The sequence below is a fragment of the Dipodomys merriami genome, unplaced genomic scaffold (assembly GCF_024711535.1).
Source record: "Dipodomys merriami isolate MVZ:Mamm:240054 unplaced genomic scaffold, mDipMer1.0.p SCAF_24, whole genome shotgun sequence".
In the NCBI taxonomy this organism is placed as follows: domain Eukaryota; kingdom Metazoa; phylum Chordata; class Mammalia; order Rodentia; family Heteromyidae; genus Dipodomys; species Dipodomys merriami.
In genome coordinates, this window is record NW_027203826.1 from 1,907,075 (window position 1) to 2,021,050 (window position 113,976).

The 113,976-nt window shown below is 41.0% G+C and overlaps 1 protein-coding gene across 3 annotated transcripts; it reads left to right on the plus strand.

Annotated features, from left to right (window-relative positions):
• Positions 1 to 3,269: 3,269 nt before the first annotated feature.
• Positions 3,270 to 66,772, plus strand: Ildr2 (immunoglobulin like domain containing receptor 2). Of its 3 annotated transcripts, XM_070034172.1 has the most exons (10): positions 3,270 to 3,410; positions 20,266 to 20,598; positions 21,444 to 21,563; positions 40,622 to 40,678; positions 44,104 to 44,250; positions 45,289 to 45,465; positions 53,405 to 53,518; positions 57,598 to 57,814; positions 58,800 to 59,487; positions 60,822 to 66,772. In XM_070034172.1, exons 1-10 carry the CDS (start codon positions 3,365 to 3,367, stop codon positions 60,855 to 60,857), a joined length of 1,935 nt encoding a protein of 644 aa, XP_069890273.1. In that variant the 5' UTR covers positions 3,270 to 3,364; the 3' UTR covers positions 60,858 to 66,772. The 3 variants fall into 3 exon arrangements, with proteins under 3 accessions (XP_069890273.1, XP_069890275.1, XP_069890274.1); XM_070034174.1 differs by lacking the exon at positions 45,289 to 45,465; XM_070034173.1 differs by lacking the exon at positions 40,622 to 40,678.
• The last annotated feature ends 47,204 nt before the right edge of the window (positions 66,773 to 113,976 follow it).

The following is a 113,976-nucleotide window of genomic DNA, read 5'->3' on the forward strand; positions in this document are numbered from 1 at the left end:
TAGAAAGCACTTGGGGAAGGCAGTTAAAAGGCTGATTTCTTGGCCCCACCTGGTGTTTCTGATCTCATCATTTTTAGTAGAGCTTCAGAATCTGTCTTTTAAGTAGGTACCATAATGTGATTCCCTTGCTGGAAGTTCAAAACACCATACTTGGAAGAACGCTGAAAATTTCAGGGTCATTCCCACCACCAATTTAGCAAAATAATATCATCATTCCATCTTCCCTTCATTTCTATCCTTCAGGCTGCAGGTTTGGAATCATTAAGGATATCTTTGAAGTTTGTATTAACCTGATATCACGGAGTACTAAGGTGCATTTGAGAGAGGTACACACTGTGATTTAGGGAAAGCCCTGGGGCTCCACACATCAGAAGAATTCATGATAGATCAACAGTACTTCTCTAGGTACACAGAAAAACAGGAAAGAGTTTCTGGATGGTAGATAAGGCACCTTCATGCTATGATTCACTGCTGCAGCTACTCTCTAAGCCTTCTGATGGCTAGCAAAATGCACATATGGGACATAATCTGAACATACATCCAAAGTTCACTTCTGTAAGCATTCACTTTTTACTTCAAGGGCACCTCTTGAATTTTATACTCAATCCATCTCTCATTTTCATCTCATATTTCATTACATATTAGGAGTAGGAAACACTTTTATTTTCTAGTCAAAGGCCATTTGAATATTATAATATTTGTAGGCTATATAAAATTATCACTACAGTCAGGCAGGCAACAGGTGAGGAACATATGTATCCTGTCTTGTACCAAATGATTTTATAGGCCCCAATCAGCTCACAGGCTGCACATTCCCCAACCTTGGCTGAAATAATAACCGATCACATATACATGTAGTACATTGTAGAGTATAATACATTGTCATCTGAACCTTCTGGTATAGTTGTAATGTTTTGGGTGCAAAAGCATACAATATCAAGTGAAAAGACCTGAGTTCAAATCCTAGCCCTGCCACTACTAACAACCTAATCTTAGAAATGTTAATCACATTTTCCAGGCCTAAGTTTCCTCAATCCAATTCAGTGAGGAGAATTATAAAACATCTAGAACTATGTCTAGAACTTAAGAAACCCACAATACCTTCTTTATATCTATATTTTAGTTTTTGTATGCAAAAAGAAATACTTTTCAAATTTTGCTCACATAGGGTTCTTAATGGCATGCATTAGAAATCAATCTAAGTGAACAAATACAACATGTATGAAAAGATTCTGTGTGGCTCAAAAAATTGCCAGGAATGCTTTAGCTACAGATACAGAAGATGGACTAGAACCCAGAGAAGCTACATAAAGATCTCAACCCAAGATTGGGCATGGTGGTACACGTCTGCAATCTCAGCTGAGTGGGAGGCAGAGATGGGAGGATCATAGTGCAAGGCCAGTTAATGCAAAAAAAAAAAAAAGTGAGATCCTATCTCACAAGACAAGTAATCCCAGCTATGTGGTAAGTAAAGAGAGCAATCCAAGGAAAGTCTTGGGCAAAAAAATTAAAACTTTACTTGAAAAAATAAAGCATAAATGCTGGAAGGGTATATGGCTCAGTGGTAGAATACTTGCTTAGCAAGCAAAAGGCCCTGAGTTCAAAACTCCACTAAAAACAAACACCTCAGAACATATGTGGTAGCTTAACCTCCTGCCAGATGGCCCCGGACACAGGTGCTGCTACCAGTCTGGTGGCCAAACTGATTCTCCACTGGCCCTGTTTCTAGAACTTCTTGTCCAGATTTTTAAAAACAAAACAATAACAAGGACAAAAAAAATCAACACCAAAACTGTGCACAAAAGATCAGCTTGGACATACCCAGGAACTTGGCCTGCACTCTAGCTGGGGTGGTCAAGAGGTGTCTCCAGACTTTCTGGCCTCTGTAGCTGGAATTGCTGGAAATGTGAAATGGAATTCAGGTGAATGACCACTGTCCAAGGACTCTTCACTATTTCAATACCATGTGGCAATGCGCCACACCTGTTAACTCTTTGTTGTTGTGGGGTTCTTTTGGGAACTCCCCTCAAGCCTAGTCACCTGTTTTCAAAGTCTAGTTTAGACATTTCTGTTCTTTATTACCCTCTTCTACCGGGAATGCCTGCTCCTGACACTTTCCCAACACCACTCCTGGAACTCCATTTCTCAAGGCTAACTTACTCTTTCCTCCGTTCCTCAGGCACTTTTCCTCCATGACCACATCTGCTAGAAATTATAATGAATGGGTCATGTCTCTAGTGGTCTGACCTTCCTCCCTCTCTTGAACCCAAGATGAGGCTTGTTTTACTTCTCCTGGAGCCGTGCTTCCAATAGGGCCTGAATCCATTCATCAAACTAACCAGATATTTCTCAGTTGTTGTTCTTTACTCTTTTACCACATTGGTGATTCCTGTTATAGACAGAGGGGTAACTCCATTCAGAAAAAAAAAAAAAAAGTTAGGAATAGTCCACTTGAATCTGGAAAGTGTACAATGTCAGGCAAGATTATTATTTTTTCGTTCTAGTTGTATATATTTCCTATTCAAGAGGCTGTATGTCCTTTTCCATCACATCAGGCTTTGGCAGGAAAAAGTTGTGAGACAGGATTCTACCTTCTCCAGTTCTGGTGGGCCTCCTGCTTCCTTGCACTGTCACAAAAAAGAAAAAATAGAGAAAGAGAGAACCAGACACAGAGGCGGGGGACAGCCAAAGTAAACACCCCTGCCCACAGAGCTCAGGCCAGGTGAACGAAGTCCCACCCGAAGCTTTGCTAAGTCCTCCCCGGCTGCAGTGGCCCTTTCTGGGGGTGCAGGTGCAGGCATTCCAGCTTGCTGGCTTCGCTGGGAGAAGCCCAACGTTGCCCAACCCCCGCGCCGCTCCTCCCCGCCCCGTCCACCCGCCCGCCCTGGTCGCCCACCCGCCCGGCCCCTGGCCCCTGGCCCGGCCCGGGTGAATTTCGTCCTCTGCGCTGACCTCGGGGCCGCGAGGGGCCGGCACGTGACCGAGAAACTTTGGCAGCGAGGCGGCGGGCGGAGGCGCGGGAGGCGGCACATTCCCGGCGGCCGAGCTCCCCCGCGCGGCGGGCTCTGCGGCGGGGAGGCGCTCGCCCCGCGCCGCGCCGCGCCGCGCAGCCCCGGGCGTGCGGGTGCGCCAGCCGCCGGGAATGCGCCGCCGAGCGCCGCGCCGAGTGCGGAGCCCGCGGCAGCGCGCGTGCGGCAGGCGGCGGGGTGCAGCGCTTGGCCCCGCCTGCGCGGCCAGCCCGGCGGGCGGCGGCGCCCAGGGACGCCCCGGGCCCGCCACTTCCCGAGGCCCGCGCTTCGTGGCCGCCTGCGGCCGCCGGCTGCCCACTTTGCCCACTCCGAATCTGGATGGGAAGTTGGGGAAAATGGACAGGGTCGTGTTGGGGTGGATGGCTCTCTTCTGCCTAACAGGTAAGAGTCGCTTCCTTCCGAGATGAATAACTTTGTCTCTCTTCCTGTGGTGGTGGGATCCTCACCCTCTCCCTCCTTTTCCTTCTTGTTGACGGTCAAAGCTGCTCAGCGGGGCTGGTGGTACGTGGGAGAGGGGGCCGAGTGAGTGTGTGTGAGTGTGAGAGAGTGTGTGTATATGTGTGTGATGGGGGAGGCTGGCGAGAGAAGCCCCATTACACATGATGGAGATGCAGGTGTTTGACTCATTGTCGCTGTGAAGTGGTTCTTTAGAATATGCATCTCTCCCTCCATACAGCCGTTCATCTCATCCTGAGTCTATAATGTTCTAGGGCTTGAAAAAGCTGGCCTGAAAAAAAAAAAATCAAAGCTCGGAGGAGGGAACTGATTCATTAAGAGGACTGATTTCCTGGAGGCTGGACTAGGAGAGTGTCTCCCCAGTTCCTACCCAAGAGTAGCAGGAAGATGGCTTGGGTATTTTCTTTGGTTCCCGGAGGGCAAGGGGAGAGGGTAAGGAGATGGAGATTTAGGGCCTGGCTGGGTCTCCCAGAGCGGCCCCCATAGTGAAAGAAGAAAACCCTTTCAGATAGTTGAACTCCCCTCCCCCCCAGTGAAGGTAATTGGCAGAGAGGCTCAGAGGCACTGGCTCCTCCTAAACACTGGAATCACGGGTCTAGCTGGGCCCCGGTGTCCCCTTATCCCTTTTGGGACCTTTCTTTCCATCCTGCCAGGGCTAGGAAAAGCCCTTTTCCAAAACTAAGTCAGTTGCTGCTTAAGGAACAAGTGGGCTCCCATTCACAGAGCAGTCTTCTTGAGAAGGGCTTAGGAGGAGGAGGAGGAGGAGGGTTTAGATAGCTTGGATGTTGGTAGAAGCAACCATTTGAAGGGAGTTGGAGATATTGGAAGGAGGAAACAGGGTGTCAGAAAGGCCAGGAGAGGGGCAGAGACAGGAGTAAAGGGCAAGTAGCATCTAAAAGAAGTTTTGTCCCCTCTGATGGCACCTGTCGTGAGATCTGGAGTGGGGAAAAAAGTCAAATCACTAGGGAAAACCAGAATCAGCTTAAAATATCTAAGCCACATCCCTGAAAGAGGATAAGATATATTTAAGAGGAAAGGAAGGCAAATACTCTTATTTCCCTGAGTTTCAGAGTAAGATTATTGATTGCTTACAAGTCTTTTTCTACTTCAAATGAAAGATCCCTGACATCACTCTTGCCCCCTTGCTGGGTTTAGGCTGTGGGAAGCACACTCAGCAGAGTTAGCCTCTTATCTTGGCTGTTCTGAGTTCATCCCTCCCACGCTAGTCAAATATGAATCATCTCTAATTTCAGGGTTTGGCTGATCCATGCTTCCCCTCCCCACTCCTCGAGCCTCCCAGTGCCTTCCACTGCCATCCTCGCTGATTCAAATTCCCTGATTTGCCTCTATTTCTCAGTTATCTTCTCTGCCAGAGGAACTTAGCCTGTATCACAACCTCCCCCCAATCAGCCACATTTTAGGAAGGGTCCCAGATCAGAGCTACTTTTCTGGTCTCCCTGTCTCCCCCACCTTGCAGGTCTAATGAAAAAGAGCACTCTGGGACTTTTCAAGGAATAGGAGAACATATGGCTTCTTTTGATGGCTAACAGCTTCTTATGAAAAAGAAACCTTTCAGTGGAGGGGCCATAGGAAATCTAGTTTAGCCTCCTAGGTTTATAGAATTTAGAGCCCAGAGAAACAGTAAGTACAGTAGTGGTCCACTGGGGTGTATTCCAAGTCTCCCAGACCCCAGGTCAGTCTTATTTATGCTTCCAATTTTCCTTCCGGTTTCTTGTTGGAGGGTGTTTTGCTTTAATTTTATTTGGTGGGAGGTGATGCTTTGTCTGTGCCTTCTGTCATCTGTACCTGGAGAAGCTGCCTCTGCCTGGAAGCAGGCAACAGGTTACTTATCAGGGCTATCTCATCTGCCAGATGTCTGGGCTTCTTTTGCTCTGTAAGTGGGGCTGACTTCTGCAATGCCGCTGACCACCCCCTAGCATCATCCCTTCATCAGGTCCCTGCCTTCACAGGTGTGCAAGGAGAGGCTGCCTACCAGCCTTTGCAAAGTAGAGGAGCTAACAATGGCGGCTGGGGGGGTGGCGGGTTGAAAGAGAAGCAGCAGTCAAAGATGAGTTGCATTCAGACTCATTCCTCACAGAGAAACCATGCTAGGAAAGGTAAGAAATTTTAGTCAAGCCCAATCAATGAATTCCCACTTCGGGGGTGTAAGAAGGGGGAGGGAAAGGAAAAGACTGATTAAAAATGAGACAGAACCAAGAAACAAAAGCCCTACATTCATTCTCCTCCTTCCCTCCCCATTCTCTCTCCTTCTCCTTCCCTCCCTCCCTCTCTTTTTTTCTCCCTCCTCCCCTCTTTCTCCTCCCATCCACCCTCCCTGGTTTCTCTTCAACACAGGCTGAGTAATTTCTAATCAACACTTCAGTTCCCCCCCCCCTTCCCCTCAGGCAGCAGTAGCTCCTTCCTTGCCTTTCACTGCTGAAATTCTGTATTTCTACTTGCTATATATTTAGCCTCATGATTTTGTATTGTCATTATGTTGCTGCTTCCTGCAGTAGATTGGTTGGTTTCCTTGTTGTTTTGAATAAAATGTAATGCTTACCAGATGCTATTTTAGCAACAGGTGCCATCTAGCAATAAGACTTGAAGGAGGGCTTATTTGATCTTTGTTCCTGGATATGGGGGGTGTTTGGTCTTTTCCTGGCAGCAGAGGCTGTGAGAAACACTGAAACTGTGTTGCCATTCTTGGAACCCACTCTCTGAGCAAGAGATGGGTTTTCCTGGAGTATCTTTTGAGTGTCTCTGTGATGAAGATTGCTTGTTCTGTCAGCATTTCTTTTGGCACCCTTTCATTCATCTGTTTATCCATCTATTATACAGGCAAGATCTTGTGATTTTAAGCATGATGATAGGTGCTGAGGATAAAGGAAGAAAAGGCATACTCTTACCTGCAAAGCATTGTCAGTCTAGTCAGAGACTCAAACAAGTGTTTGGGTACTTTTGTTGTCGTGGTTGGTGGTCCTATCATTAGAACCACATTAGTACTATAGAAAATGAAGAGGCACAGTCAACACAAAGCAAGGATTCTGACCCAAACCAGCTCTGAAATTAATTCCCAGAAAGGGTAATAGCTGAGTTAAGACTTTTATTCCCACATAGTCAACGAGTTGCTACCAGTCTCAGGCATTGTGTTTGGTTTAAGAAGATGAGTAAACCACCACCATGGACTTCAGGGAGCCAGTCTGGTGATTGGAGACATCAGTGGAGAACTGTGGATGCACAATTGTGGAGTTTTAGAGTTGTATAAAAACAGCAAGAGAGCTGAACTAAGAATTGTGCTGTGCCTTGAAGGGGGTCCTAACCCAGCCTTCAGGGGGCAAAGAGATATTAGAGAATGATTGTTTCCTGGACTAGTTTGCATTCAGGTGGCCATCTGGTGATGGTGTGGTGATAGTGGGTATGGAGAATTAGAGTGCTGTTTGTTCTGGAGAAGGAAGAGCTGCTGTTAACTACTGCAGCCACCTTGACTCCCTTTATTATCTCCTTTCCTGTTCTGAATAGCTTCCGATTTCTCTCCCTTCTTTGTTCTGTTTTCCAGCACAAAATGACCTTGTTCATACCGGACCATCTTCTTTCATGTTTTTTTTTTTTTTTTGGTCGGTCATGGGGCTTGAACTCTAGGCCTGGGCACTCTCCCTCAGCTCTTCAGCTCAAGGCGAGCGCTCTACCACTTGAGCCACAGTGCCACTTCCAGTTTTCTAGTGGTTTATTGGAGATAAGAGTCTTACAGACTTTTCTGTCTGGGCTGGCTTTGAACTATGATCCTCAGATCTCAGGCTCCTGAGTATCTAGGATTACAGGCTTGAGCCACCAGTGCCCAGCTTCATATGTGTGTGTGTGTGTGTGTGTGTGTGTGTGTGTGTGTGTGTTTTAATCACAACCTTCTCTATATCCACTATTGCCCTGTCTAGATGCTTCTCTCTGAACTAGGAGCAGAAGGTTGTTTCAGTATCCTCATCACTCTTTACAATTTGGATAAGTGCTTCTGCTGGTTCCTATATACAGACTTGAGTACTGGTACTGGTGGTCTTAGGGTAAGCACTAAGAACTATGTTAGAAACCTTAGTTTAAGTACTTAGTGCTTGGTCTAAAATTATATTATTAGAATGAGGACTTGGTCAGTGGATAGGTCCTTGACCTAGGAGGTGAGGGTTGGGTTAAAGTCCCAGCATTTCCATAAAGAACTGTACAGCATGGGCAGGGTTGTATTGGATAATCTGTTGAATGAGATGATTTCCAAGGTTACTTTCAAGCTCTGAAATTCTGAGTCTCAATTTTTTTCCCTCCATTTAATTTTGATGAGCTGTATGTCAAAGCTCAAGTGGCAGGCTCATTCTTCCTTTTATAATTCACTCTGTGAAGGAAACTGAGGGAACCTCAGGTGTCTTCAGCTTTTTAAAATCTCAATTAATAATTCAAATAAAAAACACTCTTGGAATAAATTTTCAGAAGAACCAATAGAATAGCATCGCTGTCCGTTGGGCTGTCCATAGGGTCCTCTCTGAACAATTACTTGTGCTCATACTGAGGACTGTTGGAACAAGACAAGAATTTGGGACCAGTTGGGTCAAATTCTCTAGCCAATATGGATCTGGAATGTCACTTCTCGTCTCTAGAATAATTACCTCTTTACTCCTTTTAGCTCTTTAATTTCCTTTTTATCAGGAGTATTAAGAAAGTTATGACACATGATAGCTATTGTTCTTACTTATTTTCATGTTACAATGTTTTTTGCTAGGTTAGATGGATTTCCTATACATTATCCCATTTGCTGGTATTGTCAACTTTTATGTAAGATCAAGATTCAGAGGACATGAGTGATATGTCCAAGTTTATGGTATTTTATTGATTAAAAATGTAAAGATGAGCATGTTACCTTAATATGACTTGGTTATTCCAAGTGACTGAATCCAAGAGAAACATTATTTTTCTGGTAAAGGTGGATCAAAATAGAACTCCTGACTTCAGCATATATGATGTCTGTTATTGAGCCTTGGGCATTGAGGATGAGTCCATAAAACTCAGAAATGAGGCAGAGAAAAGTGAGAAAGATTGGCTGCTAGTAACCCCTAATTAAGTCCTGAGGTAGATGGAACAGGAGGAATATTCCAGCAAGGCACAGGAGGTCAGAGGCTCTACCCCAGGGACAGAATATATGCTGCTGGTTATTTGGAGCTGGGGGCTGGTGCTATGCACCCAGGATAGGCCTACTGCATATGCATGCTTAAAAATCTTCATTGCTGAGATAGTTTTTGGCTCTCTGAAAATGAAAGAAGGCATTTTGGATAGCTAGAGTTCTTTATGGGCCAAGAAACAAGGAAGAACTCAGAAGAACTCAGAAGAACATGCTGCTTCCTTTGTTCCCCTTTAGCATCTGGAGCCTACAGGAAATAGCACTGTGAATTAGGGAGTGAGACCCTAACAGTCTGCAGGGACCTGCACATCACTCCTCCAGTGCCCTGGGCTCACCAGGAACCAAGCAGACAATGGGATGGGGGCTAGGTTTTAATTGGATTTGAATGGTAGCTTAATGTTTTACCTTATTTCCACCGGCTAACATACCTTGTACTACTGGTACAGTACTTTGAAATTAAATAAATGAAAATAAAACTCCTATCACAATGTTTGACACACAGAAGTTTCCTTAATATGAGCCGAGACTAGGCGTATTGGTCAGCATTTCCATGCCATGTCAAGCAAGTCCCAAAATCTCAATAGCTTATTATTATAACAAATACTTAGCTCTTGCTTGTGGGTTTGCTTGTTTTGTGCCATTCCTGGGGCTTGAACTCAGGGCTGGGTTTCTTTGCTTAAGGCTAGCATTCTACCACTTGAGCCACAGCTCCACTTCCAGATTTTTATTGGATTTAATTGGAGATAAGAGTCTCACAGAGTTTCCTGCCTGGGCTAGCTTCAAACCCCAATTCTCAGATCTCAACTTCCTGAGTAGCTAGAATTGCAGGTGTGAGCCCCTGGGGCCCGACTCTTGCCTGTGTTTTGTTAGCCCTATAGGCAGCTGCAGGTAGCTGTGGACTGGCTAGCCTTGATGGATTTGGCTCAGTACTAATAGTCTTCTTGTTCCAAGACCCAGAATAGAAGAGCAGCTTCTATCTGGGCATATTGTTCCATAGTGAAGGGCAAATCTGGGAGGAGTGTGTTGGTAGAGGATACAGAAACAAACCATACAAGTACCTTGAAAGCTCCTGTTGGCACATATCTTATGGCATATCTACTCATCTACTTAGTGCATAGTCTGTGGAGTGGTAAGTATAAGCTGTCTACAGAGCCCATGGTAAGGGTAGAGAGAGAAGAAAGAATACAATCTGCCATCTGGGCTAAGTTATTCAACAGCTGTCAGCAAATCCTTACCATGTATCAGAATCTTCAGAAGCCTGCAGAATGGGGCTTACTATCAATGGCAGAGCTGGATGAATGAATAGGAAAATCTTAGGCAATGAGATATCATTCTGTGGGGTCCCGTGATTGTAATAAGAGAAGGAAGAAACTTCTAGAGGTAGTGATAGCTAAGCAAGTCCTAAAAGATAAAAACAGGAGTCCACAGAAGAGTGAAATGAAGGAGGGAAATATACAGAGGGAACAGAGTATACAAAGGCCACGAATCAAGCAAAGCTACAATGGTTTCTGTATGGTTGAAGCATGCATGCTGCAGAAGAAAAGCAAAGAGGGTTCATGTTGTGGTCCTGAAGGCTACAGAGGGTCTTTCAGAAGCCAGGGAAAGATATTGTCCTGATTATGGATACATTTTAAATGTATCATTTGGACCCAGTGCAGAGAATGGATTAGATATAGACAGGACTTGAAACAGAAGCCAAGAAAAGATCTTTCCTTACAGAAAGTAAAGCATGATACTCCAAGTAGAAGACCCTTGGAGAAAACAAGACAAGATATCCTAAGACTCTAACTCTACATAGTGGGTGGGGTAGGGCTGAGCCAGGCTGAAAGAAGTAGATACATTGAGCTAAGGGGAGGAGGGAGGTGAGGATTGGTTTGGTTGAATGTAAAGAAGTATCAAAGATGAATCCACATTTCTGTCTTGGGATCTCTAGGGATACCATTAATGGGCATGACTATAAAAGGGAAGGAACATGTAAGAGAAGACTATGAGGGTCCCCCCTTCCCTTCCCTCTTCTCCCCTTCTCCCTCTCCTCTCCCTTCCTTTCTCCCCTTCCTCCTTTCCCTTTCCTCCTTCCCTTTTTCCTCCCATCCCCTTCTTCCTCCCTCCTTTCCTTCTTTTCTCCTTTCATCTATCCTGCCTTTTCTGTGGAAAAAGGTGTTCTACTTTGGATCCACCTCTTTCCCTCCTTTCCTTTTTCTTCATTTTATTAAAGGATAAGCTTCTATATCTAAGAGACCCTAGAATGTAATAACTCAAAGGAAATGATTTCTCCTGCAGTAGTCCATATTTGTGGGGTTATGTCTACCAGTCCCACATATGGCTTCCCTGTCTACTGTGGTCATAGGCATTTCTCAGCAGGAGGAGCAAGAAGCAAGGTGATAGGTGACTGGTTCTCCCTTCCTGTTGTCCTAAATCTAGTCACATGGCCACAGTTAGCTGAAAGAGAATCCAGAAAATGTAATCCTTGGCTGGCTTGTCTAGCCACATTAATACCTGGGATGTTCTATTACTAAAATGGACAAGGAGATGGTTGTTTCTCCATCTTTAGCAGAGTAAAGAAGTAATTGCATAATATCCAGATGGAGAATAAAGTTTTGTATTTGATTCCTTAGCTCATGGAGATCTAGCTCTTGTCAGGAGGCCTAAACAAGAGATGCAGATAACCTGCCCATGTAATTGTAACCCTTCTGTACGGCATTTTCACAATTAAAAACAAAAGAAAAAAAAGAACAGAAAAAGAAAAAAAAAAGAAATACAGATAACCAGTTGATAAAAGTGACAGAAATTTTCTCTAGGAATATTTTTCTCTTTGCCAAACTATCATGGATGGTTGGTCTATCCCAGAAATCTGATCCACCTGCATGAACCAGGACAATATTCAAAGTACCTGTGCACTGCAGGATAAAGACTGACCTCTTTTAGCACTGCTTTGGTCCCATTGGGGCAGCATGCAAGCCAACTAGACATCACCCATGAGTTCATTTCAGATCTGTAGAAGAGGCAAATCAGATGGAAAGGAAATATGTTTCTGCCTTTTATCTATGCAGTGGTGGCAGAGAAAGCAAGGCTCAGCTGGGCACAGAAAATCTCTTGGTGCACCAGCACCAGAGTCAATGGCAGCAAATAATAACTAGGCCATGAGTAAAGCCACCTGGGCTAGGGCAGTACTGTACTGCTGTTTACCAAAGTCCTATGGGAAAGAGGAAACACTTGTGGGAGGCATACATACAAGAATTCTACCATGTTTTTCTTAAAATGGGTTGTCATCCTAACCCACATGTAGATCAAGGAATCTAGAACTGTGGTTATAAATGAGAGAAAACTGATTCTAGCTAACTTAAGCAGGAAACAAATTATTGGAAGAAAGATGATTAATTCACAGAACCAATGGTAAAGCTGGAGAAGAAGGCTCAGAAAATAGGGAGATACCATGGCAATGGCCCTTACTCTTAATAGAACCCTTAAATAAAACTCGAGTTTATAAGGAAGATGAATGGCTCTGTTTCTGGGATTAAGAATCATTCCAGATGCATTTTCTTAGTCATTAAACCTACCTAGGACAGAATTTCCCAAAATGCTTTGTACCAAACTTGCTGATGCTACTAAGGGATGCATAGCCTTTCTTCCTTGTTTGGACTTTGGATCAATCTCAGTAGAGAAGTATATGTACCTTCTGTTCATCAGCACTCAGAAAAACCTGCCTATTAGTTGTCTCTAAAAATGTCCTAGGATATTGTGATATGTTCAAATCTAAAAAACAATGAATTACTTAAGACTAACTCAAAGGCAGGACAAGAAAGTTTGTATTGTCATACTGAATAAAGACTATTTTAGTGCCAATATATGGGGAATCTGTGAGTTGTCAAATCCTGCTTCAGGGATTTGAAGAGTTAAGGGATGAGAGAGCTTTATAGAAAAATTCTGAAAATGCCTGTTTCCAATGATAATTTTCCATGACCTTTAGCAGCAGTCTTTGTTTCTTTAAAATGGGACTGTGCTTATCTATCTCAAAGATGTTGGCAGAAATAGCTTACAACTAGTGGGGGAAAGGAACTTGCTTTGAAAGAAATGAAAGTGCTAAAATAAGAACTGCTTTGCCTTAGAGTCTGCTTTTGTTATTCTTACAAGAACACAGCTCATCATATATAGAATCCTTTTCTTTATGTGAAAGTTGGGGCAGGACCTTGTTTTGCCACATGCAGGGAGACATTGTCTGTATTTGGAGCTGATCTCCCCTACCCTGTGAGGGGAACCTACTACTCCTGGAGACTAGCTGAGAGAGGGGCTGTTGCTCTGAGCTGTTGTTTGTCACCCTGCCTTCCTAAGTTGTTGTTCAGAATCCATTTTCTGCACTAAGGTCCACCTGCCAAGAAAAACCTCTCCGATTTACAGGCTCATGTGTTCATTCATTTGTTGATTCAATCAGCATTTTTTTGAGCTTTATCAGTGGCTTTGCTGTATATAGATGTACTAAATCCTGATCACTGCCCTTCAATACCTTATTGTTAAAAATCAAGTTTATATTAAATTTGTTAGGAGCTTGTCTTTAAAAAAATCAGTGTTTCCAGAACTTACCATAGTGTTTTAAAAATATAATTTTGGTTGAGTTAAAGAGGATAGTCAAAGGCAGATTTTTGGGGAGAGCAGGTCACATATGTGCATGAGTGTGCATGCACATGCACACACATACATTCACATGCACACACAAATATATATATGCAAATGTAGGAAGCCACCTATACCATGTAGTGCTTTCCTTCATTCAGGAATTCTTAAATTTTTATTTTTGTTTGCTTAGGTGGTCTAATTTTTACAAATGTAGTATACACAATCGAATCCTGCCCTTTATTTCAGAATTCTTGTTCTGTCTCTTGCTCCTTTTCCTAAGTTGGCCTTCTTTAATTTTCCAGAATTCCTGCTTTAATTTGGTGGATAAAGCACAGATTCTTTCTGCATCTCTGTATTTTTTCCTGTAACAACTTCAAAACTCAAATTCTGTAAGGTGTAATCAGTGCCAGGACTCAAGACTGCCAGCTCTTCTGTTGTACCAGCAATACTTTCCCCCCTGTCCTTTCAGTGTTTCTCTTTGATTCCAGGAACTCCTTCAGTTACATGTCCTTACATTTACCAGGTAAAGGGAAATACATATATGACATACTTATAGCCAACAGTGGGAAATATTTCACTGTGCATATGGCCACTCATGGAGAAGACTTTACATGCCATGTCAAGGCATTTGGAATAGACACTCAATGAGGCCTTAAAACAAGAAACTGATGGGATTGAGTAATAGGTATGCTAAAAAGAATACTTTAGAAAATCATGGAGAGTGGATTGGACTGGAAGTCAGGAGAACATTTAGGAGGCTATTGGAAACCTAGGTAGTAATGAAGACCTGTGTAAATTGATAGCTAAAAAGCTTTGGAGCCAATCAGCCTAAATTTGAGCTTGACTGTCACTACCCTAAGATATCATGTAGAATACATACTTTCTTTGAGCATCCTTTCTTCATCTGTAAAATGGATAATGATGCCCACTTTGTAGGAGTTTTGAGGGAATTAAGATGCTACCTGAGAAGTGCTTGGCGCAGTTTAACACATAGTAAGTGCAATGTCTTATAAGAGGAAATAGAAGCCCAATTTAAAGGAATGGGAGTGGGACTAGAATTTAGAATTAAGTCTGAAAGATATTTAGACTTAATGATGTACTGAATGTGGTCAAGAACAGACAGGAAATCAAGGTTAAGAGTTCTATCTGGGGCAAGAGAAGTGGATACTGGCAAAAGAGGAGGAGAAGAATGAGTTTATAAGCAAGAGTTGAGGTAGGAAAAAGGAGATAATGAAATTCAGACATGTTACACTTGGAAGTATTTGTTAAGTGTGTATGAGGCTTAAGAATTGAGACTCAGAGAAAAATGGTAATTGAAACAAGGATGAATAAGATTTTTTAGGCAAACACAAAAAACAGGCTAAAAAATTTTAATATTTATCTGACATTCAAAATTATAGTTATATATTCCTAATAATCTATATAGATTTCAGAATACAAAGTACTAAGTTAGCCAGGTACCAATGGTTCATGCCTGTAATCCTAGCTACTCAGAAGGCTGAGAACTAGAGAACTAAGCTTTGAAGCTAGCCCTGGCAAAAAAAAAAAAAAAAGACCATAAAATTCCATCTGTAATTAACTAGCAAATTGCCACACTGGAGATATGGTTCAAGTGGTAGAGCACCAGCCTTGAGTAAGTAAGCCAAGTGAGAGTGTGAGGCATTGAATTCAATCCCTCAAACTGGCAGAAAAGAAAAGCACTAGATTTTTGTAGTAGTAACTTGTAGAATAGAAAAATAAGAATTAAAATAACTCCTAGGCAGTAGAGCCGAGCTCAGGACATTAACCTCCCTTAATAATGGAGATGAGGGGGAAAATATCCCCAAATCAAACCTCATGTTCATGGCACACTGGCAATCCTTGCTCCCACGCATTAGCTGTTACTTCTGAAGAGCCTGAACAAAGGATCGAGCCCCCCTGTGAGAGGTGTTATTTGAAGTAGTGTGAAGAGCAGCATCCTTGTTTCAGATATGGGTAAGCCATACCTGAGGAGTGTAGGACATAAGTCCCAATACCAGGAGAAGGGGCTGGTTCAATGGGCCTCAAAAGAGTAGGTTAGAGTTCAGGGGAAGGCTTCAGTCCCAGTGGAGCAAATAGGTTGCAAATCAGTGAAAATAGTCAAAGGGAGGGTGAGGGGAAAATTCTGCTCAACCAGGATCTAGGAATAGAACTTGAGAGGAATTGTACATTTCATCTTCCTTTGTGAATGGGATTCTGATAAGCATGATCAGGATAGGCTTGAGATTCAGGAAGTATTGCTCTTACAGTTGAAAACCTCTGGAAAAGAGAAAGGAGTGGACATTTTTCAGTTGTACATCTTCACTCTTGTAATCCTTAAAAATCCAAAAAAATGACATTTACTTAGAATTCATGGTCCTCACTTCTCCAGCCATCCATCTCTCATTAGTATAGAGTCCCAATGCATGCACTTGTGTGTGCGCGTGCGCACACACATACATATATGTATATACATATACATACACACACACACACACTCATATATATTCTCTTCTGAACTACCAGGAGGCACACAAGCAATGTGCAATGATGAGTATACCCAAGCACTGTAACTGTCCCCGGCGGCGTTTCCTCCCCTCCCCCACTGCCCACACTGTCACTGTTGGACTCCTAAGGACATCTTGGTGTAGTTGCTGCCCATTCTGCCCTATTCACACTTACTATCTCATACCTGGATCTCTGTGCTTGCTTACATTTGGGTCCTTAGCTTCACAAAAGTCAGCAGACTGTTTTGACAACTGCAACAATAACAATACCAGCAACTGCATTTCTTGAGTGCTTGGTAGACAGATACTTGGTAGAGCATAAGTACTTCAGATAAAATGCCATTTATCCACCAAACAATCCAGTAAGATAGTTACTATTTGCTCATGTGGAAACTGAAATTCAAGAGTTGAGCAATTTGCCATATAGTTAGGAAGTGGCAGACTCTGCAGTTTAGGACTGACTCCAGACTTGGTGTTGTACAAATGCAAATATTTCTAGAACTTATTCTTTGGAGCTTGAGTTTCTGTGTATGCAATGCAAGAAGCTGAGAATTGACTTACCTCAATTAATAATTGATTAAGTGGGTCCAGTGGCTTGTGTGCTCAAATGGCTAATCTCACTAACAAAAATTAGAGCTGAAAAGAGGTGATTCTTGATCAAAATCAAATGAACAAAACCCCAAACCTAACTTATTCCCTCAAAAACATAAATAATTTAAACTTCCACAGCACTTTTGTGTAGTACCTGTCTCTCTGGCTGATTTTATTGTATTTTTTAGAAAGGCTAGAAACTATGATTTCCCAAGTAGAATCTCAGTTGGGAGCAGAACAGAAAGGTAGTGAGGTCAAGAACCCATCATCCCTAGGAACAGTGCCTGTGCTGGGCTATCCAACCTCAACCACTGCTAACTGAAGTCACTTCACCTCTCTGTTCCACTTTTTGTCTCCTGAAAAATAGAGGTGGGATTAAGGAGTTGGAAAATGGATGCACTATAACTTAGGGAAAGACTATAAAGAATTTACTTCCCTAACTTAACTATATAACTCAGGGAGAATGGAATTAGGCATGTAAATATATGGGGTGGAGGGGTGGAGTGGAACATGGGAACTGAACTTCCACATGGAATTATGCCCCTTCGTGGGATAATCTACATAAATATGCCTATAATCAAACTTGTAATTGGGGGTATGGTCATTGAATTTTAGGAGCTTCAGAACTGCAAAGGGATAGACAGGAAAGGTGTGGGGGGAGTAGTATTTGTATTTAAGATATACTCTTCCCCTATGTCAACACTCTTATACTGAATCCTACTCTCTGAAGGCCCAATGAGATAACATATGTTAATGGTAACACTCATAGGTGAGGAAAATGAATTTCAGGTTGCTGGAAAGACTTCTTAAGGCCTCACCACTAGAATGTGCCAGAAGATATTCAAAGCCCTGCCTACTTGGTGCCAATGTTACTTTACTATACTATGCTATCAATGACTCATCAACCAGTTTCCTTTGCTAAGTCCTAGAAATTCTCGTATTAATAAGTCATTCACTTTCTCATCCATTTACGTATTTACTCATAGGTAGCTACTGAACACTTGGTAGGTCTAAAACACTGTCAAATATTCTTGCTATGTTCACTTCCAAATTCCATATAGACAGCAGATACCTTTGTCTCCTAACAGTAATTAGAATCTGCTTTTTCATGACACTGGCCTGGAAATCAGGAGACAGGCATGCAATTATGCTATCTTTCCCTTGTCAAGGGTGCTTCATCAAGAGGCATTCAGAATGTCATTGGGGACTTACAGCAGGAGGCATTGAATGGAAAGTAGTCCTTTCTCCTCCCAGTTCAGGTCTGCAACAGTTCTAGGATAGAACCCTCAGCCTACTTGAAAGAGCTTCTTCATTTTATCTTCATATTCTGTTTTTTTTTCTGCCTCTCACTATAATTCTATTTCTGCTTCTAACAGAAGTTTCTAAGCTAGAAATGCTTAATTCTCTTATTCATCTGAGGAAGTTATATGTGCATTGCTTGGAATTTCTAGATCTTACAATTGAGCTCAGATTTGCCCCTTCTCTCTCAGACTCCCTTCGTCTCTCATTCACAGAAACTTTCCTCATTTTTGGTCACTCAGGTTAGATATTTTTACTCCTTGAATTTTTGATCTGGTTTTTAGACTTTCTTTTCTTCTTTTTATTACCCTTCAAAGCTTTTGAACTTAGTCTACTGCTTTTGATGTCAAATCCTCAATTTCTGTCAAAGACTTCTTTTCCCCTTTATCTCTGGCCCATTTGCTTGGTCACCAGTTAGAAGGGAAGTCACTTCCTCTTGAAGTCATACTTCCTGGCTTCATTTATTATGTAGCAAATATATGTAGAGTATTCATGAGTTTTATAAGGCAGGGCAGGAAAATATGTACCTTACCTAAAAATACATGAAAATAAATACTTGCAAAATGATGCTAGTGTCTACAACAAAATGCATGGTATACTGTGGGCACAAAGGAGGAAATGATGAACTGAGTGACTGGTAAAAGATAGCTTTATTTAAAAAAAAATCTTTGAAATGGATTTTGAAAGACAGAAAAGAGTTTCCTAAGGAATGAAATAGGAAAAGTATTTCAGAGACAGTGAATGTCATATACAAAGCCCTAGTTGCTTGATGTACTCACTGTGTAGTATTCAAATAGTAGTGCTCCAAGGAAGTAAGGCTTATGAAGACTAGATGATGGAATATTTGGATGCCTTGTCAAGGGGATGCTGGATTTTTTTTTCCGGTCATGGGGCTTGAACTCTGGGCCTGGGCGCTGTCCTTGAGCTCTTCAGCTCAGCCAAGCACCCTACCATTTGATCCACAGCACCACTTGCAGTTTTCTGGTGGTTAATTGGAGATAAGAGTCTCATAGGCTTTCCTTGCCTGGACCGACTTTGAACTGTGATCCTCAGATCTCAGCCTCTGAGTAGCTAGAATTACAGGCATGAGCCACCAGTGCCCAGCTGGGATGCTGATTTTATCCTGAAGGGTATGGAGGATCAGGGAAGACTTTTAAGAAAGAGCTGTAACAGTCAGAGTTTTAAAAGGATCAACTAAATCGTAACAAAGGGAATGTACAGGATGGCAAAGGATAAGAAGTGATTACAATATTATAAGCAACAAAGGAAGGCTTAAACAAAAGCAATGGCAGTATGATGGAACAGACTTGGTTTGAGTGGGAGAGCACTAGCCATTAGTGGAAAAAGCCAAGCAAGAAATATTAGATTCAAGCCCTTGCACCAGTGAAAGAGAGAGAAAAGGAGAAAGAGAGAGGGGGGAAGGAGAGAGGGAGAAAAGAATTAAATTACAGTATTAAGAGATAGAGTTGATTGGATATGGTGAATGAGGTAAGTTTCTGATCAAGGTAGCCAGATGAGCACTGATGACATTTGTTGAATGGAGAAGATAGGGGAGGAATAGTTTAGGGAGGTGCGGTTCAGGATAAGAATATTTGAGATATCACCTCACCCCAGTTAGAACGGCAAAAATCAAGAACTTTAACAACAACAGATGCTGGAGGGGATGTGGACAGAAAGGAACCTTACTTCATTGTTGGTGGGAATGTAAACTTGTTCAACCACTTTGGAAAGCAGTATGGAGGTTCCTCAAAAGACTTCACATAGAACTCCCCTATGACCCAGCAATCCCACTTTTGGGCATTTACCCAAATGTTTACAAACAAGACCACACAAAGCTACCAGCACAACAATGTTTATTGCAGCATTATTTACCATAGCTAAGATATGGAACCAACCCAGATGCCCTTCAGTAGATGAATGGATCAAGAAAATGTGGTATATATACACAATGGAATTCTGTGCCTCCATCAGAAAGAATGACATTGCCCCATTTGTTAGGAAATGGAAAAACTTGGAAAAAATTATATTAAGTGAAGTAAGCCAGGCCCAAAGAAACATAGGTCCCATGGTTTCCCTTATTTACAATATCTAGTATATGTATGAGTCAAGCGGAAAAGGTCAGATAATGTGATATCAGGAAAATGAACCCTTAGATATGTATTTTAATGTTTTTTCTTTCATGCATGTGTTTCTAACGCATTTATAAGATTATCTCTTTGTTGCTTTGTATGTCCCTCCCCCACAGTATAACCCCTGCTTTCACTATATTTGATGTCAGTATAACTTGAGGAGGAGATGGGGAAAAACCAGTTGTTTAAGGATACAGGTGGACCTGTTGCAACAATGAGAAGTACAAGTTGTCATGTCCAAAACGAGCTTTACAACGTCGGTGCGGGGGGGGGGGGGGGGGGAGGAGAAGGATTGGGATTGGGGGGGAGGGGGGAGGCTGGGAAGGGATGTGAAGGGTAAACCAAAGGAGGAGGCTGCAATGCTTGGTAAGAAATGTACGCATTATCCTGCCCATGTAATTGTAACCCCTCTGTACAGTATGTTCACAAATAAAATAAAATAAAATAAAGAAAAAAAAAGAATATTGCTTGGACATGTTCATTCTGTTTTGCAGCAGTGGCTGAAGGACTTCAGGTCACTGTGCCTGACAAGAAGAAGGTGGCCATGCTCTTCCAGCCCACTGTACTTCGTTGCCACTTTTCTACATCCTCCCATCAGCCTGCCGTCATACAGTGGAAGTTCAAGTCCTACTGCCAGGATCGTATGGGAGAATCCTTGGGCATGTCCTCTCTCCGGACCCAATCTCTCAGCAAGAGGAACTTGGAATGGGACCCCTACTTAGATTGTTTAGACAGCAGGAGGACTGTTCGCGTGGTGGCTTCAAAACAGGGCTCAACTGTTACCCTGGGGGATTTCTACAGGGGCAGAGAGATCACAATTGTTCACGGTACTAATGACCTTGTTTTTGAGTCTGTGGGAACAGGCCAGGTGGTTAGCTCCATTCTTCCCAGACAGAAGATGATGTCAGCCTCTTAGTCCATCTTCCATAATGCTTCAAGAAGTGGTTATAGAAGATGGGAGCATCAAGATACCTAGCTATTGCTTTGACTGCATGGTGGGAGAAGGAAGGTAGACAGTGTAGTATCTAAGGGAAACAGAAGAGCTCCAGAATAGTCTTTCCCAAGCCTGACCTTGAGTATCAGAGATTGTTTTCAGAATGAAATTGAAATGGTTTCTTGTGAAAGAACTTTGGTCAAACTTCCCTACACCTTGACATTACTTTTATGGCTTTTCCCAAGCCTGACAAGCAGACTTTCCTAAGAAATCCCTTTACTGGGAGAAAGATTGTGTACATGCAGGTAGATTGATGGCTTGAGCCCTAGGAACACTGTATAAATTCCACATTCTTTCCCACTTCCTAAACTTTTAGGTAAGGAAAGCTAAGAATCTGATATGACTTACCTGATTATTTAAATTTTGAAGTATTCCTATGAAATCAGCTTATTTCCAGGCATCCAGAATTATTTTGGGATTTATCTGGCTTGATTTATCTGGTCATCTACTTATGAAACTGGACCAGAACTAGACCTGTGGCTGTGATCTAATTCTCTTGCCTGAGGAATGCTGGTTTTGTTACTATTTTGCAGTTTTTATTTGCAATAAAGCAAACATCTGTCAACTACCATCTAGAGAACGCTGCAAACACCCCAGAAGGGCTACCTCCTTTCAGTCCCCATTGTCTAATGCTTTCCTTTCAGTTTTAGGACTGGGTCCTTCTTTTTGTGATAACAGATGCAGATCTTCAGATTGGAAAACTCATGTGGGGAGATAGTGGACTGTATTACTGTATCATCACCACCCCTGATGACCTGGAGGGCAAAAATGAGGACTCTGTTGAATTGCTGGTGTTGGGTAAGTGAAAATGAAAGAAAACAGTTTCATATTAGCCTGCTTGCTTTGTGTCCCTCTGCTTATATCTCTCTTCCCTGCCTATATGGCAGATCACATACTCTCTGACTATTGGGCAGACAAAATTCTGTTTAAGAACATGCTCTTTGTTGGTTGTACCTGTATTTATTATGTCGGGTCTTGAAGGCCCCTTTTGAGCATAGTCTCAGTTTTTTCTTCTGCTTTCTTCTCCTTTCCACATTCACCTTTAACCCTGATTCCCCTCTTATTCTTCATTGCCGTTTTTATATGCGAATTGTTAGAGAAAATGTCAGAGGCCTTTGAGGTAGGAAGAAACTCAAGAGAGAGGTAAGACTTCATCTTTAGAGACCTCAGGAATCTTTCCCACTCAATTACCCCCACTTAAGACAAGCCATAAGATAAGATGGCTGTAAACTGGAGTAACAAAAGACACGCAATGAAAAGAACTATTTAGGAGATGTGCTAGTGTTTAGTTGGAAGTATCTAAGTTATTGTTAAAACAAAGACATCTAATCCTTATTAATGTTAATTTCTTCATAGCAGAAAACTCCTTAGTCTTGAGTACTTTTCCTCTTTTGTGGCTTAGAGTGTTAGGAATAAATGGCCATCTTTTAAGTAAATAGAAATTGAGTGCATACTTTGTGCTCCATAAATGTTGGTTGACTTAAACATTTATAATAAAATAAACTGAATCAATTGTAGGAGAAAAAGTAGCGGAGAATGTGTATTTTCTCTTTCAAAGGAAGTTACATTTTTTGTAGCTTTAAAAAAAACAAGATGACAGTAATTGGAGAATATGTAAAGGTACTTTGTTTTAAAAACAAACAAAGTTGAGGATAAATTTTTATACTTTATGAGAAACTGAATTCCTATCGATAAAGTGACATTTTCTGTTTAGAATTTTTAGTTCTAGTGTTTGTTGGGACTAGCAAAATAAAGATTCTGACAAGTTTGGTTTATATTTTATAAACTGGACTAAGGTAATATTGGTCTACCTTATTAGAATGCTGACTTAAATCAAGCATATTCTTTAGATCTTTGGACTTGCAGAAACAAGGAAATAGAACAAATATTCAAAATGAAATACAAAAGTAAAAGGCTTATATTGCCATTATAAGCTAATGTAGGGGGGTTGCATTTAAGATCTGCTTTAGCTCTGTAAACCATAGGAATTCAAAAAAATAAATTTTTGCCTAATCACCCAACTCTAATAGCCAAGTTTGCAGGAACAAGTGGCTCATTGAGCCTGCAGTTAGCTAATTGGGAATACAGCTATTTGGCTGGGGCAGCCATTTGCAGAAAAGTAATTGTGCAGGAAAAGGAGGCCAGGTAAAAAATCACTGTAAATAATTTTGTCCCAGTTATTCTGTGAACATGGGTAATGGATATAGTGAAAGCTTTGTCATTGGAAGATGTGCAGAATATATAGTAGGTGTGGATCAAAACATATATACTTGAGCCTGGTACTGGTGGCTCATACCTGTAATCCCAGCTATTCCTATCAGCTCAGGTAGGAAAGTCTGTGAGACTCTTTTTTTTTTTTTTTTTTTTTTTGTCGGTCGTGGGCTTGAACTCTGGGCCTGAGCGCTGTCCCTCAGCTCTTCAGCTCAAGGCGAGCGCTCTACCACTTGAGCTACAGCGCCACTTCCGGTTTTCTGGTGGTTTATTGGAGATAGGAGTTTCACGGTCTCTCCTGCCCGGGCTGGCTTTGAACCGTGATCCTCAGATCTCAGCCTCCTGAGTAGCTAGGATTACAGGCGTGAGCCACCAGCACCCGGCTGTCTGTGAGACTCTTATCTCCAGTTAATCACCAGAAAACCAGAAGTGGAGCAGTAGTTTGAGTACTAGAATGCTAGCCTTGAGCTACAAAGTTCAGGGATAGAACCCAGGCCCTGAGTTCAATCTCTATAACTGACAATAAAAAATACACTTGAAGTTGGGTGGAAGAGGCTATTCTTAGGGTTAAAAGGAGCTAGGAGCTGGTAGGTGAAAGGAAGTCTTGGATGTCTATGGTCAGTAGTGATGGGAGTTAAGATGGAAAACAGAAGTTAGTGTTATGCTGAAAAGAATTGTGAATGAAAACTAAGGAGGCTGCAAATCAAACACAGTGAAGTAAAAGCCATGCACTCAACAAGCTTGTCTGAAACTATTTATCTATGCTACTTCTGAGGAAAAAATATAATTCTGCTATGTTCTACATTAATTAGAAATGATCAAAATGTGATAAATTTAGCAGGAAAGCTTTTTAGGGTAACACCACTACCTTGTATTACTTATTTAAAGAGGTTAATTTGAGACATATGAACATAAAGTACTAGATACAAAATTTGGAGTCTTCTTTGTCTTTATAAAATTTTACACTATATTGTCACAGTTTTAGCTATATTCTGCACATCTGTTTGTTAGGTATTTTTTTTAGTGTGAGACCAGGAGAGCAACCCGATTTCTGAAGTAAAGCCCAAAGCAATGGAGCCATCAGTAGGAACATAACTGGGATCCACAGTTTACTAATTACAACATCTGAGCCACTGGTCCAGTCACTGAATTTTACATGGGGACTTACTCTGTGAAAAAGGATTTACAATAGAGATCATGGGGGAATGTCTCTGAATATTTGAAGTGAAATTCGGTATTTGAGGGATTGGAAACATACTTTGACTGGGCAGAACTTAACAAGAGTAGAAATTAGAAGAAGAGGGGTCATGTAAAGAAAGAACTGTTTACTGTAGGCATCTAGAGATGGAATTAATGTTCTTGGGAGAGGACTAAGCTATTTTTAAGCTTTATTTTAACTCTAAAATTACTAGATTAAAACCAGGGTGAATGATGCTCACTTTCAGGGCAGCCAGAAACCTGAAACTGTGGTCTTGTGCAAGAGATCAGGGATTTTGGACCAATCTCACAAAAATTAAGGAAAGGAAGTCTTGATGGTGAGCCAGCACTTTAACTAATCTTGGAACTGATCACAAAACAGGGAGCTGAAAACCAGTTAGAATTTCTGATGAATTAGTAATGGATTAAAGAGATAAATTAGGAGCAAAGTTAAGAAGAATTTAGTTTTCACATTATACTTACAAAGATGAGGATGTGAGAATTAACAGGATAAGATGAAGTGTTGTATATGTAAGACTGAGAATTTTGGATTTCATCTTAAGAGTCTGGAGGATCCAGTGAAGATACCTTAACAGAGGAATGAGATTATATCTCAGGGCCAAATATAACCAGGGCAGAGGATGCATCAAGGAAAAGAGATCCAGAGTAGGAAATCAGATGTGGGGCTGCTATAACAGTACGAGTAAAAGTACAAGATTCTAAACTAGTGTAGGGAATTGAGAGAAGACAGCATAAAATACTCTGGGGTGGAAGTAATATATAAATAAGGAAATGAGAGACAGAGGATACCATGATTCTAACTGGCTAGGCAGTCAGCTATTCCATCAATTCAAAAGAGGACACAGGTAGGAAAGAAGGGCAGGGAGACAGGAGGATGAGTTTTATGTTTAGCATGTTGAATATAAGATGCCCTTGGGACATCAAGATAGGGAAATTTTGCTGATGGTTGGAGATGTAGGTCTGGAATTCAGTGGAGAATGAAGATCAGGGATAATAGATTTGAGAACGATGGCCAATAGGCAATGCCTTGAAAATAGATGAGTCACCCAGGAAGATGATTTAAATTGAACACGAACAGAAGAGAACCTTTTGATCTTCTATATAGTGAATGGTAACTTTGGTATAGCATATGTACTTATTTTTGTTTCCTATACAAAACTGGTGACAGTTAATAGCATTGGACCATGAGCTTTGCAGGGTCAAGGAGCTCCTATTCATGTTTATATCTGCAGTACATTTGGAATAAATATACTTTAGTGTTTTTAGATAAATGGATAGAATCTGTAATACTTCATGCCTCTTCGATGTTATTTAGTGTTGAATATGTATTGTGATATATAAAGTGCCAATATGGTAAATATCTATAATCTCAAGTGAGATAACATGGTTTAATCTCATTGGTCATTGTTCTTTGTTATTTCAGTTATTAATAGTGCTATATCCATCAGGGTGTATGGTTGAAAACATCAGAAATAACCTTTGGAGGAATTCATTGAAAGGCTATCAAAATGGAAAGTAAGGTTATGGAATTTGTTTTAGGAAAAGATAGTATATCAGAGTATCATGGGGTGGTCTAATACACTCTATTAGCTATATAAAAATGACCCCCAAAATTTCAGTGGTTACCACACTAAACATTCATTACTTCATCTTGTTGTATGTCACATGTAGGTTAGGAGGTTCATCTGAGTAGCTCCCTGCCAAGCAGCAATTTAGGGTTCTAGACTTCTCCATTCTTTGGATCTGCTGTGTTGGAGACTTTTGTTTCCTCAGCTGAGAGAGGCGGGGTAAGGAGGGAGAGAGGAAGAGAATGGGAGGGGGAGAAAAGGGAAGAGACAGGGGGAACTTGAGCAGGGATGGGCAGATGGACACAGACAGAGATTTTAGGAGGCAGATCTGGTAGTGGACATGTAATACTTCCAAACTTTTATATGTGCCTGGGGAAGAAATAAAAAGCATCACTGCCCTGACAGAGATGCTCCAGGGCTCAAGGGACAGTACCATTAGGGTTTCATTTTAGAATAAAACAAACTATTTTCCATTCTTATGCTTTCCCACTAAAGAATCAGCCACAAGAGAGACAGCCCAATTGGCCCATTTTGGTCAATGGTCCTGCTTAGCCTTGGGAGATCCAGAACTCTTGGTTGATAGTCCATCAAGAGAAGTCCACATGGAGAATTGGTATAATAAAAGAAAAGATAAATGTGGCATGCAAGAAGAAGTAATGTCTATATCACTAATAAAACCATACACTGATAAATTATAGTACATAAACCATTTCTATAATAATGTAAGATAGGAGGGCAGATATTATTTCCCTTGTTTTCCAAATAAAGAAATTAATGTTCTAGTTCTCTGGTTATTCTCCCAGTATTTAAAAATTGTTGTTGGGTATGGTAGCCCGTGACTGTAATCCTAGCAGCTTGGGAGGTGGAGATCAGGTGAATTGCTGTTTGAGGACCACTTTGGCAAAGTTATCAAGATTCCACATCAACTAACAATCGAGGTGTATTGGTACATGCCCTTTGGTCTCAGCTGAGTGGGAGGCACATAGGAGGATCACTGTCCAGGCTGTCTCTGAGCAAAAACCCTATCTCAAAGGTAACTAAAAGAAAAAGGCTGAGTATGAGACAAGTTGTAGACCACCTCCTAATACTTCTCCCCCCCACACACAAAAGTATTGATTCATGTAGACCCTTAGTCTTAACATTTTCAACAAAAACATACATCCTGTGTTCATTAAGAGGCTGTAGAATACATTTTGTTAAAAACTGTGGTTGCTGCTTGGGGGCATAGGTCCTCATTTCTACTTACCCCAGGTCGGCTTCAGTATTTCACTTTATTTTTGTGTGAAACTGTCTGTAACCATTAACCTAGGCCCTCACTTCAAAGGCACAATTGTTCTTGTCTACATCCAGTACCTCCCCACTGAGCCTGACTCATGCTTCTTCCACTCTGTACCTCTGAACCATCCACAAACTGCTATGGATGCTTCCTTCAGAGGTTTCAGAAATATCCAAAGACATGATTCACAGACATGGGAGGATAACCACTGATCTCACATTAAACAGGAAAACTATACTGAACGCCCTTTAATGTCTTTTTGATGATTCAGAAGGTAAAGTCATTCTGAAGTTAGATATGCGCACAGTGTTTGGGGTGCTTTGAGATGACAGTGATGGATACCTTAGAAATATTTAGACAGACGTTTGTGATGGTAGGACCATACTATCCGACAGTCACAGAAGGTGGGACTGTGCAGAAATCTTCCATCCTGAGATTCGACATTGGTCTAGGATCAATGGCAAGGACGGGCTGTTTATAACCTGGAAGCATGCCACTGTTTAGATAGGGATAAAGTTTCCTGGGGCAGCTCCAGCTGGCAGGAAAAGAACTTCACCATTTCAGGAAGGCTCATGCAGGGAAGTTATTATTTTAAAATCTAAAAGCAGCCTCCTTGTTCTTCTTTTTATGCACAATATGAGGGCCTGACCCCTTCTTTCTGATGCCTCCTGTGGTAGCTTGTTGTTTAAAGGCCTTTAATTACAGAAAAGAGGACAGGGCCCTGTGGGAATGTGGGAAGATGCATACTCCTGCCTCTGGCCTAAGAACAGAGTAAGGAGACATAAGCATAGAGGTGTTTAAATTCAAGCTAAAGAAGAAAGTCCAAAAAGTAAATAACGACTTTTGGATAATTATGGGTGGTGGAGGGAAATGACAAAAATTCTGATGAGCTTTAGCCTGGAACAGATTTTCTTATGTGGCCTCAAGCATAGTCAAGTCCTAGAGTTACTGAGTGTCAGGGAATTTCTCTCCGTACCTCCTCTGCTCCTCTGTGTCAGCTTCATTTTCAGTCAGGTTCTCTCCACCTGTGACAGAGATAGCCTGAGCAGTCCATGTTTGCATAGGTTTTTATTAGGGGGACAAAGTGCCTCTTTCTCCATAGTCCATGAAAGCCCTGTTGTTGGGGGTGACATGTGTTGGGAAAAGAATGTAATGAACCTTCAGCCACAACTGAATCACAGGAACTCAAGTGATAAGGAAAAAGGAGTAGCTTCCTAAAGGAAGCTAAGTAATTTCCAAATAAAAGAATGCTAGGCAGGCAAACACACACACACACACACACACACACACACACACACACACACACACACACACACACACACACACACACACACACACACACACACACACACACACACACACACACTTTCTGTGTCTCTCTGTGTCTCTGTGTCTCTGTGTCTGTCCCTGTCTCTCTCTCTCTCTCTCTCTCTCTCTCTCTCTCTCTCTCTCTCTCTCTCTCTCTACACACACACACACACACACATACACACTTCCCTCACTCCTTAACATTTTATGGAATTCTCATGAGTTTCTTCTTCTGTATGGGCCAAATGCAGTGCTAATCCCAGAGGCTCAAAATAGGTATGCTCTCAGCAAGTCCTCATGAGTAGGCAATTTCATTTAGGATTGATTCTTCCCATGAATGTAATGCCATACAATTACCTTTGTTTTCTTGTCATAGTCCTATTTTTTTTTTCCATCTCCTCCTGTGATTTACCCAAAAGTACAGCATATATTACCTAGACAAGTGGTGAAGGAATGTGTGGGCATTTTTTTAAAAATCAAGCTATTCACAATAATGTGCTTGACATGTTATTCTGACATATTTTTTTCTTTCTATTTCTATAAAAGAGCCCTTAAGAACCTAATAAGAAACCAGTGGATCCTTGGGAAGGGAGATCTCCCAAGAGGTGACATTAGGAATATTTGATGGAAGTATTTCCTAAAGCTATTTAGAAATGCCCTTCTAGCTACTCCTATGTTCCTTCAGTTTGAATCCTGTCCATCTCTGGTCCTAGGGATTCTAGTTCAGACTGTTCAGAAAGGCTACTTGTTGACACAGCTCCCCTTCCCCCTTCTCTAACTCTGCCAGCCCTAGTCTAGTGCTGCTAACCAAGGAGATTTGCTGATTAAAAGGGCCTCAGCTCCCACAGTTCCCATGGCAACAGCCTCGTTGGAGGTCTTTGTTGCCTGCTAAAACTTTGATCTCTGAGAGTGGCTGCTGCTGTTTGTCTGGAAGATTTACAAACAGAGGAAGAAGGAAAAAGAATTGAAGGAAAAGCAAGAAAAAGTTTACTCCTGCTAGAAATGAAAGAAAGAATTACTCTAGCCTTAAATCTGGAGATTTCTCCATTGGAACAACTTGTTTGCTGGGCCATGCCCATATTTTCATTTGGAGGCCTGATCATGCTTCAGCATGGTGGCCCTATGTAAAAGAGTGGAAGTGGAGCTGATTTCCCTAAAAGGGCAAAACCAGGCAGTAAACAAATAAGTAACTTTTCAAGCTTTTCAGGCTTCTGTCCTGCTGCCTTTCCTCCCGTCTCTCATTCCTGCCCTGGCCCGCTCTGCCCAAACTTACCTACATGGCTCTCTTGGTCTTGTTTTTAGGAAGAACCAGAGAACTGTGCTGAAAGGATACAGGAGTGGAAAAGCTAGAAAAGTTAATCATATATCCACTAGAATCTAATTCCAGTTAATGACCATGGATAACAAGCACACATATGAGACCATATGCACTTTTATTCTGCAAGAAGCATAGGTTAGTCTTTAGACTTCTCTACAGCATAATCCCAACCTAGTACTTTGATAGGTACCATAGAATGGATCAAGTACTTAAATTAGCATTGAAATTTAACAAGATTTTCTCCTTCCCTCACCTACATACAGTACTGGGGTTTGAACTCAGGGCCTTGACTTGCAAGGCCAATGTTCTACCACTTAAGCCAAGTCCTCAGACCTTTTTACTTTTGGTGTTCTTCAGATAGGTTCTCACATTCTGTCTTGTCCGTGCCAGCCTTGGACAGCAGTCTAGGTGTATACTTACACAACCCAAATAGTTGGGATTACAGGCATAAGCCAGTGCACCTCGCCTTAACAAGTGTTTTTGGCATGCTATGTCCTTAGCACAACGATGACAGAAAATAAATGCTTGGTTTGCCAGGGAAAATTGGCCCCTTCCCCTTGGTTGTCCCTCAGAGCAAAGGTGGCTCTCTCTAGAAGTCCCCACCCAGCACCTGTAACCCAGGTAACTGGTACAGTTATAGGCAGGTCCCACAGGCTCTGAGGTCACTTCCCAATCTGCTTGTAGCCACACCTCCTCCCCACCCTTTATAGCCTTTTTCCCTGCCATAAGCCCCATCTTTACATCTTGTGTGGGCTGGTAGTTGGGTTCTCCCAAATAAACTCATTTCTGCCTGAACCACCATGTGGAAGTCTCCTTTCTCCAACCTTATACTAAATAGTACTGTCTTGCAGTGTTTTGATAAAGATAAACATTACAGTTTGGAAGCAACTAGAGAACATACAAGAAAAGGTTAAACTGTGTTTAGACCTGAACTAGGCCATTGGTCCTCAAAAGGTAGCATTTTTTTTTACCCCACTGTCAGACATTTCACAATGTTTGGAGACATTTTTTAGTTGTCACAGCTTGTAAGGAGCTAGACACCCATGTGGGTAGAGGCCAGAAGGATGTGAAACCTCCTACAGTACACAGGATAGTCTCTCATATCCAGCAAAGAATTGTCTGGACTCCAAATGTCAATAGTACCAGGTTATGAAGTTTGTTTAGATACTAGATGTAGTCTACTTAAGTAGCAGGGACTTTGGAGTCAGACAGGCCTGGACTTACATGACCTTGGACAAGTCACTGTCTTCTAGAGGGGTCATAGAAGTTGCCCAGAAGACCTCTAGTGAAGGGTAAATGGCATGTAAGAACTCGGCAAGTGTTAATTCCCTTTTCACACCTTTCCTAGTCCCCACATATCACCACCAGGGTGTCACCCCTTATCTGAGGGAACCCTCTTTAGGGAAAACTCCCTTTAGGGATTCCTGCTAAAGAGCCGATTTTCCTTCAGCACGTTCCCTAGACAGAGGCTTTCATGGGCCATCTATGAATTGGCAGTAGATTCACATTTTCATCTCTGCTAGGTTTTGCCAGTAGTGACCCTAATCAGCACTGTGATATCTTCCTATTAGTGGCTTTGAGGGCAAATTGTCACAACATGCTGTCTTTGAGCTGCTATATTTCATTTGCTGTTGGAATCTCCCCACTTCCCAGTATATGGTCCATAGTTACAGGTATTTACTACTTAACCTAAATGCAAGGATTAGGTCACATGAGCCATTCCATGAAATCTGGAGGAGTTTGGAAAAGACTTAAGACTTGCAGTAGGCTGTGGGGTGTAGGCCGGTCTGGGTAGATTTTAGATAGGGCAATGGTATAATTTATCATTCACACTAGAAAGCACCAAGAGTGAGGACAAGACCAGAAGCATAACCTGGGACTGTCCACACAAGTCCAGATAAGGACCATTGTAAAAGGTCTCCTCTTGATTGAAGAGAACAGGAGATCCAGAGGCTTTGAGGTCAAGGCTGCCAGCTCCCCTTCACCTGCCCAAACATTGTTGTTAGGAGACCTATGAGCGTGTACATACATTTGCAGCTACTGAAAGCATAGGACTCCAGCAAAGAGAGCTTGCTGTAATATAATAGGCTAAAAAAGAAAAATAAAATCTGCCCTCAGATTTTTGAACGGTGTCTGTTCACTGCCCTGTTAAGAAAACAGAGATCTCGATGGCGCTCTTCCTGGGTCCCAATCCTCCAGCCACCTAGTTGTGAATGCGGGCGCACCAGGCCTCCTCGCCCTCCCGCCCGCCCGCCCTCAGCTTGCATCCCCACTCACTATTTTTGCTTCACTTGTTGCTCATCCCTGTGGGAGGAACTCGGCCTTCAATTAGCGCGCATTCCTGACGGCCGCGGTTGCCGTGGTTACCCCGGGGCGGCGTCGGAGCAGCTGGGTCAGCCCGCGCGCCCATTGTAATCGGCTGAGCACGCACCCGGAGGCCTGGGGAGGGGGTGCGGGGCGGGCGCTGCAGTGGGCGGTGCCGCGAAATCCGCTCAGCCGCGCCAGGAAAGAATGGCAGCTCTTGAAAGCCGGTCAGGAGACGGTTGTTCCATTTTTCACCCCTACAAAGCCAACTGCCGCTATTCAAGCGTGCAGGTTTGTGTTCACACGAGGGGGGCTGTGCCTCCGGCTCGGCTGAATTGGCTTCTCTTGAGAGGGCGCTGGGAAAGTCTACATGATCGAAGCCCCTCGCGTTAAGAAAGGGGCTGGTCATAGAAGAAAGGGCAAGAACTCTGACCATTAATACCTACCCAACAGTGTGTCTGTCTGAGACCCGGGAGCCTTTCCCGCCCCCACTCCCCCAACTAGCCATCACTGACACCTTTGTATCTAGGTTGATCTATATCCACCCACCCACCTCCCCATCCATCCCACCACTCATCCATGTAAGGTGCAAGGGAAGTGACACTGGCTCCCAAGAAACTAAATTTCCTACTTTTTTTTACATCCCCCCCACCCCCGCCTTTTTGTACATCACTGTTGAGTCAAATCCAGCTTGCCAAGCATCTCATTTTAGGTTAAGTCAAGCATATTTTATTTACTAAAAGTATCTTGCATCTCTTCACTCTTTGGGGGTAGGGAGTTGAATCACAACAGCACTTTGCAAAGGCTAAGTGCCTTTGCAATCATTTTTATTGTTGTCTATTAGTTTGTAGCAGCGTGGTGAATGCCTTTTAATTAGATCGTACTGTGTTGTGATGGATTGAGTAATCATTTCTGGTTGCAACTTCAAAAGGTGTTGATAATCGTTGCCAATGTTTTTTACATTCAAAAATTGTACTTGAATGATAAAAGTGAAACAACAATGACACACAAATTTTTGAGTCACTCACTGCAAATACTAGGGCACTAGAAAGCAGTTGCAGATCTCTTAATTAAGGATTAATACATGGGGAAATAGTGGAATGGTTATATTCCTGGCCTGATCATTAATTGTCTGGCTGTGGGTAAGGTTCTTAACCTCTCTTTGACCCTCAAATTTCTGAAAACATGGTGAAGGGGAGAAACTGTGGACTGCATCTTTGTGATCCTTTCTGACTATAAAACCAGATTTTAGAATTTTATGTGACAGAAATCGATGTCTTATGTCAAGCTTAATAATCAATGCCAAAAATCCAGTAGCATTTATTAACAGTTAATTGTAGTTGATCCAATATTAATCATTTTATGGAGAGAATTCACTGTCTTCTCTAAGATTAGAATTTAAAATGAACTAAAAGATAGAAGACACAAAAGGAGAAAAGTAAACACAGGAAATACTTAAACATATAATATATACATACATATGTATATATAAAAGAAGGGAAGGCTATATCCACATTTGTGACAGATAGACTATATTTATTGAATGCATGGTTGCTATGGTAATATAGAATAAAATCAGGGATATGTGTGCCCTTGGGAAATTTCCAATCTATTTGCGATGTTTAAATAGCCATAGAAACCACACTTAAAGCACAGCCATGGAAACATCTTTACACTTAAAAGGGCCAGAGAAAGGCATCTGCTGTTCTCAAAGGCATAGGAAAGAAATATTTTGGAGGGTTAGGAACTGAGAGAGCAGGGGGTGGATACAGTACATCACTGACGATGGATCCAGAACGTATGAGGAAAACCTGGAAGCCTATGAAATAGAAATGTACACTGAATAGAAAGGAGGTGAAATAAACTGCATGGAACTGGAAAGGAAAGGCATTTGTCAATGTTCTAAAGAGAAGTCTTGTGTAATATAGGAATACCCCAGAAGGACCTCTAGTTAACTGCTCAAGAAAGTGAGTGGAGATTACCATGATGTAGGCATCATGAGAATGGAAGAAGTGTTGTGATACCACCTTTTCATGAATCCTAAGGTGTTAAACCTTGTCAATTGTCAAGTGGTTGAATAGCTAAGATCTAGGATCTGAAATTGTTTGTATGAAATTTATAACTCCATACCTAATGTTGCATTTTGAATGGTTAAAATGGCAATCAGAGTTGGAGGCTAGGTATTAGAGAAATAAAATATATTTTTTTCTTTTGACTAAAATTGGAGTGTCTATTATATCTTTGTAATGAGTTTCTTAAAAATAGTATAGCTTGGTAGTTCTTAGGTCATGGGGTGTGGGCTTAGGGGGTGCTTCCATTCTCTTAGAGAGCAAGATGGCATTTGGGGATGCTTTAATGTGTACACACATTTTGTGTACACAATGTTACTAACATTGAACTGAAGGGTACCTAAAATATGGAGAAGAGTGATTTCGTGGATGAATGGATCTTTCATGCATTTTGTTGAAAAGCTTACTTCCATTTGGAATGAGTAGAAGGGGACTACAATAAGAGCAAATCAGAAGTCTAGCCAGAAGTCCAGCTTGTCCAACAATGTACTAAACAGTTGAAGGTCCTGATGGGTGGATTAGGTGCCTTTTCCTGTTAGTCTGCTAGGGAGACTGAGCTTTGGAGAGGTTTCCGCCCTTCCACACATAAGGGAATCAAAAGTGCTCCAATGAAGATATGTGCAGTAGCCTGGAGATGATGGAGGAAGAAGCATTTTCTAATTGCACTGTTCTTACAGGGCCTTGTCAGAACATATTTCATAGTCTCACGGGCAGACCGTGGTGATGTGACAAAGACTTGAACAGTCAGTTCAGATGTTTATCTTAGGAAGATTAGGAAAACCTGCCTTGAGGAATCTGACCTACCAAGAAAAGCATATTAGCACCTTGGGGATATGTTACCAGGACATAAAACTGCTATGAAATATGCAAAGATAATGTTTTACATAGAGGAAAAGAGGGAAGATAGATATGTACTCTATCTTTGGGGGGAAAGCCCACGACCAAATGGAATCCGATGCCAAAACTCAAAGGAGGTTGACAGAAACAGATTTGGCAGGAAGAGAAGCTTTGGCTTTTAATATGCCTTGGGACATAGAAGTAGAAAGCAAAATAGTTCTTACACTGTTTATAGATTTTTACAAGTTTATGAATGTGGGCCATATTGGGCTCTTCAAGCATCTTGAGGGACTAACCAAATCTTATTCATATTTTTAGGTCCACCTGGCATAATAAACACTTATTTGTTGAATGAATGAATGCATTGGACACATTCCAGAAGTGAGCTGGTTTCCAGGAATATATACAAATAGTTCAGTTAGGGAAAACTTTAAGGTGATAATTGTCATTCAGAAAGCAGCTGAATTAGACAGTCATATAGGTAAAAGATGTAAATCTCCTAGTTCACAGTGCATGCTTCTACTCTGAGCATTCAACCCAAAATGTATGAACATGTCTAGCCATAAAGTTTCTGACAGTATGATATGAAAATGGTGCTTGTGTGTGTATAAGCACAAACTATTAGTTATGCCTGATTCAGTTGGTTTATTCATGTGGAAATTTCTTTACAGTCATAGATTTTGCAAGGTTTGGAGAAAACTGTGTGCTTACATGAAAACTGTATTTTCTACTGATAGTTAGAGCTTTAGTTTGAAAAGAGTAAATATGGCCTTCCCTCTGCGGGTCTCTTTTTATTCTTTCCTCAGACATTAAAGTGACTTGTAATTGCCACTCTTAAACTGAATCCCGGAAGAATAACAGTGATTCAAAAGCATAGTAAAGTGCTGCTGAAATCTGGAATGCATTTACTGCCATTGTTGGGATGCTTTAAGATCAGACTTTCATTGGGTGCCATAGAATAGAAGAAAAGATAGCACATTTCTAACTGGCAAGAGCGTTTCTTAGGAATTGTCAGGGAAGGAGCTAGAAGCAAAATGATTTTTCAGAAATATAGGATTCCAGAATAAATCTAATTTTTAAAATACCTTTTGCTTTAATAAAGTTTAAGAGCCAGAGAACTTTGCAATCTCTCTGTTGTATATATAATGGTAGTGTCTGTTATACCCAAACTCCTACTATGTTCTGAATTCGGAAGATAATTAATTTCACCCACTTTTCTGCAAGATCCTGTTACCAATCCCACCCTGAGGCTAACACTACCCAGGTGCAAGATGGGAATCTCTCACCTACTGAGCATCAGCTGTTGACTTTTGCTTAGAGAGAATGTGAAACTTGATGTAGATCTTTCTGATATAGTGACAAGCTTTGTGAATTTCCTGTCCACATTTCTGATAGATTCTCTCTTTATTTTACCTGTCTTTTAGTTGCAGAAAGTAAATAGGTCTAGAATAAAAAATAAAAGTCCTTTCGTTGTTCTTCCATGATTCCTATTCCATAATCTGAAAGGCTAACACTGATGTGTGTAATATTGTTGCTTTGCAGTTTTAATTTAAACACAAATGCCTAGAGTTCATATTTACTATTGTTTTGTGTGTAGGAGCAGTGTTAGAATACCAGCAAAGTAACCCAAATAGCCTGTGCGGAAATTGCTTTTGTGCTTTTCCATTCATAAATATACCTGTGTATATGTACATTTCAAAGTCTGTAAACTCATCATCTCTAAGTTCTGTACAGCCCATGGGCATTTTTAGTTCAGCTTATCTCACTGTTTTAAAAATATATGAGTTTAGTTGCTGTGAATTTGAAAATTGGGTTATTTAACATAAAACCTGGGGCCTGGTAAATTTCTTTTTTTAGTTTGGTAGTGCTAGAGATTGAATTCATGACCTCATGCCTGTATTTTACCACTTGAGCTACACTCTCAAGCCTTTTTGCTTTAGTTACTCTGTGGTTAGGGTATTGTGCTTCTTCCTGGGGTGGAATCTAGTTACTTTTGCCTCCTCAGTAGCTGGGAGTAAAGACATGCAACCACTCCTAACCTAGGGTCTGCCTGGTGAATCTTGACCTACAAACCTGAAGACACACTTCCTTGGGGATAATAACTGGCTAAAACAGTTCTCACTGTTCTGTGTTGTCTTACATCTGGCCAGCTGTACACATTTACACTGCCTGCTAGCCCCTATAGTCTTTGAGTTTGCAACTCCAGTCACTGAATATCACATTTGAGAACTAAAGTTAGGTAGATAAGGTAAACATATGATTAGTTTTCCAAACTAGGATATTTTGAGCATAAAAAGGAGGCTATTAATAATTACACCAGTCATAAATCAGGACTTTCCTAGAAAAATCAAGCTATATATGCTCCCTACATACATACTATTACATTCAACCCCTTCTTTTTACTAATGAGAAAACCTAGCAAAGAGAGGAATCTGGCTGTAGTAGTTGCCAGGTCAAAGCTTCCTTAACTATTTTAAGTCCAGGCCCACAGCTTCCCAACATAATATGCTCTTTATACTAGATACAAGCATTCTGTACCTTCAAGTGTATGGATTTTGTACAGTTAACAGTTATCACATAGCCAGTGTCCTGTATGAACCTACATATGCATAGCTTATATCATCAGTGACATTTGTTATGTTATGACTCTAATTAGTGACTTAGATTACAGAATACAGAAGTATTTAAAACATGGAACTAGAGAATAAATACAAGCAAAGTTCCTCATTTAACTAGACATAGCAAGAGATGTATTTAAAAGTACTAGTTGTTGAGATAGGGAAAAATTCTGCCATCAAGTATCTGATAACTGTCTTGCTAACAAATCTTTTATATTGACTTCATCATTGGCTATTGATTGGCAATGGGTATTAATTATCTCTTCAAGAGAGAAGTCCCCACATTCCTAATCTTTGATCAGCTGACTAGTGCCTTGTTGGGTTTTCAAGAAATATTTGTACACACAGAGAACACTGCAGGTGAGAACAATATATGCTTTAAATCGCTTGCTCAGATTTTGATTCCAAGCCCTGGTCTGGTCTCCTTCCAGTATAAGCTTTTAGGGTACCTTTTGTGAAGGTTTAGGCTAAAGACTAGCTTGAAATATCTTCAGAGCACCTTCTCCATTGTCTGCTTTGCTCTCAGTTGTCTTTCTAAGGGACTTTTTGTGTATCAGGCTCATCTTACTATGTCACCTGTGCAAAGTGAGGTCAGAAAGAAGGGACATTTTGCCAGCCCTAAAGCTAGTGTATGTCGCCACCATATGCTGCCTGGAATACACGTGTAGATTTCTAAATGTGGGGTCACTGCTCATATAGGGTAGGATATGTGTTATTAGCACCTTTCATTGAGGAGAGCCAAAGAAAGGTAAAGAGAGTAAAGATCTCTTTTACTTTACTCACTAGTATCTTGCCCCATCTATAGCAGCCCATTCCCCAGCGTGCTGTAAGCATATCTTTTTCTTGGATTTTCATCAGAGCTGCTTTTCTGTAGAGTCCCTTATAGAGGGGGGAACCAGTAACCAATTTGTGACCTTTAGACTCAGAAAATAAACCATATACATTTCTCTCTGTCTCTGTCTGTCTGTCTGTCTGTCTGTCTGTCTGTCTGTCTGTCTGTCTGTCTCTCTCTCTCTCTCTCTGGTCTTATATACCTCAGCAAACTTTAACAACATAAAAAGTTGTTTTCTAAATGAGCCAAATTCATATCCATGAATTTTGTTTTTATATAGAAACAGAACTGTGAATGGATATATGAAAATGTTGACTGTAGATTTTTGGTGTGTATGTGTCTGTATGTGTCTGTGTGTGTCTGTGTCTGTGAGTGTTGTGTGTATATGTGTTTCTCCCATCTGGTCAATTAGTACTTCTAAATATATCTCTTGTTGTGTCTAGTTAAATGAGAAGCTTTGCTTGTGTTTACTCTCTACCAATGTTTTAGACATGTCTAGATATGCTATGGTCCAAGTAATTAATGAGCTTCACCATCCAAATGCCATTGGTTATATATGCTAGCCTTAGACCTATAATGTCCTTTAGTTAAATGTAGATACTGAGGTTGTTATATGATAACATAATTGTGATATAAGCAAAAGGACTATTAAAATAATTTTGTCTGTTTCTTTTTATCTTTTAATATAATTCCTAGCAAAGCTAAAATTATTCATGATTCTGGCATTAAACTTTCATTGGATGATGTTATGTCAGGAGTTATGTCATATACCCAGCTGAAGTAGGGTTTAGTTACATGCTTAGATGTCATGGTGACCTTTTACCATGACAAATCTGAGAGGAGGGAAGTTTATTAGTTGTTTCCTGATACAATTTTCTAGTTTATTAACTAGGCATTTAGACTCTAGAGATACCATCACAGGCCTTTACATTTGCTTTAGTATGAGAATATGGTGAGAGTAGTCATAGTTTCTGTAAGTCAGGCAGGCTTTTTAAAGGACTAATCTCCTTCCCATCTTCTGGCATCTTGTTTCCTGCACAGCTTTTTGCCACTGAAGGGCACCTGTTCTGACATCAGCCTTAAGCTTCTATGCCATATCACGCAGAAGGTACTTGGTTGCATACAACGCCAACTGTGGGTACCATATGGAAAAGCCATACCATATACATATGTACAGAGTAATTCTAAAACCAGAAGGAGATTGTAACCAATCTAGCTTTCTTTTCCTTGTCTTTGAAAATTTTAATTATTGAAATATCTTTAGGCCATAAATAGAATCACGTAGCGAGATAATTCTGAGTTTAAAACCAAATATATACCCTCGTTTTTGTATGGACATAAGACTGCGTATGAATGTATGAAAATGTAGATTGAATGTTTAGATACATATGGGTTAGGCTTTTCCAATAAGATATATGAAGAGGGATGTAGAAATGGAGATTGTGTATGCCAATCTGCTCAAGAAAATTTTTCATAAGAAACCAAAGAGTCCTTCTTCCCATAAGTAGTTGAAAAGTTCTGTTTCTGCTACAATCTAATTTAAGATAAACTTTAAGATTGGGTTTTTAGACCTTGAGCCTGAGTTCCAGAAATCCAACTTTAGGTTCAATCACTTGCTTCCATAGGCCAAATAAGGAAACATGGTGAAGGACAGAGAAAGGAGTTTTATTACATGGCACATGAGAAGAAAGCACTTCATGTCTTCAGCCATCTTAAGGGGCACAGACATTGGCCTCAGGTTAAATAGAGAGAAATGAAGGGAAAAGGATGAGAAATATATGTATAGTTCAAACAGTCATAAGTAATAGGGATGGGCTACCTGACCATTAGCTCAGTCTGTTTCTGGAGGTCTGCTGGCTCTGTTCTTCGGGGTGATAGAAGAAGGAATTGCCTGTCTGAGGAGAATTTTACCTTTTGTCACAAGATGAATTCTTTCTGGAGCCCAAAGTTATTGTGAGATTACTGCAACAGGGTATGGCTCAGATCAAAGAGCATACATGAAAAGTCAAGGTGGAGGGTGGGGGGAGAGCTAGAGGGACTAGTTTTTAGTTAATTCACAGGCCCAGCAAAAGTGGCTTCTAAGTTGCCTCTTACAAGTTCACTTAAATGTTTGCTAAAGATTGATAGAGAAGGTCATTCTCATTGACTGAGCCCAGCCTTGGTGATGGTACCTCTCCTACCACAAAGAGCATGAACTAAAGGCCCCATATAGAGATGTTCCCCTGGAGCCGTTTATCAAGCTGCATTTTCCTTTGGAGTAACCTCTCTCCTTCTTCTTTTCCTCTCAATTCTTCTAGGCAGGACAGGGCTGCTTGCTGATCTCTTGCCCAGTTTTGCTGTGGAGATTATGCCAGGTATTGGGTCATTTAACACTTTATTTGCTTACTTGGCTATCACTCCATCTGGCTTGCTTCTGCATTAGTTTACTAATTACTTGTTTATTTGTACATTTATATGTGACTATGATCTTTTCTAGTACGAACTAAGCCCATTGGAGGAGGCTTTAAATTGTATTCCTTCAGTTTCTATATTCCCTAAAAGAATAATGATGAATAATAATGAAAATGTAGGCTTCCCAATCCTTTGGTGTCAGGCATGCAGGATTTTTGGTAATGTCCAAGCCCATCACAGAATTTCACCTAGAGTCCCTTTAGTCTATATTCCTTATTCCCCAAATCATATGTTTACCTATTCATTGTTACACAATCATGCTATTCTGATTTGCATTTTGTAACATTATCAAAAATAGTTCATTTTTGTTCTATATATTTTTGAGGCAAGGTCTTGCTACATAGTCTAGGGTAGTCTCTAACTCATTATATAGCCTAACCTATCCTCAAACTTATGATCTTCCTGCGATAGCCCCATGATTGCTGGGATCATAAATATGAACCACTACTCCTGGCATGATTCAAGTTTTAAGAAAAACCTAGAGTCTTCCTATTTGAATCTCACTAATTCTTCTTCCCTGAATTCTTCCATTCCTTTCCCACTAGCTAGCCAACCCCAACCCAGACATTCTCCTTAATTGACATTCTTCCCAAGGACACAAATAGACATGTCTTCGTAGTCTCCTTTATCAAAAATTTCCCTCAATTTGTAAGCAAGTATTCACGAAAAAAACAATGTTCTATTGTAGTATTATATTTCTCAGTCCTAAGAGTTACATTTTTTTAATAATCATCCCTATCCACCAGAATTTCCCTGCCTTTTAAGAATCTTGGGAGTTAGAGATCATAGTTGTTTTGTTTCTCAAATCTAACTTTCCAGCCTTTTATCCTTAACTGTCTGACCTAAGTTGCAAGCTCCCCTCCATACAGCTTATCTAACTTCAAGGCTCACATCTATCTCTGGCTACGTTATGTTATGAAGTTACTACTACATCCTGAGCCAAAGCCTCTGCTGTCTGTTGTTCTCAACAAGACTGTCCTCCAGGTCATTGAAGCCAGGCACAGAGCTTTCTTAGTCCCTCATTAAAGAGAGGTTGACCTGCTTGATTTGGATATATCTCAGATGGAGAAGCAAAGAGGACATTCAAGAACTATACATTGTTTTCCCTCTGAGGGGCTGTTGTTCTAGCCTGAGGTCAAATGATTTTCTCATCATTAAAAAAAAAAACCTTAATATGTCAAAAATATTTTAAGCCCTTGCCCATGTAATTGTAACCCCTCTGTACGGTATTTTCACAATAAAAATATTTTAAGCTCCCAATTGAATGTCCACTTAATTGAAAGAATATTTGATAACCAGAATCTGAGAAAATAGTGTGAACTTGAAGCTCATTGTGAAGGGATTTTTGGTAGATGGCTTTCTGCCTAAAACCCTAGCATTAGTCTTTTGACTTTTTAAAAAATGTTTTTTTTAAATTGTAAAAATAGTATATAGAGGGGTTATAGTTACATAAGTAAGGTAATGAGTACATTTCCTATCGAGCATTGTTACCTCCTCCTTTGTTTTCCCCCTACTATCCCTTCCCTCTGTACCTTCCCAACTCCCTCCCCCCACAAGTTGTAAAGTTCGTTTTCAACATAGTGTCTTGTACATCTCATTGTTACAATAGGTCAACCTGTATCCTTGTTTCAGCATTTTGTTATTTCCCCTCCCCTCCCCAAATTAGAAAAATGTATATACAAGATGCAGGGCAGGACTGTCAAATACAGTGAAAACAGGGGTTATACCTTGAGAGAAGAACATACAAGAGAAACAAAAAATCACATAGTACATTTTAGATACGTTAAAAACAATAGCAAGAAAGAAAAAACAAGTTGTGTCCCTATCTTGGAGTTCATTTCACTTAATATCATCTTATTTGGTCATATGTACATAGCTTTTGACCTTTTCTACTTGTCCTCCACTTATACTAGTTATTGCAAGTAAGGGAAACAATAGGACCTATGTTTCTATGGGCCTCGCTTACTTCACTTAATATAATTTTTTCCAAAAATATGGCTGACTTCAGTACTCTTAGGCCTCCAGGAAGAAATTGGTTTCTATAGCCAAGTCCCAATGGTATGATATTGAAACAAATTGCCTGAGGGCCAGTCATTTTTATCTAAGTCAAGTAGAATTTGTTTCCTTTCCCTTAACCTTTCTGATGAGCATGTGAAACAGAATTCACATTTAGCCTTTAGCAGAGCTGTGAAAAATAGCAGAAGCTATCAAACACCCAGTATGTGCATGTCCAATTTGCCATTCATCAAAGCTCTGAGCCATATTAGTGCTACCTGTCTAGCCCAATCAGCTTGAGTGTGATCAAACGAAACCCAATCTCTGGAGATACGGACAGTGTCTTCTCTCTTTCAGATATGTTTCTAGATTTCTGTAGCTGTTGATAGTTGCCCAGATATAAATAAGCAAGAAGTTTGGATCTCAGTGCTGGTGCTGAGGACAGGAGAGACACCCCAGAGGCAGTCAGCAGAGAAAACAGATGACTACTTTCAGCGCACAGACCACTCAAACATGAAAACATGGTTGGCAGCTAGAACATGTAGATATAGAGGCTTCCCTCCCCCTCCCCCATATATTTTGGGTGTTTTGAGACAGAGTCTTGTTCCATAGCTGGCCTCAAATTCACAATTTTGACTCAAGACTTCCAAGTCTGGGACTATAGGTATGAACCACCACACCTGGCCACAACTTATACTTCTATAGACAAGGGATTAATTTGATTTGTCGAAGGTAAGAATTCAGGCAGAAATGGTGGTGATACATGCCTCTAATCCCAGTTAGGCAAAAGTACATGAGCCTACCTGAAAAACGAAAAGGACCCAGTGTGTGGCTCAAGTGGTAGAATACTTGCTTACCAATTGGGAGGTCCTGAGTTCAATCCCTAATTCCACAATAAAATAAAAATAAAATAAAATACAAGAAAATGAAAAGAAAGAGAAAGAAATAGACAAAGAAAGGAAAGAAAAAAAGATACTCATACAACTCACCAACAATCTGTCCAGCCAAGAATCTTTCTGCTTTTGTCTTACCTTTGCTTTGATACTACAGACTATGGTAAAAACCTTTCCCCAGTAAAGCATCCTGAAATCCCCCATTACCTGATGTGGTCATTTAGTGTATCCCACATTATGTCCCTCTTCATCACCACCGCAGCACGTCTGACTCTCAGCGCTCCTCTTGAGGTTGGGGGCTCTGCTCCCTGTCTAGGCTCGTTTTCTTCTTCTCCAGGTCCCTCTTACTCATCTCATTTCACAGGTAGCACCCAATCAGTGTGTGCTCTCTCCAGAAGGTAAGACACCTTGAATATGGATTTCTTTGTTCCTTCTTCCAGAATGGGTTTTTGTCGGCCTGGTGATCCTGGGAATTTTCCTCTTCTTTGTCCTGGTGGGGATCTGCTGGTGCCAGTGCTGCCCTCATAGTTGCTGTTGCTACGTCCGCTGCCCATGCTGCCCAGATTCTTGCTGCTGCCCTCAGGCCTGTGAGTAGAGACTCAATCTTACAGCTGTGTGATCTGAGTTCCACTTCTCCCTTCTTTCCTTCTATCCAAAGAGTTGGTTATCCCAGATGCTCTCCTGTACCAGAAGCCTCTGGCTCAGGGATGACCATTCTTGCTTTCCTCACTTACATACATGTCTTCATGTTTCTTATTCACACATCACTTCATGCATTTTTATTCTCATGGACACACTGATAAAAGGAAGGGCAGGTTCAAGATGGTGAAGTTGTGGGATAAGGTTTTGCCCTCTCCTCCAGGCATTCAAGCTAGAGGAGATCTCTGCTCATGCAGTGATACTCCTTAATTTATAAACAGATGGTACAAACTGTGGCTTTTGGCCACTATCCAGCATTGAGCAATGAATTTTACGTACTCCCATGATAGAATGGGCCACAATAGAGACTAGTCCTTATTTGGAGATTCAGTTTTACCTTAGTAAGGTAAGGTAGTGAAGCCCAAATAGGCATTAAGTTTAACATCTATTACCATAAACCAAACACATCATGAAAAAGAGAGGCATACTGGTTATCCTTAACATCTGTAATGAAGCAGTGTTAGGTGGAGTCAGGTTATTGGCTCTGCTTTTGAAATCACAGAGCAGGAGCCATATGCAATGCCATTGATGACTTTGTATCTCCAAAGGAGATTCTAGCTCCTCCTGGAAGCAGCCCTGGGAAGCTCCTGTGCTAGACCTCTCTCAGGGAGACTGAGTGGAGTTCAAATAGTGCTGCTCGGAGTGGGCTTCTGGTGTCATTGGAAATATTGCTGTAACAGCTCCCAGAACCACCTGATTACTCAGATGTCAGGTACTAGACACTGTAATTTCATTTGTGGAATTACAGCTTTCAGTGGAGTTGGAGGAGGCCAAGTGAGAGTGGTTCTGCTGAGTCAGTTTAATCCAAGGAAAGCAGATACACACCCATCCAGGAGCTTCCCTGGAGTATATTGCATCGAGTTTTGGTCTGAGGGTGTGGAGGGTGGGATGACATAATCTCTCTTGCTCTTCATCTCCCTTCGCAGTGTATGAAGCAGGGAAAGCAGCCAAGGCCGGGTACCCTCCCTCTGTCTCCGGTGTCCCTGGCCCTTACTCCATCCCCTCTGTCCCTTTGGGAGGAACCCCTTCATCTGGCATGCTGATGGACAAGCCGCATCCACCTCCCTTGGCACCAAGTGACTCCACTGGAGGAAGCCATAGTGGTAAATGTAGTTCTAGACTTCCTTGCCTCTCACTTGTCTTGGCCTCCATCCTGGTTCCCAAATATTTCCTGTCATGTTAGATATCTTTTGGAATGCATACTGGCTTTCCAAAGACTGCAGAACACTCTGACCTCTGATTACTTCCTATGTTTCTTAGTAACAAAATCTATGAGAAAAAACAGTAAGGTCCCTTTTAAATATTCATCATTTGGTAGTTGGCCCTACCTAGTGTTCAAGTCTGATCTAGGTGTGAAAAGGGATAGGGAGATATGTAGAATAAGCAGTATGCCCTCATCAGGGAGAAAGAATGCATCTTTATTAAAACAATTAGCTACTGAAGAGTATGGTACTGAGAATCCAGAGATGAAAAGTTACTGTCTTTGAAAAGGAGATGAGATTTGAGCTGGATCTGGAGGAATGAGTAGGATTTAAGAAAACAAAGTAGGGGTGCTGAGTATCCTCAACAGGATGGCTAGTATGCTGAAATCCTAGAGCTGGAAAAACATAATATAAATGTTTGATAGTATCAAACTTGTTGCAGTGCCTGGAAGAAGATGGCAGGATTTGGCGAAGCTAGCTTAGGGAGGGCCTTGAAATCCCTCCAGAAGAGCTAGGGTTTGGTGGAGTGAGCAGATGGGAGCCACCCTGGGCAGACTTCTGAGTGGAGAGGTGGCAGGATGAGGAGTAAATATGAGGGAGTAGGCCAGAGACTACAAGCTCAGATCTGACTGAGGTGGTTCAGCTGTGTTATCTGAGTATCTGGTTTGTAATGGAGACTGTGGGAATTGAAATGTCTTTGCATTTGGGAGAAAAGCAGTTGTGAAAAAAGCAATGAGGGGTTAGGCAATAAAAGAAAGGGAAGCTTCATGATGAACCCAAGTTGTCTAGTGGTACAGATAAGAGAACTGGTTTGAGTGAAGAATAGCTCTATATGGAACATGATGAATTAGTGCCATGGTTGGGAGTACATGTGGAAGGGCAAACTAGGGAGAAAATATAGAGGCAATTGAGGTGATTTCCTAGAGGTAATTGAGCAGGATTACTGAGGGGTAGTGAAGGTGAAGGTTGTATGTGTAGTGGATTGATATTTCAAGTCTTGCAAGTGGATGAGCCAGAAGAGATAGTGAAACAGATGCTTCTTCCCTGGAGAGCTCTGCATGGCCTCCAGTGGGTGGAGGGAAAGGGCATGTAGCCTATGTAATGAATGGCCAACACCTGTCTGTAGAAGGACTGGCTCTCCTCAATGAGTAAATGGTATTTGTGTTTGTCTCTCTCTGTAACTATTAGTAGAATTCTGACGTCTGAGGCTAGGAATGACTCACAGACAGAGAAAAGTTAATGATCAAGGGTGCACAGGGAATTCAAGAGATAAAGACAGTATAATCCAATAGTCCAAAGGAAGGAGTGGGCCAGAGAGACATTAATGGAGCTTGTCTCAAATTCTCTGTTTGCTACTTTCTTTCTCTCCCCATCTTCTCTTTCCTTCCTTCTCAGTATAACCCCATTGTCCTTACTGTTTAATTTAAAGGATAATCATAATAAAATTATTTTTATTCAGAAGCTGACAAACACTTCCTTTTTCCTGTTTTCATTCTTTTCAGAGTTCTTTCTTGTTGAAATTTAATTATTTTGTCCCCATACTAACCAACTATACCTAGGAGTGGCTTATTGAAAATAGGAAAATGTACTCTTTCATTTCACAAGAGCTCTCAAAGAAAGGACATTGAACAGTTTAGTGTCATCCTGCAGGACATATTTCCGTCTTCTGTACTGTATCCTGAGCTCATCCCCTGTCCTTATTGTCTTGGTTGCCTCAGGATTCCTTGTTGATGAAAGCACTTTCAGATATTAATTTCATTCAGGTATAGAAGAAGATGTGCTTAATCCTGTGCCACTTTGTCTAGGAGTGAAAAAAACTTTTCTGTGTCCCCATCCTTGCAATTCTATCAGCCACACCTATGTCCCATGCCCATTCTTAAGCCAGATAGGCTGGAACTGTCAAAACTCACTTTTTAGGCCTAAACAACCATCCATTCACCTTAGGAAGTGAACAAAGTAAGGCTCCATTAGCAAGGAAAAAGAGGAAAGATACCAACCAGTGTTGCCATGACAACAGCTAGTCTGTGACCCATGTCATCGCTGTCTGGTTGAGTCAGAACGGAGCTCTTCATGGTCTCCAAAGGCACCTCACTATTCTCATGGTCTCATGGACAGCATTAGTGTTAGCATGCAGCTAATTTTTCTTTACGAAAGGTGTATTATGCCAATGTAGGTTATTCTTTAAAGAATGCTAAAAATGTTAAGAATGCTGATTTATAAAAATGTAAATTTAGTATGCCACGCCAATTGTAAGGTAATCATGTAGCAACAGTAATTTTTCAGATTACATTTGTCCACAATACTCTCTTGAACACAGTATAATAAGCATCTTTGATGAGCTATATATAGTATAACCATTTGGCTCTATGGAAGAAGAGGCACCTGATTCATTCTTCCATTATTTGTAATAGTAACTGTCTTCTATGTTACAAGAAAAGAAAACAGGCTCTTATTCTGCTCTAACCCTATCCATTTAAGCTTTGTCAAGGTTCCCTATTCCCTAATCAGCTTCTACCCTGTTCTCACCTCACTGCTCCAGCCTTTCCATGTGTGGTGATTTTGCCCTATCAACATTTGAGAGATGCTCAGATTTCTCCCATTAGAATAGAGCAGCTATTTGCAAAACATCCTGTAGTCTTCTGGTGTTGTTTCCCTGTCCCTTTCTCCTCTTTACAGCCAAACTGCCTGAAAGAATTTTGCATATTTAATGTCCCTATTGCTTCTACTCTTACCTCAGTTACTTCCCATTTTGCTTTTGCTTTCACCACTCCAGAAAACACCTGTTGTCAAGACTGCTTTGTTGCTCAATCCAATGGATTCCTTACTTCTCTTAATTTCTTACCCCTTTATTTGTCACCCCAGGCTCAATCATCTTTCTTCGCCTTTCTCAACACTGCCTTGGATTTTCTGCCTAGCTCTCCAAATACTGGCTACTAAGGAGCTCTTGTGCTCCTTAGTAATATATTTGGAACTCCCTTTGGACATCTCCACCTGAATGTCTTGCAGACATTTAAACTCAACTACTGCTTCTCTACTTCAACTCAGATTCTTAGTGGTTGGCATCAAGTTCCATTTAGCAGCCCAAACCCATCCTTATTCTGTATCCCTTACTTCTCTTATCTAGTTGGTCACTGAGCCCTTCAGACTGTAATGCAGAATAACCTCGATTTGGCTTATTTTCCTCCTTTTCTATGGCAACTATCCTAGTCTCTGCTGCTACCTTCTACCTCGCTTAGGGCAATTATCTCCTACTAGTTCTTTCCATATCTACTCTCTGCCTGGATCTAATCCATCTTATTTCAGTCTCCCTGGACTTTGCTCATTCTTCTTACAAAATAATCGACTAGTCAAGTAGGGTTTTGAAATGTCATTTTCAAAATTAATAAGGATATGTCTATATATATGCCTACTGTACGTATACAGAGAATATGTAAATTTTAAGAATCACTTCTCCCACAATTGAGCTGCTGTCACCCTGGGGGTGGAATCTGGCAGCTGTTCCATCATCCACAAACAGCTTTATTTAGCTCATTAAGATAGGACAGGAAGAACAAGGCTCTATCCATGGAAGTCTACCTCAGAGGTTTTTTTCCCCCGACTCAAATTTTGTAAGTTGGATTTCCCCTGTAAAAGAGAAGTTAATTACACCTTAATTGGGTCAGAAGTAACAGTTCAAATTTTTTCTTTTCTTTTCTTTCTTCTTTTTTGTGAGACCGGGATTTGAACTTGGTCCCTGATGTTTGCTCATTGGCTATCCCTCTACCAACTGAGCCATGCCTCTAACCCCCAGCTCAATTTTTTAACAATAGGCATTTTTGACATTGTAGTTTGAAATTAATGGGAATTATACCTTGTAAAGTCAAAGTTGGCAAAGCTGAAGTATGAGGAGCCTCACCAACTACATGACTTGGACCACACCAAATTTGAAAGCAGAAATAAATCATCCATTGACCTTAACTGAAACATCATCAGGAAAAAAATCATTTCCAGAACTGCTGGATTTTGGCCAGTATTCGAGGATATTTTTTATGAAGATATTGCCACATGCATAAGAGAGTTCTTTGATCTTCAGACAAATTATAGATAAAAATCAACCTGACACCATATGTTTTCTAATCAGGAAACATTCCATGGATGCTTACAATTTTTCATTGCCCTCAAGGAATTTATAGCCTTGCAGGGAGGTTGATGGGACCTTGTGAAAATATGAAGTAGCAGAAAATATGAAGTAGCATATGACAAGACTATTGTGTAACAGAGGGTCAGAATGTAAAATCTTGTCTTTGGAGAAAAGGGATCAAGAAAAGTTACCTGGCCAGGTGTGGTGGCTCTTGCCTGTAATCCTAGCTACTCTGGAGGCTGAGATCTAAGGATCATGGTTCAAAGCCAGCCCGGGCATGAAAGGCTGTGAGACTCTTATCACCAATAAACCACTCAAAAAACCAGATGTAGCGCTGTGGCTCAGGTGGTAGAGCACTAGCCTTGAGCTGAAGAGCTTAGGAACAGTGCCCAGGCCCAGAATTCAAGCCCCATGACTGACAAAAAAAAGAAAAGAAAAGAAAAAAAAAGAAAAGAAAAGTTACTTGGTGATTTATATGCTCTTGAGTATATATGTGGCACAGAGCCAGTTTCTACCAGAACAGGAGAATAACTTAGACACAACGTACCACTTACAAAAGCTCCTGTAACTTTTAATGGGAGAATTGCTTTTATCTACTATAACCAAATGGATGATGCCCCCAAAGATCCATGGTTTGCCTTTGTCTTTTTTGACAAAGAAATTTGAATTCTTCAAATCATGGGTTGCTGTGACTGAGAAGTATCTAGCATAGCCAAGTATCTTTATAATGCCAGTACTTAAAGATAAAACTCCCATCTTCCCATGTGGCTGTAGTTATTGTAACTTTTCAAAGACCTATAATAATCAAATTTGAATCTTGAGGAGTATAATTTTTTTCTAGTGATATAGAAAACAATCTAAGCTCTAAAAATCTAAAGTTACAATTAACTAATGATCTTCCAGCTGCTGCTCTGTATAGTTGCTATCTCTTTCCCAGGAGATAGCTGGTCCATAGTTCCTTATACCAACCACTTATACCACCCCCCAATCTTTATCTCAGCATCATTGAGTTCCATAAAAGTGCTTTACATATCAAGAACACCTGAATAAATCCATTGCTACAGGTAGAATAAGCTTCTTCCCCAATGCCTATAGTCATGCTAGGATTCTTAGAAAAGAAGCAATAGTAATAACCACAAAACTTATCCAAACCTACCTGTTTGTTCAAGCTACCATTCAAACTTCCTCCTTCCTGTTCAGAATTTTATAATAAGCCAACCACATGGCTTCATATGTTATACTTTGTAATCCATGAAATTTACTTTTGGCTCCCAGGTTCTGTTTATTCATCCACTCATACTTCCATTCATTCCTTTGGGCATACGTGTTTTGAGTGTCTGTAATGTGCCAGGGAGTTTATAGTCTAAAGATGGATAGTTTACTGAAAATATTCTATCCAAAGACATCATTAACCCCATTCCATTCCCAGGCTTCCAATAATTCAATGAACACTCATTAAGGGCCCACTGTATGCAAAGCACAGTCCCTAGGCACGCGATAAGATTGTCCCTTAAAAAAATCTTTGAGAAGATTTGGCATTTATATAAATAACTTGACACAAACTAAAACATATTAAGAGCCATGATAAAAGTTCAAATAACTTATAGATTAGGGAAAAGATTGAAAAAAAGTCAGAGACAGAATATGAGCATTAGAGAAAGCCTTTTGGAAGGGGTAGTATTTTAAACTACCCCTAATAATTACAAAGAGCTCAAATTACCCTATTGATTGGTCTTAGTTGCCCTCTCTTTTTGAAGCAATTAAATGAAAACTGAATCCTGATAAGTCTTTATTGGAGGTCCCTTAATTACAAGATGCCCTATTTCCTTTTTCCCAATCCTGCACCTCATCCATTAGACATAACTGCCTTAGAACAGACATAACACTTCCGTGGGATAATTGCATTTTAATTGAACTGTCTGTACTACTCTGTAGACGCCTCTGCAAAGATGGAAAAATGTGTGGCGTGATAAATAAAATTTCTGCTAATAACTGCTTCCACAGAAGGGTTTTGGATCTAACCTCTGGGAAAAGATGCCACAAAATGGTATGTGCTGAGACTCAATACATTTTTCTAAGTCATTGCACAATTTGAGATGGATGTGGACTTCCCAGTATATTCTCAGATGGAAAATCAGTGCACCTGCAAAGGGCTGTGTGGGCGACTTCTGTCTTCATTGCCTGTGATTAGAGTGCTGTGGAATTTTATATTTTAATCATCCATGAAAATAACTTAAGAAGAGCTTTGTCCACATTCAGTGTAATATATCCAGAGACTATAAAGCAGGACTTTTCCTGGAGGTTCAGACATTTGTGTGTTGCCTTTAAATATTTGTCAGATTGCTCATTTATGTTCCATAGTACAGTCTCAGTAACCAGAAGTCAGGACAAGGACCAAGTTGAAGGGCCACATACTCCATCCGACACCCAAGAGCATTTCCTACTGTGGAATTTTGTTCTCTTGTCTTTTTCAATCTACTCCTTCCCACTCTCCCCCAATACTATCTATTCCCCTAGGCTGTAGAAAGGCAAAATGTTCTAACAGAGTTAAACTTCAATCAGTCCAACTAATTGGTTCCAGCCCTGTTTCTTCCTAATTATTCCTAGACAAGCTATGAAAATCTTTTGAGCCAGTGTTTTCCAACCACAGAATGTAGCTGCTGGCAGTACTTCCTTGAGAGGTGCAGAGAAACAATCATTCATGCAAACATTTAGCACAGTACCTAGCACATTTTGGTGCCAAGTAAATGTTATCTAATTATCACTATTGTTCCATCCCCATTTCATCATTCCTTTCATTCACATTCTGTTTTTTCCTTTCTCATGCTGTGCTTTAGGCCTGCTGTCTGATCATGCTTGGGGCTGGCATTGGACTAGACTTAAATGAGATGGGGCTTAAACCCCTTTTGTCTGACAATGTGAGTGCTGGAGCTATGGAATGTGGTATTATCTTTCCTGCTTTAGCTTTGCTTTTTATTAAACCCTGAAAATAACACCTGCCCATAACTACATAGCAGCAGGTTGAATTAATCATGTCTAAAATATGCTGTTTCTTTTCCTAAAAGGAAAATGCTAAAGAAATAAAATGGAACCATGATTAGAAACCCATGTGTTGTGCATCTTGTTTTGTACCACTGTGTATATAGCCTATAATCTAATATTAGTTCTTAAGCATGTACCACCTAGTTCAGAGAATTTTTGTGCCATCTCCTTGGCAACTAAAGGCTTTCACACCACCTTTGTCAATGTCCCAGATATTTGGGGATCTGTTTCTGTTACTCAGGCACCTACCAAGTGAAGGTGTGAACCTCAGACTGTGGAGTGACATGTGCTGTCAATCTAAAAGTGGTCTTTTTTAGTATGGGTCTAACCCTATCTTGAAACTCAAAAGCTCTGAGAAGATGAGCTTTAAGTGGAGCTGTAGGAGGTCAGAAGTTAGGAAGAAGAAGGTAACAGATGACTGAAAATATTCCAAAGGTTTTGTTATTGACCTTCAGGTTCATCTATTCCAGAGTCACCCTCCAATCAAGGGGAACCTCAGGTATGCCCCTTGATGTATGTAAGGATAGATTATTATTTCTAGGTCATTTTAAAATGAGTTGTTATAAATGGGAGTTATGTTTTCTACTTGGTAAAAATGATTGGAGGTTTACTTTTCCTGATATCTTCCTTTAGGTTTCTTTTTATTTCCTGCTAACCTTCTTGTGCTTTTCTTAACAGTTCGCAAAGGTTACCGGATCCAAGCTGATAAAGAGAGAGACTCCATGAAGGTCCTGTACTATGTCGAGAAGGAGCTGGCTCAGTTTGATCCAGCCAGAAGGATGAGAGGCAGATGTGAGCATCTGTTAGTTTCATGTGATCTGTGCATCCTGAAGGATTTAGTAGCTAAATCCTGTTGGTTATCAAACTTGGCAGCCCTGAGCCTGCAGAGTCAGAACTAGCAGAGGTGCTGGGGACTCCACTGAAGAAACTAGCTTTTGAGTATCCAGAAGGGAACAAAAGCGTTTTTTATATAAATGGTGGAGCAGTCAAGTACCTTGGTTTATGCCTTTCCCTGGGTCAATGTTGATTGCTGAGGTAATGTTGTTAGGTCTTACTGTGGGGCAGTGTTGATTACTGAGGTAATGTGATTCTGGAGTTTGAAGTGATTCATTATAATGGACTCCCTGCTTCCCTTTTTAAAAGATAGTAACTTAAGATGTGAAGCTTCCATATCATTTTTCTCCCCAATACCAAGGGCTCTGATATTGAACAACTCAGTTGCTGGCTTGCAACATGGAGGTCCCAATGAGATTGAAAGAACAAGTCTGGCAGATGAATCTGGGAAAAGATGCTCAACCATAGAGATTGAGGGTTGAGCAAAGAGGCTGATCCTCTTATCAAAGAACTCTTTAATTACTAAGTCAGTGAGTGGCAGAGCCCCAACTCTTAACTTACCCAGAGTCCTTGGAGACTCTGCAGCTGACACAGCTGATTCTTCAGGGTAGCTTCCAAATTACTGTCTATCATGGGAGGCAGAACAGGGCAGGCCTGACATGTATGGGCTAATTATCAGGGGGCGCTGGCAGGCGTGGTAGTGAGGTCACTGCATGCTTTCTTTGAACCTTACTCTCTTGGAACCAATGAGAGACTTGATGGAGTTGTTGGGGAAACAGTCCCAGACTAGAGAAGCTTTATTCAGATTAAGGACAACATATTCCACCCAGTTTGCAATGCTAAATTCATCCTGTCTGTGTTGCATCCATTGCTGCATCCTCCCACCGCCCTGACTATAAAAAGACCATCTCCAGATTGGAATGTCAGGAATGCAGATGTCACTGCTCTTGACAAGCTAGTTGTAACAGTGTTGTCATGGATCTCTGAAAGGGACCCGAGACAAGGAGCATCAGGGATCAAGGACAAGCCAGGGCAGGAAATCAGAGATCAGAGTAAAGAATGGATTTTAATTTGAGTGATGTCTCTTGAATGGCTACTTTGATTAAGAGTCTCCAGTGTGACAGCTGGGCATAAGGTAGTGGACTTGTAGAGCCAAGAGAGCCTTTAGATACAGTCCTCAGATTATCTACCTGTAATATGTACAGACGAGAAAACAAAAACTAGAAGAGTGCTGTGACAAAAACAGGAGTAGAATCCAGTTCTCAAGATTCCCAGTCTCATGATCTTTGTGCCATAAATTGTGAATGCCTGTAGTCCCTCTTAAAACCATAGACTTCTTATTTGTAGGGCTGCAGACTACTGGAACTAGAAGAGACTCTGAAGTAACAGTATCTGCCTCCTTCATTTTACAAAGGAGGAAAGGGAGGCAAGATGAAAAACTAACTCAAGGCCAATGCCAGGACTGGAACCCAGCCTGCCTGGCACCTGCAGGTTGTCATCACAGTAACCGTGCAGAATGAGGCAGGAATGTAGTTCAGTCTACTTCAGGAGGTTCATTCTTTTTCTGAACAGCAAAGACCTAGGACAGATCTCATTATCAAATGGATCTTATGGCTTTATGTTCAGACAGGGGAGACATAGATTCTGTAAGAATTGGGAGCTGATGTACATATGACCATATAAGATGATGCTAAGCGAAATGAACCCCAAGATAGGGACACAAGAGGTTTTATCTTTGTTGCTATTGTTTTTAATGTGCTTACAATGTACTGTGTGATTTTTTGTTTCTTTTGTATGTTCTTCACCCATAGTATAATCCCTATTTTCACTCTATTTGATTCCAGTGCCCTGTATCTTGTATATATTTTTCTTATTTGGGGAGGGGAAGGGAAATAACACAATGCTGAAATAAGGATACAGGTTGACCCATTGTAACAATGAGATGTACAAAACACTGTTGAAAACGAACTTTACAACTTGGGGGAGGGGAGGGAAATATTGGAGAGGTGGGGAGGGAAGGGATGGTAAGGGAAAAACAAAGGAGGTGGTAACAATGCTTAATAGGAAATGTACTCATTACTCATGCAACTGTAACCCATCTGTGCAGTATCTTTACAATAAAATATATATATTAAAAAATAATTGGGAGCTGGAGGTCCAAGCTCATGAATGGGCTACCCATTATTACCCTCCTTTAACTTGCCCTTATAGATGGTGGGTTGCTCCTGGCTATTTAATCTGGGAACTCCTAGAGCAGGGGTCAGAAAACAATGTTTCCTGGGCCAAAGATATTTCAATTTTCTGTTTTTATAAATAGTATTGGAACACAGCCATACCAATTCATTTAGGTATCTTTTGTGACTTCTTGCATGCTAAATGGTAGAACTGAACAGTCATGCTGGTTTGACTCACAAAGATTGAAACGTTTATTCCTTAGCTCTTTTATTGATATCTGTATTCAACTTAGCAGAAATTTTAGTTATTATGAATGATCTAACAGTGATAGCCCTTCTATCTGCAGAAATGAAAAGATTAGGTATTTCCTGAAGTTCAAAAATGTTCTGAGCCAACAATATTGTTTTTCAGCGGACTATTTTGGCACATTTTAAATTTCTTTTCTTCATGGTTCTCAGGAAATGAATTCATGGGAGTCAAAAGAAAATGAATGTTCTAGATTTTATTAATCTTGAGTTATTTTCTCTTAAAATAGACACAACTATTCTTGAGAGTGTTGAAAGTTAAAAAAATGAGATTATAATTCAAGTCCAGTGGATTATATGATTAGAGTGAATGAAACTCATGGTAAATGCAGTGTCTCTGTTGATAAGGAACTGGGAAGTCAGTACTGTAATGGAAGGAGGACCCCCTCCTTTTGTTCCTGGGGTTTTCCAAGGATAGGGCAGAGGACAGGGCAGAGGACAGGGCAGGGACGCAAAAGGGAAACGGAGACGTACATTTGTGCTCCCTACAACTTCTCTTGGCTTACCTTTCCCTCAACAGCCAGGCCTTAAACCTAGTAACTGTTGTTTTTAATAATATTTTTGAAGTCTTAATGGAAAGACTTTAGAAAACAAATGGATTCAGTTACATTGCAAATAGGTTCACTAGATTTGTTTTTCAAATAAATTGAAATTCAATATATTTCTAACTTCTATAAATAGTTTTTTTCTCAAATTCTTTCCAGACTGTTACTCTAATCCCTGTTCCTAAGTAGCTTTTTGCAAAAGTTACTTAGGAAATGAGAAAAGCTGTAACTATGCATCCCCTTTACATTTTTAGGCTGGGGCCAAAACCGAAGTTGCAGCCCACAGGACATATGGACGTTCCCATCCACTTTGCTTCTCACACCCCCAAACAGCTGCCTGGCCACACATACCTGGATTCTTTTGGGGGAAGGAAAGGGGTCTGCCTAGGTCATGGAAGTAGGCTTGGTGCCACTGGGGCAAAATTGTCTAGATTTCCAGATAAGCATGGTCTAAAAGGGAGGTGTAATGACCCTTTGTACTTCCCTTTGATCTTGACTTCTTGTTTTGTGGGGAGGAGCACACTACAGGAGGGTAGAATGGGGTTTCTCTAAGCCTGCTGGCAGTATTGGCTCTAAAGGCCTCATCTTGGGACTGGGCTGGCAGTAGGGAAGAGGCGGATTCTCTTTGCCTCTTTTGGCTCAACCTGCCTGGGATCATCACAGCTCACAACAGAATTAGACAAGACAAAGGAAGACATTTGAACAAGGATGATGATGTACTAAGGAACCAGCTGCAGTGGGTCAGGTTCTGGGAAGAGTGCCTTAGGTGGAACAAAAACAATTGTCCTCCTATTCCAAGAACAGAGCATGTAGGAAGCCTCCCTCTCTGTAAGCAAGTCGAGTTTGAGCTGAAGCCAGTTCCTGTTGAGCTAGGAGCACAAATACTAGTAATGCATGTCTGAAGCCCACCTTAAGGGCTGAGACTCTCAGGCAGGAGTTTCTGGAACCCCCAGTCCTATCCCTTTCTGCAGACTTGTAGAAACTCCTGTCATGCCTGGTTTTTGTTCTGCAGATAACAATGCCATGTCAGAACTCAGCTCCCTTCATGAAGAGGATAGCAATTTCCGCCAGTCCTACCATCAGATGCGAAGCAAACAGTTCCCTGTATCCGGGGACTTGGAGAGTAATCCTGACTACTGGTCAGGTGTCGTGGGAGGCAGCAGTGGAGCAGGCCGGGGACCCACTGCCATGGAATATAATGAAGAGGATCAGGACAGCTTCAGGCACAGGTGATGGTGGTGAGAGGGAAGGAGTGGAAGGCAGGGCAAACCTGACACCACTGTTGTATGCTATTATCTGTCTTCCATTCATTCAGCTACATCCTTTCTACAGGCCCTGGAATGCCCCCTTCTTACATTGACTACACTCTGGGGGCACCCTGTGCCAGAGTAAGTGATCATTCAAGTCCCTTTAATGAACCTTGACATCATATTTGCCTTCCTCATATATTTTACCCTGTAACCTTTTAAAATTCTCAACCATCATCTCTATAATGTTGTTTTTATCATTTCTTATAGCAAAAAGCAAATCACTTTAAATGCCATCATTTTATCATGTATCTCTCCTAATTCTAAAAGGGAGATTCTGTTAATATCTTCTTTCTAGTCAGGAGGAAACAGAAACTTAGAACCAAGGTGGTGAGACCAGAGAATTGGAGAGGCTAAGTTTTAACCCTGTTACTTGTGGCTGCTTCCCTCTGAATGGCCCTATCACCATGCACCCGTCCACTTTGAAGGGCAGCAAGGGTATCACCTTTCTCTTACCAACGGTAGGCATTCCTTTAGCCTCTTGCTTTAAGAGTGAAAGGTGGCCCTTGGCTTTGTGGGGGAAATAGCCCTGTCTGTGTGTCACCAAATATTCCATTCTTGTAGGGCCATAGTTATAACTATTGCGACGTACTGTAGCACGGGGGATGAGTGAACAGAGACATGTGGCAGTCAACCCGAGGACACATCATGTCAATTAGAAATTCCTGTGTGTTTCAGGGCTCTATAGACAAAAGTACTTCTAGCTGCACAACTCCATCATGAGAGGGAAAGGTTGCCCCCCCCCCCCACTAGACAGATCTAAAGTGTGGGACAGACCTCCCCTCCAGCCCTCGTCTCTGTGGGCTTTTCCAGGGCAGTCTCAAGCTCACTCTTGCACGCCAGACAGGCAGGGGTTTGCTCCAGATGCGGTAACCCATGCACTCACTGACCTGGGCTCTATCCACAGCCAACAGCGCTCCAAATCAGAGATGCTGTCCCGGAAGAACTTCGCCACCGGGGTGCCAGCCGTGTCCATGGACGAGCTGGCGGCCTTCGCTGATTCCTATGGCCAGCGCCCTCGCCGTGCCAATGGCAATAGCCACGAGGCCCGGGCCGGCAGCCGCTTCGAACGCACGGAGTCGCGGGCGCACGGGGGCTTTTACCAGGATGGCTCCCTGGAGGAGTATTACGGCCCTCGCAGCCGCAGCCGTAGCCGCGAACCCCTGACCGACGCCGATCGTGGCTGGTCCTACAGCCCCCCGCGCCGGCGTCCGGCCGACGACGCGCACCTGCCGCGCCTGGTGAGCCGGACGCCGGGCACCGCGCCCAAGTACGACCACTCATACCTGAGCAGCGTGCTGGAGCGCCAGCCGCGGCCCGAGGCCCCTAGCCGCGGGGGCAGCCTGGAGACGCCGTCCAAGCTGAGCGCGCAGCTCAGCCAGCGCAGCGCCTCCTACTATGCCTGGTCCCCTCCGTCCACCTACAAGGCGGCCGCGCCCGAGGCCGACGACGACGACGACGAGGACGCCGCCGAGGACACGCTGCCACCCTACAGCGAGCTGGAGCTGAGCCGGGGGCCGTCCTACCGGGGCCGGGACCTGCCCTACCACAGCAACTCAGAGAAGAGGAGGAAGAAGGAGCCGGCCAAGAAAACGGTGAGCCCGCGTCCTGCACGGCCGCTCTTCGCAGCATGGCAGTGTCACTGTCCCCAGGGTGGGCCAGGGGAAGGACCAAGTGGAAAGACACCTCTTTCCCCCACCCCCACCATCCCCGGATGGAGGGCCAGGCTAAGCGGGCCCAGTTGTCCTGCTTTGAAGAATTTGCCCACAGATGTTAAGTAGACCCAGGTTCTTTGCTCTCCCAGGTCAGGTGAAGGAAATTAAGCTTGGGAAGATGGGGCAGGAGGAAATTTTTTTTCCCCTTAAAGGCAGAAAGTAGGCCCCGTGTAGATTTTACATTTGACCAGCTTGCCCGCGCTCTCTCCTCTCTTTCTCCTCTCTCTCCTCTTTCCCCTCTCTCGCCCCTCTACCCCCTCCCTCTCCTTTCTCCTCTCTTCTCTCTTCTGTCTCTCAGCCTGGAGCTTGAACTTAGGGTTTGGGTGCTTTCCCTGGTGCTCTAGGCTAGTGCTTTACCACTTGAGCCACAGCACCACTTTGGTCTGAGTTTTATTGGAGATGAATAAGAGTTTCATGGACTTTCCCACCCTGGCTATCTTCAAACCTCCATCCTCAGATCTCGGCCTCCTGAGTGCTAGGATTACAGGTGTGAACCTGGCTCAGCTTTATGATTACTATTTTGAGTCTTGTAGTTTACTTGCTCAGTAGGCACTCTGGAATAACAGGAATTACTTTCCCAGCCTTCACCCCGTTTTAGTTTTACTTTTAGGTTTTTATTCCCCCCCTTTTTTATCAGATGAAAGTCTGACTTTTTGCTCAGCCAGCCTCAGAACACTCTCCTAGACATGCACCATCACTCTGAGTTATAGTGGAAACAGAGAGGTCTTGCTAACATTTTTACCTCAGGTTGGCCTTGAATCACAATCTTCCTAATTTCTGCCTCCGACATAGCTGGAATTACAGGCACAAGCCACTATGCTTAGTATGACTAGCTTTGAAAAGCATTTAGCATCATGCAGGTGTTACCACATGCCTTTACCTGGCTTCTGTGGTCTGTGTACATGTGTTCCCCATGTCCTGCCTGCCCCTTTGAGTGAGGGTTTGTAACTCTCATTAAGTTTCTAAAATAGCCCACAACCCAGAATTATTCTGCCCATCTTGTGTGTATGTGTGTGTGTGTGTGTGTGTGTGTGCGCGCGCGTGTGTGCATGTGTGCACTGGCTCCTCCTCCTCCTCTTCTCCTCCTCCTCCTCCTCCTCCTCTTCTTCCTCCTCCTTCTTCTTCTTTTCTTGTAAACTTTGAATTATTTTTAATCTGTTGCTTTATTTATGCAGCTTGTAGTTTCATGTTGTGCTTTTTCTGCTTTTCCCCAGAGTGACTTTCCAACAAGGATGTCCCTTGTGGTCTGATGTTCTCTCTGGAACTCTAGAGGACTAGAAATGACATGTGGATGGGCTGAGGACAAGATACAGCTCTAACAGCCACCAGGCCCGGGACTTTCTCAGACACCACCTTGGAAGATTTTCTGCTTTCTATTTTGGCAAGGGATAAGGGGCATCCTTTAAAGGAGGCTGATGCCAAACCTCAGAGCCCATCTAACTCACATGAGAAATGAATCAAGAAAACAAGAGACGTGTAAGAACATCCATATTCAGAGTTTCCACCCAGATCTTGTCCTGCATACCTCCTTTCTTAGTGGAACCAGGACTCCACATCCACTTCTGGAAGGCAGTTAGCTCTGAACTACTCATCTCCAGAAATGGTCTACACCCACAGTATGCTTTTCTAAACCTCCTGTGCTATGCTTAGTGCCAGACAAATTTAATACTATTAGAAGGCCTTCTGTTGATAAGGGAAGATTACTTCAAAGTAAAATATATTATTTATTCTCATCATATTCCAGTCACCAGTGAACAACTGTTGTTATACCAAAATCAGAAGGGCCTTTGGTAAGCTCAATAATGGTGACCTCCTGGATGATCACTGGAATGACTTCCATTTGCTGTTCTGAATCATGGTTCTTAAGTGCTTGGACAAAACAGAGTAGAGCATTTTGAAAAGCTAAGTGACTATATATATATATATATATATATATATATATATATATATATATGTATATATGTATGTGTGTATATATATACATATATATACACACATACATATATACACACATATATATATTCCATTCTGAAGATGTAATCTGCTTTTTCTCTTTCTGCTGTACATATTGACATCCAAGTCTGGACTTTAAGAACTCTTTTTCCCTTAATGGGCTTTGCACAGGCCGGTGCCACACATACACTTTAGCTTCCCTCTGCACTCTGATGAGGTTGTAATCAGGTGCTTTTGACAAGTGCATACAATATGCACATGAAAGAGAAGAGGGAGAAAAAGAAGAGAAAGAAATAATGCAACATGAGGAATAAGAAAGGACTTAAGTGGAAAATAATATATTGTCTCCTTATATTTTGAATGTGGGCCATTTTCCCCACCAACACCACTCAGTCTTTTCTAGATTTGTAATTCATCTACCAGGAGTTGTTTCTGCTATCCTGATTCCACCATCACAGGAAACCAGGGATGTGGAGCCTGCATCTCTTGGCTTCACATGACTGCCATTATAGATGCTTTGGGGAAATGAAGGATATTGCTTTCTTAGCAAGGAACACTTGGTTGCTATCCTTGCTAAAATGGTAGATTTTTTTTCTCCTAAATCCCCAAAGCTAGACTCTCTGGATTTGGTAATTTGTGTAGATTGCTACACAAGTGGCTACAGACTCTTCCATCTTCATTTTTAAGAGGTGCAATCTTTTTATCTTCCTACTCTGAATCTGGAGTTGGCCTTGTGATTTGATTTGGCCAATGACCCAACAGCATAAGTAAAGCAAGCAGAAGCTTGAAAATTCTAGTGCATCTTTCCACTCTTGTGTCCCTGAGGACCTTGCAACCACCACTAGGGTGGATGGACTTTTCACTTTGCTGTGGGACATTCTACCATTTTTCCGTCTGCATGATGAGAGAAAAGATCCTAGTTACCCATGTCACTGTATGTAGCAGCTTATCAACTCTCAGCTGGTTGTAAGCATATGAGTGCCCATCCAAGACAAACAGAAGAAATGCCTAGCTGAGCCCATCCTGAACTGTGTTTTCTTACTGGAAGCATGAAAGTCAGGCTCACACTCTATGCTCATTTCTCTTCAAGAATGGAGCTTTTTCCATGTTCATTCCTGAATCCCTTCAACCTTAAATGTCTCACCTGCTTCAATTTCTTTTACAGACTTTTGATCATAGCTTTTGCTCTGCTGTGGAAATTTCCATCACAGTTGTTTTTTAACTCCATGGTGGGACATGTTTGGGTCAAATCTCTGGAGGATGATGATGCTTCATCTTGCCATCCCCTAATCTAGCAAGTGGTCATTTTCTTACTTACAGGTCTACATTACCTCTGAAGAAGATTGGTCCACTTCAATTTGGTCTTCTCCAGAGCTATCTGACTGGAGCTCAGAGTACCATTCCACTAGTACCCATTGTACTTCATGACATATTTTTTTAAAACCCTACCTGTGTGATGTTATAAATAATCTGCTGGGTGAAAGTTGGAGAGATGAGCTGGCATTGTTGCTTGGAGGAGAATTGGCTTACCAAGGACTTCATGGCTGCTTTGGCCTGTCTTAGAACAAACAGGAGGACAGTTCAGCCCAGTGCTGGCACGTCCAAGGGCTGGAAGACACAAGCCATAACCTTGGTGCTGAGTTTTAGACCTGCTGGTGTCCCTGGCCTCAGAAAACCTAGGTCTGGTCTGTCTGTTTGGGCCCCAATTCAATATGAAAAAACATCATTTTTAGTCACCAGCTTTGGATTTCACCTTGCTCAGGCAACTTTGGAGAATACTGGATAGCTGCAGTAGCTATTATTACTGTACACTGAGCACTGTGACAGGCTTCTCACCACCAAAGAGCCCCATAGCACCAGCAGCAGAGACCAAATATATTGCTCTTTTAAGCCAGGGGCATATATGATTTTGGTGAAAGGTTGAGGAGAACAATGAAAAAGAATTATTAAAATTGGAAACCTCCAATTCCAAGGATAACGGAACTATAGACTGACAATTAAAAATGCAAAGAAGATGGTAGACTAATGGAATAACCTGAGTGGGGATGGGAACCAGGTTCTCTGTAGGGCTGCATGAATCACTCTGGCTTTTCAGTAGAGAGAAAAAGCAGTTGTTTCTGGATATGTGGACAGGGAATAGGGCTGAATAGACAAGGTAAAACTTACCTATCTTTGGTGCCTGTGACTTTGTGCTAAATGTTCCTTTTTTCCCCTCTTGATAGCATGTCCTGAATAGGAAGTGCCTATACATGTTAGCTTCCTTCCTGGTTTTACTGGATATAGAACAGTCTTGTGTAATGAGAGAGATATGTTCTCTGTCCACTAAGTGGGGAGGTTATATGTCCCTCCAATTTATAGGGAGAAGAAGACGTGCCCAAAAAAGAATTAGGAGATTCTATTCATATAATAGGAAATAGTGTTATGGATACTTTACAATAAACTCAGAGATTTAAAATGTTTTATAAAATTTAAATGGGAATATTTTGATATTTATGTGGTATGTGTGTTCATTCATATAAAAATATGCCTATAATCCAAAAAGCCAATCTTCAAAAGTCTGAACTGAAAAGAAGTAAACTAGGACAGGGTGGACGAGCATCAGGGAACCAGAAAGATGATGCAGGGGCTGCTGTGTGTACCTGTGAGTCACAGCTGAGTCAGGATGAGGTGGGGGAGGGAGTGTGGAAGCAGGTGATGGGAAGTGTCCCCTGGTGGATGGACCACTTTTCTAGGCCATACATACCCTCACTAGGAAGCTGGGGACCGTTACCATGGACCAGGACGTGTGTATGAGCTCTTCCACCCGAACACATTGATGAGTACTCAGTATCTGCTTCCCTTGGGGCTCAGCCTTGTTGCTCAACATATCACCGCCCACTTACCTAATACAGGCAGTTCTCACTTGAGAGGTGGTAACCCCTCCCCACCTTTTCCTCACTCTGTACTTGGCACGGGACTGGGCACACTCAGGTGGGAAGGGACAGCCACCCAAGCCCAAGGCTCAGAGCCACATCACTATGTATTACTAGTAGTCTGCAAACTCTACATAAAAATCTGATTGGATCTTAGGCAGCTTTTGAGAGAGGCTGGGCTAACAGATATTGTCTTTGGTATCTGCCCTCCCCTTTAATAGATGGAGAAAGTATCAACCTATTAGTGATGTCTGAAGTTTGTTGGATCCTTAGACTCTCAACCTATAGATCTTCCCTGCTGGATCAGTGTTGCCTCAAATCATGAAAATTACTTATTGCTGCCATTTAAAAGGCATTTGGGGACCCTGCCTTGGAGATGGATTAGGTGTGTCTTATATCAGGGCTTATGCTCTGAACCAGCATCTTGGGAGAGATCTGTCATCAGATGCATTTGGGAAGTGTTGCTCTGAACCATGCCTCTGCTGCATCTCAAGCAGCTAACCCTAAGGCTCCCTGGGGTGATAGAATATTTTTCTCCAGATATCTAAGTGAGGTTTCTTATCAAGCCCTTGGTGCTGGCAGCAGTGAGGCACCCAGCTGTCTGGCTATGACCCTGAAGATTGGTTCACCAGAGTCCAGTACAGGAAATCCCTGTACATGTGAGAAAAAGAAATTAGGAGCTCTCTCTAGGAGCCTGTTCTAGATGTTCCCACTCCCAGAGTAGTAATCTGTTGTGACAGTCTCAGATCAGACAACAAGAATTGCAGGTAATTTTCTCATTCCCTCAATGCCATTCTGAACAAAACTTAGATCATAAATAGAAAGAAAGGAGGCCATTGGAGAAATTGCAGGTGTAAATCATCATTACAGCATGCAAATGATCAGCCTTGCTAGTTAATATCATGTCCACCTTAATGCCCAAAATGGGTAACCAAGTTCATGTATAACTCCTTCCAAAATGAGATTTAAGTGCTGCCAGAGTCTTACAGGAATTGGAAGTTGATTTATAAACATAGAATATAGAAATCCAAATTCACTTCAATAATAGCCCAGGTACTTATAGCCCCAGAAGAAAGAAATGCTTAATTCTTTTCCTGACAGGATCCTACCTCCTGGTCACGCAGGAAAATGGTTAATGAAGCTGGAAATAAGCGGCTTTTAATATCAGAGTAGAGGAAGGGTAACACTGAACAAGGTTAACTTTAAGCAAAAGCCTGAGCTTTAGCACTGCCTAAGGGTGATGTAATGGTCAGAACTAATAATACATGTATTATTTTTATGATATGTTACTGTTTAAAGACCACTTTCACATGCATTGTTATTTGTTTTTCCATGAAGCCTCATGCAGAAGCAAGGTGAATGTTATCCACTCATACAGAACGAAAATCTGAGGTTGAAAAGCTGAGTGATTTACTTACAGTGAAGTGACTTTGAAAGTCATAGTGCCAAGTCTTTTGTCTAGGGTTCTCTTCAATTTCTACAATGCCTGAGGGACTGGACTCTGGCTTGTTCTCTTTACAGCAAGATATATGGTGAGAAGAGTCCGGAACTCAATGTTCACTCTTAGTGTCATCAATGGCATGAAGCTCTGAACTCAGACCCCTGCTCCTTCATCTATCCAAGACCATTCCTGGAAGCTGTCTCTGAGGAGGAGCAGCTTTCCTGAAGGAAAGCTTTATTTTCAGCCTCCATGCTCTCAAGGGAAGAGGACTTTCACAAATACATGTGGAAGCCTTTGCAATCCTTGAAGAGAGCCAAACTACAGATTTTTCTAGACTTGGAATTGCAGGTTTGGGGGCGGGAGCTGCTTAGGAAGAAAAATATCTGGCATCTTCACCCTATTTCTAGATTTGTTGGTAGAACTGAGTCAGATCATGGAAGAGAGACAGGGAGGGGAGGAGGAGAAAGGTGTAATAGTTTAATTACAAGTTTCGTTAGAAATGTCTTAGTGGGGCTGGCTGGACATAAGGTAGATGTGGATTGACCCATTTCTTCTGGAAAGGCTAAAAAGACACAGAGCTTCCCTTTCCTTGACTGTAAGAAAACCTACTTGATTCACAAAAAATATTAAATGTGACACATGTGGGAATAAAGAATAAGCAGAGAAGACACGAGCCCAAGAGGAGCAGAAATCTGCTTCCTAAGAGTCACCTGCCCAGTTGTTTTGTGCCTTGTCTGTGACATCAAAATGGAATCGTTCCTGTCACTGTTGCCCATCTATCTATCTATATATTTTTATGTCAGATTTACAAAGTGAATTTGATTGTAATGTTTTAAATTAAATAAAGCATTTTCACCTACTTTTGTTATCAAGAACTCATCATTAAAATGCCGGTGGGTCATGATGATCTGCCATTAGAGGGTCTCTGCTAGGAAAAGTCATGAATGTAGCACACATCTTCCTCAGAATATGGTAAGTACTATGGTATAGAGGAATGAGTAGCAGGGGATTATGGGAGAGAGAGGAACCAACAGAGCATAATGTGTGTTTGTGCAGACGTTAGTGATGGGGCTTGCGTACATTCTGTTGGCACTGTTACCACTCTAATGGAGGAGGCAATGGGGGCTGGACAGTGTGGTACATCTGTACCTGGCTTATTTTCACAAGGAAAACCAGCCTCTGCCTGATAGAAATTCTACTTGGGAATGGGACAAAGGAAGCTCTTCGTGGGAGGACATTTTAAGTTCTGAAGAGATTTGAGAAATACCACAGCACTATAATTAAGAGAATGCAATTAAAAACCTTTGTTAGCCTAAGAATTAATAAGTACCTCAGGGAACTATTCATCCTCCCTGATGGTCAGGCTTTGTCTGGGGAATCCCAGATTTTAAGGTCCTTGGTGAATAGAAAACTTGTCCTTGCTTGGAGATCTGATCTTAATTCTTGTCAGTAATTAAAGTATTAACATGTATGTTTAACTTAGATTCTGAAACAGTTTAACTCTGAATACCTCTTCAGGACTTCCATGTTGTCTGTGCTTTAGCTGACTTTGTTTTTCATATATAAATACACATATGCACACATATATATACCTATATACATGAAATACATATGCACATATATATATTTATATATATACACACATAGTAATGTGTGTGTGTAGATTTAGAGTCATCTACTTTTTCTTAAGTTTTTAAATGTTTTCATTGTAAAGGTGATGTACAGAGGGTTTACATAAGTCAGGTAAGGAGTACAATTCTTTTTGAACAATGCCATCTCTTCCCTTGTTTTCTTCCAGATCTACTTTTCTACATGTCTCTTCCCCCCTTACATTTTAGATCTTCATTTTGAAATATTTTCTCTAAATGCAGGATTTGTTAGTGCTGATCTGTTGGTAGAATACTTTTAAATACTATAAAAAGAAAACTGTTTTTGTAGATCTAAATAAAAGTCTTTATTTCATTATTTTTAAAAATTACATTGGTAGCCAGCTGCCGGTGGCTTATTCCTGTAATCCTAGCTACACAGGAGGCTGAGATGTGAGGATCACAGTTCAAAGACAGCTCGGGCAGGAAACTCTGTGAGACCCTTATCTCCAATAAACCACTAGAAAACCAGAAGTGGTGCTGTAAGATGTAGAGTGCTCACCTTGAGCTGAAGAGCACAGGGACAGTGCCCAAGCCCAGAGTTCAAGCCCCACAGCTGAAAAAGAAAAAAGAGGGTCTGGGAAGGTGGCTAAGTGGTAGAGCGCTTGCCTTGCATGCATGAGGTCCTGGGCTCAATTCCTCAGCACCACATAAGCAAAAAGAAAGAAGTCGGAAGTGGCACTGTGGCTCAAGTGGTAGTGCGCTAGCCTTGAGCTGAAGAGCTGAGAGACAGCACCCAGGCCCTGAGTTCAGGCCCCAGGACTGGCAAAAAAAAAAAAAAAAAAGAAAAAGAAAAAAAAATTACATTGGTTAGCTGGGCGCCGGTGGCTCATGCCTGTAATCCTAGCTACTCAGGAGGCTGAGATCTGAGGATCCCAGTTCAAAGCCAGCCAGGGCACAAAAGTCTAAGAAGTGGCGCTGTGGCTCAAGTGGTAGAGTGATCGTCTTGAGCTGAAGAGCTGAGGGACAGTGCTCAGGCCCAGACAACCGACAAAAACAAAAACAAACAAAACATTAGTTATAAAATTCTAGATGGATATTTTCTCTCCCTTCTCAAAATTTTTATTTCACTTCTTTCTGACTTGCATGGCTGCTTTTGAGAACTCAGTTACCAACCCAATTGTTCTTCTTTTGTAAGTAATCTCTCTTATTCCTTAGCTGTTTTTAAGATTTCTCTTTTGTCTCTAGTGTCTTTGATTTTAATTAACTTGTAACCAGATGAACTTCTTTTTATTAATTGGGGGTTTGTTTATACTCAAGCTGTGGATTAGGTTTTCATCGAATATGGAAAAAACTGTTACTAACACATCAAATGTCAAATATTTAATCTCATCTTTAACATTTCTTCTGAAGAATACAATTGAATGCATGTTAGATCTTCTCATCCTATACTTCCTGTTGCTTGATCTGTTTTTTTTTTTTGTACTTCCTATCTTTTATTCTCTTCTCTGGATAATTTTTTCAAATTTATCTTGCAATTCACCAACTTTCTCTCCAGCTGGCTCTAACCTCATTCCTTGTTTTAATTTTAATTAATATATTTTCACTTCTATTTCAACCTTCAGATTTATAAATATATGATAGTGCCATGTACCTTATAGGCAATTCCTTTTTATTTCTCCAAATCTATCAAACATAATTTTTAATTTTATAGACCACAATTCCACTACCTATATTTTTCATGGGTTTGACTTTTTCACTTTGTTACTTCTGCTAATCTTATTGGGTTTTTGTTGTTCTTAAATGTTTTATAAGTTTTGATTGAGGGCTCATGTTTGATGGAATACCATAACATACAGATGTCAGTCAAGAAAGTACTGGTGTGTGTGTGTGTGTGTGTGTGTGTGTGTGTGTGTGTGTGTGTGTGTGTGTGTGTGTGTGTGTGTGTGTGTGTGTGTGTGTGTGTGTGTGTGTGTGTGTGTGTGTGTGTGTGTGTGTGTGTGTGTGTGTGTGTGTGTGTGTGCTGGTCCTGGGGCTTGAATTCAGGGCCTAGGTGCTGTTCTTGAGCTTTTGTGTTCAAGTCTAGCACTCTACCATTTGAGCCACAGCTCCACTTCTGGCCTTTTGGTTATTAATTGGAGATAAGAGTCTTATAGACTTTCTTGCCCAGGCTGGCTTCAAACCATGATCCTCAGATCTCAGCCACCTGAGAGCTAGGATTACAGGTATGAGCCATCTGTGCCTGGTTCTTTACTGCTTTTTATTTACCCTCTTCTTTGAAATAACTACATCTATACATAGCACCAAGGAGGACTGAGTGAATGAAGAAAAGGAGTGCTACGTGGAAAGAATCAGGAATGCACTGATACAGGTAGATTCAAGACAGAGGATGGCAAAGAACCTTTACAAACTGTTCAATATTTATGAGAATTGCCATTTTAATTACATACATTAAATCATCTTAGGGGTTAAATGTGAACAGACCATTAATTTTTAAGGGTGACCAAAGAAATTATACATCTGTACTTAATTCAGGAAGCAAAGAAAGGCAAGAACCATGGGTGGAATCAAATTAGGCAAAATAAAATGTCTTCTCTCCCACACACTTTGACTAATTCAATTCCAAGATTGTACGTATTTTCAATAGAAGAACTAAGGAGTAGGCTGGCTTCAGATTCTCCTGGAAAACCTTGGCGGAGACACCTTAATAATACTCATCACACCATTTGAGTGAAAGTTATATTTTCTGTTGAACTGGTTGCAGGCATTTCCTGAATGCCTGTCAGGCGCCTAACATGACTCACCAAATTTGGCTTAAGGTGTAGAGGAAGACTAGCTAAGCTGGCAGAAGAGTGCCTTAGCCTGACATGCCATCTAGTGGTAGACATCCAAAGGAAGGCCAAGATTCCTAATGTTCCAGTCCTGGACTGAAGGAGGAGTGCTCACATTACTTAGAAGAAATACCATGATGAAACCCCTGTGCAATTCATATACAGTAATAAAAATGGATGATACAGAAGTGTAACAAGCTATGTTAGGGGACAGGTAGAAGTAGGAGAGGAGAGAGCTAATGTAGAAGTACTTTCTTTATAAATGTGTATGATAATAGAACAATAAAACCTATTGAAATTATTCTAAGGAGCAATGAGAAGCGTGATGGAGCAGGTGAGTTCAATGCAGTATATTGTATGGAAAAGTCACAATAAAGACCCTTTCCCCCTTGTACAACTAATATATGCCAGTTAAGATACCTTTAAAAAAAACCCAAAGCAACAATAAGTATATTTGGAAAAACAGAGATGGTCATCACACTGCTGGGTTCATCTGTGGGAGTTAAGAAAATATGTACCCAAGTTGAAGTTGCCCACAAATTTGACAAAGCTTTACCTGTCTCTGTCAGGGGAATTCATTAATCATCTTGGTGGGGACTCTAAAATTGTTCAAAAAGGGATTTCAGATAAAAAGTAAAATCATCAATCTCATATAGATAGGTGAACACATATTAAAGACTTCATTTCATTCATATGATAGGCAATAACTGCATAGGTCACCATCAGTTCCAAGGAAAAAATCAAAAGAGTACAAATTTTACATCGAATAAACTCTGAGATGAATTGCAAATGGAGGGCAAAATTGCTTTTTCCACAGATAAAGAAGAAGTCAACTAAATCTCTGCTGAATAAGACAGAATCCACAACTTTGAAAAGATCTGAAGAACAATTGCTCAAAGACAGTAGGAAAGAACGTGCTGTTAGATGATGCATCATTTAGAATGAACCCAAGGCTCCCTGCGATCCGACTGCCATTGCAGCTTTAGTGTTAGTTTCTCTTTCTCTTCTAACTAGTTTGCAGTGTTGTCCCTTTATACTAGAATGTCTTCCTCACCTTCCTTGGATACTTCCTTGTATCCATTTTAAGATTCACTTTGGCTGTCACATCCTCTAGGAAACCTGGGCTCACCAGGCTGAGCTGAGCACCTCACTTCTATGTTTCCACAACAGTGTCCAAACACTGCCTTCAACACACAACTTAAAACTTCCCTGTTTTTGTGTTCATCTACCCACTGGAATACAACTTCTCTCAAAGTATCCTTAAAATACATAGCCTTCATAGCTCTATGGAGCCGTGATGTGTGGCACATGGTAGATTCCCACATGTTAACTAATTATACTAAAAGTCTTGTTTGAGAGCTCTAATGTCAGAAGTGGACAGTTACTATTGAGGAAGTTGACTATATACACAACCAAACACCTTGATAGCCATGCCCTGTCTCAGCCACTACAACTGATCTCAGACTCTAAAGATTTCAGCCTACTTGTAGGCTAGAGCAGAGTTTGGGAAATCTCCAAGGAACTTCTGAAGAAACAGGTTCCTTTCTTAAAGCTTAGAAAGATTTGGAGAACAGGAAAAGGGCATTATTTTTATTTATGGGCAAGAATTTTTGAGACAGTATAGCCCTAGATTTTGGAAATAGAAACACTTAAGACTGTATATTGCCTATCAACCTTGGATGTTCACTTCACTTGAGAATTCTTATTCTAATTCTTATTCTGCTGGTCCAAACTCAACGCCTGGGAGCTGTCCCTGAGCTTCTTTGTACTAAAAGCTAGTACTGTATCATTTCAGCCACAGCACCCCTTCCAGCTTTTTTATTGGAGAGGAGAGTCTCATGGATTTTGCCGCACAGGCTAACTTCAAACCACGATTCACAAATCTCAGCCTCCTGAGTAGCTAGCATTACAGGCTTGCAGGAACCACCACACAAAGCTTCCATTTGAGAATTTATAGTTTTGGAGGTTCTTGGTGAAGAATCTGTGGCTGAGATGTGAGGGAAAAAACTAGTCCATAGGTCAAAAGCGTGGATATGGATGTGTGTGTGTATATATGCTCTTTTATTAGTATCTCAAATAGAAATGACTAATTTCCAAGTGCAAGAGAATCATGAAAGTGTATAAATTATGAGGGCTTTTTTTGGTCAGTAGTGGGGCTTGAACTCTGGCCTGGGCACTGTCTCTCAGCTCTTCAGCTCAAGGCTAGTGTTCTACCACTTTGAGCCACAGTGCCACTTCCGGCTTTTCTGGGGGATAATTGGAGATAACATTCTCATGGACTTTACTGCCCAGGCTGGCTTTGAGCTGCAATCCTCTGATCTCAGCCTCTTGAACAACTAGGATTTTAGGCATGAGCAACTGGTGCCCCACTTAAATTATGAGTTTTGTATAAAGACATCAGGGCTGGAGAGATCTCAAGAAGGACTGGAAAGTACACTGTTCAAGTAGAGAGATACATGAAGCACCGAGTCACTAGAGAGATCTCTGGTAGAGTTGGAATCTGCCCCATAGTTATTTACTGTCTCCAAGGCTAGTTTTCCTTTAGTGTAAAGACAACAAATCAGGTTGATAGGAAAAAAATATCTATGTAATAAGAAGTCCTCAAACTCTTTCTCCTTCAGGGTTTACCTAGTTCTGAACAGCCAGCTCAGCTTCTGTGGTTTTATGGTGTCAGATGCAGTACTGAGTGGAGGAAAACCCCAGGTAGGTGACTTTGGCTTGGCTCTACTGAATAAACTGACTAAGCAGAGTGGGGGAGAGGAGAGTACCGAACACACTAGGAGAGTTTGTAGAGGACAAGCCGTAGACTCATAGAATAAACATCACTTATGAGATTTTGAGAGCCACCTGAAGATTTTAAGGATTTAAGTTTTTGTGTGAATATAATCTCCTTTGGCATTTTTGAGAGAGTTTGGTATATGCCAAGATGCGACCATGGGTTAAAAATAGTTGTAACAGCATTTTAAAAGTCTTACTTTTTATAGCAAGGCCTCAATCTTTTCATTTAGCATAATTTTTTCCACAGCTTCTTTAGGAAGTATCTCCGTGCTTGGTATGAAAACCAAGGAAGGAAAAGCTAAGATGCCCTACTGTGCACAGTGAAGTGGTGGGGTGGGGAGCAGGAGCTGATGACTTAAATATAGGCCTCAGAGGAAGGGTACCCTACAGACTCTTCATATGGCATAGACTCTCCTTGATTCCTGTCCTCTGTCTTCTGGCTATGCTGGCTTCTGCCACGTGTCTTAATAGGCTTCTAGATTGTACTATAGCATATTTATGTGCACTGTTGTCTAATCCCCAGGATTACTTCACAATGAAAGCAGAATGTTAGGTGTTTGTTACTTTATCTACAAGATGGGAAATTGGAAACCACAAAGAGGGGGAATGATATTCTTAAGTTGAAACAAACAACCAACAACAAGAAGGTGACACGAGTGAGATTGGAACTAGCTAGCTTCTAGATTCCCTAATCCTTTTTCCTTATCTCCTATGACATGTACTGCTTGTTTTGTAAAGAAGTGTAGGGGTCATAGAAGCCCATATGAAAAGGGATTGAAGTGAACAGGAAGCACAAATTAAAGATACTTGGAGAACTGTGTGTCTGTTGACACATTGCAATGGAATGAAGCTGACTTCCAGGGAGAGTGTGAAGCTGGGGAAGGATCTGCAGGTCCACTGTCAGTGGACAGGGCCAGACTCAAATCCCAAGAGGGATCTATAGATTGGGACAATGGTCCAAATCTAACTAAATGAGATCAGGAGGGATCCAAGCAAGATCTGACATTTTTATCTGCAAGATAATTGTACAAGAATGAGATGGAAGAGAAATTGATTAGGAAAGCTTTAGCCTTTTATGCAATTCCTTTTATTTTTTCTTACTTTAGTTTTGTTTTAGAGGCGATATACAGCAGGGTTATCTTTACATATGGAAGGTAATAAATACATTTCCTTCCTTTTGCTTGATATTAACTATTTCCTCATTCTCTCCCATTCCCTCGCTCTCATCTCTGCTCATGAGTTGCTTGGTTCACTTTTATCAGTGTCTAGTGCAGCTGTTGGGCCCCACTGATGCACTTTTTCATCCGTTTTCCACTGATTCTATGCCCTCTCCCCACCTTCCCTCTGATGTGCACATGTGTACACTGTATATGAGGTAAAAAATACAGTGTCATCTGATAATGAAAAGACAAATTAAGAAAATGGCCTTTGTTTCCTTATCTTTGGAGTTCATTCCACTATACAACTCCTTTTAAAAGGTAACTGTCATTCACAATATCTTTGTAATATTCTGGACACTCAGGTTACAGAAGTGAGCAAAAAAAAAAAAGACAAGTAAGTTCTCCTTGTATCATGGAGTCTCCAGTGATAAGGACAGCTAATAAAGAAAAAGTTTCATAAAATTCCAGTGAATATAAGAAAACAAATTAGGGAAGTGGCTCTGTAGCTCAAGTGGTAGAGCGCTCGCCTTGAGCTGAAGAGCTGAGGGACAGCGCCCAGGCCCAGAGTTCAAGCCCCACGACCGACAAAAAAAAAAAAAAAGAAAAAGAAAACAAATTAGGCTATGTAGGACCAGAATAACATTAGATGGGTGGTCACAGAAGGCCTCTATAAGAATGACAAAAAGTCACTATGATTGTAAGGACCATTGGACATTATTCCCATGGAAAAGGAAAGCAAACACCAAATACCTGAGGTAGACATGACTTCAAAATGTGTAAGGAGCAGAAGGGAAGTCATTGTGCTCAGAACTGGAGAATGAGGAAAGATTTGGGCTTGTGGGGGATGACAGTGGAAGGGTTGAGAATCTGCATTGTTAAGCTGGGAATGCACAATAAGGATGGAAGACTGCTGGTCATCCTCCCAAAATGGACTCTTCTTCTCTTCCTTGGTAAAAGATTATCTGGGTACCCACTCTAAATTTCTCAGCTTTCCTTGCTGTGGGGTGAGGCCATTTCTATCCTTTTTACACCTTCCACCCCAGTGCTGACTCATCCATCATCCCTTCAAAAAGCTGTGCTTGTGAGATGCCAGTGGCTCATGCCTGTAATCCTAGTTACTCAGAAGTTGATACCTAAGGATTGCAGTTCAAAGCCAGGCTTGTGCAACTCTTATCTACAATTAACCATCAAATATCTGGAAGTGTGGCTATGACACAAGTGATAGAGTGCCAGCCTTGAGCAAAACAGCCCCTCAGGAATAGCACTCAGGCCCTGAATTCAAGCCCCGGGACCAGTATATAAACAAAGATCCTAGGCTGTCTATATTTCCTCTTTCCTTGTTCCTCACCAGGACTTGACATACTTATGATTTCTCCTTTCACAACAACCATCCTACACTTCACAAAAACAAAATAAAAAGAAAAATCCTTCATCTCATTGCACATACTTTAAGATGACCATAGAGGACAAACACAGCAAATAGGTAAAATGAATAGGACTCAGTGATTATTTGCTAATAAAGTTCTCTAGTGGTTATTTAATTCTTACTATATATGAGAATCTGTGCTACCCTTTGATGGGTTCTTAAACTCAAACCAATGCTTAGAGAGGGCCTATAACTTGCTCAATTCCACAGAGCTATAAAGTGGTAAGACAGGACTTGAACATAAGAAGCTGGATTCTGAGAACTAGACATTTTAAATTTGAGTGAGATGAGAGAGAAGGAGAAGTCTGTGATCATTGCTAGGACTTAACTAACTGGTGCTGGTAAGGCTGCCTAGAGAGATAGGGAAACAGGTGACAGGGCAGACCTTTTGTTATGGGGGATGATAGAGCTGGTTCTAAGTTACTATTACTCCTATGTCAAAACTCCCAGTTTATTTCTAAGGATATTTGTAAAGCATTACTTTGGGGTTTTTTCTGCCTTCTTTTTTGTATCTTTTAACTGTAATTCATTATTATTATTATTATTTCCTCACTTTATTTTTTATTAAATAGTTAATTAGCTTTCATTACATGACCACTGCAATGGAATCATGCAATGGGGAAGAGAGAGAGAGACTATATTCAATTCTAGGGAAATGAACTCTTTGAATTCAATACTCAACTCTTTCTGAGAAATACAGTTGATTGGTGGAGTGCACCCAACATACATTCAGAAGCAGAACAGAGCATGGATAACTTCAGAGCTTTACCTGGTCTCCTTAACCACCTTCTATCTTTACCAATTGGAGTTAATGGCCTTGAAGTGTAGTTTGGGCCTATGTGCCTGGGGTGGGGGATTGGACTCTCTAACTCATGTGAACTAATTTAAATCTTCCATGTGCCCTGAGATTCTTAGGCTACTGACAGAAGCACCTATGTCTGGAATAATCTGTTTGCTTCCTCTTCTGGAAAAATAGACTGCCTCAACCTACACCTACCTTAGAATCACTGGGCTGCTCTGATTTTATCACAAAGGACAACGAAGAACTTCTAAGAAATCCCCTCCATGGCTCAACCTGTAAAATGTTTTTGTGATAGTGGGATTTGTAAACAACCTTGGAACAACTTTCTTATTCATAGAGTGACAAAGAAGAAAGCTACCCACTCAGAGAATCTGTCTCCCTGAAAATGAAGATAAAGCTTTTGCTAATGTAACATTGTTATAGCTGGTTCTTTCCTCTTCACCTCCCTCATCCTTGACCAAGGCTCCTTTTGTCCTCAATGGCACTGCCCTAGTTTGTTGTTCATATCTAAGGCCTGATTTCTCAAAATATCACAGACCTGACTTATAAAGAGAAACAGTTTTAGAAACCATTGTGTTCGTTTTGGGTAGACCAAAAGATTGGATTTCTATAGCATAGAAACCAGGACTAGCCACCTTCTGTTCTGGCTTCCTGTAGGGCTGATTGGACAAATCAGACACAGACAACAGACCTGTGTCACTAAAACAGTCACTGACACCACATTGCCTCGTCTATGCAGTATTCTTGCCGTATGTTGCTCTATGATACAAGGGACAGACTTCTAGGGTGCCAAAGACTCTAATGGTAGTTTTTTAGGTGTTTAGTTTCTTTCTTCTGACAGACATGGAATCTCTGTCTTTGAGATCTTGATTCTTCTCTATCTGCCAGGGTTGTGCATATATCTGTTTTTTCAGATTTAAAGAAAGAAACAAAGAGGAAGGTATGAAAGTTTATGTCTATAATTGCAGCATTCAAAAGTCTGTAGCAAGATGATAGTGGCCAGTCTGGTCTACATAGTTAGATCCTATCTCAAAAAACCCACAAAGTTGTCCTGCCATGGATTCAATCCCCAGTATGGTACAAGAAAGAAAGAACAAAAGAACAAGAGAGAGAGAGAAAGAAAGAAAGAAGGCAAGCAAGCAATCAAGCAGAAAAAAAGAAAGAAAGAAAAAGAGAAAGAAAGAAAGGGAGAGAAAGAAAGGAAGAAAGAGAGGAAGAAAGGAAGGAAGGAAGGAAAGAAGGAAGGAAAGCAGGAAGGAAGGAAGAGGAGGAGGAGGAGGAGGAAGAGCAAGAGGAGAAAGAGGAGAAGAGAGAAAATTTGGCTAGATGTTTGAATGTTTGTTGTCCACCGATAAGCCATAAAACATGAAGAAATATTTGATTTTCTGAAATCAAATTCTTCTATGGGCAGAGAGTCTTCTATGAACAGCAGAAAGGCCTATCTAGAATGCACTAACTTTTGTTAGCTGATAAAATGGACTCAGATTATCTCAATTTTAGTTTATATATGATTCAAGAAATTTAGTTAGCATATGCATGTTAAAAATCCTTCAGACTTGAAAGGTAGCAATGACTATTTTCCTAATACTAAGCACAAATTAGAGACTCAAATAATTGTTAGGAAAAAAATGTCCTTGGCATTAAAAAGGTCACTATCTTTTATCATGTTCTGTACTGTGTACAAGTGATAAACTTAACATGCAAAAGGTCATGGTCAGACAGAGTCAGGAGGAAGATGGCAGAGGAGAAGCTGGGGGCTAAACAAGCTCTCGTGTAGAAACCAGTTTTAGTGTTCCAGTGGAAAATCTAAGGCTAGAGAGTCCAAATGTGCTATTATAGTACAGAGAGTTTGGCCAGAGAGGAAAAATTCAGGCAGCTTAGTTAAGGAGACAGATTCGAGCACTCATTGGTGTTCATGGCAGTGGTGGCAGCGGCAGCGCCTGCTGCCACAGCAGCCATATCAACAGAAAGAGCCCCAGGACAAAGGCTCCAGATGTGGTGTGCAAGTGGATTCTACTCACCACCAGCAAGAACTGACAAGGAGCAGAAATCTTCATCCTGCTGACCACAGACAGTCACAGACTGTGCATGGCCAGGAAACCAAGGGAAAGGCATGAGTACCCCAAGACATATCCTCACTCCTCACAGAGAAGCAGTGGGAAGGTAGCCCTTCCCCCACCACCACCATAAAAGAACTCCATCTTTGATACTGACAAAGACCTAGCCAGAGCAACTAACACATTACTCAGGCCTTGGAAGAAGACATTAGGAGCTATTCAATAGGTTGAAGGAATCTAACCTGTGGGGTTCAGCTCCACCCATGGGGAAAGTTGCTCTTCCCAAGCAAAGGCAGCTCCACAAGGTCAGGCCACTGTCCTCAGTGGGTAAACAGAGCTAGAGGCTTCCCCACCCCTCTGTAGCACACGCAGTAACTCCAGCTCCTGGAGTGTAAAAGAAACAATTGGAAACCTATCATACATAAATCCTGAGAATGGCTCCAGTTTGGGCTGCTTGAGTCTCTCAGGAGCTAGCCCATCAGATTGCTGACAGGCCACAGCCCTGCCTACAACCCAGCTCCCTCACAGCAACTCCAAGTTAGAGAAAACAGCCATCTCCCTCTTTTGTGATACTCAAAGGAGATTGCCCTCTCACTGAACTAGCCTGGGAGGAGGGTCATGGAGTCCCTGGTAAGGCAGAGCTTCATTCTGCCTGCCCAAACAAAATTATTTAAGAAACCAATCAAGCCACAAGGAAACCAGAGGCTCCAACAAGAGACTGGTTATGGACACAGGGGAGACACAAGATCCGCCCCCCCACCCCATTGCCAAAAATTGAAGACTCTTTTCTTTTTCTTTTTTATTGTGAAAATACTGTACACAGGGGTTACAATTACATGGGCCAGATAATTAGTACATTTCTTATCAAGCATTGTAGCCTCCTCCTTTGTTTCCCCTTCCCATCCCTTCCCATCCTCCCCCTGCCCTCCCACCCAATCCTCTCCCCCTCCCAACCAAAGTTGTAAAGTTCGTTTTCAACATAACGACTTGTACATCTCATTGTTGCAATGGGTCCACCTATATCCATATTTAAACGATTTGTTTTTCCCCTTCCCCTCCACAAATTATACCAACATCAAATACAGTGAAAGCAGGGGTTATACTGTGGGGAAGGGACATACAAAGCAACAAAGAAATAATCTTATAAATGTGTTAGAAACAATCACATGAAAGAAAAAAAAAACATTTGAATACATATCTTAGGGTTCATTTCCCTAACATCAACTTATCTGACCTTTTCTGCTTGACTCAGACATATACTAGTTATTGCAAATAAGGGAAACTATGGGACCTATGTTTCTTTGGGCCTGGCTTACATCACTTAATGTAATTTTTTCCAAGCCTTTCCATTTCCTAACAAATGGGGCAATGTCATTCTTTCTGATGGAGGCATAGAATTCCATTGTGTATATATACCATATTTTCCTGATCCATTCATCTACTGAGGGACATCTGGGTTGATGCTCAACCTCCCGAGCCATAAAAGAAATGCAAATCAAAACAACATTGAGATACCACCTCACTCCAGTTAGAATGGCTAAAATCAAGAACTCTAATAACAACAGATGCTGGAGGGGATGTGGCCAAAAGGGAACCTTACTGCGTTGTTGGTGGGAGTGTAAACTTGTTCAACCACTTTGGAAAACAGTATGGAGGTTCCTCAAAAGACTCCACATAGAGCTCCCCTATGACCCAGCAATCCCACTTTTGGGCATTTACCCAAATGTTCACAAACTAGACCACACTGAAGACTCTTTTTTCTACTTAATTAAATTAAAAAAAATTGGTTTCTATTTTTTTCATCATTTTTATTTTAGGGTTTTTTTTCTTTTATTCGGTTTATACTCTTTTCCATTTTGGTCCTTTTTGAGTTTTTTTTTTTTTTTTTTTTGCTTTACTTAATTGCTGTTCTGTTCATCCCCAGATTTATACCCATCTTCGATTATTAGACCTTATCCTTCATTGTGTGAATACTTAATTCAGATATCGATTACTCAGTTCACAAATTTTCAGCCTTAACTCCTTTAATTGTAGTATTATTTCTTTATACTTTATTCTCCCTAAACCTATGAATTTCTGGTCTGCTGACTCCTTCTTTGATTTTCTTATAGTCTGTTGATCCCTAGTTGTTTGTTATTAAACTAGATTGTATCTCTACTCATTTTGACTGCCTCAAACAATTTGTGCAACCAAAGGGCTCTGGTTGATGATTGCCTTAAAATAGTATTCTAGTGTGGAATTGTTTTTGATTTCATACCCAAATGAGCAGAACAAGCCAGAGAAACACACGAAAAATGGCAAGTCCAGGTATCTCAAATCACACTCATGATATCCAGGCAACAGAGCAGTTAATGAATAATCCAGATGAGAGATTCCAAAATGCTCTGCAAACACTACTGATAAACATGATGAATGAAAAAACTGAAAGTCTACAAAGGACTCTGTGTGAGCGTGATAGGGAAATTGAGCATGATGAGGCTAACTAAAGATTAATACAGGAATTTCACCAACATGAAAAGGCGAATAAAAGATTAATAGAGGAATTATGTGAGCAAGATGAGATCAAAATTAATAGAGACATTCATGGAATCCACAAACAGAAAGCTGGAGGAATCCATGGAGCCACAAAGGGAATGCTGAATGAAGCCTAACAGAAGGAAAGGGAGTTCAATGAATCTACAATCAACTAAGGGATTTGAGAATGAACACTGAAAACCAAATCAAGGAGGTAAAGAAGTCCATACAAGATCTAAACAAAGCTCTAACAAAAAATTTGAAGCCATCAAATCTGACCAATTAGAAGGAAAGGAAATAAAAAACAAAGTAGAAAGCCTTGACAGTAGGTTTGACCATTCAGAAGATCAAATCTCTGGGATTGAAGACAGACTAGACATTATAGAGAAAGAACAGACAAGTATTCAAGACAAATCCAAGAAATATGATAGATATATTCAACATTTAGAAGACACCATTAGAAGGCCTAATGGGTGTAGAGGAGGACCTTGAGACAGAAGTAAAAGGGTTAGGAAATTTATTTAACAGGATCCTAGCAGAGAACTTCCCAAACATGCAAAAAGCTAGGTCCATTCAGATACAAGAAGCCTTTAGAACCCCAAATAAACCAGACCAGAACAGGACATCCCACCGTCATTGTAATCCGCACAGGATCAATTGATAACAAGGAAAAGATCCTTAAAGCTGTCAGGGAGAAAAGCTCAATCACCTATAAAGGGAAAACAATCAGAATAACTTCAGATTTCTCAGCAGAGACAACTAAAGCAAGAAGAGCCTGGAATGATGTATGCCACCCCCTAAAGACAAACAACTATCAACCAAGAATACTGTACCCAGCTAAACTCACCTTCATAATGGAGAGACAAATAAAAACCTTCCATAGCAAAGAAAAATTGAAACAATATATCTCCACCAAACCAGCCCTACAAAAGATACTTACAGATGTCTTACACATAGAAAACAAACAAGAGCACAATAAAGGCCAAGAAACAGCCTCCCCCAAGAATCCAAGAATCATAGGAAGAACCCAGTTGGCAAGCCCCCAATGAAGTGGATAACATGGCAGGAACTACCAAACACCTGTCACTCCTAAATTTCTATATTAATGGACTTAACTCTCCAATTAAATGACATAGACTGTCTAGTTGGATGAAAAAGCAAGATCCTTCTATCTTCTGCCTTTGAGAGACACACCTGCCCATAAAATCAAGCATGTTCTGAAAGCGAAAGGCTGGAATAAAATCTACCAAGCAAATGGCCACCATTAACAGGAGTTGCAATACTAGTATCAGAAAAAATGGACTTCAAATTAAAATTAGCAAGAAGAGATAAAGATGGTCATTACATACTAATTAAGGGATCTCTCCTTCAGGAGGATATTATAATTCTAAATATCTATTCACCAAATAATGAAGCACACAAATTTATACAAGAAACACTACTTTCCTTCAAATCTCACATAGATCCAAAGACATTAATTGTTGGGGACTTTAACACACTGCTATTCCCGCTGGATAGATCAACCCAGAAAAACCTCAACAAAGAAATCTCAGATCTAAACAATTAACTGCATAGATCAATTAGACTTAACAGACCTCTAAAGAATATTTTACCCAGCAGCACCAAAATACACGTTAATCTCAGCAGCACACGGAACATTCTCCAAAACAGACCACATTTTAGGTCACAAAGCAAATTTCTTCAAATCCAAAGACATTGAAATTATACCCTGCATTCTCTCAGACCATAAGGGGATAAAATTAGAATTCAACACCAAAAGCCACCAAAGAAAATCCTGTAATACATGTAGGCTGAACAACACAGTGTTGAACCACCAGTGGGTCATGGAAGAGAAAGGAAATTCAAATATTCATGCTATTTAACAAAAATGAACACACAAACTATCAGCTCCTCTGGGAAACAGCAAAGGCATTACCCAGAGGCAAGTTTGTAGCTTTGAGTGAAGGGTTATAGTACTTGAGGCAGTGACCACTTGTTGCTTGTTTAAACTAACCCTAAGATCAGCAAATTCTGTCTAGCAGAGCAACACGTGGTGGTAATCCAAACACCTGGTTGGTTGTGTGCCTTTATAAACCCTGCAAATCTTTAGCTCGGGGCTCTCCTCCTAGGCTCTGCTGTGTCGGAGTGTAGGATGAGGCCCGAGCTGCAGCCCGTTTAAATAAAACAGCTGTAAAGTCTGACTCTTGGTGGTCTTCTTGGTGGGGGTCCTGCGACCTGGGCACAACATGAGTTCCTACATTAACAAATTGGAAACCGAAACTAACGGTTTAATGAGGCACCTAAAGCTCCTTGAAAATGAACAACAAGCTAAACCCCAATCCAGTAGACAAAAACAAATAATTAAAATTAAATCAGAATTAAATGAATTAAAGTCCAAAAAACCATAGAAAGAATCAACAAGAGTTGGTTCTTCAAAAAAATTAACAAAATTGACAGACCCTTAGCAAATCTTATGAGGAAAAAAAGAGAACACACCCAAATAAAAGAACTCAGAGATGAGAATGGAAACATTACCACAGAAGTAACCAAGATTCAGAACATTATAAGGGAATACTTCTCAAACCTTTATGCTAATAAGTTTGAGAATCTGAAAGATATGGACAAATTTCTAGGAAATATTGATATGCCCAAACTAAAGATTATTTAAACCAACTTAACAGACCCATATCAAGCATCAAAATAGAAACAGCAATAAGAGACCTCCCACCCAAGAAAATCCCAGGACTGGATGGATTTACGGCTGAATTCTACAAGGCCTTCAAAGCAGAACTTACACCAATACTTTTCCATCTCTTCAATGAAATTGAAAGCAAAAATTCACTACCACACTCTTTTTATGAAGCCATCATAATCCTCATCCCCAAAGCAGGCAAGCACTCATCAAAGAAAGAGAACTATAGACCCAATGATGAACATTGATGCAAACTTCTAAACAAAATTCTGGCCAATGGACTTTAACAACTCATCAAAAACAGTATACACCATGATCAAACAGGATTCATTTCAGGGATGCAAAGCTGATGCAATATACTCAAATCAATTAATAGTCATCACATCAGGAAGTGAAAGGATAAGAACCACATAATTATCTCAATAGATGCAGAAAAGAATTTGAGAAGATCCAACACCCCTTTATGAGCTCTGGAAAAACTAGAAATCCATGGAATATTCATCAAAATAATAAAGACTGCCTATGACAAACCTACAGCCAGCATTATACTTAATGGTGAAAAGCTAAAGACATTTCCTCTAACTTCAGGAATGAGACAAGGATGTCCACTCTCTCCACTTCTCTTCAATCTAGTATTAGAATGCCTAACTAGAGCAATAAAACAAGATGAAAACATAAATGGGCTCTAAATAGGGAAAGATGAAGTAACACTCTCCCTCTTTGCAGATGACATGATCTTGTATTTAAAGAATCCCATGATCTCCACTCCCAAATTACTTGAGCTGATTCAAAACTTTGGCAAAGTAGCAGGGAATAAAATTAACCCTCAGAAATCAATGGTTTTTTTGTATGCCAATAACAAGAAGGGAGCAACTGAAATCAGGAAAGCAACTCGTTTTGAAATAGCTTCACAAAAAATAAAATAACTAGGAGTTAACTTAACTAAAGAAGTCAAGGACCTCTCTGACAAAAACTTTAAAATCCTGAAAAAGGAAATTAAAGCAGAACAATGCAAGTGGAAAAACCTCTGATGCTTCTGGATTGGGAGGATTGACATTGTGAACAGGGCAATATTGCCAAAGGCTATCTACAAATTCAGTGTAATACCTATCAATATCTCAACCTCATTCTTCAATGAAATAGAAGAAGCAACCCCAAAATTTAATATGGAACAATAAAAGACCTCATTCTTCAATGAAATAGAAGAAGCAACCCCCAAATTTATGTGGAACAATAAAAGAAAGAACAGTGCTAGAGGAATGTCAATACCAAACTTCAAACTCTACTACAAAGCCATAGTAATCAAAACAGCTTGGTATGGGCAGAAGAACAGACCTGAAGACCAATGGAATAGGACTGAAGACCCAGAAATGAACGTACAGACCTATAGCCACCTAATCTTTGACAAGGTAGCTAAAAAAATAGAATGGGAAAAAGACAGTATCTTCAGTAAATAGTGCTGGCAAAATTGGTTACATTCCTGTAGAAAACTAAAACTAGATCCTTATCTATCACCCTGAACCAGAATCAACTCCAAATCAACTTGAAGTCAAAGCAGACACTCTGAAAACATTACAAGAAGGAATAGGAGAAACTCTAGGGCTCCTTGGCACAGGCCTACTGAAATTTTCTTAATAAAGACCCAGAAACACAACAAATCAAAGAAAGTTTGGACAAATGGGATTGCATGAAACTTCAGAGCTTCTGCATGGCAAAGGACATAGATAGCAAGATCAATAGAAAGCCTATGGATTGGGAGGAGATATTCACTAGTCATACAAGATAGATCTCATATCTAAAATACACTTAGAACTCAAAAAATTAAATCCCCCAACAACAAATCCTCAAAGAAACAACTGCCCGATTAATAAGTGGCCTAAAGCCTTAAAGAGAAACCCCTGTTTTCACTGTATTTGATATCAGTCTAATTTGGAGAGGGGAAGGGGAAAAAATGAGATGTACAAGACACTATGTTGAAAAACGAACTTTACAATTTGGGGGGGGGGGAGTGTAGTTGTGGAGGTGGAAGGGAAGGGATAGTAGGGGAAAAACAAAGGAGGAGGCAATAATGCTTGATGGGAAATGTACTCATTACCTTGCTCATGTAACTGTAACCCCTTTGCACAGTATTTTTACAATAAAAGAACTTTTAAAAAGACATCTGGAAAGAAGAAGGAAAAAAAAAGATATAGAGGAAGATGGCGGTGCTCTCACAGGTAGCCACACTATGTGTCTCTGCCCAAAAGAAGATCTAGGGCACAGCCACACTTTACCTCGAGATCCACTCCAATCAAACTCTAAATACCTAAAGACTTTGTCTACTGCAAGAGGACTATCCTAGCAGGCAAATAAGGAAAAGAGAAACAGTGAATGGGACCCCTGGGGAGCATCTGCACCACGCAGCTCCATGCCAAGTCACACCACCTGTTCTGGCACTTTCTGCAGACTTTAAGCAGAGGAGCACCCAAACACTGAAGAAAGCACTCAACACCACACCCGCAAAAAGTTAGGAGGGAATCTAGTGAAGACCTCGTAGAGGATGAATGGCCTCACCACTACCCCCTCCTCCAACCACCGCCCCCCAGGGTAGCTACGGGGAAAGAGCAAACTCAGCAATATCACCATTACAATCACCAGAAATTGCTACCAAAGTCAGCCCTTGCCCGCAGCTCTGGCAGGATCCCTGTAGGCCCCCACCAACCCCGCATAAGTTTCCCAGGAAACCACAGCCGCAGCCAATCCATCACTCTATGCTCTATGGGCCGACCACCCTACCGACTGGGCACTCTGCTGGGGCCTGCTCCCTCCCTGCTGCCATTGGACTCAGACCCCAGGATCTCACAGCCACTGCACCACCAAGCTGCTGCAGGCATCTCCACTGACACAACTAGTAGCTGCAGGCAACCACCCCCAAGGCTGCACACCACTGCCCGCCACCTCCCACGCCTCTGCTGCAGACCAGCATGGCCCCCCCGCAGTACACACCAGCCTGCTGCACCAACCTCCACCTGGTCCTCCCAGTACCAGGACTCTCCACGCTGCCACAAAGGAGACCCTTCAGCATCAGCAGAGCCACGACCCCGTCTGCACCTGCCAACACCCACACCCTCTGACTGAGAAACTGCCAACTCCATCTTACTGGCCACAGCACAGGCTCTGTGGTCCAGTGCACCACCAGTTACAGACCTCATGAGTAACCCAACTGGGTCCACTCCCTGGGTGGCAATTCCCTGTGGGAATCCCAAAGCCCTCTGACCCAAGCCTCCTTCCAAAAGGGAAGGATCACATCAGGACAGAACACAGACATAAGCTCTGTTCCTAAGGCTCCTGTGGCTACCTGAGAAAGCCTGGGAACACAGCTCCAGGCCTATGATAGCAGTCTACAAACCTGAAACCTCCAAAACTCCCTTCCACCAGGCCTGAGAGTGGGACTGTAGATAGCAGGTACCCTCCCCCATCAAAAGGCCATCTGCTCCTAAGCCAGCTACAAGGGAAGTGGACTACATCAAGGCATACAAGGTTCTATCAGGAATCTGCTCTGAGGACTATGGGGAGACTAAAGCTTCCCCCAAAGAACCCGAAAACCCCATTCTTTAAGTTTTTATTGTTTTGTTTTGTTTGTTAGTTTTTATGTCTGATCATTTGTTGTTTGTTTTTATTTGTATGTGTTACTTATGTGTATTGTGATTTAGGATTTGCTATTCCACTTAAAGCTTCTATTTTTCATTATTATTTGATTTTTACTTCCACTTTCCAATTTCCTAATTTGTAAGGTTTTTTCTTCTTTCTTTTCCTCTCACTTTCCTCTTCTCCTTTCTCTCCACATTATACTACTACTCCATCAGAGCTATCCGTCTACTTCTATACACAAAGTAAGGCCTCCTGCTATATGTGTAAACAATAATTACAGGAGTTAACTTAGTTTAAGTGACTTTCCAGTAATATCTGAATAATCTTTTTCTAACTTCAGCAAGTCTTCCAAATACACTTATATATAACTTCTTTTTCTTATCTTTGTCTAGATCTCTTATCTACTCCCTACATAACCTTTCTTCAAATTCTTTTCCACCTCTTACACTCAGTAACAGGTCTTTATTCTCCTGGTACTACATATACCCCTCCCCTAAGCTGTTCTTACCCCTCTACTATCATTATACCCAAGTTCTCTTCTGAATTTAAATTCATATCTCTCAATCCAAACCCTTCATTTCTCCATCTGCTCCAGCCCATTGATCCCTCACATTTTATATCTGACCCAAATAACAATTGGTTCTATATTTGACTATAAAATTGATTCCATTTGACTATTTTGAGTACAAGGGGCCCATTGTGTCAACTCTAATTGTCTCAAAAGTTACAACTATATGTAATCTCGATGCCAAAGCCACAATATCCTCCTCCAAGCAAGGAAAAAGAGAGCTAAATAGGAAAACACCTACCCATAACTCTGAAGCCCTAAGATCTATACATCTATACAACACTGGGTTGGCTCCAGTATTAAAGGCTGTCCTCCTGTCATACCAGTGTGGTTCTTGTCTCCAAATGGGTAGAACTAACTGCAGAAACATAAGAAACATGGCCAGCCAACAAACCCCAACACCATCTCCACAAAAACAATCTATAGAGCAGTCCCAGAATGACGAGGAGGATAATGCTCAAGATAGATTAAAAGCATGGTTGGACATTCTGCATAGGGTTATCAGAGAACGTGATGAGGCCAACCAGAAGCTAATGGATGACTTCATGATCCCCACAAATAAAAAATAAAGGAACTCCAGCAGAGGGAGAAAGAAGCTAATGAAAGGATAGGAACCCAGATTAAGGAGTGAAAAGAGAAGCCTGATAACCAACTCCAGGAGGTAAGGCAATCTATTCAAGACTTGAAAGAAAACCTTAATAAGGAGCTGGCCACCATTAAGAAAGACCAGAAAGAAGGAAAGGTGATAAACACCAAAGTAAAAAGCCTTGAAAGTAGAATGGAAGAGGCTGAAGAAAGAATATCGGAGGTTGAAGATAGTTTAGATGCTACAGAGAGAGTGCACAATTATTTATAAGAAAACTAAGAAGCATGACAGATCACTGCAGGAAATACAGGATACATTCAGAAAGCCTAATTTGAGAATAACAGGTATACAAGAGAGCCTGGAGAGGGAAGCCAATGGATTAGGAAATATATTCAGCAGAATCCTAGCAGAGAATTTCCCAAATATACAAAAGGACAGACCCATCCAGATACAAGAAGCTTTTAGAACCCCAAATAGACCAGACAAGAACAGGTCATCCCTCCGCCACATTATAATCTGTACTGGATCAATAGCCACTAAAGAAAGAATTCTTAAAGCTGCCAGGGAGAAGAGAACAATCACATATAAAGGTAACCCAATCAGAATTACCTCAGACTTCTCAGCAGACACCATAAAAGCAAGGATAGCCTGGAAAGAGGTATGCCACACCCTGAAATCAAATAACTACCAACCAAGAATAATCTACCCAGCTAAGCTCTCATTCATAGCAGAAGGACAAATAAAAACCTTCCACAGCAAGGAAAATCTGAAGCAATATATTGCTACCAAACCAGCTCTTCAAAAAATCCTCAAAGACGTTCTACATATAGAAAGCCAACAAGAACAGAATATGGGCAATGAAGCAGTCCACAAACAGAGAAATACATAATCACAACAAGAACAGCCAAGGCACAGCTTCCCCCCTAAAAAATGGATAAAAAAGTAGAGACAGACAAACACCTCTCAGTCCTAACCCTCAATATTAATGGTCTTAACTCTCCAATTAAGTGACATAGATTGTCCAGTTGGATCAAAAAGCAAGATCCTTCTATCTGCTGGCTTCAAAAGACATACTTTACCCACAAAAATAAACATATTTTGAAAGTGAAAGGCTGGAAAAAAATCTATCAAGCAAATGACCCTCATAAACAGGTGGGAGTTGCAATCCTACTATCGGATAAAATAGACTTCAAATTAAAATCAATGAGAACTGATAAAAAAAAAAGGTCACTACATACTAAATAAGGCATCTCTCCTTCAGGAGGATATTATGATTCTAAATATCTACTTACCAAATAATGGATCACCCAAATTTATCCAAGAAACACCACTTTTCCCTCAAATCTCACATAGATCCAAAGACATTAATTGTTGGGGATTTTAACACACCACTATCCACACTAGATAGATCAACCCAGCAAAAACTCAACAGCGAAATCTCGGATCTTAAAATCTGCATAGATCGTCTAGACTTAACAGACATTTATCGAATATTTCACCCAGCAGCATCAGATTACACCTTCTTCTCAGCAGTACATGGAACATTCTCCAAAATAGACCACATTATAGGCCACAAAGCAAATCTGTCCAAATTCAAAAACATTGAAATTATACCCTGCATTCTCTCAGACCATAAGGGAATAAAATTAGAATTCAACACCAAAAGCCACCAAAGAAAATTCTGTAATACATGTAGGATGAACAACACACTGTTGAACCACCAGTTGGTCATGGAAGAGATTAGAAAGGAAATTCAAATGTTCATGCTATTTAACAAAAATGAACACACAAACTATCAGCTCCTCTGAGAAACAGCAAAGGCATTACCCAGAGGCAAGTTTATAGCTCTGAGTTCCTACATTAACAAATTGGACAGATCTGAATGAGGCACCTAAAGCTCCCTGAAAATGAACAACAAGCTAAAACCCAATCCAGTAGACAAAAACAAATAATAAATTAAATCAGAATTAAATGAATTAGAGTCAAAACTATAGAAAGGATTAACAAAACAAGAGTTGGTGCTTTGAAAAAATTAACAAAATTGACAGACCCTTAGCAAATCTTATGAGAAAAAAAGGAGAACACACCCAAATAAACAAACTCAGAGATGAGAATGGAAACCTCACTACAGAAAGAGCCAAGATTCAGAATATAATAAGGATATACTTCTTAAACCTTTATGCTAATAAGCTTGAGAATCTGAAAGATATGGACAAATTTCTAGCAAATACTGACATGCCCAAACTAAACCAAGATGATTTAAACCAACTTAACAGACCCATATCAAGCATCAAAATAGAAGCAGCAATAAAAGACCTCCAACACAAGAAAATCCCAGGACTGGATGGATTTACAGCTGAATTCTACAAGGACTTTAAAGCAGAACTTACACCAATACTTTTCCATCTCTTCAATGAAATTGAAAGCAAAAATTCACTTCCACACTCTTTTTATTAAGCCAGCATAGCCCTCATTCCAAAACCAGGCAAAGACTCATCAAAGAAAGAGTAACTATAGACCTATTTCTTTGATGAATATTGACACAATACTTCTCAACAAAATCTTGGCCAATCGACTTCAACAACTCATCAAAAAAAATCATACACCACAATCAAACAGTATTCTTTCCAGGGAGGCAAAGCTGGTTCAATACACACAAATCAATTAATGTAATTTATCACATCAAGAAGAGCAAGAATAAGAACCACATGATTATTTCAATAGATGCAGAAAAAGCATTTGACAAGATCCAACACCCCTTTATGATGAAAGCTCTGGAAAAACTAGGAATCCATAGAACATTCCTCAATATAATGAAGGCTGTATATGACAAACCTGCAGCCAGCATTATACTTAATGGTGAAAAGTTAAAGCCATTTCCTCTAAATTCAGGAATGAGAGAAGGATGTCCACTCTCTCCACTCCTCTTCAACCTAGTATTAGAATGCCTAGCTAGGGAATAAGAAGATGCAGACATAAAGGGGATCCAAATAGGGAAAGAAGAAGTAAAACTCTCCCTCTTTGCAGATGACATGATCTTCTATTTAAAGAACCCCATGGACTCCACTCCCAAGTTACTTGAGCTGATCAGGAACTTTGGCAAAATAGCAGGGTATAAAATTAACCCTCAGATCAATGGCTTTCCTGTATGCCAATAATGAGAAGAGTGTGGCTGAAATTAGGAAAGCAACCCCTTTTATAATAGCCGCATAAAAAATAAAATATTTAGGAGTTACCTTAACAAAAGAGGTAAAGGACCTTTATGATGTAAACTTTAAAAACCAGACAAAGGAAATCAAACCAGAACTAAGCAAGTGGAAAAACCTCCCATGCTCCTGGATTGGGAGGATTAACATCGTGAAAATAGCAATATTACCAAAGGCTATCTACAAATACAATGCAATACCCATCAATATCCCACCTTATTCTTCAATGAAATAGAAGCAGCAATCCAAAAATTCATATGGAACAATAAAAGATCCCGAATATGTATATAATGGAATTCTATGCCTTCATCAGATAGAATGACACCACCCCATTTGTTAGGAAATGGAAAGACTTGGAAAAATTATATGAACTCAAGTAAGCCAGATTCAAAGAAACATAGATCCCATTGTTTCTTTTATTTGCAGTAATTAGTATAGTCCTAGGACAAGCAGAAAAAGGTCAAAAGCTATGTACATATGACCATATAAAATGATGCTAGTGAAATGAGCCCTAGTAGAGGGACACAAGAGGTTTTATATTTGTTGCTGCTGTTTTCAATGTACTTATAATGTACTGTTTTGTTTTTTTTTGTTTCTTTTGTATGTTCTTCCCCCATGGTACAACCTGTTTTCACTGTATTTGATTCTGGTGCCCTGCATCTTGTATATACATTTTTCTAATTTGGGGAGTGGAAGGGAAATAGTGTAAAGCTGAAATAAGGATACAGGTTGACCCACTGTAACACTGAGAGACCCTATGTTGAAAACAAACTTTACAACTTTGTGGGGGGGGAAGAGTTGGGGAGGTGGGGAAGGAAGGGATGGTTAGGGAAAAACAAAGAAATAGGTAACAATGCTCGACAGGAAATGTACTCATTATCTTACTCATGTAACTCTAACCCCTCTGTACAGTAGCTTTACGATAAAATATTATATATATATATATATATATATATATATATATATATAAAGGTTATAGCCATACTTCCTTACAAAGAAGAGGTACATACAAGGCATTCTAGATTAAAGAGGAGTGGAGAGAGTGGACATCCTTCTCTCATTCCTGAATTTAGAGGAAATGGTTTTAACTTTTCACCATTAAGTATAATGCTGGCTGCAGGTTTGTCATATACAGCCTTCATTATATTGAGGAATGTTCTATGGATTCCTAGTTTTTCCAGAGCTTTCATCATAAAGGGGTGTTGGATCTTGTCAAATGCTTTTTCTGCATCTATTGAGATAATCATGTGGTTCTTATCCTTGCTCTTCTTGATGTGATAAATTATATTAATTGATTTGTGTGTATTGAACCAGCTTTGCCTCCCTGGAAAGAATACTGTTTGATTGTGGTGTATGATTTTTTTTTGATGAGTTGTTGAAGTCGATTGGCCAAGATTTTGTTGAGAAGTATTGTGTCAATATTCATCAAAGAAATAGGTCTATAGTTACTCTTTCTTTGATGAGTCTTTGCCTGGTTTTGGAATGAGGGCTATGCTGGCTTAATAAAAAGAGTGTGGAAGTGAATTTTTGCTTTCAATTTCATTGAAGAGAGGAGAAGTATTGGTGTGAGTTCTGCTTTGAAGGCCTTGTAGAATTCAGCTGTAAATCCATCCAGTCCTGGGATTTTCTTGTGTTGGAGGTCTTTTATTGCTGCTTCTATTTTGATAAGAAGTATGTGGTCAGATTATCAGATGAAAATTAGTAAGAGCAGAAGATGAACTACATACAAGGTAGAGGAGATGTATTTCAAGTCATCTGATTATCTAGCCACTATGGATCATTGGCTTGACGCTCAGGCAACTGGTTCTGGGACCACTTGGGGCCAGAGTAAGAAGACCACAAAGAGGAAAGAATGGCTTTGAAATGAAGTATGTTTTTTGTTTGTTTGTTTGTTGAGTTTTTTTGTTGGTTGTGGGGCTTGGGTGCTATCCCTCAGCTCTTCTGCTCAAGGTGAGTGCTCTATCACTTGAGCCACAGCACCATTTCCGATTTTCTAGTGGTTTATTTGAGATAAGAGTATCACGGACTGTCCTGCCTGGGCTGGCTTTGAACCATGATCCTCAGATTTCAGCCTCCTGAGTAGCAAGGATTACAGGCATGAGTTACCAGTGCCTGGCTGAAGTACAGTTTTAAGAGAAACAGTTTGGTAGGGAAGCAGATGGGAGAAACCAGAGGCCTTGGAGGACTTTGAGGCAGAAAGATTCCTATTTTAATATCCTGTATATGGATACTCAAAATCTTTGTCTCCATCCCAGACTTCCTCCTGAACTCTGGTTGCCTTACTTCTTAGACATCTCATTCTGGAGACAATAGACTCCTCACAGTTGACAGGCACTACTCCCAAAGTCATGCTTAGTCTAGCAACTCTGCCATTATTTGGATCTTAACCCTCCTCTGCAAGTCAATTTATTAAAGGTTTGGTCTCCAGCTGGTGGGGCTAATGGGAGGCAGTGGAAACCTTTGGTGGTAGGAAACCTTAGGTGGAGATCACTGGGCATATGCTTTGAAGGTAACATTGGGATACTAGCCTCTTCCTGTCTTTCTTTGCTTCCTGGTTGCCATGAGGGGTTCAATTAGTATTATTTGTTAATCATACAGTTGGTCTTCCTTGCATAGCCAGACCCATCCTAGAAGCCTTATATGAATCACCTCAATAGCATAAATTCAAGAATCCTCCAAGAGTTCCAGCTCTAATAATAAAGCTCTTCCTATAACTCAGAAAATTCCCAAAGTTTAGAGGTTATCCTAGGAATGAGGGACAATTATAGGGAAATTATATGATACCCCTGAACAGTCAACTTATTGCTAAGTCAGGCCAACTTCCTCTTCTAACTACTCTTTGAAATTCAAGATTGCTAAACCAGGCCAACTTTCCCTTCTAACTTTCTTTGAAATTCAAGTTGTCTATTGCATGGCTCTCCAGTGAACTATGGCAATAGACTCTTTTTAAAAAATAATTTTTTATTGAGATTAAGTGATTACATACATTTCACAAATTTCACAGTATTGTGAGACAGTGATACTTAGTTAAAGGCAAATTATAATTATCATGGTCTATAATGTTTCTGAATTCTATGAGCCTTGACAATACACCTATTTCTTCCACATTGGGTGTTATGTCCATTTCTTTCCTTTTACTTAGTGTAAGCTGCTCCTTCTTTCCCTCTCATTCCCTCCTTCCCATCACTGTGGCAATGAAGTCTTATCTGGTCACTTTTCTTCCAGATGTACTCTCCCACCAAGCTCCCCTTCACACTCCTATATAGTTATTGTTCCAAAATCTCAACCTGAATTATTATTATCACATTATTTCCCTGCACAAAAAAAACACTCTTAAGGTTCCTAATTGCCAATAGCAGTAATATACATGAGCTGCATATGTAATTGCAAAGTTTTAGAAGTGGGAAAATGAGTTAATTCTAATAAAATTAAAAGCTAAGTTTAATAATTGTGTTTGTTTTTCATTGCCATAGCAAACACTTGAAACAGACAATTTAAAAGGAGGAAAGATTTGTTTTGGCTCATGATTTCACCGATCGCAGCCCATGGTTGGCTGGCACTATTGTTTTTAGGCTATGGTGAGACAGAACATCATGGTGGAGAGAGCATGTTGGAGAGCTCTTTACCTCATGGCAGCTAGGAGGGGAGAGAGAGAGAGAGAGAGAGAGAGAGAGAGAGAGACAGAGAGAGAGAGAGAGAGAGAGAGACAGAGAGAGAGACAGAGAGACAGAGAGACAGAGAGACAGAGAGAGACAGAGAGACAGAGAGACAGAGAGACAGAGAGACAGAGAAAGTAAACAGGGACAAAGTATGTTTTTCAAGGGCAAATACCTAGTTTTCTACCACCTTCCAATATATGATGAATCCACCTATTCATTCAGAGCTCTCAGGATCCAATCACTTCCCCAAAGTGCATCAGCTTGTAGCCAAAAGTTTAATACATGAGCCTTCTGAGGACAGTTCACATTTAAACCATAAAAATAATGTAATATAACTCAACATTTCTAAAATAATAATTTCAATGTCTTATGTGTATATAAGTATGTATCACACACATACACACAGACAGCATAGCCATAGACTAAAACCATGAGCTAAAATAAACCTTTCTTTCATTTAAGTTCATCTCAGGTGTTTTGTCACAGTGGTGCAAAGTGGACTAACACACACAGTGATACAGAAAAGAATCTGCCAAGTCTCCTCTGGTTTATTACCATCAGGTCATACCTTTTGTCTTCCAATCATATTGCTCCACAACTGTCAACTCTTCATCAAACTTACGTATGAAAACACACACACATTTAGTTATTTCCGTAGCTCTTCATTCTGAACTTTATCATGTCCATAAAACTTACACACAATATTCTCTTGTGGATTTTTCATTATAGTAATATCAGCCATGTGCCTAAATTGGGACAAAAAGATATTCTTTTGTAAACGGTAGTATTATTATTACCTCTTCTGTGAAGGCATTTCAGGCCCTGTAGGCCGAATCCCTCATGCTCACTTCCAAGCTTCAGTGGAGCTTTAATAACATGTTAGAGCTAACTGTATTTTCTGCATCAAAGATTGCAACATATGATTTGACACTTCAAGTGACAACTAGGCAGGCTAATGGAGAAATAAGGAAAAAATAGTTTTTGTGATTATAGTATTTACAATGTTATATTGGAATTGTGTTTGTACATGCCTGAGCAGTGAGCTTCTCAAGGACACTGAGTGCCCTCATCACCTTCCTATCCCCAGTTTTGGCTGAATGCCTGTGGCCATTAACTCCTTCCTCACTTATTAAGTGGATGGATGCTTTTCCCCTGGTTATAGCAAATACTGTCAGGAAAGGAAGTATATAGACACCATTCTTGTTCCACTTAACTCCTATTCCATCTTGCTTCAAGACACTGTTATCTGAAGTACACATAATTGCTGCTCACAAAACTACCACTAACCATACAGGGCCTTCATTTTGACAGAATTCCAAGGCTTTTACCATAAAAAGATGACATTTGAAGGGCGGAAGGAGAGCTGTCTTCCAATTAGAGGGGAGAGCTCAGTTTAGAGCAGAGATGTTTTTTGGAGTTATTGAAAGCATACCTCATGAAGTTACTGTATGGAAAAGATTAGGTAATTTCAAAAATGCCTTGTGACAGTACAGCCAACTTTGGAAGAGAATTCACTGTTTCTTACACAACTAAACATACTTCTGCCATATGACCAAGCAGCCATGCTCCTTGGTATTTACCTAAATGAGTTGAAAATATATGCACACAAAAATCTGCACATGGATGTTTATAGCAACTTTATTCATAATTGCCAAAAAATTGGAAGCAACCAAGATGTTGTCAGTAGGTAAATGAACAAACTGTGGTACATTTAGACTACAGAATATTATTAAGTGCTAAAGCAAATGAGTTGAGAAGCCATGTAGAGATGTGGAGGAAATTTAAATGCACATGAGTGAATAAAGCCTATTGAAAGGCTACAATGAAGGAATGCCATAGGAAAAGTATCTGCCCATGAGTATCTGTGGTGCTTGGAGACAAATCAGCCTTCTAGCTCTCCCATCGCCAAGGTTTCCTGATTCCCGAGCTGAGTGCAGTGGGTACTCACTGCCTCTGATATGGTACTGCATCCATACTGCCTGTTGTAGGCCTGCTGTTAATGCACATGTTCTCAGTAAATTGGAGCATGTGATTATTGTAACGGATCCAACTACCTTGAAGCATGCTTGACTGCATGCTAAACTCTGGGTGTCTTGAAATTCAGTCCTCCAAAAAGCACCCTCACCATCACTGGTGCCTGGTGCTGCAGGTGATGCTTCCAAACCTAAAGCAAAGGAATTGCCTTTAGTATTCCTACATGGTGTCACCAGCCAGCCCTGCTATGCTTCTGTGTGTCATCTTGTTTGAAATAGATGCCATTGGTATTTCATTATGGCGTTCCTACTCTTAGTAGGACCCAGTCCAGACCACTGCATGCCTTTCTCTACAAGCTGCCCATTTGTACCCTCTGCCATTGGAATTTGGCCAGTGAAAGGCAGTCAGAGGATTAGAGGAGACAGAAGCTGGAGTGTGTGTTCTCCATCTTTTTCCTCCTGTCCTGGCTCTCTAGGACTATCATAACCTATTACCATAAATAAGGAGACTTCAGCCAGCATAGACTTACTTTTTATCATAGTTCTAGAGAGCAAAAGTTCAAGAACAAGTACCCAACAGTGGGCCCTTTTAAGATTATTTTAAGGGAGAATCTATTTCCCACATCTCTCTTATCTTTCTAATGGCTTCTGGCAATCTTTGGTGTTCCTTGGCTTATAAACACATTGCTCTAGTCACTGCTTTCATTTTCAAATAGCTCTTCTTCATGTGTTTCTATGTGTAAATGTTCCTTCTCTTTTCTCTGATAAGAACACCAGCATTATCTGGCTGTAGTGGTACATGCCTGTGGTCTTAGCTACTTGAGAGGCTGAGGTGAGAGATCATTTGACCTTAAGAGTTCAAGACCAGGAAGTGGTGCTGTGGCTGAAGCGGTAGAGCACTCGCCTTGAGCTGAAGAGCTGAGGGACAGCACCCAAGCCCAGAGTTCAAGCCCCACGACTAACAAAAAAAAAAAAAAAAGAGTTCAAGACCAACCTGGGCAATATAGCAAAACCCTGTCTCAAACCGGGCACTGGTGGCTCAGGCCTGTAATCCTAGCTACTCAGGAGGCTGAGATCTGAGGATCACAGTTCAAAGCCAGCTTAGGAAGGAAAGTCCCAAGAGACTCTTATCTCCAATAAACCACTAGAAAACCAGAAGTGGGGCTGTGGCTCAAGTGGTTGAGCACTCGCCTTGAGCTGAAGAGCTGAGGTACAGCGCCCAGGCCCAGAGTTCAAGCCCCACGACTGACCAAAAATAACAAAAAAACCCTGTCTCAAAAACAAACAAGCAGATAAACAGGCAAATAAACCCAAACCATACCCAACAAATGAAAAACAAAACAACTGGTAATTACCCTAAATCCATTAAGCCTAAATCCAAGATCTCATCATGAGATCCTTAAATAGATTTGCAAATTAAGGGCTTATATACAGCTGCTAAAGGTTAGGACTTAGATTTAACTTTTTTTTGGGGAGGGGGGGTCCGGTCGTGGGGCCTGAACTCTGGGCCTGGGGCCATCCCTCAGCTCTTCAGCTCACGGCGAGTGCCCTACCACTTGAGCCATAGCACCACTTCAGGCTTTTTTTTTCTGCTTATGTGGTGCTGAGGAATCGAACCCAGGGCCTCATGCATGCAAGGCAAGCGCTCTACCACTGAGCCACCTTTCCAGCCCTTAGATTTAACTTTTAAGACCATAACTCAATTCACTACAGCTGCCCTGATATCTTTGATAAAAAGATGGACCCGTAGAAGACGGGCATCTCCTCTACAGTTTCAATTCTTATTAGTAACACTAGTTTCTCTCCCTCCTAGTAGTAATGGCTCCTCTTTAGTGTCTGGACTCACTAAGTGCCTCAGAGACTCTGTTATAAGGGATTGACTTATTTATTTGTTTATTATTGTTATTTTTTAAATTTTATGGTAAAGATGCTGTACAGAAGGGTTAGTTATATGCATAAGGTAATGAGTACATTTCTTGTTTTTCTCCCACAATCCCCTCCCTGCCCACCAAAGTTGTAAAGTTCATTTCTGACATAGTATCTTGTGAATATCATTGTTACAATGGGTCATCCTTTGCTCTTATTTCAGCATTTTGTTCTTACCCTTCCCTTCCTCAAAACAGATTAAATATACAAGATAAATATATACAAGACACACGATACCAGAATCAATGACAGTGATTGTGAGGGGTAAACCTATAAAAAAAAGAAAAATGAAATAAAATAAGAAGAAAGAACTAGATACATACAGTACATTGGTGACAACAAGGTCAACAACAACAACAAAAGACTTGTTGTTTCCATGTCTTGGAGTTCTTTTCAATTAGCATCACACTGTATGGTCATATGTACATAACTATAGAGCTATTAAGATTCTCTGCCAGGACTACCCTAGACACATACTAATTATTACAAATGAGGGAAGCCATGGAGACTATGTTTCTTTGGGTCTGGCTTACTTCACTTAATATAATTTTTTTCCAAGTTTTTCCATTTCCTTATGAAAGAGGCAATGTCATTCTTTCTCATAGAAACATAAAATTCCATTGTGTATGTATATGCCACATTTTTTTCTGATCCATTCATCTATTGAGGGGCATCTTAGCTATGGTAAATAATACTGCAATTAACATGGTTGTGCTGGTTGCTTTAGTGTGGCCTTGCTTCTGATCATTTGGATAAATGCCCAGGAATGGGATTGCTGGATCATAGGGGAGTTCTATGTTTAATTTTTTTTTAATTTTTTTTATACAGAGGGTTACAGTTACATGAGTGAGGTAATGAGTACACTTCCTCTTGAACATTGTTACCCCCTCCATTGTTTTCCCCCCACCATCCCCTCCCTCCCTCCCTTCCCCGAGGTTCTTTTTTTTTTTTTATTGTGATTAAGTGATTACTTAATTTCCAGAAATTCACAGTATTGTGGAATAATGATGCTCATTTAAAGTCACAAGTTCATTCTAACTTTCCTGGAGCAAATTGTCTATCACAGTCTGTAATATATAACGGTGCTCACATGTTATATACCATATATGTGATCAGCAGCATGGGGATATTTGGTAGTGGTTCAACCAGATGAGTGGGAGTTCTTTGTTTCTTAAGTCCTGTTAGTTTTGTCATATCACCTAACATTTTGGATTTAGCATCCACTTATCAGGGAGACCATGTAATGTTTGTCTCTTCGTTCTTGGCTTACCTCGCTCAACATGATTCCTTCTAGCTCCATCCATTTCCCTGCAAATGCCATTATTTTGTCATTTCTAATGGCTGCATAATATTCCATTGTGTATAGATACCACAATTTTTGGATCCATTCATCTGTGGTGGGGCATCTAGGTTGTTTCCATATCCTAGCTATTGCGAACAGTGCTGCAATAAACATGGAGGTGCACGTGTCCTTGTATATTGGTTCCTGTTGTTCAGGGTAGATGCCTAGAAGTGGTATGACTGGGTTGTAAGGGAGGTCAATCTTTAGCTTTCTAAGGACCCTCCAGACTGCTTTCCAAAGTGGTTGTATAAGTGTACATTCCCACCAGCAGTGGAATAGGGTTCCTCGTTCTCCACATCCCCTCCAGCATTTGTCGTTGGCTGATTTGTGGATGTGGGACATTCTGACTGGGGTAAGGTGGTATCTCAGGGTTGTCTTTATTTGCATTTCCTTCACCACCAGGGATGATGAACATTTCCTCATGTGTTTCTTTGCCATTTTTATTTCTTCATTTGAGAAGTCCCTCTTTAGTTCCCTTGCCCATTTAGTAATTGGTTTGTTAGGTTTGGGAGGGATTAGTTTCTTGAGTTCCCTGTATATACAGGATGTTAACCCCTTGTCTGATATATTGCTGGTAAATATTTTTTCCCAATTAGTTGGTTGTCTTTCTAGCTTGGTTGCGATAGCTTTATCTGTGCAGAAGCTTTTTATTTTAAGGTAGTCCCATTTGTCGAGTCTCTCTCCAACTTGTTGTGACCCTGGGACTCTGTTCAGGAAGTTCCTTCCTGTGCCTATTAGTTCAAGTGTCTCTCCTACTCTGTCCTGCAGTAGTTTCAGAGATTCAGATTTAATGTTAAGGTCTTTAATCCATTTTGAGTTGATGTTGGTGCATGGTGATAGGCTGGGGCCCACTTTTAGTTTTCTGCATGTGGCTGCCCAGTTTTCCCAGCACCAGCGGTTGAAGAGGCTGTGTTTCTTCCATTGTATGTCTTTGGCTCCTTTGTCGAATATCAGCTGGCTGTAGGCCTGTGGATTTATTTCTGGATCTTCTATTCTGTTCCATTGGTCTTCAGGTCTGTTTTTGTGCCAGTACCATGCTGTCTTTGTTATTATAGCTCTGTAGTATAGTTTGAAGTTTGGCATGGATAGCCCTCCCATATTGTCTTTATCCCCTAGAATTGTTTTGGCTATTCTAGGTCTTTTGTTGTTCCATATGAATTTTTGGACTGTTTTCTGTATTTCAGTGATGTACGTCATTGGGATTTTAATAGGAATTGCGTTGAATTTGTATATTAGTTTTGGAAGTATTACCATCTTTACTATATTAAGTCAGCCTATCCAGGAGCATGGGAGGTCTTTCCATTTCCTAGTGTCTTCTGCAATTTCTTTCTTTAACTTTTTATAGTTCTCATTAAATAGTTCTTTTACATCTTTGGTTAGGTTAATTCCTAAACATTTTATTTTTTGGGAGGTTATTGTGAATGGGGTTGCTCCCTTTATTTCCCTCTCTTCCTGTACATTATCAGTGTATAGGAAGGCAACTGATTTTTGTGGGTTTATTTTGTATCCTGCTATTTTGCCGAAGTGATTTATGATTTCTAAGAGTTTGGGGATGGAGTTTTTGGGATCATGGAGGTATAGTATCATGTCATCTGCAAAAAGGGATAGTTTAACTTCTTCTTTCCCTATGTGGATCCCTTTAATGTCTTTTTCTTGCCTTATTGCCCTGGCTAAGGGTTCTAGGACTATATTGAAGAGGAGTGGAGACAGTGGGCATCCTTGCCTTGTTCCTGATTTTAGAAGAATTGGTTGTAGCTTTTCCCCATTAAGTATAATATTGGCTATTGGTCTGTCATAAATGGCTTTTATTGTTTTTAGAAATGTTCCTTCTATTCCTATTTTCTCCAGAGCTTTTGGCATGAATGAATGTTGAATTTTGTCAAAGGCCTTTTCTGCATCTGTTGCGATAATCATGTGATTCTTGACCTTGGCTCTGTTGATATGTTGGATTACATTTATTGACTTAAGTATGTTAAACCATCCCTGTGTCTCTGGGATGAAGCCTACCTGGTCATAGTGAATTATTTTTTTTATGTGTTTCTGGATTCTGTTAGCTAGAATCTTGTTAAGGATCTTTGCATCTGTGTTCATCAAGGAGATTGGCCTGTAATTCTCCTTTTTGGTTGGCTCTTTGCCTGGTTTGGGGATGAGTGTGATATTGGCTTCGTAGAATGAGTTTGGGATAGCTCCCTCCTTCTCTGTTTCTCTGAAGAGCTTGAGGAGTATGGGTATTAGTTCTTGTTTAAAGGTCTTATAGAATTCTGCTGTGAATCCATCTGGTCCTGGGCTTTTTTTTTGTTGGAAGACTTTTGATAGCTTCCTGTATCTCATTATAGGATATTGGCTTATTTAATTGGTTAACTTCTTCTTTGCTCAGTTTGGGCAACTTTTATTTCTCTAAAAATGCATCCATTTCTGCCTGATTTTCTTCCTTTAGAGAGTATAGCTTTTGAAAGTAGTCTGTTAGAATTGTTTGGATATCTTGGGTACATGTTGTGATGTTTCCCGTGGCATCCCTAATCCTATTAATATGGGTTTCCTCTCTTCTTTTTTTAATTAACCTAGCCAATGGGCCATCAATTTTGTTTATTTTTTCAAAGAACCAGCTTTTTTTTGGTTTATTTTGGTTATGGTTTTCTGATTTTCTAATTGGTTAATCTCTGCTTTTAATTTGGTTATCTGGCTTCGTCTAGTAGCTTTAGGTCCCATTTTTTCTTGTTTTTCTAGCTGTTTTAATTGCAACATGAGATTATTTACTTGGTCTGTCTCCATTCTCTTGATGTGGGCACTGAGGGCAATAAATTTGCCCCTCAGGACTGCTTTTGCTGTGTCCCACAAGTTTCTTTGTGAGGTGTTTTCATTTTCATTGAGTTGTAGGAAATGCTTTATTTCTTCTCTGATCTCTTCTGTTATCCAGGCATTGTTAAGGAGTGTGCTGTTCAATTTCCATATATTAGAGAAATTTCTGTGGTATGCTTTGTTATTGAGAGCTAGCTTGATTCCACTGTGGTCAGATAGGATACAGGGTATTATGTCGATCCCTTTGTATTTGCTTAAGTTCCTTGCATGAACTATGATATGGTCTATTTTGGAGAAAGTTCCGTGAGCTGCTAAGAAGAATGTGTACTGTGTTGTTTTAGGGTGAAATACTCGGTAGATGTCAGTTAATTCCGCTTGGAGTATGGCCTCTCTTAATTCGGTAGCTTCTTTGTCAATCCTCTGGTTGGTAGACCTGTCCTTTGGTGAGAGTGGTGTGTTAAAGTCTCCTAGTATTATCGTATTGGGATCTATTTTATTCTGTAAGTTTGAGAGCATTTGTTTGACATATCTGGGTGCACCAATATTTGGGGCATATAAGTTGATGATGGTTATATCCTCCTCTTGGATTGTTCCCTTTATTAATATGTAGTGTCAGTCCTTGTCTTTCTGTACTGATTTTAATGAAAAGTTTATTTTGTCAGATATCAGGATAGCTACACCTGCTTTCTTACTGGGGGCGTTTGATTGGTAGATCCTTTTCCACCCCTTCACTCTGAGTTTGTTTGTATGTTTGGCTGAGAGGTGGGTCTCCTGAAGGCAACAGATGGATGGGTCTTGTTTTCTGATCCAGTCCTCAGTTCGTTTTCTTTTAATTGGCGAATTCAGCCCATTTATATTAAGAGAAAGTATAGAGAGATGCATTGTTGTCCCTGCCATTCCGTTTTCCTACGTTTTTCTTCTTTCCTTTCCTCCTGTGCTTGCTCAGTTAGACTTTCAGTAACGCCTGTTTGGGGCAGGCCCCAGTTCCTGTTTGCTTTCTTCAGGTTGTGTCCCCCCTCTTAGAATTCTTTGTAATGCTGGCTTAATGTTTATGTATTCATTTAGTTTTTCTTTGTTATTAAAAGTTTTCAGTTCTCCATCGAATGTGAATGCTAGCTTTGCCGGGTATATTAGTCTGGGTTGGCAGTTATTGGCTCTCAGGGCTTGTATGGTGCTTTCCCAGGCTTTTCTTGCATTCATTGTTTGTGTGGAGAGATCTGCAGTGATTCTTATTTTTTCCCGTTGTAGTATAGCTCCTTCTTCATTTTTGCTGCATGCAGGATTGTTTCCTTATTATTCAGATCTATCATTATAGATCTATCAGATCTATAATGTGTCTAGAAGTGTTTCTCCTGGGGTCTTGCTTGTTGGGTGTTCAATAAGCTTTTGTGATGTAATTAAGATGGTCGTTTTTGAGGTGGGGAAAATTTTCATTGATTATCTTGTTAAATAGGTGTTGCATTCCCTTGCTCTGGAATTCCTCACCTTCGTCCACTCCGATTATGCAAAGGTTAAATTTTTTAGCATTATCTGCTTGCTCTTGAATTTCCCTTTGGTTTAATTTGAGTGATTTTTCCATATCTGTCACTTTTTGGTCCAGTTGGTGTATTCTGTCTTCTGTATCTGACACTCTACCTTCCATTTCATTCACTCTGTTGACAGTGGCTTCTATTGTGGTTTGCATGGAGGAAATGGATCCCTTTATGGATTCAATGTTGGTTCTCAGAGTACTGATCTCACCTCTCAATGAGGTATGCATTACCTCTAATTTGGCGTTTATCTCACTTCTTACTGAGGTTTGTGCAGCTTCTATTTTTGCATGCATCTCTTATTTGATACCCTGTATCTCTTTTGATAGTTAATCCTTGTGCTCTTTCAATTTCTGATCAATTTCTCGCTTTATTTCTTGAGTCATTGCCTCCAGCAACCCTTGGATGTAGCTTTTGTCTTCCATTCCTGCTTTGCTCCCACTGGGGCTCTCCCCTGCGTGGCTGCTGGCTTTTGAGGTGAGCTTGCTGTCCTGGGTGGTGGTAAACGTTGTGATTTTTCTCTGTGATTTTCGCATGGAGGTTCAGGAGACTGCTCTTCAATTTTGTTTTGGTGTGTCTGTCTTTGCTTGGTTGCTGATTCTGTATTGGTAGAGAGAGTCTGTGCCTGATCTGGGTTCTGTTGGGAGCCTATTTCCAGCTGCTATTCTGACTTAGGATTCTCAGCTCTCTGCTGTAGATTGCTGGCAGTTCCCGCCTTTGGAAGGGTTGAGCAGCCTAGACTGCTTGTGTTTGCTCCTACAGGTGCTCTTGTGAAGAACAGATACTCTGGATGCACTCTCCCAAATACTGGAGTCTGCTATGGGCTCCTGATGTGTTTTTGTTTGTTTGTTTTGGGCTGGTTGTGGGCTTGAACTCTAGGTTTGGGTGCTGTCCCTCAGCTCTTCAGCTCAAGGCTGGCACCCTACCATTTGAGCCACAGCACCACTTCTGACCCTTTTTGCTTTTGTGATGCTGAGGAATCAGATCCAGGGCCTCATACATCCAAGACTATCACTCTATTGCTGAGCTGCCTTAACAGTCTGAGCTCCTGCTTACTATCAGGTGCTGGCGGCCTGTGTTGCCCAATTCCCAGTCTAGGGTATATGGGTGGAGTTTTGGTGGGGTTTGAGCTTCTCTTGTCCTGGGCCTCCAGGTCTTTTGTTGTCACACGCGTGCTTCCTGGGGAGTGTTGTTTCCTGGTTTTCTCCCCTCTGTTGAGGCGTATGCTCAGCTTTTTACTTCAGTTGGGAGGAGTTGGTCGTGTTGTTCAGGCGCCGGATCCCCGGGCCTGGTTCCGGCCCCAGCCTGGAGCGCGCTCGTTAGGCCTGTGCTGATGTGTATACTACCTAGGTTATGCAGCCTGGAGCGCATTCGTTAGGCCTGTGCTGATGTGTATACCACCTAGGTTATACAGCCTGGGGGACACAGTTCAAATTTCTTCTACTGTTGGTAGTCTTGACCTAGGGGCGCTGTTCCTGGCTTGGGCATTTAAGTTCCCTTCCAGGGGCGCTCTTGCTCTAGCCTGGCCAGCTGAGTGTGCTCCACGGGCTGGTGGAGCTCTCAAACAGTTCCCAGTTTTAGTGGGTCCTGTGGTCCGGGTGTTGGGGTAGGGAGTCTAGGTCAGGGTCTGGGGATTCCCTCCAGCTCTGGTCTCCCTTGAGGGATACACTTCCCCTGTGGGGTGCTCACCCTGGAGCTGGTTGTTTCTGTGTGGTGTAGGTTGTCAGTTGTTGTTGCAATCCGAGTTCAGTTGGGGTGGTTGCGGGCTGGGTTGGGCGGTGGTGGCTCTGTGTGATTCTTTTCTGTCTCTACCTCTGTCGAAGCTGTCGGGTCAAAAGTGTCCATGCTCAGGCAGCTTCTTTGCAGTGCCTCTGGGGCCCGGGCAGGGGCAGCTCCGCCGGGTCTTTGCGGTCGCGATCGGGCGGGTGGTCTGCCGACAGGTCCCTTTGTTGCGCTGCTGGTGCCGAGCGGCTTTGGCGGGATGGAGCCTCTCTGCTCCGGTGGAGAGTGAGGGAGGGGGTGGGACCCTCGTGGAGACTCCCGGCTGGTAGGTTTCTCTGTTCCTGGCGATCCGCTGTTCTGCAAACCGGCAGACCCGCCGGGCCAGCTGGCCGGTGGCTTGGCCCACTGCCGCGCGGACAGTAAAGGTTGGGGGAGGGGTCTTCGCTTTTCTCTGTTCTGAAATCCTTCTTTTCCTCTCTTTCTTTTTTTGTTATTCTCCGCCTCTGTTTTTTCTCTGAGTGTTCGTCTTTTTGTTGTTGTCGGTCTCTTGGGGAGATTAAGCGTTGGAACTTGAACTCTCTTTTTGGTTGGAGAGAGCTGTGGCATTTCCCTACTGCCCCGTCGCCATCTTGGTCTGATCTCCATGCTTAATTTTTTGAGGAACCTCCATACTGCTTCCCAGAGTGGTTGAACCAGTTTACATTCCCCCCAACAATGTAGTAGTGTTCTCTTTTAGACACATCCTTGCCAGCATATACTATTATTTGTTTTCTTGATAATGACCATTCTAACTGGGGTGAGGTGGAATCTCAATATGGTTTTGATTTACATTTCTTTTATGGCCATGATGTTGAACATTTCTTCATGTATCTATTGGCCATTCTTATTTCCTTTCCAGAGAAGTCTCTTTTAAATTCTTTTTTTTTAAATTTTATTTTATTTTATTTGAGAACATACTGTACAGAGGTGCTACAATTACATGGGCAGGATAATGCATACATTTCTTACCAAGCATTGTCTTTTAAATTCTTTAGGTCACTTATCATTAATAAGTTGGTGGTTATTTCTTCAGGGATTTATTATGGGGGGGGTTAATTTTTTGAGCTCTAGGTATATGTTTTATATGAGACCCTTGTCTGTCATATAGCTAGTGAAGATCTTCCCCAATCTGTGACAAGCTTTCTATTTAGCTCACTAGCTATGTCCTTTGCTGTGCAGAAGCTCTGAAACTTAATGCCATCCCATTTATCCAGACTTTCTTTGATTTGTTGTGTTTCTGGATCTTTATTTAGGACATTTTGACCTGTGCCAAGGAGCCTTAGTATATCCCCTATCCTTTTCTGTAATATTTTCAGGGTCTCTGCTTTGACCTTGAGGTCTTTGATCCATTTGGAGTTGATTGTGGTGCAAGGTGATATATAAGGATCTAACTTCAATCTTCCGCATGTGTATAGCCAATTCAGCCAGCACCATTTGTTGAAGAGGCTGTCTTTCTTCCATCTGATATTATTATTGTTAATGAAAAGGTGATGTACAGAAGTTTTACAGTTACATGTCAGGTTATGAGTACATTTCTTTTTGAACAGTTTTCTCTCAGTTTTTTCCTCCTGATCTCCTCCCCAATAAGCCATATAGTTCATTGAATGTTTGTCTAATTATACCCTTCCCCTACATACAGCACGTGAATAAAAATTGCATTCTTGGAAAATAAATGAAACTGAGCTTAGATATGTTCATAAGGACACAAGCTAGATGTAAAGGCAAAGAATAAACTTTATATTTTTTTCTAAAGGAGAGTCATGTTATATTTGGTTCATTTTTCCAAGTCTTTTCTCATAGTTCACTGGTTATATTGAGTGCAAAAATGAAAAGTAACTATCAACTCAAGTTAAGGATGTTTCTAGATTTAATATCATCTCTAAAAGGATATCAGAATCATCTAGGATTTTTAAAACAGAGCTATTGATTTTGTGCCTTACTCCTGATCTATTAGGTTAGAATCACCTGAGTTGTCTTCTAGGTATTTTTTTTTTCATTCAACTCTCAACACACAGGGAGAGAGAATATTTGAATAGAATTGTCTTTATTTGTGTTCCCCAACACAGCATAGAAATCTAAAGACAAGAAATAGAAATCTGAAGACAAGTAGGTTTTTGGAGAGAGGTGATCCTAGGGGAAGTGAAAGAGAAAGAAAGGAAAATGATAGAGATTTCACGGTCGAGGTTGTTATCATTTCCTGCTAGTAAACATCAATCCTGGTGGCAGTTCTGGGAGATGGTGTAAGAATGCCTCTATCATATTGACCTTAAAGTGAGGAATCTGCAATATTTCTCCTGCCATTCCCTACCTATCCATGGCTGATGGGGCTGCTTCTGAAGACAAAAGCTCTGTAGAATTTCCTGTTTGTTCTCAGTGCTGGACTCAACAAGTCCTCAGGCAGGGAGCTGTGGATGTTCACAGTGAAAGCACTGGCTTGTACAGGTAAAGGTTAAGTGTGTATCGATAAGACACAGATGGCATTTGCTGAATAAATTAATGTCATTAAAGGAAAAGTCAAGACAAGACTAAACATACAGACAAATCAAGAACACAGCAGACAATACCAAGTTGTGTTATGAACACAGCAGACCATACCAAGTTGTGTTATAAATCCCAAAGTCTTCCTTCCTTCCATTCCATTCTTGTCATGGCTAAAGGGTGGGCAGACTGTAATTCCCATTCTGACTGGCTTTAGGTTCCCCACGTGACTTGTGTGGTCTTAGGGAAAGTTAAAGGACATCCTAGAGTAAAATTGTCAGGGACTTACATGGTTTGGCTTGACCTTCTGTGCTTTGCATGATCTATAATTTTAACTTGAGCTCTATATTGAATTTGAAGCCCATAAAAAGACACAGATATACATGCAAATTATGCAAAATATAGTCAGTGCAGGCTTGAAAATACAGGCAAAAATTTGGAAAGAACATAATGGAAGGTTAGGTAAATTATGGCATATTCCTCCAGTGCAATTTTCAATAGCATGTCTGTGTGAATGGTGTGTGAGTGTGAATGACATGTAAGCTAACAAATGCAAATTGTAGGACTCTGTGTAGACTTATGTTTTTGTAATGGCAAAAAAAAAAAAAAAAAAAAAAGACCAGGTGCAGGAGGCTCACACCTGTAATCTTAGCTACTCAGGAGGCTGAGATCTGAGGATCACGGTTCAAAGCCAGCCCGGGCAGGAAAGCCCATGAGACTCTTATCTCCAATTAACCACCAGAAAACTGGAAGTGGGACTGTGGTTCAAAGTGGTAGAGTGCTATTCTTGAGCAGAAAAGCACAGGAACAGTGCCCAGACCTTGAGTTCGAACTCCAAGACTGATTAAAAAAATTTTTTTAATGAATGGAAAATGTATCTCTGGCTATCATAGTTGAGCAATTAGAGAAAGAAAACCTCTGATTGCAGTTTTAAAATATCATACTGTGCATGTTTGCATGTATAAATTGAAACATTTAATAGTACAAGGTACAAAGAGAAAATAAAGCCTGTCTCTTCATATCATTTCCTATCCCATTGATAACCGTGTTCTGTATTACCAAAGTTCTTTTAATGCATATGTTCAAGTTATATAGCATTAGACACTTTATTGCATCTTGTTATTGTAACTCTTGAGAATAGAATTACTTTTCTTTTTCTCACTGAGACTAGGGTCTGGCACTGTCCCTGAGCTTTTGTGTTTAAGGCTGGTATTTTACCACTTGAGCCACAGCTCCATTCCTACCTCGTTGTGTCTCATTGGAGATTAAAAATCCCACAGACTTTCCTTCCTGGGCTTGCTTTGAACTGCAGTCCTCAGATCTTAGGCTCCTGAGTAACTAGAATTACAAGCCTGAGCCACCAGTGCTACACAGAATAGCTACTTTTTTATTCCTGCAGAGGCTTACTTAGCCCATTATATGAACTTACCTTATTTACTAAACTTGTGTCCTACAAAGGAATTCTGCATATTATCAGAATTTTGCTCTTACAAAATGATGTAACAAAAACATTCTTATATAAACAACTGTATCAACTGGGTAAATTTCTGGCAGAGGGAATACCAGAAAAGATGTGATTTTTGATCATGACAGTTGTTGTCAAGGTCTCCAGAAAGAATGCACCAACACACATTTCCACCTACAACATTTTCCCCTCAGGCTTGCAGCACTAAGTGTCATCATGCATCTGTATTCGCCTATCAGAGAGACAAGGAGAAACTTAAGTTTTTATTCATTGCTATCTCGATTATTTGCACTTATTTAATTAGAAGTGTGGTTGTGCATCTGGTCATTTTTTATTGGGTGTTGTTCTGCTGACCATTTTCTCTCTGGGTTGGTCATGGTTTTTTAATTTAAAAAGCTCTTTGATAATGAAAGAAGTTTAATGTTTTAGCATTCTGTTTTGTCATTAGTTGTATTTGATTTTGAGTATGCAGCTTTTTAAAATGTGCATGTGAACAAATAATGTTAAATTTGTTTTTGTGGGTTCTGGATTTTCTTCTTATTCAAAATAGCTTTTCTCAGCACAGATTATAAGTTCTCCCAGAGATTTTTTATGCTTGTATTATCGATCCAGCCAGCCATAGGTTTTATGAAAAGAGGAATGTTTACTTTTAATTTTGTAGGGTTTTTTATTGAGTTCTCTAAAATTAGCATGGTTGCCTTCAGTAGTTCCCTGGTAAATAAAGAAGATGATAATGCATAATATCCTCAGGACAAATCTTGGAGACAGAAATGACTGGTAGAGCTATTGTAATAGTTATGATCACACATGCTTGTCCAGTACACGGACTACTTATTTGTCAGGCTCCATGCTAGATTCTGGGATATCATAAAAACCTGGATTGGAGAACTGACAATAGTGATAGAAAGGTAGAGAAGAAATGTTTTAGCCCAGGGAGCAATCACCATGGCAACAGTAGCCTGAATCATCACTATGGAAACACTGTCTGAAATTATGATTAGAGGGATAGTATAAGAGTGTTGGTGAGGAATTTGAAGAGGTAAACTGGTATGTTATGAATGTTCCAAAATTACACTTTTATTTGCCAAACTGAAATTATTGCCTTCATTATCCCCAGTGTTCTCTTGAGGGAAATTAGAGATATAATTCAGGAAAACACAAATTAACAACACATGAATGAACTTTACATGGTCCTTACTACTTGTGACTGCACTCACCAGGTAAGAGCTTCTACTCAAAAAGTTACTGTCCAATGTAACACACACTCCATATACAGTGTCTTATGTTCTAAAACATCAACTTGTGTTGATGGGTTGTTGGAGAGGATTTCTCCTTGCAGATTTCTGTCCAACATTTAAAGCCACAGAGCACCTTAGTATGTTTGACTATGGGTCTTGATGCCAATGGGAAATTTAATCAGGATTGAGTAAATTGGTTATTTGAGCTATTTGGTTATTTGAACTATTTGCTTATTTCATTAGGTGGCAGATTTCACTCACTCATGAGTACAAGTGAGGTTACACTTCTCAGTAGGTCCAATATTACCTCTTCATCCAGGCTTACTTTCATGAGCCTTGGGATCTTGGGCAGTTTTAAGGCAGAAGCAGTTCCCACAGGCTCTAAGTCAGTCTGGAATAGCACTATACTTCTGCCTCATCTGGTAGACTGCTAACAAGGAGCATTACCCTTGTTTAGCCTGATGTGATGTCTGGACACTGTAGGTGGAGGTGGAGCAGTGGCAAAGCAAGGAATAGCTGCCTCACTCTATCTTGAGGCTCTGTCCTGATTTCTACAGTGTAGCTCAGACCAGGTTGTGACTTTGGGTGAGTATTAGAGCTAAGGGATAACCAGAGGGAAACATATGCCTGATACCAGATTAGACAACTTTTGGGACCACATCCCAGCCTCAACATCCTCCATGTGACAGAGGCTAGCTTTCCTCCATCCTGGAATGCCTTCACAAGTCTGGATTTCTTTTAGACAATGAGCCTTTAAAAATTGATGTCTGCTTTCATACATTGAAAATATCTTTTAACTTATCTCCTTGGGTTAGGTGCATTCAACATCACCAGGAATGTTTGGGGTTTCCCATTAATAAGTGTTCTCTGTATTCTGCAGAGAGAGTTACTTATTAATGCTAGGAGGAAAATGTTATGAAAAATGTTTGCTTACTGGGATCTGTAGAAGCTTTGAAAATTATTGATGCTTGGGTTCCATGCCCCCCGCCCCGCTCGCAGCCCGAGATATTCTGGTTTTATCAGCCTGGGATATAATCTCAGAGAAAGTAAAAAACAAACAAACAAAAAACTCAAGTGATTCTAACACCAGAGTTAATTGAGAACCACAGTTCTTCTCCAAGTAAGAAAAGTAAATAGGAATAATTCTGTTAGAGCAAGAAAACTCCAGTTGTCTCCTTTTGGAGGTTCTAGAATTGGGGGCTGCATACCTTCATGCTTTCTATAGCGCCCTCCGATTCTCTAAAGCAATGAGATGGACTTGATTCCATTGATCTAGCCTACCTGCCTCCTAGTACCTACGGAACAATATGGAAACTGGAATAGACTAGATAGCAGAGCAATTCGTGGTGACGTATTAAGTACTTGGCTCGCAGTTATCTGATCAGAAGCTGGCTCTGCTGGGCACTGAACACATGCAGGGCTTTCTCTCCACTGACATACAGCAGAAAAGCTGGAGGCTCCTGCTAATGACGGTTTACAAAAACCTGCCAGCAATACAATACTTATTGTGGGGTTTGCAGCTGTGGAGAACTCCCATCTTTAGACCGACAGATGTGTGTGTCCAAATGCCTGGACCTCTCAAGGTCTCCCTTGTACAATGGTTCTACAGGTGTGGCTGGGATTCCCAGTATCCTGGAGGAAAGGCTAGAGCGCATCGCCCCCTAGTGGCTTCAGGACAGACAGCGGCCCGCAAAGGTGTATCCAGGACTAATGTAACTTCTAGGACGGGTGTGGGTAGTTTGTAGGAAAGGCAGGACTGCTCAGACATTTCACTCTGGGACGGATCCTTTCTGAATCTTCGCCTTGCACTTCAGAAAATAGCTCCTCTGATGCTAGGTGCAGCAACGGTCTGAGCCAGGGAAAGATTCTTCCATCCAGAGCCAATTATGCCCTCCTTCCACAGTTGCAGGGACCCAACCTCTACCTGAATGGAGGAAGGACCCAAAATCCTTCCAGAGGGACAAGGAACAGTCCCCGCGCCACTTAATTGGGTGAGTTCTTGACCTCTGAGCCCAGGGCGCATCAAGGCAGGTAGGTGTCTGGGTCATAGCCTGCAA

Bases quoted from the DNA above. Each gene is read 5' to 3' on its own strand.
- Ildr2 (XM_070034172.1), top strand. From the start codon at position 3,365: ATGGACAGGGTCGTGTTGGGGTGGATGGCTCTCTTCTGCCTAACAG. The intron at 40,679-44,103 runs GTATTGGGTCAT...TCCTTCTTCCAG, and splicing joins TGCTGTGGAGATTATGCCAG to AATGGGTTTTTGTCGGCCTG. The intron at 57,815-58,799 runs GTGATGGTGGTG...CTCTATCCACAG, and splicing joins CAGGACAGCTTCAGGCACAG to CCAACAGCGCTCCAAATCAG.